This window comes from Diadema antillarum, unplaced genomic scaffold (genome assembly GCF_040938485.1).
Source record: "Diadema antillarum isolate AM-2024a unplaced genomic scaffold, OU_Dant_1.0 scf00000023, whole genome shotgun sequence".
Lineage (NCBI taxonomy): Eukaryota > Metazoa > Echinodermata > Echinoidea > Diadematoida > Diadematidae > Diadema > Diadema antillarum.
The window spans coordinates 1,883,456-1,997,832 of record NW_027270912.1 but is presented as its reverse complement, the minus strand read 5'-3'; the positions used below and the strand labels follow the sequence as shown (position 1 = coordinate 1,997,832).

At 40.5% G+C, this 114,377-nt stretch overlaps 2 protein-coding genes across 2 annotated transcripts; one reads left to right on the top strand and one right to left on the bottom strand.

Moving 5' to 3' along the window:
* The first annotated feature begins 8,469 nt into the window (after positions 1 to 8,469).
* Positions 8,470 to 83,381, top strand: LOC139732039 (E3 ubiquitin-protein ligase HECTD1-like). The gene is made up of 43 exons (XM_071642921.1): positions 8,470 to 8,690; positions 17,995 to 18,229; positions 24,832 to 25,059; positions 35,173 to 35,451; positions 42,178 to 42,236; positions 44,592 to 44,809; positions 47,128 to 47,201; positions 47,662 to 47,760; positions 48,491 to 48,614; positions 49,110 to 49,290; positions 51,962 to 52,097; positions 52,966 to 53,142; positions 53,843 to 54,074; positions 54,665 to 54,840; positions 56,695 to 56,865; positions 57,358 to 57,495; positions 60,054 to 60,200; positions 60,642 to 60,733; positions 61,154 to 61,265; positions 61,520 to 61,654; positions 62,413 to 62,552; positions 63,127 to 63,270; positions 63,749 to 63,928; positions 64,343 to 64,509; positions 64,751 to 64,933; positions 65,474 to 65,713; positions 67,509 to 67,736; positions 68,389 to 68,619; positions 69,184 to 69,467; positions 70,250 to 70,406; positions 70,932 to 71,020; positions 71,504 to 71,634; positions 72,023 to 72,083; positions 72,829 to 73,011; positions 73,960 to 74,149; positions 74,384 to 74,466; positions 75,104 to 75,231; positions 76,360 to 76,558; positions 77,064 to 77,201; positions 77,660 to 78,294; positions 79,012 to 79,184; positions 80,036 to 80,186; positions 80,764 to 83,381. Exons 1-43 carry the CDS (start codon positions 8,551 to 8,553, stop codon positions 81,044 to 81,046), a joined length of 7,551 nt encoding a protein of 2,516 aa, XP_071499022.1. The 5' UTR covers positions 8,470 to 8,550; the 3' UTR covers positions 81,047 to 83,381.
* A 12,798-nt stretch (positions 83,382 to 96,179) lies between these two features.
* Positions 96,180 to 105,357, bottom strand: LOC139732226 (monocarboxylate transporter 13-like). The gene is made up of 6 exons (XM_071643105.1): positions 105,201 to 105,357; positions 103,979 to 104,275; positions 102,604 to 102,932; positions 97,898 to 98,123; positions 97,277 to 97,417; positions 96,180 to 96,430 (listed from the first exon to the last, which is right to left on the bottom strand). Exons 1-6 carry the CDS (start codon positions 105,355 to 105,357, stop codon positions 96,180 to 96,182), a joined length of 1,401 nt encoding a protein of 466 aa, XP_071499206.1.
* Positions 105,358 to 114,377: the final 9,020 nt, after the last annotated feature.

The window sequence follows — 114,377 nt, the reverse complement described above, 5'->3', positions numbered from 1 at the left end:
GAAATGTTTGCACAGCAGACTTGCTATCTTATGCCTCAACAATTATATCTATATTATACTTCCGTTTAGATGCAGCAACATACACGTCAGATATGGTACTCTATGTTTACTTTGCATAAAACTAACTTGTTCTGAATTTTCCCCGTTGACCGATTAATGATAATAGCGACGGAATCGTGCATGGGAATTTGGGGCTGGGCAGCGTAACCAATATTACAAATCTCTCGAGTTCCGTATGCGTCTCCCGTTGTAGTGGAAGTACGCCATCTAGTGGTCGTCTTACTCGCATTATATTGGGAGTCTTGTGGTCTTGTCGAGTACGACTTCTTGCTTGTACAAAATTGTATAGTGACTTTAATTGTAGTTCCCAATAACCATGAGAAAATCTCACTGTTCTAAAGCTCTACCACCTTTTCAAAACTGTTAGTCCAATTGTTTAATAAATTCTTAGACGTAAGTAGGAATTTGCTGTCTTATCACATGTCATAACAATTCACGAACAGAATGATGCAAAATTTTGAAATGTTTTGTATTCAGCTAATCATGTTGTGTTTATGATTGTGTATATTGTTGGAAATGGACAACATGTAATGTGTGATGAATGGAGATGAAATTTGAAATTTGCAGGTTCACAGAAATGTGTTATCGTGAGCTTGAAATCACAACGAGATATCTAATTCACATTTTAAAAGTTCACATCTCAACAAAAAAAAAAATCATGAAATAATATATAACCCCTGTTCATTTTCAGCGTCTGTGACCATTGATATCGGCGTTTGCATTGACTAAGATTGATTGATGTTGCAGAGTATCATATATAGTCGAGAACGAATCGAATATCAATTTCCAATTGCAACGTATGGCTTGCATTATGTTCTTCAGATACCAGTCTTATAATAAGTGAAAGATGAATTTTGAAGGAGGCTTATTTACAACAGATGTCTTCTATAACGGGTAAAATCTCACCTAGCGGTCAATAATAAAAAAAAATACAGAAAACAGAAATGAACGGCATCTGACAGGTGAAATTCAGTCGAATATGACGATCGTTGAAGGTGTGTGCGTGATGACATCTTAGTCATATTTCTTAAAGACACGTCAACATGCTTTATACAGATAAGAAGGACGAGTTAAATGACACTCGACCTTGTTAAAACGTCGTTGCAGCGTGCCTTGAAAAGAAGTGTATTATATACGCGTGTGTGACATTTTATAAGATATCAAAGTCTTTATCACTAGACATATAAAATCTTGCGTGGTGTATGTGTTCTAATGTGACTGAAGTGCTAAAAAGAGGGGGGGGGGCGGTGGAGAGTTTTGAAGGCATATCTATTTCAACATGTTAAATATCAATCCTCAGTTTTTACTCAAACTTATACCTATGAGATATTTTCCTCCGCCCCCCCCCCCCCCCCGTCTGCTCCATGTACTTTTGGCACAGACAGCAGACTGACTGGAGGCAAGGCAAGATAGGTCGTCAAGGTGGGATATTTACGGAGACATTTATTCTAAGAGAACATGCCCATTGCATGGTTTTGAGAATAGTCGACATTGAAGCGTCAACTTAAATCAAAACTAAGTCAGTCAAAACATTGGGTAGAGAATTAAACCAAAGATCATTTTAGAATAGAAGAACAATAGAGCGTCATTCTAATAAAAGACCTTGCCATCTTTTCATAGTTATCATAAAGGGGACCTCGAGATGATGTTGTCTGCGTTAAAGTTTTAATTTGTTTCGGATGCAAAAAGTTGCTTCTTCTACTATATGGAAATTAAGATTTTCTGAGGGTTTGTATGCAACACAAGGCCTCTTATACCGTGTTAAAGGGAAATTCCGGGCCAGTTAAGAGGTCGTCTGCAGCTGAAAAGAAAGGGTAAAATTTTATAAGCGCAACATTGAAAATTTGTTTAAAATCGGACTGGAATTAGGAAAGTTATGAAATTGTGAAGTTTGGTTGATCTTAGAAAAACAGTTCTTAAGCAGCTCATATGAATGTGCAAATGGTGGGCTGATAATGTGATCACATCACAATTTTCCATTGATCGCATGTACAGAAAAGTGACGAAAACTTATTTTTCTATTAAGTGTAAAACATAATATTTGTCCTTGCTGAATAACTTGAAAATTTATGATCATTCAAATATATAAGGAGCTGAGACTGGGATATAATTGCGTTAAAAAGAAGAAGAAGAAGAAGAAGAAGAAGAAGAAGAAGAAGAAGAAATTCCGAGGTTTTAATAGTGCATATATACAAACTAATTATCTTATGGCAAGTTGTTAGGCGATGACATCATTAAACACTTTTTTGAATATTCATATATTGACTGTTCAAGAGCAATTTTATGAAAATTAGCAAAGCTTCACAAATTAGACTTTCAGTCCATGTATAGGAAGCCTATCCAAGTTGAATCAAGGTTTCACTTTTGTGCTTATGTAATTTTTTTTTTCACTATTTTGTCAGATTTACTTTTCACTGGTGTGGAATTCCTTTAAATATTATTTTCCCATGCAGAAAGCGCCTCCTATACGCCAGCTGTCTCAGAAGCGACAACATATGGTGTATACACTTTTGTGCTCCCTAAATGACAGTGGAATTGAATTCCTCCATGATGCTTCAACAATAATCAACATGTGGTTTCTCTTACAGAGAAAATACAAACAAACCAACAAATCCCAAAACAATGACGATATGCAGTTAAGTGGAAACACGTGGCTAACACAATACGCCCACCGCACTGATATGTTGGCAGAGGAGAGCAAAACTTGGTATTTTTTTCGCACTAATAAAGTGATAACCGCTCAGTAGGTCATTGCTACTTTATTTAATTTTCGAAGAATATAACTTACTTGGAAGAAAAAGACTAGACATGTAAACATACTTGTAGGCTTTAAAACAAAGTGGCAAATGAATCGTTTCACATTGTCCATAGAATATAATAAGATAAAAACAAAAACAAAGTTACTACACTGAAACTTTAATGATAAGTTGTTAAAGGTAATCATAGGTTAGATACATGGATAGTGCCGTCCTTAAAAACAAAACAAAACAAAAAAGAACGAATAGCACAGACAGATAAAAAAACTTGTTCATTTCTATCACTCTTTTTTGTGAAGAGTTGAGTTTGTTTGTTTGATTGTTTGTCTTGTGAGTGTTTTTTATATTGTATTTTTTTTCTCCTTTTACCAAGGAGCTGTGAGTCTCCGTTGTCCCTAAAACATCCTAACCTTTTTTCGGAGAAAATCCAAAAGAAAGTAAAAGAGAGAAGAGAGGAAGATTAGATAGAAAGAAAACAGTGAAAAATCTAATGACAAAGCGATCTCCCTCTTCCCTTTTCTGCTTTGTGATTGGCTGTTGTTTCGTGTCAAAGGTCACAACGCTGCGACGATGATTGTATCCGGTCTCAATCATGACAACAGAAAATGTCCACGGGAGGAGATGTGGAACTTCTCTCTTCTAAATATCGACTTCAAGGATCAGACTAAGGAAGTTTGTGCATTTGATTACTTGTAATTGGTAAGAATATATCCTCCACTATTTACTGATGTGAGCAGTATGTTATATGTATGTTCTCTTTGTCGTTCCATATCATCCTTTAGAACTCATTTCCATTTGCTTTTATGTACGGTATGTTTCGTTATGACCAGTGTGCAGTGAACCTTCTTCGCTGGCGACAAGGCTGAATAGCGATGGAGCACACTGTAGTGGAAAGGAACACGCACAGCTGATCTGCAGACTATTGTTGTGTGGCCTGTCTGCGTCTGTCCATGTCGTGTGGCATGATGGTAGCCGGTAGATGAGTGATCTTCGTGTCGTGGAATGTGATCTATCATCTAGAAAACTCGAACAGTAGTAGACCTTGACTGTTTGCTGTTGCAGAGCTAACTTGACCGAGGTCCTAGATCAGTATAAAGTGCAAGTCACTATGGTTTGGCTGCCATAGGCCATGTACACAGTTTAAGCAGCTTCTCAGTCAACACAGCGCAAGCGCAGATCCCCGATATGCATAATTCATGTCGCCCCGAACTCACCGAGAATGCCTGCCGCTCCATCGCTCAACTCCCGATTGCCTACAGAATATCGTTATCTCGACTATCGGCTGTGCGATCGCAGCAAGGAGAGAGCTAAAAATATCTTGGCCGCTTCTCTCTCGGGCTCTCTCTGCTCCGCGATGCGCTTGCCATGTCTTACCTCGTTGCTGATTGGCCGAGCCACGACTGCATTGGCCATGTGTATTGTGAGCACTGTGTCTCGCTCGCTGCATCGCTAGCATGCACAGTGCGTGTAATCACTGCACACAATCCCGCTCTCGTAACCCGTTTGTATGTACCCAAACAGCCTCGCAGTGCACCGCAGGTATCGGGTAGATCGCTTGCTACGGAAATCTAACATTATCAACATTGATCTATGCACTTCAAACATCCTCGCACGTACATTGCACATACTCGCACACGGTAAAAATAGTATCAATACACAGATAAATCGATCGAGAATCCATCAAAAAATACCATGAGGATGAGAAAAAATTGCATGAATGACCAAAACTACTCCTTTGATGACATATTCCTGGCACAGATTGCCGGAAAATTACATAAAATAGGGCGAAATTATACGGAAAATCTCCATCGTTTTCCAGTAAGCCACGGAGGTGTACGTGGTATCAACATAAAGTTTATGAATGGAAGAAAACGATGATGTCATTTTCGGAAGGCATTGTGGGAGAGCAAGCCAACCAATGAGGGAAAACCTTTCATAGTTGAGAAGCGATAGCAAGCCGATCATCAACCGATACCAGCTTGCTGTCGTCTGCTATGGTAGGGATCAACGGCATGGTGCATGCAGTGCGCTGAGCGAGACATGACGTCATCACTCGTGAACGGTGGGAGTCCAAACCGTAGTGCAAGTGGTAGATTACTTCGATTTGTGTTACGTTGCACATACTGTAAAAGTGGATATTTTCGTGTGACTAATTTTTCGCGCTTGGCCCGGTGAGAAGAGTTTCACGTGTTTTTAATTCAGCGGAATCAAGACAGTAAGTACAAGAACATATGGCAAGCAAAAATATTCGCGTGCTTTTATTTTCGCGCTAGTTTCTGGTTGCGCGAAATGCGCGAAAATTTGAACACCGCGAAAATTTCCACTTTTACAGTAGGCTAGCACAGATTCACATGTATATTTAATTTAGTGTTATGCCTAATTGGTCCTAAACTTAATGTTATGTTTTAAACTCTAAAGAATATTTTTTAGTTGCTATTCCTACTATAACTAACTCAGCTGTAATCAGAGGATGAGGTGAAGGTGTGTTGTCACTTTGAAGTCTAGAGGAGAAGTCCTTTTTAAGTTTTAATCTCTGAATTGCGTAGAAAAGATAAGACATCCATGGCACCGCATAGTGAACAAGATGATGATTGTGCATGCGCAAAGTTACAAAACATCCAAATCTATTCCAGGGTAGATCTAACTATCGCTACGATAAGATGCTACATTGAACAGTGGGTTGTTCATGTACTTTTGTATATAATCTAAACTAGTAGGCCTATCTACAGAATCCAAATTTTCTGAATGTGTATGGTAGCTCTACTACACATCAACCACCCTTTTTTAAACCGACCGCATAGATTTGGCGCACAGAACGCTTAGTATGCCCTGCACTGCGCGCAGAGCACATAAAAATGTATTGGCTTTGACCGTTGATGAAGATGTGTGGGAAAACGTGAAAATACACTGTTCATTAATGGTTTCAATCAAGGACAAAATTTCGAATGAATATTTTAACCGAATAGTAATGTAATGTCAATGCCTTTTCTAAAAAGCTTCGTACGACACGGTGGTCAATACAACTCGGTTTGTGTGCATTGTCAATGCAAAAACAGCGGTTGATCTGAAAAAAAGGAGCGGCACCGCGGGGAGCTGGAAAGAGGCCACTCAAGTTCGACAGCGATATTTTTACACTGAAACTTCGAAATTGAAAAGGGAACAGCAGCATTTGATAGTGCTGGATTTTCTTAAGATTTCACGTAGGTCAAGTTTTTACATGAATTTCAGTGTTAAATATTCTTATCAAGCAAGTAAAATTAGGTGGTCGATGAGTAGTAGGTCCAACCATACATGTGTGCATGTGAGCAAGTTTGCATATAGACTACTGTATGTGGAGTTCTACATAAAAACGTAATTGCTATACAGTATTATACAATGTACTGACATGCTCTACAAAGTATACCCACCTATATGGTTGTAAAGGGAAACTGAAATTTGTTAAAATGTCTTCAATACAATTTCTGTGATCTTTCAATGTCTACCACCATGTCTGTAACAAGACAAATTAATGTGTAAAAAACAGTTTGGTATGAAATTTACAAAGTAGTATGTAGTATGATACTGATAGAGGTATACAAAATATATGTGCTTCCTTTGCTGAAATTTCCTCTTTCAATCTATATAATTATTGCAGATCTGGACTTGATGTTACTTCATAGGCTGTGTTCTCATGCTGTATATGAAAATAAAGGGTAATTGTACTCGTGGCTTTAGAGATACATGTACCAGTATCCTGTTGAAGAGAATACAGTTTGAGTATTTGACTTGGATGACATGTACATAAAAATGTACAAAAAAGTTTGTACATGTACATGCATCTTGAGTCTTGACGAAATACTATAATCTCTATAGCAGCTGAAATACAACTAGACTGTAATGGGTTGCTGCAGTGACAATATGTAACGGCACAGGCTGTACAGTTAAAACAAGATGTACATATTTGCAAGTACTTGTAAAAGATGCTCTTGAATTACAGGGTCCTTTCAACAATGGGAGGCTTCATCCTTCTAGTAATAGTTGGAAGGGCAGCCTCCTGGAAGGCAGCAAAGGTTTGTGCTGTCACTTCTTGAGGTAGTAGACAGTTCCATATATGGATGGCTTGAGGATTGAAAGAAATCTTGTAGGGGTCTGTGGTGGCTACACGTACTGTAAGCTTGAGGCTGTAATCGCTTCTGCTGATGTATGGAGCTGGTGTTCTGAAATCTTTGAAGGAGATATTTACAAGTTGTTGCCGCATTTTTAAGAACATTGTGGATTGTTCAAGGAGGCTGACTCACATGACTCAAAGATGATGTGCTTATCCAGTAGTCCCGGGGAACAAAACATGCAGAGCTCTGGATTTATTCAAGGCTGTCTACATGCTGATGTGTACAAATATTTGTAGGGATTCAAAGCTTCTGAGCTTTACTCAAATGTTGGCCCAACCAGAACTTTGTATGTTATCTAGACATTATCTAGTATAAGTGTGAACTAAGACCAAGATTATTTCAGATGGAAATTGTGTATCGCCTCCAACTGCTTGTGAACTTGGTAGAACTACATGTAGTAATTTGACTCATCCTAGAAAGTGCTATTGATAGCCGTTTCCCATACGGTGGAGATGACATCACACCCAAATGTCTCGGGAGAAAGACTTCCTCGAGCTGTGGACTACACGTCATGAGAGTCGAGTTAAGGCAACATTTGTTTTTGTGGAAACAGTGCATGTACAACAGTCTTCTCTGCACCATAACAGTCACTTCTAAACGACTGCATGATCTGAGAGATTATCATGTTTTAGAATATTACCACGATGGATATTACAAAAAGTATGGATACAGTATGTATAATTGTATGTACAGCTGTATGTTGGCAAAAAACAAACAAACAAACAGTAAAAACCATAGTCTGTGACCACATTTCAGTGTTATCAGATGCATGGTGATGCTGACTGCTGGAAGAGGACATGCAGTGTGTATCGAGACATTGATGTATTCATGGACCTACGTTGTACTACAATGTAGGTCCATGATGAATTTTAGCATTGGAAGTCTAGCATGTCACAAGCATGATTATATGCTTTAAAACTGTGACATCTGTCAAATTCTACTAGTCTTTATTTCTCAATAGTACACAAATACCTCGGTATGAGCAGACCAAAGTGAAAAAATATGTAACAATAGTTTCAATGAAATCCAAAAGTTAGGTGGCATCGCCATTTAATAGTAAGAGAACCAACAGGTCAGTCACAGAAATCAGGTTGAAGCCATAACTTGGAATCGTTTTGTTAATTAATGCTTCAATCAATGATTTGTGCAAATTCTGCAAGTTTATAAATTTATGCGTAGGTTATTTGCAATAGACAATTATATTGTGCATAAAGGTTGCTACACTGTATGCTTTTAGTTACTAACAAGACTAATTCATCTGCATTTGTATCAGGCTTTTAGGAATGGCATCATAATTGTTTGTGCAAGAATCTGTCAATAGTGCATGCTTGATCTATTTTTCTACAATGTACAGCTTCAACATAACAGTACATACATGTAGTGTATGTCAGGTAGCTTGTAAACTATACAGAATAGATTTTTTTCTCTGATTTGCAATATAAACAACTTATCTACTACATGTTAATGATGTCTTATACTGATCTTATCATTTCAGGATACACCTTTTTTGTGCTAAGTAGTAGGAGTGGCTGTGGCGGTGGTCCAGCAGTGACGGAAACTGGTGGAGCTCTAAGCCCGACCCAAAGATGGCGGACGTGGATCCGGAGACCCTCCTCGAGTGGCTCCAGATGGGGCAAGGGGAGGAGAGGGACATGCAGTTGATCGCCCTGGAGCAGCTCTGCATGCTCCTGCTAATGTCCGACAATGTGGACCGATGCTTTGAGAGGTAAGGGCGTGATTCATGTCAGAATGATGGTAGCTCACATGATGTTCCGTGGATTTCATGATGTTGACACGTTAAATGTGTTTAATATTGAGTGTTTTGTGGAGATAGTAACCCACATCATATTTGTGTCAATGGTATTAATGTTGTATTTGGATTACATGTGTGGCATCATATATGAAGAAGAGATGCTATACACTGATTGTTTTTTGTTTTGTTTTGTTTGTTTGTTTGTTTGTTTGATTTTTTTTTTTTTTTTTGGGGGGGGGTGATATTTTTGATTTCCCTGACGTAGTCTCGGTGGATAGTTTTGATCTGTAATTTCCCATGAGCGCAAATTGATTAAGACACATAAGGTTTGGGCAAGTGTTTTGATTACATTAGTATGAGTTGCAATGCATGGGATGAATGTTGAGTAGTTCATACATGTATATGGCTGTTCAAGATATGGTCCATTATGGAGGAATTCGTTGTATGTTGGCATTTAGAGCAATTTATTTTACCCTAAAATGGCTGGAACAATGTAATTTACTCTAAACATGGATTTTTTATTGCTACTACAGGTAACGGGGAAAATAGGGGTAGAAAGAACTTGGAAGGTGTGATAAGAATAACAATACTTGAAATATGATTTTATCTTCAAAATGCCAAAGAAGGTTGGATAATGTACGTATCTGTACTACCTTAAACTTTATTGTACAAAGGCTTCTTTAGAATGCACAGTCCTTCCTTTCCCATGCATAGACTTAGTACATACACTGTACTAGTGTAGGTATACATGTACCATGTGACAAATTCACCATTTACTGCGTGATTTTGCAAACCATGTTGACTTCATGTGTACAAAGACAAAAGTATTCCCAGAGGTAACCATAAAGAATGGCATCTAACATATTTTTAAGACAGCTCTGAGTCTCTGTGGCACAAAAGTACTTTCCGTTGCAAACTTTGTATAAATGTGTACCTTATGTACATTGTATGTGTGCGTGTGTGTGTGTGTGTGGGGGGGGGGAATTTTCATTTTCAGTGAACGCGCTAGCAGAAACATTTTATTTCGGAAATTAACTACCGGGTAATTAGAAAGTACAAGTGTAACTTGAATATGACAGATTGTACTGAACAGGGATGACAGAAGCCATTGTTCCTAGAATGACTTTCTATATAATTGTTCGCCAGAACTCAGAGCTGCCATGTCTTCCTGAATCTGCAGAAGGGTCAATGAGAAATGAAGTTATTATCTCAGCAAGATTTGGCGAGGGAATAAGAGAGCCTTCCTTATATGGGAATTAGTCTTGCCTATTGAGATGCATGTAAAACTCACATGCATTTTCCCCGAAACCTTCCTGGAATCTCCCTGATTGTGAAATGGGATGTTAGCAGCCCTGGACATTCAGCGTGACGACATGTATGTTGACTATACAATGTAATTAACAGTTACATGTACACCTACATTTTGTACGTAACTGTATTTAGGTAGAAAGGTACTGGTCGCTCATGTTGAATACATCTTTAGCACTTTTATTCATTAAAAATACATTTTTCTGTCAGGTTAAAATCTGTGCTAATATTATGCAGGCAGAGAAATGAAGACATCAATGTCTGAGCTTCAGAGTTGTGCATTTCCTTATGTGGACAATGAAACAGCAACTTGGCTGTCACCGCAGTTACACATGGTCATGAGTCACAGTGTGTATTACAACATGCTAGAGGGTTTGTGAGTGAGTTTCAACTTGACACACAGTGATGCTGTGATTGTATTCATGAATATCCGATCATACCTTTCACAGTTTAAATACATGTAGGCATACCCACATGTATGGGAACATTATGTGAGACCCAGACTCTTTTGAAGTGTGGTTGAAAAAAAAAAAAGTTTACAAGTTCATTACATTCAATTTACCATGTAAGACAGCTTAAAATGAAATAGGAAGACCCACCAAAATTTAATTCCTCAAAAAGTATTATGTGTGTTTTGGATCTTATAAAGAACATAACAAAAACAATTGATTGTAAGCTTGATGTACAACACTTATACAAAAGGTCTGGCAGTTGAAGCAGAAAATGCAGATCAGTTTCCATATTTCTACTACTCTGAATCTACAAGTCAAGGGTGAAGTTGATCTACCAAAGAGTGGTATTTGTCAGTCATTTTACAGAAGTTTGTACTTATTTCTGTTCTGTTACGAATAAGGTGAGTGAATTTTTCATGACATATGAAAAGGTAAAAGAATAAAAATTTTGTGACTTCATAATTTTTACATAATTGTATGCAGGATGAGGACAGATGTTCAGCTGTATCTTTTTTTTTTCAGAGATCTCATATTTTCATGAAAAAGCAAACTTTGTAAATTCACCATTGTGCTAGAATTAACATGGCTAACTGTAGAGACTAACAGCCATTACTAATCTTTCATGCCATTTCCAGCCACAGGGTTGAATATTTCTGAGAAATTTCAAATGCCTAAGTCATCGTTGGTTTGGAAGTCATTTGAGTGCCATTGCACAAGTACCTGGTCTTTAAAGAAAAATGCCATAACCCAATAGCATTCCAGTAAAGGTAAAAGTATGTACAGCAATCTGTACATATTTATCTCAAAACCGTGCACCTGTGGCCTTTTCCTTCTCAATAATATTCTGCTGTCAAAATAGATTACGTCGTGTCCAATATGTTGTTCAGTTCACAGCAATATCGAAAGGAAATTCTGTCATTTTTATTTCCTTTCTCGCCCCCCCCCCCCCACTCCCCCACAGCAAGCAGTGTTGTTATAGTGAGTCATTCTATATTCTGTATGCATTATAAAATACACTTGTGTGCGGGCCATGACTTGAAAATAAACCAAATGAAGTCCAAATTTTCATCTGATGATTTACTTGTAGTTAGTGACATGTATGTGTATATATGTTGAAAGCTAATGTTATGATTTTGTTTCAAATCAGATGTTTTGCATTCAGGCATGATACATGTAGTTGTTTGAATCTGACAAAGATTTGATGGGGTGAGAATAATGACTGCAGTATAATTGCAAAAGCTTGATTGCTTATGATGTAATGCATGTATCTCTAGGTAGTATTTGATAATGGATATGAATGATATCATGTTTATTCAATTCAGTTCAATTCAGTATGGTTTATTGTGCAAATATAAAATAACAATCCTGCAGCTCAAAGGCTGATACTGTTGCTTTACATCAGACTCATAACTGAAATTAGAATAACACTGATAATATTAAAGCATACATGAGAATAAACTATGTGATATTTATACACATGAGACCTGAGCATCAGTATTGGGATAAACGAAGACACTAGATGATGCACAGTCATTCACATTGGTCTATGAACACCAAATGCATTATTGATACACAAATCAAGTTGAAAGGCGAATCCACACATCAAATTTAATGCAAAAAAGTGTGAAGAAAGTAGAGCATGTTGAAAACACGTCCGCAGCTGCAGAACAGCGCTCTCAAAAGAATTTTTGTTACATAATGGTTTAATGCTCTCTGACAAAAATATTAAAAGACATAGTATGTTAACAAATAGTGCTGTAATGTTGTATGCTGCTCTGTGAGTTGTCTACATGACTTTAGCTGAGAGGGGAGAACCCTGCAAGAGACAAGACATGCTCATTCTATGAAGTGATGCTGCATACAATGTATTCAATAAGTCAGAGGAACTGTGGTGTGGATTCATTTTTAAGGCCAAGGGTTTTCTTGCCAACATAATAAGCCAGCCTTTGTTAGTGTCAGTGATTCTTTCTGTGCGGCTAGCTCCAGACTTCATGGCGTTGTACACTGTGTGGGTGTGGATGTTCCTCTTTGGGTACATGACCATACACGTGTATGTGCTATTAATGGCATGATTGCAGGATTTCTTTGTTTTTGTGTGCAATTTTTAAAACACGCCAAAATACACGATTCAAACTCCCATCCTGACGTGACTGTGAGTATACATGTGTGCATGTGTACATTCTTCAGTCCAGTAGTATACTCAAGGATTGCGATTTCATTACAGTGTAACCACTCATTAGATTGTCAGTAAGTCTCCATTTGTGAAAAAATACATTGTAGACTCACTTAATATTATGGTGTTTACAGTCTATTGTGTTCATAGGTCTATACTCTGCTGGAATGAATTGCACTGTACTGACATGTACATATACATACTTGTGTGTATCTGTCGCACATTGTGTATTTAAACGTTGAGTGTGTGTTTGTCAGTACTATGAGAGTATGTAAACAAGATCATAGTTAGGACAAAACACACACACACACATGCATGCATGGAGTTGCTGACTGTGTGTATAACACAAAGCACAGGAGAACTTTGAAGCAAACAAAGAACATTGATCTATCTCTGGGACTTTCATCTTGCAGCAGGAGGGGCTAATTTCCTGTTAACTGTTTACACATGGGGGAAAAAGACTCTTTTTGTTGTTGTTTTTTCCTCTGTGAGCTTGACAAAAACTGGTGCTTACGTGATAATCCTGCTGGAATAATCCCTATAATCTGCCAAATACCAGGGACAGATAAAGAAAGGAAGAGATGGGGGTATATTTAAGCTTGCATGCTGTTGTCACATGATAAATGGTCATGGATGGCTGTATTCAATGCATATCAGGAAGGTTAAAGTAGGAGGAAATGTCTGGCTATGTGATGTGTTGTTATCAGTATCCTAAAAACAAAGAATTGCTCTGCACTCAGAATAACATTGTGAAATTTGGTAGGACACAGGGGACTTCAAAGGGAATGGAATTAGAAATAAGGTGATGTTGTTGTATGTTTTTTTTCCCAAAAAATTCCTTTTTCCTCTAGAGGAAACCAGGACGATTACCGTGAAAGGGTGTAAACAAGATTAGCTTGCACCCAAGGTAAGATTGGTATGTCTCCCTCAAATCATAGTACGATGTGGGCGGAAGAGAAGTTTACACCAAGAAGGAAGTTCAAAAATCCCAAGACAGTGATGTAATATAGAACAGATCAGTGTTAAGATTTCAAAGCAAGAAGACGATGAAAAAGTTATGACTACATTGTATTTGATTGGCAGTAACTCCTTGATACTTTTGTTAACTCTCTCAGGGAGCAATTTTCCTGGTCTCGCATAGTTGTTTGCTTTGCATTTTGGATATGACTGCTATACAAAATTTCATTCAAGTGTAGCAATTTCGTGACATAGAGTTGCATACCATTTTGCTAAAAATATATGTCCATTGACTAAAATTGTGATCCAGTTTTGAGGAAGGAAATTATTCCCTATCTCTTTCTGTTTTGTACACAAAGGTAACAAAAGGATTTGCTTCTTTATGTTTTTGTATGTGTGTTTTATTATTGATCTTCATATACAACACTTGGACATGTACTGTACCCAGTGATACATGTATATGCTGGTAAGATCAAAATGCCTTTGTAATTTTAACGTAGGAGGACCGTTAGAAGAAAAAAAAAATAATTCAACTACAACTTCATTCAAGATGTTGTGTTATTTCTTCTTTTTTGTATGATGTCACTAAATTTCTTTGTTGTTTCCTGTATTTCACCTTTCACTCTCAGTGTAATTCATTAAACTCTCTTTGGACCATCATACATGTAAATCACAAAATTTCACAGGCATTGCTAACATGCTGCTTTAGAATGGAAACATTTGGCAAAATCAGTATGACTTTCTCGATGGGATATTCATCTCAAGTGAACAAATGCCCTAAATTACTGTAAAAGTAGAAATTTTTGCGGTGTTGAAATTTTCGCGCATTTCGTGCAACCAGAAACTAGCGCGAAAATAAAAGCACACAAATATTTTGCTTGCCATACGGTCCTGTGCGTGATGTCTTGATTCCGCGGATTTAAAAACATGCGAAACTCTTCTTACCCGGCCAAGCGCTAAAAATTAGTCGCGCGAAAATATCCACTCTTTACAGTACCGGTAGTAAATATGTTTTTATTTACCTGTAGACAGAAAAGGCAAAACTAAAGGAAAGGGAGCACTCTTTAGAAAAAAAAAATAGTAAAGAATACAATGCAAGTTGAATTGAGTGATTTGATCAATATCTTGTAGACCTTATTTGTTAGAAAAAAAAAAGGAGATAATAGCAAAAAGCACATCTACAGATTGAAGATGACCTACAGATACATTTGTAAATGTAAAACAAAGTATACACAATGCTGAACACTGGCACTGGTCCGACGGTCCCAGACTGATAAAAATCACTGTTGGACCAGCAAATTTTCAGGGATTGCTAGATTTAGTGGTCCGACATGGCAGGTAAAATAACAATAATAACTTTGTCAGGGCAAGTTAAAAAATAAAGTACAGGACCAGTAGATTTAAGGTTTGGACCAGTAGGTAAAATGGGTTAGTTAGTGTGTAGCCCTGGTATACATAAATGTAGCACAAGCAGAATGACTCCATCTTATGGGAGAAAACAGCCCTCCCCCCCAGTAACAGGTCATGTGAAGTTTCCATACGATATGCTTTTGATAGATTTATGTGACCAACTGCATATGAATCATTCGTTTTTGTTCCTGTCTCAAAGTCTACGAACAGGATAGTCTAGAATATCATGCTATCCAACCACAGCCAGGAATGCATTGTACATGTAGTTAGGAAATGAACATTCCAAGTAGGCCTACAAATGTACATGTATATTTTAGATTCTTTTTTTTTAATTTCCTATACCCCCCCCACCACCATCTGCCAGAGGGTTACAACTGTACCCTCCCATCCCCATGTCTGTACTCTCATACTGTATAGCGAGGAATGTTTGTGTGCTTTTTAATTTCATGAATTTTGCGAGCACCAAGATTTGTGAAATTAAAATGCACATGAAAGTTCTTGTCTACACTATGCATTGACTGCCAGTGGCAATTTGCAAAAATTTCATTCCATGAAAAATGCCGTCGGCTCCAATTCACGAAAATTTCATGCAGCGAATATATTATGTTTTACAGTATATTGTGATGCAATTTACATGTATGATACATTGCATTTCTGTCACGAGTGTGTGTGTGTGTGTGAAACAAAATGGTGAGGTAGGCATTTACGTAACGGCAGTGTAATAGCATCAGCTCCTGATATCGAGCCACAAAAACAGATTACCTTTAGACTCTGTGAAGTACATTGTATACTCCAAAATTTGTATTCATCTGGCAGACTGAAGAGAATTTACAAACCTGTTTGAACAGTGCCATGATGTGAGGATTTAGAATCATGCTCACATGTATTCACATTCAAAGGCAGTTGTTTTTCCCCCAAACATCCAAAAGTCGTGATGAATGCAGTGGGAATGTGAATAGCATATTTTTATACAAACACAACCACATTCTTTTAATGCCATCATCAGGGGCAGTGCAGCGTTAGAAATACGATACTATTGTGCACTGTTATTGTAAGACATCAGGCATATCATACTAGTAAACAAGCTGTACACCAGTTCATTTTTGGCAAAGCAGGTTCATGTACAACTGTAATGCTACCAGTGCAGTGTGCATACAAAACCTTGAAATGCTGTTATCCTGACAATGCACTCTTTTCTGCGAAGTCTGTTGTTTTAAATAATAATGGTACTGCCTGATATGCAAGTGCAATGATTTAAATCAACAACAGAAAGTTTTGACATGATACAGAAGTTAGTAGAGATCAACTGTGCAAGTACTGCTACAGGTATACGTAACTTTCTGTTTATATTCCCAGGGATTCAATGCACAGCAATGGCTGTACCGTGTTCATAATGATGATTATGCTATTTTTTCATATTTTTAGTTTAGGTTGCTTTCTTTAGATTTTATGTACATTTTATTTGCTGGTACTTTACATACAGATGTGTAGTTTATTTCATACCAGTAAACTTTGTTTGATTGATATTCTCAGTACAGTCTTTTGTGCAGGGTTGCAGTAAACAATAAATTCCAATTTGTAGATTAAGTCTAAATAACATACCATAAGGTGTATGTGTACAACATTGTTAGTGCAGTCTTTGAATACCGTAGAGTGCACAAACTTTGCACATTACTCATAATGCCTAATAAACCATAGTGTCAGCTGGCCAGCCTGCAATCATGTTTATGTGTGCAGAGAAAGCTATTGGGGCCTGCAATTGTAAACAGTAAGCTCTATGGGGGTGTTTTCCTGGTAGAAGACCACTAGACGCATCTCATGCAGGGTTGGGCATTCCTGCCATGCTATTTCAGGTTATTTTTAGCAGTCCCACTGAGTAATAGGGGCATGGCATGCTTGACAAGGCTGAGACCATTCAGGAGGGAGCAAAACGTGATCAGTACCAGCAGCCGCTTTTGACACTTGTCTTATGACAAGCGTTATTAAATGACAAGGGTGCAGATGCAAGGGGGAAAAAAAAAATATTTCAACTCCCCGAAGAACCAACAATTCATGCATAGGAATGTCTTTTATTTCATATGCTGAGCAGTGAACCTGAAAGCTGTATAAAGACTTCCCATGTCTTGCGGAATTCTTGTATGTGCAACAATTTATGAAGAAAATGTTGGCAGTGTATACAATGTGAAAATTGAAATGTATTGTAATTTTAAATAGATTCTGGTACAGTATATGTGTACATGTAGATGTGATATTAGTTATGTTCAGACGACAAGCCTTAACCTCGAGGTTAAGCTTGTAGTTAGGGACCATGAAGACACACTCGTAGTTAGCTAACCTCGAGGTTAGCTCGATGTTAAGAGCCACAAGAAATCTTATGGTTAGCGCTCTAACCACGAGCTGCGTGGGGTCCCCACTCGTAGTTAAGCACCGTGTGGACACAAAAATCAACGCACTCAAAGGGGCAGGAATTTAACCTCGAGGTTAAGATTCGTCGTGTGGATGCACGTAGTTAGGGGGCAAGAGCTTAACCTCGAGGTTTCTTAACCTCGTGGTTAGGGCTTGTCGGCTGAACGTAACTATTAAATGTGTGGATGAATTTTACTGTGAAGAGTACAATGATGTCATCAGATGTTTTATTTGTAACCTCATAAGCATCAAATGTCATATGTGTATTTCCTAGAAGGCTGTTTGTTAGTAAAATCTGTGTGTATGAACATAATTCCTTTTCTCTGTCACAATTCCTTGCACTGTTGCATTCACGAAGGATTTAGCTTCTAATCCCTTTAGGTTTTATGAGATAAACTTGTTACATTGTCGATATAATCCACAGTATTTCAAATCTAAATGTAATAACAAATACATTCAACTCGGTCTTTGTCATATACATTCTACAACTGTAGATACAATGTAGGCTACTCTGCGTTCCAACGAGCATGTATTTGGATGACAATCTTTGGCATGCTTTTTCTTTTTGCAGTTGTCCACCGAGAACCTTCCTGCCAGCACTATGTCGCATCTTCTTGGACGAACACGCCCCCGACAACGTGCTGGAGGTCACAGCACGTGCAATCACGTACTACCTGGATGTGTCGGCAGAATGCACGCGCAGGATCGTGGCTGTAGATGGCGCCGTTAAGGCCCTCTGCAATCGCCTCGTTGTCGTCGAGCTCTCCTGCCGGACGAGCAAGGATCTTGCTGAACAGTGCATAAAGGTATTAACACAAAGAAGTGATGATATTTTTCCACTTTTTCAGGGGCTCAAATTTGTCATGACGGTTAAAAGCTTCGAAATCCAATTTACAGCTTACTTGAATAAATCATAATAGCGTGTTTTTCTCTGTCTCAACCATTCAAGGATGTGAGTGGCATCATGTACGAAGAGTGATTGCATTTCAGCCTAAAAAGTGAAACCAAACAAATCAAATCACTCACAAGCCATTTATAGTCCGATGGACTACCACATGATAAGTTGTTTACAAATTTAAGGCCTTTTATATTGCCATGGCTGCCTTTGTGTTATTTTGAATTTCTTCTTTCGGGGGGGGGGGGGGGGGGGATGTCATACATGTATACTAGAAGTTTTTATCTACTACATACTTATTGCTGAAAAAAATATATCCTGTTTATGTGATGGAAAATGTGGCTTGGCAATGTAAAATTGTAGTTGTGCTAATGTTCCCATGGAAGTCGCATTTCCCTTTAATCCAAGTCTCAATCATAAGTGTTGACAGCTGTACTTCAAATGTCACAAGGTTAAACTACAATATGGGTGAATGGGCAAATAGAATGTGAATGCTGACTTCTTCAAAGCTTTGTAGGTCAATGCGGTTATGATTCCGAGTGTCTTGCTATACAATGACAAAAAATCAAATGTTAATGATGAAAATATTGAGTTATTGTGCAAATAAGCCAGGAATAAGGACTTCCTTCAAATCCTTATTGATGTGGTATTGACTGTCAGTGACTCATAACAGACAAAACCTATCGGCCGATTGTGAACAGGGACTTTATGTATTGAGGTCATGTAACCACCATTGCATGATCAACACTTCTTCTGAGCTGCACTACACAAAATATTTTTTCAGCTTGTTGCTTCCCTGAGCTGAAATGCTGGAGTTTAAAGGGGATGGCTAGTAACTGATTAGTGGGAATCAGTGGGAATGCTGAGGGACGATTGTTCCAATCCTTGTGGGATTCATTTAAGAGTACATTATATATCTATTCTTGTGTGAAAATTATTTGCTTCAGAATGGTCTCATATTCAGTAATGTGCAGTTTAATGTTTCCAGGTAAGCGTCCCTGGTCAGTGACGGGGCATTAATCTGCACAATACTTGAATATGAGACCGTTCTGAAGCAAATAATTTTCACACAACAGTAGATATATAATGTACTCTTAAATGAATCCCACAAGGATTGGAACTATCATCCCTCAGCATTCCCACTGATTCCCACTGATCGGTTACTAGCCATCCCCTTTAAAGTTTGGTTCTTTACCTAACGTCCATCTGCTCAGAATTCTCCAAATGGAGAAGCAAACGTGATACATTATAAGTAGGGTAACAGGTTGCATTGCACAGAATGTTGTGTGCAATAAATATAAATTGTCATAGAAAAATGAAGATTCTGTGTCCAAACTGCCATGAACCATGAAGTGATGTTCTTCAGCTACATTGTAGATGTAACCAAACTGTTTCATGTGTAGTCCCCTAAGTTTTTGTTTATTTCCTCTATGAGATGGTAATCATTGCTTAAAACTGTTGTTCATATCTTGGCCAGTTGTATCATTTTGAGTTGCTGTGGCATAGAACATGAATGCTATTGACACAGAGTTAAACTTGAGCCCTTTGACAACCTACAGTATTGTACAGAGGTACCTGCAGGCCCCTATATGACACTATTGACAGCAGTTTACAACCAATTACAGTGAGATGTGAATCAGGGACTGGTAGTGTTGGCAGAGACTCCAACTCTCCCGTTTTCGACGGGAGATCTCCCGCCGAAAACCCATTTTTGCAAAATCTCCCGTTCTCCCGTTTGAGATTTAATTTCTCCCGCCCTGGCTCTGTGTCTCCCGTTGGAAAGGATTTCTTACTTATTGCTATTGTATTTTGAAAAAAATAAGCCTTAGATAGCACCAGAGAGCATCTAGAACCCTAGGAACTTCGTGCTTCGCCCACATCAACTTGGAGTCTCCCGTTTGCTAGGGGTTTCAGGCGGGAGAATCTCCAGATCAGAAGGTGCTTTGGGTTGGAGTCTCTGGTGTTGGGTCATCTAAATATTCCTGACTTGTGAGTCGCATTAATGGGAAGGTTCCCTAACATGATTTACAGAGGCTGCATGGATGGGAATTTTGTTCTGTTTTTTTTTTTTGTACTCCATCACCCATGTCCACCTTTTTAGTACAGAACTTTATGGATGGGGGCCCCCCCGAGAGTTGCTGGTGCACATCTTTGTGTATTGTGTCTCGCACCAGATTGAGATACAGTTTGTTGTACCTGCACATTGAGTGGGAAGTTGGTAATAATTGTCCTCTTGTGCTGTGCTGTGACTTTCACGACGTGCTGCTGGAAACAAAAGACAGACTGTCCTTGCTGCCGACTCCAAAGTCTTCTTTTGTCTGCCCTCTTTTACTGAGTAATACATCGTGTACATGCCCCATTCGCTTGCACTGTGAGCAGAATACGGTGTACAGAATCGATGCTTATGGCAGATCAGTGCAGCTAGCTTGGAAATGTAGGCCACTGGTTGGAGAGTAATCTATGAACTAGAATTTGCAGTGACATACAATCCGTACACAGTGTGAGATACACTTTGTAGTCTCATACACACACATTATGTATTATTAACTCATCACACTGGTACACTGTCTGTAGGCCTCTTTGCCAGAAACTGAGTCAGCGTACAAACATTTATCTTGGCTTAGTGATATTTACCGTGCTGCAAACATGCAATAACATGGGCATTGAAGAGAATTCACCCGCAAAGAGAAAGGAGGTGAAGTCGATTTTACCATTCATAATCGTCCCATGTCTTCAAGCGAGCGTTTTTGAAGAGTGGAAAAGTCATGTCTTCTGTTGCAGTAATGCCAACATAAGGCTATTTACACTCTACGTTGGTTAGCACAAAGTCAGAATTTGTTGTTGTTAATTATTGAAATGCCTTCTAATTTGAAAGGCAATTGGATAACTGCTGACACAGTTTTCCCATACTTCACTCTCACACAGTTCATACTTAGTCATGTCTGAATGAACAATGCTTTGTTGTGACTTCCTGTTTCTATTCTGAGAGTGGTTACTGTCTGGAATGCACACAGTACATAGTGTATTGTATTCAGACTTCCCTTGTACCCCCTGTATACACTATGGGACTAATTTTGCTAATTGGCATTTCTCATTGAACTTTGGTGGAGGTCAATTTCCTGCTTATGGTGTTGATCCCCCTGAAAAGTGAAAATCCAGGGATTTATTTTAGGTAGGACAGTTTTGCTGCGGGTACAAGAAAAGTGGGTACTTCTATAGTATTAGCAATTTCCTTTTGAACTGCTTGATGACTTTTTTTTTCTGGCTTAAGGCAATGGTATGTACTTATGTAGTGCTTGTATTAGAAAACACACACCCACACACACACACACACAAACACATTCAATGTGCCCGTGGATATTTACATTTTTTTTGGCTGATTTTTAAAGAATGTATTTTTTACATAACAATTGTCATTATGTGAAGGAAGAGACTTTCATACATGTAGCTTTCAAGTATTGCTAAAAATTCAGATGCTGGCTGACATCTGCAATCAAGCAATATGATCAGTTCTGGTTAAACATGAAAATCTCAAAGCTTCTTTCCAGTCGCAGCGGACTACTATAATTAACTCCCCCGAAACCCACGAAACGTTTTGAATTTTCAACCGTCATCGAGGCAGTGCGAATCGGGCGTTCTCATTTTCACCAAAATTTCACCTTCTCTTATCTCCGCTATACATTGACCAAAATCGCTCAAACTTTCAGAATCAATGCAAAATCATGATTTCTATCTACCTACGAAAAATCGCGAGAAACGATTGAGAACTTTTTAAGTTATTCAACATTTCATGTTTCGCTGTCTCGGAAAACTACCCTCTGATTATTTCCAGACACATCTGGTCGCACCACTTAATATTCATGAAACTTGACATACATTATTCATGGGCGGACATTAGCAGGGTGGCGTTCGCTTTGCCGAAGACCTATTTTTGAAGTTACAAGTGGAAATAGATGAGGTATCTTGTCAGAAATCTCAAATTGTACGGGAGCAGCAAATGAGAATAATGACGTCATATTCTAAGAAAAACTGATTTGCGCTTGCGCAATGAATGGACTTTCCCATGCTGCTTCGATCCAGCGAGCTGATTGGTCGATGCAATGCAGCGTACTGTCACTGCGCGAGATGCAAGGTGGCTGCATGCTGCGGATGCCTTGTACTTGTACACTGCACATGCATGCTACGCTATGAGAGTGGGCTGCGGGGTGTCGATAAGTACATGTAGCAGTGTGCTGCAGGGGACTTCGCCACCTCAAAAACAAGCACTTACGTTATCAGAACTGGCCTATTAAAAAGAAAGTGGCAAAAAAATGTAAATATCTATCAGCTATGCCAGTTGCAAATTCATGACATTGGATTATTCGGACTTTACGCAGATTTTACTGCACTAGTAAGTAACATTACAACTACGAATTCCCGGTACGAGTTACGATCAGAGTACAGCAGTGCCATACGGCACTTAAGTACAGGTGACGCGAGAGCAACAAAGATGTGGGTACGTGGGACTATACCCTGTCTTCCCATGTGCGAATGACTATAAAATTTCGTGCAAATACATTCTTAGTAACATACTTGAAAGTTTTTTGTTGTTCACGAGGTCAAAATGTGAAATTTTAGCAACAATTTCTGACAATTATTTTCCGTTTTGAGAGTGAAGTTATGCTCCATTTTGGAATATTTATCGTCGTTATTTAAAAAAGGTAACGTAATGGCAGGTTAAAATGAGGTTTTTACTTTTCATAACCGTTTGGATTATCAAAAATATGAATAAATAGTAAAAGTTACAGCAGTTTTGCTGCGACACTTTCCTAGCTGTTTTCGTGCGAAACGTGTTCATTCAAGAGGAAAGCGAGGTCGGGTCAAAATGAAAACAGGGAGTTAATTGCACCCGTCCGCTGCGACTGTTTCAAGTGGTTTTGTGTACCATCATTGAAACCCATTAAATACTCAAATTATGGAGCATTATCATACTGTAAATGATAAGGCATGCACAATATGAGAAATGATAATGAGAGTAGGCCTATATTAAAAGCATTTAGAATTGTTCAAGAAGGTTCTTGCTGTATTGATTAGAATGAGGAGCATCTTTAGATAAGCTCAATGAAACTATTTAGATAACAAGATTCTACAAAAATGGATAAAACAACACACACACACACACACACACACACACACACACACACACACAAACCAAAACAAATAACGTTCAAACTGTGTCAGTGTCATCCATGAGAATGCTTTGTGAGCAGCTGATACTTTTACCAATGCTCTAGACCTACATTTGTATGTAGAGTTGCAATAGAATACATTTCAATCGTACAGTATGTTTAACCTGCAAGTTTCTGTAGATGAGACTGCATGTATTTGCTCACGCATATCTGATGCACAATGTGTCCACAAGGCCATTCATAGTGCAGTCACAATAGGCTGACACACATGTGAGTGAAAAACAAAGTGAACTCGGAGTCAACTTCATAAAGAACTATGATGTGTACAGTATATCAGTCGCTGGCTCTCATCTGTGCTCATTGTTTACTTTGTAACTGTACAATGTAGGGGGGGGGGGGGAAGGGTGCACTGATTTATCAATGTGACCTGTTGTGTGTGTGTTCACATTGTCAACATGTGATGGATTGTGTGTTGCACATTCTTCTAGGAATGTCAATACTTGCTTTCATACCCACCAGCACAATAGACTGAATGCTAGCCACACAGCTCAGTGTTAAATTTTATGCCCGATCTGACCCTTGCCTGAAAGCCATTGTTAAATGCAGTATCATTCACCGTTTGCTTGTTTGTTTTGTTTGAGATGAGAGGAACAACAAGTTACAGTAATGCGAAGCACAGTTTATTGAGGGATAGTGCAACATTTTTCTGCCCTTCTCTGATTATGTAACAATGGAAAATAGACATAACCTTGTTGTAGCACAGAAGAATCATCTACAGTGTACTAGTAATATTTTGGGTTTTCCGTCTTGGTTTGACACAAGAAATAAATGTATTGGATTCAAGTTCAGGGTGCTGTAAATTGTTATTGATGGATTGAATTTACTTGTATTTCATGTGACTGCTGAGTAAGCATTGAATGCTTACAGATAAAGCATGCTGTGACAAAATTGATGACATTTTAGCCCCTTCCGAAGGACTTGAACCCCTTGCCCATTTGCCAGATGCAACTGAATCTCAGTATCAACTAAAGAATTGGTGCTTGCCTGTTGAAATCATGAAGTCCTTGCCCAAACATTTATATTGAGAAGCAGGAGAAACATCTTGTAATGTCATGCACGTACAGCTGTATTGTATGCAATTGTAAAGATTTTCATGCAAATGGGGTTCATCTATGGATTTATTTATTGATTTTATTTTATTTTTTTATTTTTTGAATGGGGGCAGAAGAGTTACTAGGAAGAAGGGCCTACAAGTGAGGACTACCACTTTCAAGAAATTCAACTGTGATAATTAGGCAGGTGTTAACAGAATTCATAAACTTTTGTACTATGTCACCCACTCCAGGTCCTGGAGCTCATGTGCACCCGCGAGTCTGGGGCCGTTTTTGAGTCTGGAGGCCTCCACTGCGTGCTGACGTTCATCCGAGACAACGGCTCCATGATCCACAAGGACACGCTGCACTCTGCCATGGCTGTGGTCTCCAGGCTGTGTGGCAAGATGGAGCCCTCGGATTCCTCGCTTGAGACCTGTGTGGAGTCTCTCTCTACCCTCCTGAAACACGAGGATCCCCATGTAAGTTTTGCCCCCCTTCAACCCAGCACCCACTCCTCCTCCTGCCCCCCTGCCCCCTTTCCCCCACAAATCTTCCCTGGCCCTGTGCAATATTAGAGAAATATATGACTGTGATAAAAGATGTCGCATATTTCATAAGGTGAAGGGGACCTGGAGAACATGCTTTGATGTGAAGCGTTTGCAGCACGGATCAGGTCATTGAGAAAGCGAGTATGAAAGTGGCAATACAACTCCCAATGTTCAACTGGTCGATATTTGTGTTATGTGTTTAACAGATACTTTGTTGTGAATGTATACCACAATTAGCACGCTGCCTGAATGTATTGTAGTATGCTAATGTTCATGCCATGTATTTTGGGAGTACAGTATTTTTGCAAAATGTGGGCTTGACAGACAATTGGTCGAATTCATGAGTCGATTTCACGAAAATCATTCGACTCATGAAATTCATGCAAAAGTAAACAATCTGTGAAATAGATGACAAGTGTGCAATATTGCAAGGGAATCACATTGAGAAGATGGTGTCTTCGCTGCCTCTAAACTTTGCTCAACCCTTGGAAAAATTCTGCACATCCACTGGTGCACTTCAGGGCAAACATTAGCACGACTGATAACATAACTGTACCTCAGGTGTCAATAACATACAGGACATAGTCCTAAACAGGACTCCATTTTCAAGTAGGCATTATCGATGATTGATACAACCAATTTGATCTTCAGATACATTGTGTTTGCAAATTAGCTGAAGTGTGAATGTGGTGTGAATGAAAGCACCGGTTAGTCGTATAAATCTGTCAACTTCTTTGGGCTTTTTACAAAGAAACTTTGGCACTGCTTTTATAGGCCATGACATTGTATTCTAAATTTGCAAGGTGATGGCGTTGTTACCTTGTCAAATATGAATTAATTTGCAAAATTATGTGAATTTAGCTACTCTCACTGATTAGTGAAAGAATATGATTTTTTAAATTTCATGTCACTCCTGTGTGTGAGTGTATTTGACCGTTTGCTGCCTTTTTTTTTTGTGCTTAACTTATTTTGATGTTTTTAATGTGAACATGTGGAGATCTCCAAAATTTGTTGTCAATACAATGTATTGTGAAAATGTCACAATGGCTGACGATTTGAAAATGTGGCCATGTTTTACAAGTGATATGGCATTTGGCATATAGCTACAGTACCTGGTAGGTTTTATCGACCTCTCAGTTCAAAACTCTTCCCAGCGAAATGTCATGCCACGAGAGGGCTGTTTATCACATTTCGCAGCACTCCCTTGCGCTCCCGGGTCTACAGATAGCACAACCAACATAGATACTGTAGGGAAGTGACTTGATAAATGGATTTCCTGTAGAAAGAGAAAAACAAAAGAAGATGGCTGACACCGGTATGCTGACCAATGGTCTCCTTCCCCTGCGACAACCTTCATGCAGTTGTTTCAAGTACAGTGGCTGGCCGGCATGAGATTTTCTTTTAGACAGTCATTAATGTGACTTCCTGTTGGCTTGTCTCAAGTTGCCCCTGTGGTGACCTCAGCTGACCCCAATGTAGGCCAATACATGGGCTATCGTCAAGGCACTATGGCGTGATTGAATTGTAACAGGTGTCGACCACTTGCTGGGGGCTCATATATTGCTATTCATCTATTCATAGAGACGCGTGGCCAAAATGCCTTTGGTTTCCCCCTCAAAGGGTCTGGAGACGTGTGGATGGGGGGGGGGGGGGGGTGTAAGGAGGAAGTACAGTAAGAGAGAGAGAGAGAGAGAGAGAGAAATGAGAACCAATAGTTACTATAGTACGTGCCTACGCAATTGCCTAACTTGAAGTTTATGTTGAAAACTTAACTGTCGATGATTAGCTCCACTCGTGAATTCATGATGTAGGTTCACAGGCGCACCTAACCTTTAAGTTACAACTTAATATAGTCTTTGCTAGATGACCTTATGCCATATAAATAGCACAGCTGGAGGTTGACCCGGATGCGAACCAGAAGTGAGGGTCATGCTAACTCACAAGCTCGTTGATTATTGTGTCCACACGGAGCGAAACTACGAGTGGCGACCTCCCATGCCTTGTGGAGAGAGCGTAAACCCAAAGATGTCTCGTAGTTGTAAGCATCGACTTTAAGATTGCTAACTTTTGAGTGTGTCCATGTGGTGCTAAACTTCAAGCTAATCATCGAGAGTTCAGTTTTTGACCTAAACTTAAAGTTTAGGAACAAAGTATGAACCTAACTAATGTTATTCTAACTGTGCCTACCACATAATGATGTGAAACGTATGTTTGGGATACCTCATGCCCATGGTGCTAGTAATAGTGATATTGCAGTCTCCTTTCATACACTGATAAGATGTAACAAAATGAATGTGATGTATGCTGTGGTGTACAGTGTATCTGTTCCTCAGATACACTTGTAGAGGCTGTTTTTTGTTTTTTTTTTTCTTGTTCATGTTAAAGATAGATTTTGGAATTATAGATGTCCAAGGACATTTTCTTGTAAATCTTCCATTCCTCATGTGCAGCTAAGTGAGAATGCTCATTGCTATATTTCATTCATAAATGACAACTGCATAATAAATAAAATATTTCTGTTTTAATTGCTATACTAAAGTATAGGGAAATGAGGAAAATCAAATTGTTAGGGCCTATATTTCACCATTAATACTGAACTCTTCAACAAATAAGTTATCAATGAATATTACATTTGCTTTAAAAAAGAAAGAAAATTTCTAGTTGATTTGAAAATTAAAGCTATCATACAAGTCAGTGGCAAAAAAACTGATAGCAACGTAAATCATGTCAGGATATGGGTTTATAGCATTTGCTTTTTGAAGGTTTATCTATAGTCTGTCTTGGATGCACCCTAAAGAAGGCAATATAATTACAGTTGTACATTAAGGTTGAGATGTGAGGAATGTGTTCTTGTGCAGTATTTTGCCTGTTATTTATTTATTTTTTTTTATGGGGTATGTTCGGGGTTTTGTCCAATGAGGTCTGCATGGGGTCTGTTGCTATGTAGAATTATGTAAAAAGTGATCATTTATATACCATAAGATGAGGCAGGTTTTGTCAGTTAGTGGCATGCTTGAACAGCTGCCATTCAATTCCCACTTTTTTTTTCATCCCAAGCTCAAGACTCGTCAGTTGTCCATGGAGATGGACAAGCATGAGATGAAGTCATAAGCCCTTTTTACACTTGTGTTTCTTAACCCCGTACTTTCTCTGACCCAGGACTATCGTTGGTCCCGTACCAATTTTTTCAGCTTTTTACACTCGCCAATAAATCCCGTACTAAGCTCTTGTCCTGGGCTAAGGAGAAAATTGACCATTTTACACTCGTATTTCTTAGTCCCGTACTTTCCAAACCACATGAATATTCATGATTACGCTGTGCACTGTACAAGTACACGCACGCACTGGCAGCACTTGATTAGGGCCAGATAGTATGGGATTATCGGTGGGGCTAGCCCACTTTGGCAAAAACAAGTGTAAACAGAAAGTGGGCTAAGGAAAGTCCGGTACCAATGGTGGGGCTAAGGCCCCCCCTTAGCCCCACCGTTGGTACGGGACTAAGAAAAAATTTGCAAGTGTAAAAAGCCCTATAGTATTCTCGGACCAGGCCAAGTACGGTGTCTCCTTGAAAACTTACATGAAACTTGCTGCAATTTTTCCCCCCTACATGTATGTTTTGTTATTGTCATGAAGAACACATCATTTAGTGCACATTATTAAAAAAAAACACGCACACAAAGCAAAACAAAACAAAACAAAACCCACCACCAGTAGTTTTAATAAGAATATCTTAAAATCCAGAATTTTAGAAATTATACCAGGAATTGCTTATTCAAGAACCACAAGTGAAAATTATTATCTCTAGCTGTGTAGTGTTCTGTGTACCTATATAAAACTGTATCTCTGTTGCAAAATAATACTTTTTTTTGGGGGGGGGCATGCTTTTGTTGTTATTGTAATATTAGCTCTTGCATATACATGTATGTAAGCAATTAAGAACAAATTTGTGCAGATTTCCCCCCAAAGAACATAAAAAAAAAAAAATCTAAAGATGTCTCAAGACATGGGTACAAGAGCCCTGTCTGTATACAAACAGGCAATCATTACATGCTTCATGAATTCTTTGTTTGGTTTTTATGGGCATTCAGACACACTCTGCATTGTTAAGACTATTGAAACAAAAAACAACATCTCAACAATTTTATAGTACTCCGTCATTGAATACATCATAAGTTTTACAATAGTCATGCACCCGTTGCAATATAACTCATAATTTTCATCTGCACTTTACCATATCATGGGTTTTTATCAGGATGGCAGGTAATACTGTGTAGAAATGTACTTGTATACTATGCATTCGTTATATCATAAACTGTAAATGCAAAGAAGTAAAAAAAAAAAAAAAAAAAAAAAAAAAATCTCTTTTATGTAGAGATTAGTCTTCTTTTTGTGTGTGTGTGATAGTAATGCAGGGTAATTGTTCAATAGTTTGATTAATGTCAATTCAAAAAGTCCAAATAAATTCAAGATGTCATGTTCTGTAGGAATTAAGTTGGGGGGGGGGGGGTAAACATTGTACATCTTACATGTACTCTATTTGCTCTTCCCAATAATGAGAAGTAAAATATTAAATATAGGTTTGGGCCCGGAAAATGAAGTCCCATTTATGAAACGTTTTTGTCCATAGTTTTACGTTCCATGTACACAAGAATTAGGGTATGATAAGGTACTGTTTCGACCATGAAATGGCTGTCAAAAATTCAGTGTAAGCTGTTTCATCTGCTATTATGCAGCTTAAGATAGTGGTAAACTTTGAGACTTCAAAGGAGAAACTCCTTTGCTGTTTTCCAAAAGGAATGCTTTCAAGACTCATCTGAAAATGACGAAGCATGTGATAGGCATTGCAATGAGAGACTCTGTATGTGGTCATACATGTAGCATGTTTATGAATCAGACAATATCATTTCATGGCACGTGGGCAAATGCCAGCAAGGAACGCATAGAATATTATTCAAATTATTTACGTCGATGTAGAGCAATTTGTCAATCAGTTGCAAGCATAGAATATTGTTGGAAATTCTGAGTGCAAATGCATGTTTTCACTTCTCCTTGTGGGCAAAATTCAGGTAGCTCGAGATTAAATCTGCTTCCACTCAAAGATGTATCGTTCAAATTGGGAGGGATTTTATTATCGGAGGGCAGAACATCTTATTAAAGAGGCTTGAAAGACAGATGGTAGAAGACAGCTGAGCTTGTGGCGTGCAACTGTGAATCATCAGTTTATCATATGGATGCAAAGTCCACCTCTCTTGTATGAATGTAAGAAAAATGAATTGGTACTGTAATACCGATACTCATATATTGTGCAAGCATGACCTTCATGCTATTAAGAAGATCACTGTATTACACACGTATTGCCAGAGTGTTTACTCTAGATAAAGTCACATGTCCGGAAACATGAGCCAGTACGCTTTTGTTTGTGACATGCCTGTATTGGCTGTTGTGAGTGAACTCGCAGGCAAATGAGTCTCACACAATACACAGATGAAAACAGTGGACATACAGAAAATTTACTTTACTGGAGCAACATTTGGTAAATAATAATTTATAGCGTGTTTTTTTTTTCTTATGTGTGTGTATGCAAGAGCAAATACTGTACTAGAGTGACACAGAGTTAAAAGTTAGAGTGTTACTGCATTTTATTAAAACTGGTTTTGAGGGGGAGCATGCTGCAATTTGATGTAATATCAGAAAAATATCCCCATAGTAGTATGACCTCTGAGAGCATTTTTCATTAACACTATCGCTTCATGGTGAAAGGAAAGGTCAGCCAGTGAGTAACCTAATCTACTCATTGCTTATAATGGTCTGTCTTGTCCGAAGGCTGGCGTCCATGTGTGTGTATGTGTGTGTGTTGAATGCTTGTGGGGTGTTCAGATATAATGAGGTGTTTATGTGTCTCGGTACAGGACAGAATGAGGTACTCGTTACGCACATTTTATGTGGAGAGATATGAGTCACGGACCAGAGGTCTATTACACTGTAGTGCCTGCAATGTAAACACATGTCTTATCCATCAGTATTGCCCCAGTGTGAGAGAAGGCTGGCGTGCCTGTAATCAGGCCATGCATAATGTGGCCAGGCTATACTCTGCGCCACTCGGGCAGCATGCTGAGCACCCCCCTTGTAGCCCAGCTGTATCTTGTGAAGGGTTGAAATCAACTTTAGAATGCATGCGTGTATACAGTACATACAAATACCTCCGGCATTCGTGCACAGTTTGTGTACCAGGACATGACAAACCAGTGGGCAAAGAGTCACGTGTGTGTACACACAAACAGACCAAAAAAAAAAAAAAAAAAAATTCCCTACACAGTGTTTGGACATGTACAGCTGTAGCATCACAGACATCTCATTTGTGTACGTGCAGGCATGCAGCGAGCTTGTGTGTAGGAGCTTATGTAGGAGATTATATTTCAGCTTACATTTCATTGAGTGATATTCTAGTTGCAGACACTGTATTTTTATAAATGTGTGAATTAAGAAGGTCCACGATCTTCCTTTGAAAGAGGTTTTGAAAGCTGATACTGTCCAGTAACATGGGCCATAGCCCTCGAGAGATATTTGACACGATGAATGGCATGTCAGTGACCTCTCGCAAAGACTCTGAAGTAGATTTTTTGCGCATTGATGTGGTATGAATTAGATTCTATAGTTTTGTGCTGTTAGTGTAACGGGAATCATATCACTGGGAGACTGTATCGTGAAAGTTGGCTCGATTCGGAAGTCCTGTAATGCTTCGAAAAATGCTCACACAACATGCTCTTGCGAGCAGTCGTATTCGGAGAAGAATACCAAGAGGTTACAGACTTATTTTGGCCAACCTCCTAGTTGACACATACACATGCGTAGGATTCCTTTAGTAATTCACTTAGATGCACACAATCATAACGTTGTAGCAGACCTGAGCTAGTGGTGGTTTTTGAATGTACTCAGGTGGGCAGCAAATGAAGATAGATTTAATTGAAGAACCATAATGTAATGTCTGCCAGTCAGTTTCCTTTAAATGAAGAAATTCATAACAGAAGTTGGACATTGTAGGCAGACAGAACGAGCTCCTACAAACATTGCATGTAGTAACAGAAATTTGGAATCTTGTGAATAAATGAGAACCGGATGTTCAAACTAAAAAACACTATTGACACTTGAAGCACCTTTAAGTGCGCATAACATGTCAAAATTATTTCTGCAGTATCAACCATAACAGATACTCACAATTGTATAAAGTTTATTAATCCTATTCCCAGTATAAGTCAGTATAATCTCTAAAGAAGAAAAAAAAAAAAGAAATACTGACTAAGTGATGTCGTTATGAAATGACCGCAGTCAAGATGATTTGGTCTACAATGTATACTGGTCTATAACTTTTCTTTGATAGATTTCAAATAATCTCCACCCTGTGTTATGTTACTTCTTAGCATTATGGCCTTTTGTGCAGAAACAACTTATTATTTCCTGTAGATGCTGATGTCCCCTGTTCATGCTGAATTCAAAGAAACATGAGCCCAAAATCTTTGTGTACATGTTTGTCTGTCTGTATGGGTGTGTGTGTCTACTGTATTCATTCAGCTGCCTTTATAACACAAGCAAGTTTACTGAAGTAGTACCTTTTAATAAAGAGGAATTCACCAGTTACTGCCTTTCTTTACACAAAACTGGAGAGTGGCCAGAATCCTTGTCATGTCATACTATACTTCATAGCAATATAATGTGTGCCATCAATACATATTGACATTAAAGGGATGGTACAGTATTGGTTGAGGTGAGGTTCCAGCTTTTAACTTTTTTTGAGAGATACTTAGAAGTTACCACTTTATAAAATGTTAAAGAGCTTACAATTCTAACAGGAATTCAAAGTGTGATTGATGAAAATCGGTTTTGAAATGGCTGAGATATGTAAAAACAAAGAAAAACAAAATGATCCTAATGGAAGTTGGGTCCCGCTTTTTATTAGGATCGTTTGTTTTGGATATCTCAGTCATTTCAAAACCAATTTTCATCAAATAAACTTTGAATTCTTCTTATAATTATATGCTCTTTCATATTTCATAAGAGGCTTCTCATTATCCTTAAAAATCATCATCAAAAAACGTTGGAAACCTAAAGCCCCATCACAACCACAACTGTACCATCCCTTTAATGAAAGAAAAGCTGGTCTACGAAGGACACGAAATAAAACAGATTGTTTCCATTGCATTTGCATGGTACCTTATTTGAAACTGTGATTAATTTGTATACAAGTACAAAATTTAACATACGAATTTATTGTCATGCACATTTAGAATATAATGGCATGAAATTTGCATTTTGGTAGTTTTGGTTACAACTAAAAAAAATATGTATATAAATCATAACAATTTCCACATAAAGATGTAATTGCACAAATTACTTACATAATTATACATATAATGCATGACACAAATGCATAAACAAAAGTATTACAAAATGGTTTCTAGAGGGAAAAAAAGCCTACAGACTGTACCTTCATCTATCAAAAATTGAACGAAATCTGCCCAATTTGTGAAGAATTTTGGCTTTTATGTCTGTGTCTCTGTTGGGGTAGCGTGGTGATGGGACCCATTTTTTTTTTCAAAAAAAAAGAAATAAGAGTTTTTACAGAAATGTTTGTATCACCTTGCTACAAATTTATAGTGCATGTGTGCATGCTGCCATCTCGTATCTGCTCGTTCACTTCATTGTATGTTGATGAAGCAGCCATGTCGATAGATGTAAAACATGTGCGGCTCATCATGAACGGGGCCTGGTCAGCTCCAGAAGGACGCAGCGTAAGTGTCCCAGTCGTCCATGCGTTTTTCATGCTCCGCTCCGCGTGAACGACAAACACACTCTGTCATCGCATTGCTACCATCCGTTTTTTCCTCCCCCGGACGTTGTTGCCATGTGATTCAACTGTTTTGCCAAGTGATTTAGTCAAGCCTCCTCTTCGGCTGCCATCTTCGAGTGCTCTGTTCATCATCGACTCTCGATTCTCGGCGGCCTTGCTCGTTTTGTGAATTTAGAGACCCTGGGGGCTTTTCTTCTCTAACATGAGTTCATGATGTACATTGAACATGCAGTAGTTCTATCATAGTCTTTTGTCATCTAGAGCTCTGGAGACTAGTACTCATTATCTCGCCTGCCATGAATTAAGGAAAAAAAAAATCATTGTCTGTCAGATCCGTATTCAATTCAATTAAATTCAGGTATAGTTTGTTTCCATCCAATAAAAGAGTTGAACAAATGTAAAGCATACATTTCACGAATCATATTCTTTTGATATATAACAACTTATGAGAAATATTTTTGGTACAAAGTGAATCTTAAAGTATGTTACAAAGTACTGTGTATGCACAAATAAATTGAATAATAAGAGAAAGATTGCATACTTTTCAAGGTTGACAGGAAAGTTAAAAGATGATGGAAAAGGGTGATCCACTGAAAGGCAGAGCTTGTAAAACTTGGATCACTCAGCTGCAATACAGTATACAAATGATGCACTGGACAGAGTGGATCAGTGAGAATTGGATGCACAAGTTTAGTTTTGGAACTGTTTAAACCCACAAGCGCAGTGAGTGGGTTTTAGACAGTTTCCAAAGTTGAACGAGAGCATCCAATTCTCAATGATCCACGAAACAGGCCTGTGCATCATTCATTTTAGAAAGTGGGTCCGTAAATGCATGAAATTCAATGTTTTGCCTCATCACGCATCTGGCACACCTACAACACGACAAGACTTGAGCCATGCGTTCAAATTTTACCGGATGCATGGCTCAGTGTGGATCAGTAAAAATAAATGCATGATGATTGACCAATCAGACTGCTGAGATTCTAAAGCCCATTTTGTAATAAGTATAATAAGTTGGTTTGCCGTAGTGCAAACTGCAGAATATCATTGAGGGAAAAGTTGATTTTTGCATAGTCTAATGGCCTTGAAGCAGTACAGTGTTGGTTTGTGGGTTAAATGAATCAGGTATTCTCGAGGACCAATAGTGACATCATGATGACATGGAATTCTTGATACACGGATATCATTTTGTATTACAGGTGGCAGATGGTGCTCTGAGGTGCTTTGCATCACTGGCGGATCGCTTCACTCGCCGCGGGGTAGACCCCGCCCCTCTCGCCAGGCATGGGCTGACCAACGAGCTCCTGGAGAGGCTGGCCAACTGCGGACAGCCCGCCTCGTTCACTGTGACAACCACCCAGTCCACCACCCCTAGGGGTGCAGCAGGTGCCACGCCCGACTCCAAGAGTAACCCCAACATCTCCACAGTCATCAGCCTGCTCTCCACCCTGTGTAGGGGCTCGCCCAGTGTCACCCACGTGAGTCACAAAATTCCTTGTGATATATCTGCAAACCATGTTTTTACCCAACTCCTGAGGTCCATTTTATGCTTCACTTCACTTTACTTTAATCCAATGATGATGTAGGACTGATTCCTTCTTATTGATCTGCAATGAAGAGAGAGAAGTTTATTTCCACTTTTTCAAACGGGAAAGAGAGTTCTGCAGCTGTATGTATAAGTACATTGTATATTCAAGTTGCAATTAAATTGCAGTTACTACAGCAACCTCTTTTATGCTCTCAGCTGATTTATATTTAGGTGACATTGTATCTTGAGTGTCTTTATCAGATGGACTCCTACTTAATCACATTTCGTTCAGTTCCTGTCTCTCCAACCAAGATTATAACAGATACTTGGAAGAAACTATAAATTCCACCTCATAATCAGAGACGTGAGCCATGCCTCACGTTCAACTGGTGATGTGCTGTTCCAGAGACTTTTTTTTAGTAAAGACACAGTTGTTCTGAATAAGGGGAATTTCCATTTGATGAACAAAACCTGCAAATCCAACATCAGAAATAGTTCCAGAACCATTAATTATTAGCATCATGAATGGCATAATGGTTGAATGTTAGCAAGTTTTCAAACATGGAGTCTCCTGGGGAAATGAAATTAACTATCATGGTCAAGCGACCCTGTCATTGCATGCTAATTTTTTTACGTGCACAGGGGGCCAAATTGACTGGGATTTTCCATAACATGTCTGAGGTTATATATTTGAAATTTGAGGAAAAGAAGCCGAATTTCAGGTTTTTGACTGCTCAGAATTGGAGAGAGACCAATTTCAGTTTTATGCGAGGATGAGGAAGAGCAGATAGTATATTCATGTAAGAATTATATTCCTCTATTGCAACTGATTGACAAATTGCCCTACATCGACGTAAATAAGCGTCGAATAGACCAGTTCGTTGTTCCACTTTGCGCATGAGCAGAAAAAGTCATTTGTACCAACAGGCATTTTGGTTTGTTAATTCACTGAGATAAGCATCTGTGATGTGATGATTATTCATGTATCGTTGTATTGATATAGATAGTACTCGCCAGCACATCCACCTGACAGCAAGCCTGGTATTGGGCAATTCCAAAAGAAAATGTTGTTAATGCATTCAATACAAAACAATGAAATGGATGCTTCCTGAAATGTCAATTGGCCATTCTGGTCACCAGGGGGCGTTTCATCAACGAGTTCGTCGGAGGTTTTCACCGACAAATTTGCTATCAGCCAATCAGACGCAAGGATTTACACTGACAACTGCTAAAAGCTAATGAAATCCTTGCGTCTGATTGGCTGATAGCAAATTTGCGGTGAAAACTCCGACGAACTCGTTGATGAAATGCCCCCCTGGTCTAAACGCAAGTTCATTCTTTGTTTGATTATGAATTCCATAGATTGTTACGTCGGGCAAGCTTAAGCCTATGCTTTGAAAACGAGTGAAGTGCCTAACCAACTGAGAAAAAAGAAAGGTCATTCGTACCTATGTGTACATGAGCTAATTCTCGCTATCGCCAATGACGTAAAAAGTACCCGTATGTGGCTTTTTCGTCAAGATGTAGTGCACTTGGTAGCAAGGGCACTTCCGGCGCGGAGCATAATTTGCACAACGCTAGCGTGCGCGTACGTGTACCTTACCTATAGCGCAGCGCCGACCACGGATACTAGTACAGTAGGCCCCTGTACCGCCCGAGCCAGCGAGTGGCCAGGCCTGTCATACTCGTACACTGTAGTCCCCTCCGGCGGCCGGCCTTGCATTAGCATGCACCACTGCACGCAGCGCATTTAAGCTAACACATAACGGTACAGCGTACTGCTTGATCATGCGATCGATGTGCACATCACAGATCAGTCATCTCTGCATACGCTGAAAATATGCTGGAAAATATTCACCCACCTGGATATAGGCCTACAGTATATCGTCATGGAATGCCCATCTTTTTTTAATTTGTTCTCTGTCGAAATGTCGCGAACACAATCGGGAACGAACAGTGATCTCGAACTTATCCTGTCTCCAAAGCAACTTCTTCCAAGTACTGTAAGTACGTACAATGTACGTAGGCACTAGGCCTACTTACTTATACCTATAATGCTACTACCACTACTAGTAAGTCGCGCGTGCACGTGCTGCGCTGTGGAGTCACCCGCAAACTTCACCCACGCGGCCACGTCACGTCTCGCATGCCAGTAAGGGTCCTATTTCTGCAGATTTTTTTCATTTATTGCCGTGCGAACAACACATGGCAGCTTCGCAGCAACAACCAATAGTCGTATTAACAGCAATTTCTTAAGAATGGAGAAATTTCAAATCATATTAAAGCTGTAATTCAAGTCGAGAAAACCGGAAGTACACATAGAATACAGTCGGTTGTGTGTGTAAATAGCATTAGTCACGTATCACGCGCGTACGAACGGAAGTGACTTTGCTACCGGACTATCCCATAATGCACTGTAAATGACGCTTGAATCAACATCCGGGTACTTTTTACGTCATTGGCGATAGCGAGAATTGCAAACTGGCTTATTGATCAGTGTTTTTTAGTAGTAGCCATGATAAAAAATCATGGCGTACGTACTCGAGCAGGATTCGATCTCAAAATCTCCTGATCTCCAGACAGGCGTCATCTCCACTAGACCACCGAGCTTCCGCCTGACAGCATGTGTTGGTTCTAATCCTTACAGCATGCAGTGGGTACTGCGTAAATATTCAAGTTCATGAAATTCTTCCGTCGAGATATTTTCATTGCAACTGATTGACAAGTTGCCCTACATCGACATGAATAAGCACTGAATTGATCAGTGTTTTTTAGTAGTAGCCATGATTTTATGAACTTGAGTAATTATATTCCTCTAATTGATCAGGATTTCTTCTCCAAATTGAGGTTCTGTCAAAATTACAAGGTTCTTGTGTGTGTATGTGTGTGTGTGGTTTTTTTTATCCTCTGCCATGTTGGTCTAAAATTATGTTCTCATGGTCATGGGTAAAGATTCAACAAAGACCAAGAGAGTGTTCTCAGTTTTGGGGTAGCAGTGAGCCGAGGATGCGTGCTCACCTGATAAGAACAAATGATAAGATGGCACACCTGTAACTGTGTTAATGAGCATCCCCTGAAAGTAAGGAGAGAGAAAGAAAAAAGAATTGAGTTTGTTCGCTCCATGATGGCCACACCACCTTCTGAGAGTGGTGATGACGACACTCATGGTCGTATCGTGTCCGCAAGGGTTGATGACTGTGTCACGAGCGAGCGTCCAGTCGTTGGCGTCATTGAATACTGAAACCTAAAATGCATAGAGCCATGCCACCCTCTGTCAGGTGGTGGCCGTGTCCCGAGTTTGATGTCATGTTTTCACCGTCATTTAATAGACCATGGAAATTGGATAACCCCCCTCCTCCCCAACCCCCACCCCCCTTGGAGGCTGCTAGCGCAAGAGGTTGCCGAGAGAAGAACAAGTTGTTGGTACACTTCAGCCGAGGTGTGGCATTACGTACTCCGCTTAAAAGAAATATTAAAATTTATGATGTCAGCCTATGCTGCCAAGCGCATTAAGAGTATTTTTGGGTACTAGGAAGTGTGCCAAAAGCCAGAAGGGGGTTTGTGGCATTCAAAGCGTGGCGCGGTAGCTACAAGTTTGAGCCAGCTGTGGCCCTGTGTGTTTGTGTGCGTGTGTTTGCGTGTGTGTGTGTGTATGTGTGTGTGTGTGTGTGTGTGTGTGTGTGTGTGTGTGTGTGTGTGTGTTCGTGTGTGTGTGATTGTATATGGGTGGCTGTACTGTGCTACTGTTATTTTTAGCCAGTGAAGACTTAGGCTGGGGAGTGAAGTGATATCATGAGATGCCATGTCATAGGCATTGTTGGACAAATTAAAGGAAAATGTACCCGGAGAGATGAAGACAGATAGAATCATGTAGATTGATTGATAGATAGAGAGAGAAAGAGAAAAAGAGAGACATAGCTACATCACAGAGGAGGATATGAAACCAGGAGTAACCTGCTTGATGAAGACTTGAGTGAAATCTGTCAGGAAAATTACTCTCCTTCACATATCTGTGATGGACTCTGCAGGATGGCTCGTGGAGACTCTCAGCAAGACATTCTCACTCAGATCTCCAGAACACCTTGCTGCTTGCTCTAGACTCCACTTTTTCATGTTAAACATCAATCATTTGTGTATCTGCTTAATGATGCTTTTTTTTTTTCCATTGTTTGCTCAAGATATTTCCCCAATTGTATTTTATTGTGAAGCATGGCATGATGAGCGGCAATTGAATCCTGCATGAAGGGTTCAAAAATATAAATATTTCAGGCTGCCTATGTACACAACTGACATATTATTATTGAACAGAATGGATATCTTTGTCATAAAATGGGTCAATTTGAATGTACATCCACAGGACCCTTGTGTGATGATGAGCGTTTCAATGGCATGGTGAATGTAAATAAAAAGAAAAGTCACCCCTTTTTTGTTGTGGTCAGTTTCAGAAAACTTTTTCTTTGATGCTGCTATTGTGTCGGGTCTATGTTCAAATTAACTCTGCCCCTTAAGTGTAGTCATTTTAAGGTGTCACTATTGACTCATGAATGTGCAGACAGTGTGGGATTTTGAAGATAATGTCAGTAGTAACCCTGCTATTCCTAGAAAGGATGAACTAATTGTATTTGCCCATTGATTTTTGGAAAGAAAAAAAAACAGCTTGAGCTACAATGTAGGTGCATACTCTTCTTTAGTCAAGATGCTTCTGTCGATTACACATTTTGTAATGTGCTAAGTGGCTTTCTAATTCTATGATGCAAAACATGAAACTGAATCCCACCCCCCCCCACACACACACACACTAACAAATGTTCATATTTGAATGACAAATATCTCGAGACCTTTACCTTTCTACCAGATTGAAGGTCTCTGTAGATTTTTGGAACAATGTAGCTTGGGGATGGGGGAAATCATGCTGAAATTCTCACATTACAGAATGATTGATAAACAATTGATAGAAAAATTGTGATAGTGAGTGGGAATCAAGGGACTAGAACCAGATATACTTGCTGAAGATCTGTGAGTTACTGATGTGGAGATGGCTCTATAGGGCACCATATCTTAAAATGAGTGTGCAATAAAAAAAGAGGGGGAGGAGGAAAGCACACACATAATCACTGGAATACACAAAAGGGTAACTTTCAGCTATAATACAAATGTATAGTTTCATCTTCCTGCTTGATGCCTCTGATTTTAAAGTAGTAGTCCCCACCAAAACAAAGAATTGGTTTAAATTAAAGCAATTAAAACTCTGATTGATGATGGAGATCAGTGTCTGTTTAATTGCTGTTGGTTAAATGATTAAAATGTGCATCCACTTGAGTATCTGTGAGTCGTGAAATGTGTTTGTATCATCTGCAAATCAAAAGAGATGTTTGAGTCACGTGACGTAGAGGTCAGTAGCCAAGTTATCTCTATTAATTCCATGAAATTTTACTGATTTCTTTTAATTTAAGTGCCTTTATCGAGACATGTTTTAATTGATTTGTATTGTGGATAGATATATCATGAACATGCAAGATATATGTTCTGATGTAAGTGTGTATATTCTGTATGACACAGAAAGTATAATTTGGTTAATTTCCATCAAACCCAAGATTGTTTTTTGTCTCCTGGTGTACAAAGGTTATGAAAAAGATTGTGCCAAACGTGCTGTATAGTCACATGACAATGACCAATGTATTGTGGTGCCTACATGTATTTAAGACAATGCCCAACGAGATTTGTTTACTTTCCGAAGGTTGTGACTTTCACGGTATATACAATGTATTTAGTCTAGTTGACTCATGAAATTCATGAAAATGAAAGTCCTGCAAAATACTGTAAAACCAGAAACATTCACGGCGTGAAACTTTCGCGAATTGGAGCCGACAGCCTTTTTCGCGGCATGAAACCTGTGCAAATTGCCGCTGGCATTCAATGCATTGTATAGACAAGAACTCTTGTGTTTATTTTACCTTCACGAATCTTTGTGTCTCTCGAAATTTGGGAAAGTTTCATGCACGCGAAAAATTTGTGGTTTTATAGTATATGGCGTATTCAGTATTTCTCTCTTCAATCTTTTCTGTGTCTTCCCTGTGTCCCCTTTTCTCCCTTCGCTCTGTTTCTCTCTCTCACACTCTGTCTTAAAGGGACTGTACAGTACTGGTTGAGATGGGGATTCATGTTTTGAACATTCTTAAGTGAGATAATGAGAAACCTCTTACTCTAATATGAAAGAGCATGTAATTTTAAGAAGGATTCAACGTTTATTTGATGAAAATTGGTTTTCAAATGGCTGAGATACTCAAAAAAGTGATGATAATAATAAAAAGCAACAGGCCACGCCTTTTATGAGGATCTCTTCGTTTCACCTTGTTTTTGGATATATCTCAGCCATTTCAAAATCGAATTTCATCAAATACTGTAAACTTTTGATACCCCTTACAATTGCATGCTTGTTGACATCTCATACGTGTAGAGTGGTTTCTGAATATCTCACAAAACGTTAAAAGCTAAATCCTAACCTCAACTAGAACTGTACACACCCTTTAAAATCTTTTTTTTTTCTCTCTCTCTCTGTGATTTGAGTGCACTGTGAGATTATAAGACTAAGCTGTTTGTGTCTTGTAGCTGTTTTATAATGAGATGTTCTTATTCTTTTTCACCCCCCCCCCCTTCTCTCTTCCCTCCATAACAGGATCTGCTGAGATCTGCTTTGCCCGCTTCGATAGAGAAGGCGCTAATGGGAGATGAACGGTAGGTTTTGCCAGACTTTTCAGATTCCAAATGCCAAACCAGGGTAGTATCTAGAAGTAAAATGGTTTTACAGTTATTGAGTGGAGTATTGAGATCAGTTGGACAGTTGGAATAATCATGCATCGAAGGAAAAGTATTGACTCTCCACATGATATAATACAGGGCATAGGGCAGATTAATATTACACAGTTGAAAAAAACAGATGAATCTGCTACATATGTATTTTTGAAATGACAATGTGGGAAAAGGGACTGGTAGCAGATATGACATCTAATTTGATAGAAAAAAGTGGTAATGAAGGTAGTGATAGTTAAGATAATATATTGAAGACTTACATATTTGCTCTTAGGACAGATTAATGCCTTTTGTGTTATGCAGAGTAGACTGTGAATCATTGAAATTTTAGTAACTTTTGATTTTGAAAGTGGGTACAATTTTATTCATTACGATGGCTATATTACATTCCTGTGTTGCCCTAGCTACAAATTTGAGCAGATCTGTGTGCCTTGTGCATGTATTGCACAAGGATAAATTCACATGAGAATGAGAGATTACCTGTCAAACTATACATTTTCTGCAGGATTAAGAATTATTCTCATGTTAGATTTCACTATTGCTTGAAACTATTCATGTCATTTGTTTTTATCTGATCTGTGATACCTGAATTGTGATGCCTGAGAGAAACTGTAATTTTGGCATAAATCAAAGCTTTTGAGAATGTGAATGTGTGTGAGTGTGTGGGGATGGGGTTGGGGGGGGGGGGGGGGGGGGGGGTGTTGGACCTTGGAATTTCAAAATTGTGTCAGCAGGATGTGTGAATATCTCTCACATTCCTTCCTCATGCTGTTTCATTATAAAGTAACATATGAGTATGTGGTAATATGTGACCTCGAAAAAGCAGGTTGTATACGCCAGTGTCTGTGCATTGGTAGTTTGATATCCTGAATGGATGAATAGCTCGCTGGCTTGTTATTTGTTTGGTTGGTGGTAACATTTTTTGTCACTGTACTGTCAGGTCAAGTTTGGCAGTGGTTGCTCCATATGTGTATATCAAACTCACCAAACATTCAAATTTTGAGGGTTACTATGAAGTTGGGAGAGAGAACTGAATAGTGTTATGACACAATGCATTATGAAAACAAGCAGAGAAATCTACAATCAGAATCTGCGATGCCTTTGACATAAAAGATATTTCATAATGTTTGAGTCCTGATTTAAATGCAACTGTTTTTACGACTAACAGTTGACTACAACAAGTCAATGATTTTGTTCAAGTAAACAGACCAATCCTCCCCTCCCCCCCCCCCCAAAAAAAAGAAAAGAAATGAAAACAACAGCAGACAAATTACAACAGATAATCCCTCATTTACAAGCGTTCTCATATGCACAGAATTCCTGGTCATGAGGAATCTCTCTAAATTTATCACATCAGAGTATTTTTGGCTTTGCCTGTGCTAAAATCAATATAGTTCTTAAAAGGAATTCTATTCTAGGATCATTTCAGTTTTAAGATTACGATAATGATGATTGACTATTAGTATTTCCTTTCTACAGACTATGTAGGTAGTTAAGCTGCGCTCCATGAAATGTCAAAGTATGTGAGATATTACAAATTGCCTGCATGCCTAGGCTTCATGGGTCCATTTATGTAGAGTTGACCTTCTAGAAACCTAGTCTCCATGTAGCAAGGAAGGGAGGAATGTTTGCATGTGAACATCATGTGATGAGACCAGATATCATTAGGTTATGAATCCAATGTCGATGTACTGTAAAAACCAGAAATTTTCATGTACATGAAACACTAGCGAATTTCACGAGGAGCCAAGATTCTTGAAAGTAAAATGCGTGCAAAAGTTTTCACGTACAGTACTGTAGAATTAGACATTTTCCTGTGCATTTTAATTTCGTGAATTTTGCCAGAGCCAAGATTCACAAAATTAAAATTTACACAAAAGTTTGTGTCTACACTCTAGCCATTGAATGCAATAGTAATTTGTGAAAATTTCATGTCATGAAAAAGGCTATCGGCTCCATTTTGCAAAAATTTCATGCCACGAACATTTCTTGTTTTACAGTATGCATTGAATGCTAGTTGCCAACTAGTGAAAGTTTTATGAAGGCCGTTAAGTTTCATTCTGCAAATTTTAGCAGGGCCCTGTTTTATCAAAAGATATAATAGATTATAAATGTCCTTACCACACAGGCTGCCATAAGACTTATGATAGAAAGCAACTATATAATCAGTTATAACTCTTCATAAAACAGGGCTCTGGTTTTACAATAAGTTCAGGTACCTGGAATGATATGGAGGTTGTGGAAGGTGTCTTTTAAGTCTTTCACTCACTGGTATGGCAGGTGCGTCCTGGATACAATGCGCCTGGTCGACCTCCTCCTCGTCCTCCTGTTCGAGGGCAGGAAGGCCCTGCCAAAGTCCAGCATTGCCCCCCGGCTGCGGAGCAGCACCACGGGCCTGCGCCGGCTGGACAGCGCTGGGGAGCGCACCCACCGCCACCTGATCGACTGCATCCGCAGCAAGGACACAGATGCCCTGATCGACGCCATCGACACTGGTGGTGAGCTTAATAGATCTACATGTACAAAGAAACAATGAAAGGGGAAATAGAAATGTTATAATTCCTCTACCAACCTGTATAAAGTAGTACTTTGCCTTTGTGTTTGTAGACATTAAAGCCCAATGGTGGTTTGTATGTAGTCTATATGTTACGATATGTGGTGACATTGAACATGTGAAGGCATGCAATTTGTGGTTCCAACTAGTAAAACATCTAATAATCACATTGTTTAGAGGGCAAGTTACTGTAATTTGTCACTTACAAACAACACGTTTGATTTAAAACCACCTATGTGCAATGAGACTCACTGTATTACACTTGGACTTTGTCTCATCTTCATAGTTGAGAAGGAATTAGCAGAGGAAAACTATTTGAAAATGTAACAATTATCTTGTATGTGTGCTGATAACATTTAAATTTTCTGAACATGTAAAAACTCATATCAATGGAGGGAAATAATCCTAACATTTTTTCATGGTTTTTAAATTCGGGTGCAAAATACATAAATATATCACTTTGTGGCTGCTAAATTCATTTTTTTTTATATGTATGCCAAAGTCAATTTAGATTAATTTGAAATTTGTTCTCTGTGGTTGGTAATGAGAATTTCTGCATTCAAACTGTCATTGTGATGACTATCAAAATGTGTTGAAATTCAAAGCTACAAAAGCTCACCTACCGTAGAAGGTATCTCCATGTGTTTGGATATGTGGGACTATTACGCTATCATTTTGTCAATGAAAATTGGGCCAGATTTGTTCTAATGAGACTTTGTTTCAAAGCCATTCTGCAAATTTGACTTTGAATGTCTATGACATGCTTCCTTCATTCATATGATCTTGAGGGAAGAAGTACTCAATTTTAGAACGTAATTTTATCTTCTTGTTTTCCCCCAAAGTATTTGTGGACTGTAAGCCTTGATGTACGATCACACATGATAACTTTTAGGTTGAGGTTTTAACCAAAATAATGAGTGCACTTCCCCCAAATAAACTCATCTTTAATACTGTCATCGCAGACATGTGTGTCACATAACATACTATTTTGGGAACCATGACCCGTGCCATTGTTTTGACTAGGTATGAGCAAGGAGGACAAATATATTTATGGATTGCTTATATTTCAGGCATGTTATACCCTCATTTATATGTTTGTTTGTTTGTTGTCCCCGCCGAACGAGTTCGAGCAGGGGACTATGAAACGGGCTCCGTACGTGTGTGTGTCCGTGTGTCCGTCCGTGTGTCCGTCCGTCCGCGTGTCCGTGTGTCCGTGTGTGCGTCCGTGTGTGATCAAAATCTTCAATTTGCTACTTCTCTGTCATTTATGAGCCAATTTTGATTCTGTTTGCTTTATATGATAGCACTACATGGGAGCTTTGAAACTTCTACACAGAATTTCAGTCGTGACCTTTGACCTTGACCTTTGACCTATATTGTACATTTTGCTACAAAATGCTACTCCTTCGCCATTTCTAACCCGATTTCGATTCCGTTTGCTTTATGTGATGGCACTAGGTGAGGGCTTCAAAACTTCTACACAGAATTTTGACCTTTGACTTCTTTGACCTTTGACCTTGATTTTTTGACCTATATTGTACATTTTGCTACAAAATGCTACTCCTTCGCCATTTCTAACCCGATTTCGATTCCGTTTGCTTTATGTGATGGCACTAGGTGAGGGCTTCAAAACTTCTACACAGAATTTTGACCTTTGACTTCTTTGACCTTTGACCTTGATTTTTGACCTATATTGTACATTTTGCTACGAAATGCTACTCCTTCGCCATTTTTAACCCGATTTCGATTCCATTTGCTTTATATGATGGCACTAGTTGAGGGCTTCAAAACTTCTACACAGAATTTTGACCTTTGACTTCTTTGACCTTTGACCTTGATTTTTGACCTATATTGTGCATTTTGCTACAGAATGCTACTCCTGCGCCATTTCTAACCCGATTTCGATTCCGTTTGCTTTATGTGATAGCACTAGGTGAGGGCTTCAAAACTTCTACACAGAATTTTGACCTTTGTCTTCTTTGACCTTTGACCTTGATTTTTGACCTATATTGTACATTGGCTACAAAATGCTACTCCTTCGCCATTTCTAACCCAATTTCGATTCCATTTGCTTTATGTGATGGCACTAGGTGAGGGCTTCAAAACTTCTACACAGAATTTTGACCTTTGACTTCTTTGACCTTTGACCTTGATTTTTTACCTATATTGCACATTTTGTTACAAAATGCTACTTCCGGCGGGGACATATGTTACGCACCGCGTAATTTCTACTTTTCCTTGTTTGTTTGTTTTTTCTCCCAGTGGAAGTGAACTACATGGATGATGTTGGTCAGACTTTGCTAAACTGGGCCTCTGCTTTTGGAACCCAAGAAATGGTGAGAGAAAGCAACACTTTTCTTGTTTATTTTGAGACATAAAACGTAGTAGCGGCAAGCTGGAATAATTCAAAAGTTGTCACTTCCAGACCAAATATTCATCATGGAAAATGCTTATTTCTAGCTTTATTGAATAAATGTTTATCATGAGAAACAATGGACATGTGGTAAGGACAATGAAATTTGAGCTCTGCTGTTAGCCAGACAACAAACACACACACACACACACACACACACACACACACACACACACACACACACACACTCAAACTAAGCAATAAAGCTGGTATAGGGGAAATCCCTTCGTGCTTTTACTTCATTGTGCCAATGTATTGTCGATGTTTGACCTTGCCTGTTTTGAGAGTGCTGTCCATTTTCACGGTAGAAAAACTCAAGGAGGCGTCCTCTATTCTATTTTCTCTCACCAACCTCTCCCCCACCCCCTCAACCTTTCTCCCAGGTGGAATTTCTGTGTGAGAGAGGCGCTGACGTCAACAGGGGCCAACGGTCGTCCTCGCTCCACTACGCGGCGTGCTTCGGGAGACCGCAGGTTGCCAAGGTACTTGAGGCATTGTGTGGGAGAGAGCAAGGGGGAGCATATAAACCCACAGTGAGGCTGAAGAGAGCCACTCTTTGGTTTCCTCTCTGTCAGCCGTCTATGGTTGTGGCTATCAGTGGGTCGAATACTCGCTCCTCAGACTCTGCGTTTTATGAGGCTCTTTTTGATTTTGCATGTTTTGTAGTCTATTATTGGTGCCTGTATAAGGCATTTTTCTTGTTTCCATTTCCTTATATTTGAAATTATTAGTCTAGGTTGCTGTTATCAAGTTCAAGCTTTCCTGCCTGAGTCTGGTGTTATGATGATATACTTGGAAATTAAATAAAATTTAAACAAAATAGAATTTGGGCATCAAAATTAACTTAAAAGAAAGCTGCAATGGAGTCATAGTGATGTCTCAGCAATTAGTCACTGTTTATGGATTATGAGAGGAAAGATGATAGTTGATAATGCTTAGTGAGTTTCAAAGACCATCATGTTTATGAATGCCTTTTGATTATCATTTTGCATTAGACCTCATGAAATCATCTCAACTTTAATATCCTTGTCTATCAATGTCTATGTTCATGCTGTCCCTAAAGTTGTCACTGACAATCTGCACGAAACTAGCTCCATATCAAGTATCAGATATCATCCCATCAGTCATGTAATGTAGTAGTGAAGTTTGCCATCCTTTACTGGCATGTCAGAGAGAAAAGATTTGTGACACGAGTGTGCTATCACCACACAGACACTGCTGAGGCACGGCGCCAACCCAGACCTCCGCGACGAAGACGGGAAGACCCCACTGGACAAAGCCCGGGAGAGGAATGACGAGGGTCACAGGGAGGTCATGCAGATTCTGCAGTCTCCAGGTAAGCTGGTGCAAAGGTGGATGTTGCTGGCACGCTGGCAGGCGTCGCCGTTGTTACCATACACATTTCGGCACACCATTCACATTGAGCAGGAATAGTCATCATCATTGTTTCGGCATACAGGAGTGGTGTGCGTGACATATGAGTAGCTAGTTTCGATTCACTTTTACTTTAGGTCATGTTTATTCAGTTTCTCTATACTCTGTGGGTGGTGAACACTTTCAACTCTATATGCAAATATCAAAGATTATAAACAAAATTGCATTTGGTAACCACTTTAGAATATCAAGGAGACTATATGGAATATATACAAGGAAACTGTTTGCAATTGTGTAGGTAAGTAATTAGAATTAGAAAGATGAAGATTAAAGCAAATAGATAAGCATTCGTAGACATGCCTAGAATAGTAAAGAAAAAGTCATTTCAGACGTGACAAGTTCCGCAGCAAGACACTAATGCAAGTTACCCCTCCATCTCCATCTCCCCCCTCTCCAGGAGAGTGGATGGTGCCGGTTTCCTCGGCGACGGAGTCCACCATCACCAGCACGGAGGACATCAAGCCTGAGGACGGGGACAAGGAGCCGAGGGGGGACCCTGAGATGGCGCCCGTCTACCTCCGGAAAATGCTGCCTACCTTTGCTCAGGTCTACAACAACACCATGATGCCTTCAGTCAGGTAGGGTGGAGTGGGGGCAGTGGCCTAGGAAGATGGGGGTAGGGATGGGGGTAGGGCGGGGGGGGGGGGGGGGGGGGGGGGTAGAGGAAGTTAAGTGTGAAAGTGAAATTTCACATCTTGTTGGAGTTGACTTTATTGAATGAAGCAAAATCAGACACACAGCCTGGTAGAGGTCCCATCAAAACCAGGCAGTAGTTTAAAAAGTTATGGAAGTTACGATACTTGTGTCATTTTCTTTGTCTGATTTTCCTCTATTCAGTGAAGCTAACATAAACATGGTTTTTGAAATGAGCTCTGAATATCATCAAAACCAGGAGAATATAAAGTTCAATGACAGTACTTCAGTAGAGAGTGAAATGGAAGGTAAACCAAACTACCATCCATAATACAATTCAAGCACTGGTGCAAAATTGCAGCAATCTGCCAAATGCTATTTAGACTAGATTAGAAGTGAAAGTTTGTCATGAAAGTGACCTTCATAACCAAGTGATCAAGTAACCAAGTGGCTATAATCATATGATGAGTGTGTGTTGTATTGAAGGTGTATATTGTCATAACTGTAGTGATGAAAATGATGATGAGAGTGGTGATTGTTGTCAGTATCGTTGTCATCACTGGGGTTAAGTAATGATGTTACTGTTCATTTCATCATCCTAGTCGTAAACAAAACTGAAAATGCCATTTTTCTGCTTTGATCCTGTTCCCTTTCTTTGTGTTTATTTTGTACAAGACATCTCATTTAAACAAAATGACACAATAGTGGTATTCAAAAAGCAAAGAACAAAACAATGCATGAGAAAATACATTTTGTACTGTACATCCAAAGTGTACTGAATCAATGCATTTGGCTGGAAATCAAAACAATCACTATTACTTGATTCATAATACGCTACTTGTCATAAACATGATGACCGCCCTTGTAAGCAAATAAAAGGGTGCATTTCTGGAAGTGAAACTGAGATTCTTTGAAGCAGGATATGATGACAATGTTCTTGTCAATGATTCATACGGCAACAGAGAAGGTTGGTGCTGTGTGAACGGGTCCTCTTCTGATTGTTTACTTTTGTACTCTGAGACTGTGACCCCGTTGTGCACAGTTCACACTATTGTTCAGTTCATTGTCCTTGTCGCGTAATTGTTGCTGCCTGTGTTGTCGTTGTCTTTTTCCTCCCCCGCCCATTTGGCCTTGATTCACACAACTGTGGCAAAGAGACAAATGGAAACCACTTGGGGTTTTTTGTAATACAGGCAAATAGACATAACCACAAACCACAGATTGGTCAGTTTGTGTTGGAATTTCCAGGGAAACGGGCTAAAATACTGAGATACGGGCTCCTGTTCACTGTCCGCCCCTCAAAATATGAGAGCATTTGACCATGTTATGCAGCATAGAGAGATAAGAGCCTCAAAACAGTTGATCATAGACTGTTATAGCATCCTACCACAGTCGCAAATGTGATACCCAGTGAACTGTATCGGTTACAAACTGTCTAATTTGAAGCAGTTGAGTCTCTTAAAAGAACCCAGCAAATCAAACACACACACATAATGACATGTATGCATGTTCTTGCACAATGTAACATATTTATAATCATTAAATTGGCATGACATTGCCTCATAGACTTTTCTTCTGCCCCATCCTCTGCCTCTTTTCCAGCTCTGAAAAAAGACTATGATTATGATAAAAATGCATTGCATAACAGTAATGAAATAGCACGGTACATGGGTTTAGGAAGGATGAGCAGAAATCTGAATTGTTTTCTGCTGTCATCTGTAACCACTTGTAACCTCATAAAGACATAATTGTCATAAAGACATAATACTTTTTTTTTCCTAAGAGATTTGATCTCACAATTAACAACTCACCAAAATGTCTGATATGCAAAAATATCTGTGGTCAAAAATATCAGCATGTTCAGTGTATCATGTGACAATTTAATATTTGTAAGAAACAGAAGACATCACATGATGCTTTAAAGGGACTGTATAGTACTGGTTGAGGTGGGGATTCTTGTTTTGAACATTCCTAAGTGAGATAATGAGAAACCTCATATGAAATATGAAAGAGCATGTAATTTCAAGAAGGATTCAACGTTTATTTGATGAAAATTGGTTTTCATATGGCTGAAATATCAAAAAAGTGATAATGATAAAAGGCGACAGGCCACAACTTTATTAGGATCTCTTTGTTTCACCTTGTTTTTGGATATCTCAGCTATTTCAAAACCGATTTTCATCAAATAAACTTTTGATACCCCTTAGAATTGCATGCTCTTTGACATCTCATAGAGTGGTTTCTCAATATCTCGCGAAACATTGAAAGCTAAATCCTCACCTCGACCAGAACTGTACACACCCTTTATAACTCAATCAGGGAAGTGAAGTGATTCTATGTGTGAACAGATACTGCAGCAAGTCTAAAAAGAGATCGTCTTCCACTAGAATTGTGTTTTGATTTATTAGTGTTCAAGCAACTTTGTAAAGTATGTAGATTTTGATGTATCATGAAATCATTCCTTCCTTGTGTGGTGATTCTGAAAGACATCTCCAAAAACTATGCAAGACCTGTAAGCAACTGGTTCTGTTGCCCCCTTTTGCCCTCTCTTCTCCTCATCAAATGACACCAAACATCTTCTCCTCTCTGTCAACCCTGTCGCCTTATTTTTTCCAGGAAAGCCACACTGGCCCTGATCCGTAAGATGATCCACTATGCACCGTCCAGACTGCTGTGTGAGATATGCGCCGGCGACCTGCTGGGGTTCACCCCCGTCCTGGTGGAGGTTCTGGCAGCGGTCCTCGATCACGAGGTGAGCGTGCCGAGCGGCGCTTTGCCGACGTCGATGGGTCGGTGTCGCTGAAAGTGATACCTATTGAGGGTGATGACAGGAAGATGAGATTGTGCTTTGTTGGTAATGAGCGTGAGGCGATGGAAGAGTGTGAGGCGATGGAAGATGAAAGCAGTGCTTTGCCAGTGTTGAGGATGTCACTGAAATTGATACCTATTGAGAGTAATGACAAGAGGATAAGATCGTACAGTGTGGATAATGGGTGGGAAGCGACAGAAGAGCTTCAACGCCAAGACTTCTGTGTAGAGTCAATGCCTTGTTTAGTGAAAAGTTCTGGTTTGTGATCCATTTAAATGAGTTGTGCCTATGCTTAAAGTAAGGTTGTCTCTAATTAAAAGGCCTTCATGTAATATTCACTGATGTTGATATTACAGGTGGATGCTGTACCATTGAAAGGGAATGTGATGGTGATAGAAATTCTAATGTAGGTGTATACTGAATACAGCAGAGTGAGATATGTTTGGTATTCAGACTGTCAGTCTCAAAATACATTTGTTTTATCTTGAAAATACACAGTACATGCATACAGAGGTAGTATATTTCAGTTGTGAAATATCATTGCTGATTAGTTGATGCGTTTCAGCCAGAAAGCTCTTGGGTTCATTGAGATTCATTGATTGCACTGCACAATTGAAGAACGGTGAGTCAGATGTGAGGCATGGTGCTCAAATGAAGTGTTTGTGATTTTGTAGTGTTGTTGGTGACATGATTACACATGTCTGCATTGTGTACTAGTATGTAACAACAGACAACAGTTTCAGTACAATTCTGTCATCGTTGGAGGAGCACGAACTCATCCTTGATGTCTACTTTGTCTTTCTCTGCCTAGGACGATGATGAAGGTCACCTGACCGCTCTCCAGATCATCCAGGACCTCATGAACAAGGGCCAGGACCTGTTCCTGGACCACTTTGCCAGGCTGGGGGTCTTCAGCAAGGTGTCCTCCCTGGTGGGTCCCATGGAGGAGGAGCGGGAGGAGGAGGGAGCCACCGCCCAGCAGAAGAGGGTGAGGTTGCATTGATCGGTTGTCACAGACTTAACCCTTTCTCTGTCAGGAACTTTGGACAGTATGTAGAACAGTAAGGGGTTTTCTGTGCCAGTCGGCACTCAAATGTCACAAAGGAAAAAAGGTTTTGTTTTCCCCCCCCCCCCTATCTCAATAAATACAAAGAAACAAAAAAGAAAATGTTTCTTCTAATGAACTGATGCTTGAGTTGCATGTCAGGCACAGAAACAGACCCTGGGATGATGTGGCATGAGCTGGTAGATGTGTAATAGGTGTCCTAGGGTGTATGTGTGTGTGGATGGGCAGATGTATTGTGTGTCTGTCTGTCGTTAATGGAAATAAGGAGAGTGGAGTGAGGATGAATAATGTTACCAGTATACTGTATGTTTAAAGTATGAGATTTATTGTTTCGATTGTGTCCGATTATGTATGTATTATTTTCATTGTTGAGATTATGTATATTGTCTGCTGGAAATAAATGTCATTGAGCTGATCTGAACTACAAGTAGATAAGGAGATAAACTGGTAACATTTTCATTCAGTGATATTTTTGTCGTAAATGCTGCGTTTCAATGATTTTACTGATTACAGTTTTTGTGTACATACGTTCAAGATTGATGTTATGTTGTCAACTTATCTCAAATGAAGAATATCTGAAAAACGGAAATTATGTATATTTGTGTGTGTGTTTGTGCACCAGGAACCGGACGATCAGCAGAGGATGGACGACTCAAAGGAGGTGGTGGCTGGTAGGCCCTACAACTGGAAGGACTGGTGCTTGGCCCGGGGCAGGGACTGCCTCTACATCTGGAGCGATGCCGCCGCCCTGGAGCTCTCCAACGGCAGCAACGGCTGGTTCCGCTTCATCCTGGACGGAAAGCTGGCCACCATGTACTCCAGCGGGAGCCCCGAAGGAGGATCCGACAGCTCAGGTATTGGTCTAGAGGTGCTGACTGCACATCAGCCGTGTAAAATTATGTCTTTGAAATACTTGTGATCAGCATTCATTCACATTTTCTTTGCAAATGCATGAGAATTTTTTTTTTTAGCATTGTAGCAGTGAAATGGAAGTAAATGTAGTACAGACGACTTCCTTCATAACAAAGTCTTTGGGACCAGCAGTTTTCATTAGTTATATCGGAATCTTGTTGTAGCCGAACAGTAAAGTATATAAGGATATATTGATAATCTGGGGACCTGAATTTTTACTTCATTGTAATGAGAATTTTGTTATAACCATGTGCATTATAATGGGAGTGCACTGTACAGTGTCTATCGGTTATCATGTTTGAAATATGAGACCAATAATATGATAAATGAACTTGTCTGATTGTCAGCAAATCATTATGTCTCTTTTCTGTTGCATCTCCCCCCCCCCCCCCCCCATTCATCCAAAGTGATTTACTCTCTCTCCTACAGCAGCTAATACTTTTTAGTTACCTCCATTTAAATGTCCAGTTACTGGTCTGTTCCACCCTTTGATATGGAATCTTTCTCTTCTTCCTTTATTCTCACCCTCCAGAGAGTCGCAGCGAGTTTCTGGAGAAGCTGCAGCGGGCCCGCAGCCAGGTCCTACCGGCCATCCAGACCCAGCCCATACTGTCGACCCCCGGCCCCACCAAGCTGGCCGTGGGCAACTGGACCATCCAGTGCAAGAGGGAAGGGGAGCTGGTCATCCACAACTCAGACGGTCAGCAGGTCAGTCCTCTCGGATTTACTTTTAATTACCGTAAAGTTCCGTGTATAAGACGCACTATTTTTTCGTCGGAAAACATTGAAAATCGGGGGTGCGTCGTATACACGGGTACAGTCGAATCACAGAAAAAAATCTGTCATGTACACCCAATTTTATAAGGCCAACTTGCATGGGGCCATGTATGCCCATCGACGTTTGGAAGGTAAGCAATCACTAAAACTTACGGATAAATGAGCGATCTTTCAATCTGGACACACACAAAAGCTGCAAATACGAGATAAACTTACATCGGTCTTGTGCAATAACGATGTATCAATCTGGCCATAGACAACAGCTGTAACAGCACTGCTGTATGCTACCGATGTCAGTCTACCAAGCTACCAACAGCCAACCTAGTAGCTGGAATACGCGATGTACAGGTATCATTACTAAATTACCGATACCGTAAAACTTATCAATGTACTAGTATCAATATGGCCACAGACAAAAGCTGTAAAATACGGAGTAGGATCGACACTTTGTCACCGTAAATACGAACGATGTGTGAAGCATGCATGCATATCCATGTCATTCACGAGGCCAGCTAGGATAGCACAGCTACACTGCACTGTAGCTAGCTACCCACCGGTAGCTAGCAAGCCTTTTGCAAAGGCAGCAGCTGCAGGCTCTTGCAAAGGACTCGCGTGCACAGGGCGATCGGATCGGAGCGCGCTTGCCCGTTGCGCGCTGTGTGTGCAAGTCTGGTGCAAGTCCATTGCTCTCTGTGTGCATAGCGAGCTGCCTTTTGCAAAAGGCTAGCACTGTGCATACAAGCATGGTACAAGAGACACACATGTTACTGGTAATCCCTCCGGGCGAAACAACAGTGAGTGTAATTACCGTACGCACCGTACGTCTCCCCGTATGATCCCTCTGCTACACTTGTTGATGTTTTTCTTATTTTTCGTGATGAACCTTCCAGTCTGACATGCGTTAATATGCGAGACACCCTCTGCTATGTATGATAGCAAAGATCGTACTGTACACTCATGAGTACGATATGCATGACACATGTTACCACGATTGAAAGGCGAAACAATAGCAAGTGAGTACCGAGACAAGTCTCGCATTTTGCGTCTTCCAATTTGCCGATGTCCGATGAATACCATTAAAAGAAAGTATAAAAGGAAACGAAAAATAGAGCAAATACATGCTGCATTCTAGGGAAATTTTGAACTAAAATAATATGTATGACACACGCAATATTTGCGTGGAAATTTTCGTGTTTTTTTTTTTTTTTTTAATTTAGGTCCGAAAGTAGGGGTGCGTCTTATACACGGGTGCGTCTTATACACGGAACTTTACGGTAGTGGCATGAGGGAGACAGGACTGATTGGGCTGCAGTTTGTCTTTCTTAAATGTGTGAAAGTTGCAGAGGGAATGCCTTACACTCTTAGTAGCTTTTTTAAATGCATCTCTCAAAATGCATTAATTCTTTTTTCTTCCCCCCCCCCCAACCACCACCACCAAAAAAGAGAAAAACATATGACAGATATTTGTGATCAGTTTTGACACTAGGTGCTGGATAGCGTATTTCATGTGATGTCCACTCCAGTTTTCTCCCGTGCAGATATTACACAGGCAGTAGGTCTATTAATTGCTGTGACATTCAAATATGGTGTAGTGTGCTTGGTTGGAAACTGTACACATTTCACAAAGGAGTCATTTGATTACCACAAATTGATCAAAATTGATCAGCACTAGAAAGGTATATGTACTTGTATCTTGAAACACATTATGTGTGTTTTTCATTTCACCCCTGCCATTTTGAGCTGCTTATTACATTCTCTCTTTCTCTTTTTGCGAAATATATTCAGCAACAAGCCACAATCCTTCGAGAGGACCTGGCCGGGTTCATCTTTGAGTCCAATCGCGGGACCAAGCACTCCTTCATCGCCGAGACCTCACTGGGACCGGAGTTCTCTACCGGTTGGACCGGCAAGCGAGGGAGGAGATTCCGCTCCAAACTGGAGCAGGTGCAACAGAAGGTGTGTGACAACAACAAATCAGTTACATATTTTAGGGAGAACATACAATTGTAATCTTCCATATTGTTTAATGTCTTCATCCTGTGCATGGACGTAAAACAGTTGGTGTGAACCTGAAGTGAACTGAGGTATAGAATATGAAAGTGTTGATTTTAGAGTCTTTTGCTATAGCTTGGGTTGAAAACAGGTATGTGCACAAACACTTGGGCCAGGGTGAGGTTCTTTAGAACCAGTTTCCATGGCGATGAATGGCTGTGATGTCACAGTTTGGTACTGTATAGGGAATGGCATTCTTCAAAAGACATGTTAAATATAACCTGTTGCTTTGCAATGTAAGATTGCTTGTCATTTCAACTTCACAATAAAGTCTCCCTTTTTGATTTCCCTCTCCACTCTTTCATTTTTTTCAAGGTTAGTTGAATCATGAAACTGTGTATGTTTGCCTTGCTTTATCTCTCTCATTCATTCTGTCTCCACCCTCTTCTCCTCCAGGTGAAGAGCCTTGCCCGTGAGCTCTACGAGGGTCACTTCAAGGCAGCCGAATCTCATCCCAGGGACGTGGTGGCCAAACTCCACTCCATTGTCCAGCAGCTGGAGGCGGCCTGTGACCTCTACAACGATCCCATCAAGGTGCGATAAGAAAAAAAAAGAAGCAAAATGTCATCCCTGGCCCTGAAAAATGGTATCAATAGCTTTTGGGGCAACCAAGGGCGTTAAGGAGGAGACGCCTAACTAATGATGGAAAAGGTCAGGGTCGGTATTCAATAAACCAGATGAGCATGCTTAAGTCAGAGAGTGTAAGCCGTTTTTCTTATTTTCTGGCTAAGATGAAATTCTTAGCGAAGGCGCATTTTCCGTAAGATTTGTCTAAGGATTAGAATATCGCCTGTCTTTAGACAGATTTTGGGGTGTTGACTAATCAAATTTTCTTAAAACTGTTCAGTCGGTATTACATATTTATATTTCTAAGAAATTTCCCTTTAATTTTAAGACAGCTATGAGTTGTCGTAACTTTGGTTGCTGTGGTAAAATTTCATATGAGTATAACATTAACAATGTTGGAAAGATGGCAGCTTTAGCTTATATAATCCACTGCTTGCACCACAACCAACATTAAATTAGACAGTATTTGGCAAATAAAGAGGTTCTTCTGTAACGAAATGGGTTCCGAGTTTAGTGACTCGTGTGCATCTAGTTGGACATAGGGCCAGAGGGATGTACAGTGACCCCATCTAGAAGAAGACTTGGTGGGAGGTTTACTGTTTGGCGTGTATGTCCACCCTCGTGTGCTCTCAGCGCTTGATTAGAGGAGGAGTATGTTCAGCTCTAGCGCGCTCGGTTCAATTAAGGAGCAGAGGGGAGCACGCTGAGCACACAGCGCATGCTCAGTTAGGAGGAACGTGCAGTGCAGTGGTATCTGACTCATCTGTACCGTATCTACGTGTACATCTCTCCATGTTGTTGTGTACTACTAATAGTACTTTCATAGCGTGCGCTATCTTGCACCTTGTACAGGCCCTTGTGTGCGGCGATCGCAGTGTGCTAATCAAGCCAGGCGAACGCGAAGCGTCCTCTGGCATGGCTGGCCAGCAGATGGGATCGGCGAGTATGGTAATGAGGTTTCTCCTTTCATATACATACACACAATGCGTCGATTGTGATTCCCATGATTTAATGATGGTCACTCTGTGTAGTAATGTGGTGGGATGTGATTGCTGTGAGTCTGACAGAAATGTCCACAACCACAATCCAAAAAGATTCAAAAGTATAACTTGAGGAATTAGCCAGTTGCATAAAAATTACTAAGTAGACCTAAAAGAGTTCTCCAGATGTACCATATAATACAAACCTATTAGATCTACAATGACATCGATCCTAAACCTCCAATTACCGCTAGACATCTAGCACTTTTTTATAAGGCGGCTAGGGGTTTGCTGCGATTTTTGCTTAAACATGTGAAATATACAGACTTTTACTGCGGGGCAGCTGTTTGCGAACGTTGCAAGCCATATTGCTAGACTTTTAAAAAAAAGAAATGCCCTAATGTTTATATAATGTTGCTAGGGCAGTTTTCTCAGATAAGCAAACGACTAGGACAAAGTGCTTAGACTTAGGGAAAATGTCTTGGAAGTTTATTCACAGCGAGAGATGCAGCAGTCTACCAAGCTCCGATTTGATGCTATCCTATGCAGTTGTTGCCATAGCTACTGTCTCAACATTATGGAGAACTAACATCTTTCACATAATTGTCACTGAAGTAGCCTCCATGCTTTGACGCACAGCTGAGCAGCCTTTGCCACAGCTACAGTGGCAATATCTGCAGAAAGTTTTGAATTGTAGTCATTGACAAGCTTGTCATTTGTTAGTGACTGGAATTCTTTATTTGGCAAATGAATTGTGCTATTTAATTTTACTGAATGGCAGAGGACATGTTGGTTTGTTGCTAGTACATATAAGGGTTGCATGCCTCTACCAAAGCTCGATTTGTAGGTGCAGTTGCCTTTGAGACACAAGGTTGGTAGATGTAACACTTTTTATGAGCATAGACTTATTGAACATAATTCATTTCTACCTCATTTGCAGGGAATGACAATTTTTTTTAAAATTTCTTCATGTAATCCAAAATAAGTTTTCCATCTTGTACGTATCACTTGGAACATGGAACTTGATCTGGTACGGGGAGTAATTCTTATAATGGAATGATGTTTAATGTATTATCACTCGTCTGTCAGTGAGTACTGTATTCACCAGATATTCCACTGGGTTTTTATTTGCCAATTTTGTGAGTTGGATGCTATTCACAAATTTAACAACTAACAAAAATGTAAACTCTGATCTCAACATGAATGAGACATGCACACATACATTTCTCCCTTCATTATTGTATTCCATCAATGCAAATCTAACCCTTCAGTAAATTGTCTGGAATCCCTATTTGAAAAAAAAAAAAGAAAAATAAAAAATTAGACTCTCTAAATATATGGCATTTACTCAAATTCAAATATTCAAATATGTTCAAGTTAATGTGTACCAAGGTTTTCTTCGTCATATCAAAGAGGTAGGTATCTAATGCTTTTTCATTCGTTAATGAGTCTCTGGCATTGTGAGCGTGTGTGTAGCACGGTGGTGAAAGAAGTCAACTTATAAACTATGTGATGGATCTCGTCTTCTTTCTTTCCTGTTGCTAGGGTTGTGACGACGAGCAGGGCTGGGTGGAGGAGATGAAGATGGCGCTGGAGAGCCTCACCTGTCTGCTTCGGGAGGAGAACAACATCTCGGCTTTTGAGCTCCACAGCAGCGGCTTGGTGCAGGCCCTGCTTTACTGCCTCAGTGATGTGAGTCCCCAGATTGGGCTATTCTACAATGCTTTGCAAGGCCAATGCGTTTCAGTTAAAACTTAACCCGAAAAGTGAAAAGACTTCTGTGGCTAATGCCAAAATGTCTGTGAGCTATCAGTACCTACTTATGTGTATTCTGTTGATAGAAAAAACTGCAAGCTATGCTTATTTCTTACTGAAGAATCCTGTCTTATTTTATGTAAGGACTGTACTGTAAAACTAGAAATTTTCGTGTGTATGGAACTTGGATTTCACAAGGAACCAAGATTCACAAAAGTAAAATGCATGCCAAAGGTTTTGTCTACACAATTCATTGAATGTAATGTACATGAATTTCTAACAGACTAATGCCAGGCTGTGATCTAGTGAAACTCATTAGAGTGATTATGTGTTTGTTTCTCACTATGGATTTTGTTTGGGTCTTGTTTCGGTGCTTAGGGCTATGACCACGTGGCTCTGCATGACAGACACATCAAGGAGAGGGTGTCTCTCTTTAAAGCAGCATTCAGGGACAGCAGCGAGGAAGATGGGTGAGTCTATAGATATCATTGATGAGTTTTGTGGAAGGTTGTGGATGATGGTGCAGTATTCTTTCATTTTTTTTTTTTTTTAGCGAGTGTTTGTCGGATTGCAAGAAGAGATGGGGAACTAGTTACCCTAACAAACTGAATTTGTCATCGAACCAACTTCTGTGTGTGATGTAGGGCTTCGTGTCCTAGAAATTAGAAAATACAGTCGACAATGATTATTCTGACCATGGCAGCAGCAAGTTGAGATATTTAGCTATGAGCACTTTAATAGTTGCTATGGTGACTAGAGCATATGCAAGTCAGCAGTAATAACAAATCTGTAAAACAGATGTGACAAAACTGTTGTTGGGTTTTTTCTGGTAATAAGTGAGGCACTGCATGAAGAATGTCCTCATCTTGATTTTTTTCTCCCTTCCACAGTGCCGTTTCACCCTCTGTCATGCTTGTGAGGAAACTCGTAGCAGTTCTTGAATCAATTGAAAGACTTCCTCTATTCATCTACGACTCTGCTGGATCAAGCTATGGGCTCCAGGTTAGTGTTCAATCTCTTATCTACATGTTCAGACCCAATAAAAAGTATGCGTTACTTTTGGTAGCTCATATGTATTACCCCAGTGCATGAGTTTAAAGTGATATTGATGAAGCATTCTGTGTAGGACGGAAATGACATTGTTTGATACTGCCAGGCCTCCATAGTACCTTTGAAAATGAAACAGAGAATGGTCAAATTGTGATGCTGTGAATTACAAATTGACTTTCATTGTGTTCATTTGTGTCCGTCATCAGGTATTGACAAGGAGGCTGAGATTCCGTCTAGAGAGAGCGCCAGGCGAGACATCCCTCATTGACCGCACTGGACGCACGTTGAAAATGGAGCCACTCACGACCGTGGCATGTCTGGAGAGATATCTGCTTAAAATGGTATGTTTGAGACGATAGAAAAAATTTATGTAGTATTAGTGGAAAGAGTTTGTAACTGAACACAGGGAAAGCTGGCAATGATAAGAATTACAGTATACTATTTCAGTATTTACCAAATAGCTGTAGTAAGCATGACTGTCTTGATACTCGGAACATGATACTTGCTGATGTAATTCAGCGAAGCACCTCGTGGGCTAAACTATGGGATGATGGAAGGTGAAGTGTCAGTAGACAGTGCTGTAAGGTGCACTGATCTTGTAGCATGTTTCCTCATGCTTTTAGAGTTTTGTCACCAGCATGTCTACATGATGATAACAGTATGGTTTTACATAAACCCGGGGTAGCCTCTTCAGTGTTAGCTCTGTTCTTCCAGAGGAGCCCTGCCATTATTATTACCCCAACATTTACCCTTACCCACCTTTGACACCTAGGTGGAGAGGAACCTCACAGGTAAAGACATCTAGTCCAAGGATATAGGCATTTGGTAGGACTCAAATTCGAGACCTCCTTTTGAAGTCAAAAGAATATTATCCACTGAACCACAGTGTGCCCCCATGATTTGACAAAACAAGCCACTTGAAGATGCATTAGCAGGGTCTGCATTGGTAACCTACCGGTGTACTTTTGAAAAGAGAGACCATCATTGTAGAAAAGTTGGCTATGTTCAGTAACCATTTTGGGGTATGCATGAATGTGTGACTTGCTCGCTTTGTCCACTAATACTTTGTCATAAAATTGTGTTTGTTTGTGGATTTTAGGTGGCCAAGCAGTGGTACGACTACGATCGGTCGAGCTTCACTTTTGTCCGACGCCTCAAAGAGGGCCCTCCCATCACTTTTAGACACACCCATGATTTTGATGAGAATGGCTTTATTCACTGGATTGGGACCAATGCAAAGTAAGTCAAACTAACGGTGAAAATCACAGTAGTGGTAATGAGTAGACATTAATTTTGATTTCTTAAAAACCACACTGTGGAGCATAGACATTTAAAAATCTCCACTTCACAGTTCACACATTGAAAAAAAAAAATATATATATATATATTCATCCTCTGGAAAATGCCATTAAAAAGAAAATGAAGACTAAGACTGACCTGAAATTGTTAAATCTCATGAAAACCATGTTCAGTAGTAAGTAGTAATGCTTAAAACCTTAGATATGAATGTTTGGGTTTTGAATGAAATGTGTATAGCAATGAGATAATCATGGCATTGTAGAGCCCTCTTCAATTTTGTAGTGCGGTATTTTTGCTCACTTGAGTTAATACTTGCTTTCTTGTGAGTGAAGCAAGTGTAGTCCTGAATTAAACAACAATGTTTTTCCTAAACTCCCCTCAGGTTGTTAGTGGAAAAAATCAAACTTAAAACTTCACATGAATTGACAAATAACACAGCATCTTTTGTCATAGAGTGCACAAGCACAATGATTCAGTGTCCACTCACATTCTTTTATGCCCTTACCTTTGCCAGGACTGCCTACGAGTGGGTGAATCCTGGCCAATATGGTCTTGTAGTGGTCAGCAGCTCGGACGGACGATCCCTGCCGTACGGCCGTCTGGAAGACATCCTGAGCCGAGATGCGTCAGCTCTCAACTGCCACACTAATGATGACAAGTAGGTTTTTTCAGTGCCAGAGAGCACTCCGTGTATTTTCAGATTTAAGATTTACATTCTATTGGTTTTATGGAAAGTAGAACAAAATTACAGACCTTTTTATCTTTTCAAAAGTACTACATGCTGATGACTCTTTACATATTATGAGTTGTCTAGATCACTCCAAATGAAGTGGTCACTTGTAGTATATTACCTGTGTAATGTCACTGAAATAAACTTGATATTGCCACATGCTGACATGATAATTCCATGCTCGTCACTCTGTTACACCAGGTTTACTTAGAGCAGTGGTATATATTCCTGGTTGTGTGTTTCAGTCTGCATATCCAGTTGTTTATACATGTTTGCTATCTGTTCTGCACAGATAAAAGTTGTATTTATTACTGTTTTGTTTTGTTTTTAACTTCACTGTGTCATTTTATGTCTGTAATGTAACACAGTAATATTATCAATTTCTTTTTTCTACTCACCTCTGCAGGAAAGCCTGGTTTGCTATTGATCTGGGTGCCTGGATCATTCCCTCGGCCTACACCCTGCGCCACGCCCGAGGATACGGTCGCTCCGCCCTGCGCAACTGGCAGTACCAGGTGTCCAAGGATGGCACCACCTGGATGACCTTGCTCACTCACACTGACGACTGCTCACTGAACGAACCAGGGTGGGTGCCCTCATATGTCCAATGAGTGATAGAGGCCTTGTTCAGACTTTTATTTTGAGATTTATCCATGGCTGAGTTGCCTTGTGAGGAGAAGCAGCACATTTGACTTTGAATTGATGTTATCAAAGAGGATACAGCACAGATGAGCAGTCCTGCGAACACAACAGCTATTATACTGACTCGTTTAATGGGAGTCATTCTCACAATGAATGAGGATTTTGTAGCTATAAGCAGACATTGCACCTCTTGTTGAACTTTTTCATTGCTATGCCAAAGAAGATAAAGCTCGCCAAGGTCAACTTTTTGAGGAGTTGATTGAATTGCTTCAAAAAGATTACATGACAGTATATAGATTAGTGCACTGACACATCAAGAGATAAAAGGAAGGATTATTTGTTTCTTTGCCATTTGCAGGTCCACTGCCACCTGGCCTCTGGAGCCACCCACCAGTGAGAAGAAAGGCTGGCGCTACGTCCGTCTCCATCAGATGGGGAAGAACGCCAGTGGCCAGACCCACTACCTGTCCCTCTCGGGCTTTGAGGTCTACGGCACCGTCACTTCGGTGGTGGAGGAGAGCCTCAGTGAGTGTGTGATCTTGAGTCCAAAGTCAGGGGCATTGAGTACAGACTGAGTAGTCTCGAGTCCTATTTCAAGAGTGTTGCGTGCAGACTGAGTAGTCTTGAGTGCGTACTGAGTTTTAAAGTCTAGTTGGATTCGTCAAAGCTTGTTGATTTTCTGAAAAATTTGAGATAGTTGTGAGAGTATTTGCTGTCACCCCACTTCTTCCACCATGATAACTTTGTGTCATTTCTTGCTTTGCAGGTGTGGCCCCAGCGAAAGTGGTGAAAGATGTGGAGTCTAGCGTACGCAAGCAGCGCAAGCTGGTACGCTCGCAGGTGCTGCGGCAGATGGTGATGGGGCAGAGGGGACGGAGCACGGACTGGCGGTGGCGGGAGTTCGAGGGGGCCCAGCAAGCCGAGGGACTGGCGTCCAGCGAGAGGGAATGTAAGAAATTTGACAAATCCGCTAGTTTTTTGTAGAGTGATGTCGTTTGTGCCTCCATTCCTTGCGTCCTGTGAATTAAGACGCTCCTTGGGGCCGTTTCTCCCATGTGGGTTTCCGCATCTGACAGCTGCATTTGGAACAGAAAACTTCTCGCACAAGCTACACAGTAACAAGTCAGGGCACGGCGAGCATGTCAAGCTTGTGCTCGAGCTGCAGCTCCTGTATTGTTTCTCTGTTTTGTATGTCGGTAATATCAGTAAATGGTGAGACAAGTTTTTGATAGTATTAAGTTGTAAGATAAACTGAAGTAATGTATTTTGTCGTGTTGGAAACAAGAAACTTGAACACATTCATTTTGTGTCAACTCCATCCCTTAATGTTTAGTACATACAGAGAGAGAGAGAGGGAGAGCCTTTGAGTTATAGAAAGAGAAGGTGAGAGATAAAACGCTTTAATGTAGTGTTCAGTAGGCCCTGGGTTGGTGTTTTACTTCATACTACCACTTAGTTTAAACTTTGTCACCCACAACTCTTACAACAGCTCTGGTTGCAGCAGTCCTGAAAGCAGCCGCCCACAACGAGCCCCTCCCGTCGAGGGAGCCCCCACCCCTCCCTCGCATGAAGACGGTCACGGTGCCCGGCACCAAGAGCCCCTCTGTCACCACCGCGGGGTCCGGCAGCACCCCAGGGGCCACGGGCCCCGTCCTGGGCCGGAACAAGAGCAACTCTACCCCGAGTCTGAGTGCCGGGGAGATCGCCGAAGCTAGCTCTGCGGGGAAAGGTGAGTGGGTCATGTGAGACTTTCATTTTACCCCATTTTATAAGACCAAGCAACTCCACCCCTGAACACTGTTGGAAAAGTTGTGTCTGCTTTTCATGTTTTTAAAACAATAAATCATCACAAGGAAGAATGGAATCAAAACCAATCACTGCATAAATGAGCTGCATGTATTACAGCAGGTCGAATAGATTGTTGAGGAGACGTACTGCTGTTGAGATCTGCATGGGCATTTTTGTCACCATAGTATTTTGCACACCATTTCAGACAGTTTTATAAATACATTGTCAAATCAGAAGAGCTACTCTGTGCAGACAAAGACTTTATTCACTCTATTATATTTGAGATGTGCTGATTGAAATCAAAGTGGTCATTTCTATCCAATTAGAAATTCATGGATGTTATGTTGGGTAGTTGACATTGCAATTGCATTCTTAGCATTTTAGACGGATTCATTTTAATTTCACATGCAGATATTTAAAAAAACTATTGAACTTGTGGTTTTATTGTACTTGTGAATATACTAGTGATGTACCAATCAGAGCATTTAATTCATTTGAGTGCAGAGCGTCAGCAAAGTATATCTACCAATGGTTCAGTGTGTGCCCGATCAGTCTTGCCGTTTGTGTATCTTTATCTGTCCTGCTATTGTGTTAATGGAGGCATGCACGTAATCGTAACTGCATATTCCCTTGTGTTGGTACATCTCCTAGTACTGTATGTCAGTATTTTCTCTGTGTTTTGCATAAGATTGTATATTTTTGTTAACTCTTTAGCAGCACTTTTGTGTATTGTACTACATGTATATGCACCCTACATTAATTCGTTTCAGTTCTCTCTTAAAAACAAAATCATGGGTATGGCATTGAACTGAGGCCATCTGTCCGTTGGAATAACATGACTGAAAGACCAGCAGCAAATTTGACTGAAAGCCAATCTGCGCTATTAACCTCCTTCTGTGGCATAACAAAGGCTTGTCTGTGCTCCTTTGGTAATGAGCTGTGCATGAAAGATAAAAAACAACAACAACTTTATGTGACCTTTCACTTTCGCTTGACCACCACAAAGACATTTGTTAGTTTCAATATACAATGCAAACATGTATTCTTTCGTGGAATAGAGAGAGAGAAAAAAAAAAACATACAGAGAAAAAAGTTCATGATTTTCATCATTAAAATTTTCTAGAGTCTTCTAGAAGAAAAAAAGTCTTCTAGAAAAAAATCTGGTTGAAAAGAGTGTCATTGGCTGCATTTGAAAAGCAGTGAGTACACCTATGAGGACTGCCAATATCATCTTTGCTTTGGTTTGCTGAGAAGAGAAGGCCACATGTTACTTGATCTGCTGTTTCCTCAGCTTATTTAGCTTCTGTTTGTGTTCTTCTTGCTCTATTATTTTGATTTGTTTTATTTCTGTTTGCCTGTGTTGTGGACAATGATTTGTGGCATCTTGTGTGTACGTGTCTATCCCCCCACGTCTACCACTACTTGGCCCCCACTATTCGTCCTCCTCCCCTCCTCCTCCTCCTTCTCCTCCTTCTCCTCCTTCTCTTCCTCTTCCTCCTCCTCTTCCTCCTCCTCCTCCTCTTTCTACTTCTCTTCCTCCTCCTCTTCCTCCTCCTCCTCCTCTTTCTCCTCCTCTTCTTCCTCCTCCTCTTCTTCTTCTTCGTCCTCCTCCTCTTCCTCTTCCTCCTCCTCCTCCTTATCCTTAACCTCCTTCTCTTCCTCTGCCCCCCTTGCACCTGTGCTGTCCGTGTGTCTTGTTTTGTCTGTCCGCCCTTGTTACGCAACCGATCCCGCAGATAAAGATCACGCCTCCACCTCCGATCTCTCAGCTCCCAGTCTGGCCGCCGCGGCGGTGCTCATGGAGAACCAGCTGATGCGGTCCGGCCTGGAGGCAGTGCTCGCGGAGACGGAAGCAGTCGTCGAGGGTGCGGTGAGCAGCGCCCTCAGTGGCAGCCGAGGGAAGCGATCTGCCACCGACTCTGAGAAGGCGTCCATGGAAGGAATCGAGGTCCCTCTACCTGCAGGTACATATATCTCCCTCTAACTCAGAGCGTGTGTGTGTGTGTTCATATCGTCGCTGGGGTGACAAGACCTTGTATCTCAATTTTTGGTGAAAATGACTTTTTTGGTTTAATGGTTAGATAATCAGTTAAGTAATGTCTTTTTCCAATCCTAGCTGTCTTACCCCAAAAAAGAAGCCACCACGGCATGTCAAAGGAAATGCTATCCCATTTGGTATAGTGCTTTGGCAGCCGTGTTTTTCTGCTCTCCTGAACATTTGACAATTTGTAGATACGAGGTCTTGTCGCCCCAGCAATGAAATGTTTGTGTGTGTGTGTGCAATTCTAGTTAAAACCTAGACTTATCATGCTTCTAGCCTCTGTGTCCTGTCACATGACTGTAACAACACAGAAAGTGGCTGTGTAATCTGATATCTCACCAAAGTGTCCTTAGAATTGAAAGTGAAAACAGGACTCTCTGCCTTGTGCAGTTATTTTTCCAAATTTTATTGAGCATAAACCGTTTCGATATACCAGACAGGCAAAGTAGCAATGCCCAATGGAAACAGAGGCAGGATGAAATAGCCATATTTATATATTACATAGATAAATCTTCGAATCTGACTCTGTATTTTACAAGAAAAAGTACCCTACCTGCTCTCTGACCATGATACAGGCACAACCAGCAACACTGCCCTACCCCCAACCACGAGCAGCATGAGCGTGAGCGTGCCCAACCTGAGCAGCACGCAGGACGTGGTGTCCAGTCTGGCCGACACCTTCCCCTCCCTGGTCCGGCAGACCAGGGGGAGCGTCGGGAGTGGCAACAGCGCCCTCTCCAGCCGGGCCAACACCTTCACCTCCAGCTTTGTCCGCTTCCCATACTCCTCCTCTGGCCTGCCAAGCAGTGAGTGTGCCTCTTGTTAAAGAGTGATATTCCCAGATGGGTTTACCCGGGGACCAAACCTTCTATGTAGCAGCTATATTTCTTTTTCATTTCCATAATGCATAATTCATTTGGATGAGATGTAACTACCGATGAAGGAAGAAGGAAACAAATGTAGAAATAAAATCAGAAAATCGAGTGTGACATTAGTGTTGTACTTTTCATAGGAGTATTCTTTGCTGTATGCATATTCCATGCAGATGCTTAGAACCTTTATTTTCAACCTTTGCACAGCCTGGTCAGGGCCAGTCAGAAGTAAGCAGTGGATGTTGATGTAATAAATGAATCAGTGATTCTTGCCATTTTAGTACTTTGACCCAATATTTGAAAGTATTTGTAATATGAATTGATGTAATTATATTTATTTCTCAAAAGTCTTGATTAGAATTAATAAGTAGTATTTAAGAGAATCACTCGATGGGTCTCGGTAGCTCCAAACTTTGCATGATCACACCCATCGACCATTTACTATCGCCTTTCTCTTGCACCTGCGTTCAGCCCTACCTCCCATGTCTGTGCCCCTAGGTAACTACCTGAGCAGCGCCCAGAGTGCCCCCAACCTGCCGGGGGCCACCACCACCACCACCACCTCCTCCCTGCCCACCTCCACGGTGCAGACCAGCACCCTCAGCTCCGCCCTGGCCCCCTCCCTCACCTCCACCTCCAGCGAGAGTGACAACGAGTTCCTCGAGCCCTGCCCGACCAACTCCCTCATGGTGGAGCTGGAGGACGAGGAGTTTCCCGAGCCGGAGGATCTCGACGACGAGAACGAGGATGACAGTGATGGCGAGGACTACGATGACGGCACAGTAAGATTACTGTATAACCAGAAACATTGGCAACACTAGACTTTCACAAATTCAAGCCTTTAGCGACATGAAACTTTCCCAAATAGCTGCCCATGAAAAAAAGAAATTATGAGTAAATTACATGTACTGGATTGTGTAGACAAAATCATCCATGTGCATATTACTTTTTGCAAATTGTTGTTCCTCATGAAATTCGTGAAAGTTTCATGCAAGCAAAAATTTCTGCTTGTGCAGTATTAGCGGAGATGCTGCCACAATGAATAGCAACAACAAAATTAACCTCCCATGTAAGCCAGGCCTTGTTGCATAAAACTATGGTAATTTTACAATCAATGATAACTCTACAATCATGGTAAATACCACAGCAACACTATTCCATAGCTCATCAAAGCCAAGAAATCACTTATGTTTACAACTGATTACAGAGTTACCATAGGTTTATGCAATGAGGCCCTGGTTTGCAGTCTGTGTCAAAACTTGGCTGTGTGAATGCAGATTATCATTTGCCTCAAACTTCATATTTTTTTCCCTCCATGTCAGTTACAAACATTGTTTTGACAAAGAAAAGAATATAACATGTGGAAAGACAATGAGATAGATTAAGAGAGCAGTAACTTTTGTGGCACAGTACCCTCTCATGATCAGCTAGAGTTGTATGACGATGACCTCCACTGGAGACAGTTTGAAGTAAATCAACTGGTTTTACATCGCCAAGGGTCAGTGAATGAGTGCCGTGCAAAATGTTCATTTGGTGAGTTGTGCCTTTCTCTCATGGCACACAGGAGGAGGAGGACTACGACAGTCGCGGCGTGAGGCGGAAGACGTGGGACGACGAACACGTCCTCAAGCGTCAGTTCTCTGCCTTAGTCCCCGCCTTTGACCCGCGACCTGGCAGAACCAACGTGCAGCAGACCACGGACCTGGAAATCCCTCCACCTGGTACGTTAAAAGCTCATAATGGAGGAAAAGTAAATGCTGCTTCATTAATATGTGACTGAGATATTAATCAATTTGAGCTGAACAGTGTGTACAAGTACAATGCCTACTTTCATGGCGTCTGTTGAAACGTATGACACAACCTTTGTTATCCAGCAGTTTGTCGAGAACTTTGCTCAGTATCAGGTTTTTTTAATCTCATTATTTCTTATAAATTGAGATGAGTTACAATGTAACTGTGAAATACTCAACATTTGTTATCATTCAAGTATTGCAAAGTTGCATAATCTTCCAAGTTCTTCAGGATTCAGTGAGATTCCCCTAAAAAATTTGTTTTTCCATGTTTTGACAAAAGAATATACTAGTAAAACCCTTCCTGATTTTTAATCATTACCCTCTAATGTACATGCGACACACATGTATCTCCGTGAAAGCTCTTTGAAATCTCTTTGAAGTAGGTATGGATATTCCGGAAGCCTTATATTCAGTATTTCAAATGTTCTTTTTTTGTGTTGCTCTTACCACCAGGTACTCCCGACACTTCCTTCCGGGAAGAAACGGACAGTGCCCCGTCGCCGAGGTTGGCACTGTTCCTCCGCGGGCCCGGCCTTCCAGGGGTGAGTCGCCATTCAAAGCCTAAAGGGCCACAAGTGCAGGTGGTTATACACAAGAATTATCATATTTCGTATCATGTTTTTCCTCCTCATAACAGTTACTTTTATCTCCTTTTACACCATTATAGCTTTCATGTGTATGTGGTGATCTAAAATTCATTGACTGATTTGAAATAGTGTGCCATTCTTGATGTGCTGATGTGTTAAAACTGCTCTACATTTCTTTAGCCATTAAAGTTTCTTGTGTGAAGATATTCAACATTCATAGATTTTATGCACTGATTATGGAAGCATTAGAAGAAAAAGAAAAATTTGAATGTACAGAAACATTGATTTTTATAGACGGATGAAAGAAATGTTGAAAGGAAAGTTAAAGATTCAGTTTCTGTGGAAGACATGTCATTGATTCTTGCGTTGTCAGATACACTTTAGATTAAATTACGTAATCTTGCGATCTCTCCCCCACTCACTCTCATGTCCATGTAGGTCCCTGAGACTGAGGTGTACTGCGAAGGGGCAATGTCTACAATCTTCAGATACGTCCAGATGCTGTACCAGCAGACCCCTGCAGGGACCAAGCAGGACAGACTGCGTAGGATATGGGAACCGACTTACACGTAAGGAGTCCCCTCGTTGTAGTTTCCTCATGCAGCAATGACAGTACTGAAACTTTATAAATTCATAACTTTTGAACAGATTATTCAATTTTCCTCAAATTTGACTGATGTGTTCTACTTATATTTGTGCATAGACGTAATCCACATATATCATTGGATTTCATTCCTCTTTAACAAAAGCAACAGTCTCTAAGTATAAAGGCTTGCTGAAACTTAATTTTCATAGATATGGAGACTTTTTGGTACTATAAGTTAACTTTAAACAAAGTGAGCATCTGAATGAGCAGTGTAGTGGTATGGTATATCATGAATATGATTTTGCTGTTGTGAAGGAATATCATTCATGTATTTGCTTCACAATAATGGTATTTTGTCGTTCTTGTTTCAGTGTTGTGTATAGAGAATCACGGCCGCAGGATGAGAGTACGTCCAGTGTAGAAAATACAGAGGTAAGAGCATTCCTTTTTAGTGTGATAACATGTAATGAAATAACTTCTGACTTCTGAAGAAGTGTTTTGTTTTGCTAGCTAGAGGAACCTAATAATGAATGAGAGCTGTGAGCCTTTGCTAGTTAGTAGATCCACCCCACCTTGTAAGAAGACTACTAGAAGTAGACGTGGTACAAGCAGTTCTACTGAAATGATAATCTGCAATAGAGTTTGTGTGATATTGTCAGTCACATGAACTTATGATGTTACTGCTTTACTTTTGGTTATGAAAGGGGAGAAGGAAAGAGTTTTTATTCCTTGGCATGCAAACAATGAATATGGCATGGATTCATGCTGATGTCTTAATCACTGTACCAGCAATCCTACTGAATACGTCATCTGTCGTGGAGTTTGTTTGGAGATTGTCAGCTGCATAAACTTTGATATTACTGCTTTTCTTTTGGTAATGAAAGGGGAGAAGGAAACGGTTGTTATTCCGTGGCATGAAAACATTGAGTACGGCATAGATTTCGTGCTGGTGTCACACTGTCTTAATCATTGTACAGTTTACCATCAATCCTACTGATTAGGTAATCTGCCGTAGAGTTTGTGTGGATATAAATAAGTTGGCTGCATTAACCTGTGATATTACTGCTTTTCTCGTTAATGAAAGGGGAGAAGAAACCAGTTATTATTCCGTGGCATAAAAACAATGAACATGGCATGGATTTCGTGCTGATGATTACACCCCCTTTAATCCCCGCAGGGTCCGTGGACGGTGGGCTTTGTGCAGAGGCACCTCGGCACCGAGAGGTTGCCCAAGACCGAACTCATCATGTACCTCCAGGAGAAGGCTGACCCCCAGTTCCTCAGGAGGTGGAAACTCACCAGCAATGCCACCAATATACGCAGGACCAGGAACTCTTCTAGGCTTATCGCCGCATACAGGGTGAGTGAGTGCGAGCGGGATGTTGCATGCATGCGCGCGCAGACACATATACACACATAAACACATATTTGTCTATGTCTACCTGTGAGACCAGTTCAGGAATTTACTCTTATCTGTAGACACATAAGGACTGTACATACCTGTGATTGACTAGGAATCTGCACACCATGTAGATATTTCAATCAATTTAGGAGCAACTCTGTCATGTTTACTTCTCCTCGTAAACTTACAAGCCTTCCAAGAGGCAAGAGAAGATTATGTAAAGTGGATGCAGCATTCAATTTAGGAGGAAGTCATACCTTGAATCACTGCGTACCATATCTGGAAAGGGTAAATGAGGTTTGAACAAAAAATGTGGAAATTTTGCAATGGCATATTGATATTGGACTAGAAGTTGTATTTGTTCTCTCTTTTAATTGATTGAAACTAAAGAGTTCAATTTGGAATGAAATTCCTGCTTGAACATCACAGTACCTTGGAAGCTTTTATTGCACAATGTTATTAAAATAAAATAATGTTGAGCATAAGAAACAAAATTAGCTGCACTGCTGCAAAAATAAGGAGAGTGTAAAAGCTCTTTAGTGACAGTGTGTGCTGAATTCATTTGACTTTGGACGTATTTTAGTCTCATGAGAGGCTCAAAATTGGATTGTACACTCGTTTTAGTAAACTGACCACAAATCTGACTCTTACTCGAGATCTAATCTATCTTCACTTAAGCATTTCAGATGTGTTATAGTAGTTCATCCATATTTTCTCTTTGATATTTGTTGGTCATTTATATGCGTTTTTTTACTCATTCATGTATTCGTACATTCATGTATTCATGTATTCATACATGCGTGTGTTTAATGCATTTATGTATTCATGTATTCTTGTGCATATTCACCGTAAATCATCAGATATTCATTTGTAATTGAGTTTCTGTATTTTTAATGGCTTGTTCAGGAGTTCATACAGCTGGGTCTGGCCAAGCCAGCCAGCCAGCGAGTGAGCCAGGACTCTGGGCACGTACTCAGTGAGAGCGAAGGGGGCTCTATGAGCTTTACTGGCAAGGACACGGCGGCCTGTAGTGTGGATGACGTGCTCCAGCTACTTAGAATACTCTACGCCATCGCCACGGATGTCTCACCAAGTGGTAAGAGATTTTGTATGCTTAACGGCGGAGCATATCAAATTTGGGTTTTTTTTAATCTCAGGAACTATAAAGACTCTTAAATTATTTTCATTTTCTCCCTGAAGGGCAACTTTGCACCTTGCTAACATGGGTGATTAAACCTGAAGTGGTCTCATCTTATCTCTCATCGTGACCTATGTGCATGTATGTATCTCTCCCCTTCATATTTGTGGTCAACCACTTTCTCTTTCGCAGATCCAGATGGTCACCACTTTAATGTCCCTCCCGAGGAGTTCTACAGCAAAAAGATCACCAATAAATTAGCTCAACAAGTGCAAGTAAGTAACAAGGCTCTTACATTTGTATGTGACAACATGTGACTCTGTTGAGACTGTAGTACCATTTGAAACCAGACTTAGGATGCTTATGGTCATATGCCATGTAAGCAAATGCGAATTAAGATGCACTTTTCAAACATCAGTTTCTTGCCCCAGTACTCTACCTGTTGTCACTTGATGTAATGTGCAGAAAAAAAACCAAATATGCAAGAGGGCCAGTTCCATTGATGCATTGGTGTAATTTTCATCTACAAGCGCATTTGGATAGAAGTTTTGTAAATGGTGAAATGCTACAGAATTGCATAGTATTGAAATTGGTTGACAAGCAGCACTGAAGCAACATGTAGAGCATGCATGTTAGCAACTTCATTTACAAATACAGATATCTTCATAATAATAAATATTTAGTATGAGGACGTGAGATGTCACACAGTGAATAAAATTACAGGATAGTCTTATTCATTCATTTGTCATATATATGCATGATGTAGATGGTTGATACCATTTGCTGACTATTGCTAGTCACATATACCAAAGTTGATAGTCCACCGATGGTCACAGAATGAATTCTAGACATGGCTAAATTTTAGACACGTCACCTTCATTGTGCCATTCTCTTGTGGTCATCTCTTTGCAGGATCCCCTTGTCCTGGCCAGCCTGTCACTGCCCAAGTGGTGTGAGAGACTGACCAACCGCTGTCCAATGCTCTTCCCCTTTGAGACCCGACAGCTGTACTTCACGTGTACTGCCTTCGGGGTGTCCAGGTAAGGCAATTGATCCTCTGATGCAGAAAACTGTCATTGGTTGGGGAGATCATACAGTGGGAGATTCAGGCTTCTATCAACATTTAGTGATTGATCCCTGTTTGTGACCACCAGATTGGTGCAGATGAGATTAAAGTGACTGTACAGTACTGGATGAGGTGAAGATTCAGGTCTATAACATTCCTAAGTGAGATAATGAAAAACCTCTTATGAAATATGAAAGAGCATGTAATTTTAAGAAGGATTCAACATTTATTTGATAAAAATTGGTTTTCAAATGGTTGAGATATCCAAAAAAGTGATGATAATAAAAGGCGGCAGGCCACGCCTTTTATTAGGTTCTCTTTGTTTCACCTTCTTTTTGGATATCTTAGCGGTTTCAAAACTGATTTTCATCAAATAAACTTTTGATTCCCCTTAGAATTGCATGCTCTTTGACATCTCATAGAGTGGTTTCTGAATATTTTGCAAAACGTTAAAAGCTAAATCCTCACCTCAACCAGAACTGTACAGTCCCTTTAATGTTCTAGCTCTGCTGTGATGTACTGGATAAGTCTCTGGATGCGTGAACATGAGGTCTAAGATTCAAAACCTGTATGGTGTGCACATCCCTCTGGGACATCCTTGTCCCCAGTAACAACATGTATAAATAGGTGCCAACAGTGCATGGACTGTGATGATGGCAGGTATGCTGTGGGAGAAAAAAGTTTGCACTGACAATGCCCTCCTAGGGTGACTACCACGTCACATGTTTAGGGCAGGTTTGGTGCATTTTGGTATATTCGTCACCAGATGATTGAGAGTCTTCCCTGTTTCGAAGTGAATACAGTGTTTTGGTGGGCATGAGATCACAAATGTGATCCAGAGCTCTTACTTGATGGACATGTGGAACTGTGCCATACTCATTTTTTGTCTTCTCGTAGTCAACACAATGCAATACAAGTATGGTAAACATGCTATTTTGGCACAACTTCCCAGCTCTGTGATATTTGATCCTCAGACCTGTGAGGTTTGTTTGTGGTTGTTGTTGTTTTTTTTTCTTGTTTTGGTTTTTTTTTTCTTACTCTTGTGGCAGTAGCTACAATTCTTAACTGACTGTCATATATCTCTTCCTTCCTGACTGCACAGAGCCATCGCCTGGCTCCAGGGCAAGCGAGAGGCCAGCACAGAGAGGGTGCGGACACCGAGCACCCGACGAGATGACCACCACGAGTTCCAGGTGGGACGCCTCAAGCATGAGAGGGTGAAGGTTCCTCGGGGAGAACAGCTGCTGGAGTGGGCCATTAATGTCATGCGTCTCCATAGCAACAGAAAATCCATACTGGAGGTGAGCCACACACACTTAATCACAACATACAGTCACATGTAAACATAGACACAGACACGGACACACTCAATCACAGCATACATTCATAGTAAACACACACACACAGACACAGACACACATATGCATATATCTACATAAAGAAGTTCTGGAGCATGACCAAGTTGCTACCACCTGTGAGAAGTAAGAAGCTATTTTGTTCGAATTTGCCAGCTCTGGTCATTTTTAATCCGTACCTGCTACTGAACTCAGCTGTGCCATTTTGGGGTTTCCTATTTTCTGGCCAATTTCTTGATAAAGCGTTACACCAGACATGCTTACCGCACAGCTTAGAGCTGCTGTTTTGTGATATGGGCTGGCAAGGGGACTGTTTCAGATCCAATGAATTGTGTGTTGTTGTTGTATTTCTATCGTCCATTTTTTCCTCTTTCCTCACATTTCCACTTGCTGTGAAAGGATGATCAAGGGAATAGTTGCTTTATTAATTGTCCTGGTATTCTCCGTCTAGGTTGAGTTTCTGGGAGAGGAAGGCACTGGCCTCGGCCCCACGCTAGAGTTCTACGCCCTGATAGCTGCCGAACTCCAGAGGAAGAGTCTCGGGATGTGGCTGACGGACGACGAGATAGCTGATGACATGTCAAGAGAGGTGAGACACTGTGCATGCAGCGATGATTGCGGATTGGTATTGTTTTGACATATTTGATCATCTGACAGAGTTGTGTGAATTGAGGAGGGTACAGCAGTGATGTTACTGTAGTTGCCCACCTCATGGTGTCTTCATACTCATGAGTAATGCTATGCCAGTGATCACTGAGATCAGCCAACATCAGAATTGAAGTTTGTAGTGGTCATGCCTATACATTCCAAGTTGATGTAGAGATTATCCCTGGAATCAGAGCTTGGAGGTGACATCTCCCCTCTTATGGGATATTTTAGTCATTAATAGTTCAGTCAACAGATGCCTAATATTTCAACATACGTTGCTAATCCATCTATCCCAGTATACCAAAGATTGTCGTATCTGATTCATACTCGCCCACAGTGGAATGTTTGTGATCATGGCCACCTTCCATTCTTTCTTTCTTTTTTAAAAAATAAATTCAGGTTGATATTGGAGAGGGCCAGAAGCCACCAGGGTTTTACATCCAACGAGCATCCGGCCTCTTCCCTGCCCCGATGATTCAGGACAGCGAGGAGATCTCCCGCGTGGAGCTCCTCTACAACTTCCTCGGCATCTTCCTGGCCAAGTGCCTGCAGGACAACCGCATGGTCGACATTCCACTCTCCCGCCCCTTCCTCAAGCTCATGTGCATGGGCGAGACGGGGGGCACCAGCGTGTACTACCTGTCCACGCAGCAGTCCCAGACGTCGCCCCGGGACTCCGAGGTGTTCCTGGCTGAGGTGCAGCAGTCGGAGGCATCCCTGGAGAGCGTGAGCGAGCTCATCTCCGACCTGGCCATCGACAGCGGCAACGAGTCGAAGGAGCTGATCCTGGCCGGGGACCCACCCAAGCCGTCCACGCCGGCCTGGTTCGCCGGCGTCCTCTCCTGGGCGGACTTCGAGCTGGTGGACCCCCACCGGGCCCGCTTCTTGCAGCAGCTGCAGGAGATGGTGGATCGGCGGCAGCAGATCCTCCTGGACCAGAGCAAGACAGAGGAGGAGCGCAACAACGAAATCCAGAACCTGGCCCTGGAGAACTTCTCCGGCTCTGCCATCCCAGTCAGGCTGGAGGACTTAGGGTGCGTACAGACCCTCTCCATTTCTTGCCCCACCCTTTTTGCTTACCTTCTCGAAGACGTTACAAAACTTTAGACTCCCTTGAGTCCTCGACCATGCAGATGTAGTGTGCTTGAATTGTAAATGACTTGTGAAAGCAAGCTCTACAGTTACAAATGGTGGAGACTTATATAGGTGATGTGTATCTCCTGAGTTTACATTGGATTAGATACACATAGCAGACTTTGTGTTGGGCACATCTTCATGAGTTGAGTCTGAGTTTGATATAGTTTCCACCAACACCAGTGCTCACATTTTACTGTGCATTATCCTACGTTCCAGGGACCCATGATACAGGTCTTGTACGTAAACTGCTAGGGAAGAGTGATTACTTGTAGTCTTTGTTAAATATTTAATGTAGAGACCAGGGAGATAAAAAAAAAGCAGACAAGTATGACAAAGATTGGAGGGGCTGGGGAAGGGTTGTTTCTGTAAAGAAACAGAGAAGATTAGTTGCTCTTGATTCTGTAGGAAGACTACCCAGTGAGACCGAACACCAAGACAAAAAACCAACATAAATACTATTTGATTTCCAAGTTTGTTGGTGTGTTGTGATGTCAGGTGTCTCTGCCATTGTGATGAAATATGTGATCATCAATAGAAGCTGACGTTTAGGTTTCTGAAGAAAATGGCTTATTGGTCATATGTAACTGACTGACTGGTCACAACCCCTCCTTCAGGCTGACGTTCCAGTTCAACCCGTCCTCCAAGGTGTACGGCTACTCCAGCTTCAACCTCAAGCCCAACGGGGACGATGAGTGCGTCACCCTGGACAACGCAGAGGAGTACATCGAGCTGGTGACTGACTTCTGTCTCCACTCTGGTATCAGGAGGCAGATGGAGGCATTCAGAGGTAAACCAGTCAATCTCCTGCTGCATGATATGTAAAACACTCTCCCGGGGAGGTAGAATATTCCCCTTTCAAAGCTCGTAAAGACATGCCAACCACCGTAAAACCAGAAATTTCTGCATACATTAAACTTTGGTGAATTTTGCTTAGGAGGCAAGGTTCGCAGAAGTAAAATGAATGTGAAGGTTCTTGTCTGTACAGTGCATTGAAAGCCAGGGCCAATTTGCGAAAGTTTCATGGGTAGATCATCAGATTGTGAAATGCAAATTACACAATTTAACTCTAGTATAAACTTTGTTGCTTCTTTGGTGCACCAAAGCATTACCCCACTAGACCGCAAGCGTCTAGGGAAACAGATATATTGTTCTCCCCAATGTTGATGTCACTGTTTAAAGTTGATCATGACTCCAAGGACAATAATGCTGTTGGTGGAGATTAAAGTCCTTGTGCTCTAGAGCAGATGACCTGAAAAACACAACTGAGCATTAAATCTTGATGAAGTAATGGCACACAGACCTGGTTGAGAGGAATGTTAGATGAATAAGGGAGGAAAGCTGGGCATGTGAGATAGCATTGTATGTAGCTGTTGGTGTCAGGTGTTTCATATGAAAGATAAAAACCTTCCTTTTCCAAACACTGTTGGGAAAATATTCAAAATTGAATTTCAGACTTTTTATATATCTCCCAATAAATCTTTGAAGCAATTTAGATTTAAAATTAATATGTAGATAGTGGCAATTCTGAAGCTAAGTTCTATCTGTTGTTGATGTCATTTTGTAATTTGGATGTCTTGATGAAGATTTGAACATGTAATCAAGCTCGGATCAAATTCACCTTTTGTCGTTTCGGCGTAGATGGCTTCAATCAAGTGTTCCCCATTGAGAAGCTGCACAGCTTCAGTCCAGCCGAGCTGCAGACCATCCTGTGCGGGGACCAGGCCCCAAAGTGGACCCGAGAGGACATCCTCAACTACACGGAGCCCAAACTGGGCTACACCAGAGAAAGGTAGGCCAGCTGAGCCAAGCGCTCGTCTCGTCTCTCCTTCACCATTCTTTGTTACTTGAATGTTTCAGCCCTCATCTCAAATTTGTTGTGTGGCAACTTTTGGAATAAACAATCGCGTAGCCTTGAAGTGGCTTCCATTGTCTTGATGTTACACTCGTAGAATTTGTGGATTAATTTTGGAGTGAGTTTTCCTTACCCTGTAAGGGGTAAAAGAATTTCATCTTGGAAAGAATGTGATACCAGTGAGCACTCTTGTGCAAAATTAAGAAATTAGATAATGTGGAAAGGTTTAGGTGGTGACCTGCCATACTGAGCAAGTAAGATCACAGTTGCTTGACCCTGTGAGCCTTCTTTAGTTACTCCTTGGACAGAGTGTGGAATGATGTACTGACATTTAAATGGCCGGGGCAAGTCATTCTTTACTAATTTTGCCATTTTTTTTGTGTGTGTACTTTCCTTGGACACAGTTTTATGATCAGTAACTGTCTTCATCGGGAAAGATTGTCTTCTACCCATTGGAAAAACAACCTAACCATTTTGTTTCTGTGTTTGTTTGTTTTTTATTTGTTTCTGACAGTCCTGGTTTCCAACGCTTTGTGAACGTGCTTTGTGCAATGAATGGCGATGAACGCAAGAGCCTCCTGCAGTTTACCACTGGCTGCTCCTCCCTGCCCCCCGGTGGCCTGGCCAACCTGCACCCCCGCCTGACCATCGTCCGCAAGGTGGACGCCAATGACCACACCTACCCCTCCGTCAATACCTGCGTCCACTACCTGAAGTTGCCAGAGTACTCCAGCGAGGACATCATGCGGGAGCGGTTACTGAGCGCCACGCGGGAGAAGGGCTTCCACCTCAATTAATGCTGGTTCTCACCAGGGGGGCGGGAATTCATGATCGGAAATTTGTTTCATAATCATGGAGATTATTCGATTGTACCTTCTTCTTCTTTGAAGTATCAGTGAGCTAGGATTAATGACGGAACCTTGCCATGTTTGAAACAGTGCAACAAGATTTGTCGTCGTCGTGATATTGACACTTGACCGAACAGAAAGGAAACCTATGGCAAGAAATTGTAATGAAGGATTGTGAGCGGACCGCAGAACGTCTCATGCGTCGCTGTTTTTCCATGCTTAGCACGGCATGCTTTGACGTGAACGTGAATTCAAGTTCGAGAACTCTGTTGAAATTCCCTAGAGATGACATTGACTGTGAGGGACTTGTCAAGGGCAGAGCTACCTCACTGCTCCTCCAACAATCCCCTCCCCCTCTCAAAGTCACACCGTGCCATTCTGCCACATTCTGCAAAATACGTACGGCTCCGTGCCGGAGCTCATTTTTTGTAGCTGTCATCACGTAACTGACAAGTTTCTGCCGGGTGTGCACATTGTCATATTGAGTGGCTCTGCTTGCTTGACATAGTTGGACTTAAAAATCGTTCCGTTGCGTAGATACGATATGAAAATGACAAATGATCAGAATATTTTTTCAGAGAGAGATTTTGATATTTATTGGCTCCTCATAAATTTCTATAGCAATGCACGTCACAGCCCCACGGATTCTGAGAACAGGTCTTGCGGAAGCGCACACGTTGTTAATGATTGTATTTATTCGATCTCAGATAAGTGTTTGTGTCTTGCATCTCAGCTATGTTGTGTTTCAACAAGTCAGTGCTGTCAGAGAGTAAGAGTTTGTGAAAAAGTCATGACACTGGCAATTTTTTTTTTTCTTCCACTTGTTATGCTGTATGAGAAGAAAATGTGGTGTAAGTTTGATGATTGATATTTGGCTTTTTGTGTGAAGCTTCGAATTGGCTTCAGCCTTACCGACTTGGCTGGAATTCTGCAATCTGTATTTGATGATGCATGACAGTTTGCTATGGTCTGTATTTTTTTTTTTTTTTTTTTCATGTCAACACTTCCAACCCTGATATCTCCTTCCAAAGTTACTGCAAAGTTTGCCACAAAATTAGTGGACACAAATTGTGCTTTTGACGGTAGGCAATTTTTTGATTATGTGGATTTTATTTTCAAGTTACGCTATAGTATTAATAGCTAGTGACCTGGCCTGTGAGAAATAGAAGAGCATTTTGTTGTTGTTGTTGTATGAGGCCTTTCTTTAGAACTGAACAATCTGCTAATGGGTGATGGATATTTTTTTCAAAAGTTTGATTTCTTCAAATCAAAAACAGACAAACAAACAAACAAATGGAAAATGAAGATATCGTTGAAGTACAGAGAAATTGGGAGACTGGCAATGCACAGTCTGTTCAATGCTGAACGTTTTATGTACTTGTGGCTTGGAGGAATTACAAGATTATACTACCATTATCAACAACTCTTAAGAAGAACATGCAGCAATGGTAGATTGTTCAGAAATATCTCAGAGGTCCTTTATTGACCTTTCATGATGGATACCTCTTTCTTTTTTCCCCTCTCCCAGAGGTGAAGGGAGCGTGCTTCGGTACTGCGATTGTAAAGCAAGAAATTCAGGGCTCTGATGTAGAGTGACACTGAAGCATGCTGTTAATTGCAATGTCAATTTTACCCTCGCATGTAATGAGTGCATTGTCTAGATTACTGACAAAATTTGCCATCGCAGGTCAGTGATCTGAGCTATCCAAGGTATTTTCATGATTTACTCTCTTCACACACACAAACATGCAGGCACATGCAGGCACACTCAGGGAGCCTTGGAGTAAAAAAAGTCAGTGCTTGCAAGATGGACTTAATGGCTTTTTGCATTAGGAAGAGAGGTATAAGTCCTCTGACAGGTGGCATTGAAAAAAAAAAAATTATGATTTAATAGTGAAACTTATGAGATGTTGGAGATGCGTAAGGTGCAACGAAGGACCTGAGCTGATCATGTTTTATTTCGTAATGAGAAATAAAGCAGGAGGTAGCTCCCGCTTTCTTTTGCCAGTATGATTTTACTGGCATGCATTCACGCCTCCATTGTCTACTGTTTGTTGGGGGGAGGGGGGAGAAGGATATGGAGTAGTGAGCTGGGAAAGGGGGTTCTTTCCATTTTGTTTTCTTTTTTTTCTTGCTTGGTAATCACATTGAGAAGTCTACGGTTTGATTTCTTATGGCATTCGCATGTACGAGTACAGGTAGCGATATCATCATTGCGTTCATGATTCTGCAGACTTCGACAGCAGTGCAATCATTTACAGATTATGTCCGCTGGTGTTACAAATGTTGGGGGATGATTGGTTGGGGGGAGGGGGGAGGGGGGATGGCGAGGGAGGTATGTTTTTGTTCACTTGCTCTGAGAGTTTCAATGGATGAACTTTGTGTAAACCTGTGAAGTTTTGAAGTGTCCTTAGTAGTGGATGAATAGTACGAGTATGTTTCTTTGCATTATTTATGGCCGCATTATACTGCGGTAGTATATGGTCTAGTGTTTGCCAAATTGTTGCACCAAATTCCTCATGTCCCAGTATTTCTCTCGACTGTATCATTTTATATGAAGTAGTCTCAATTTTTTCCTTTTTATTTATTTATTTTTGTTTGTGGTTAATCTCTTAAACGAGTCACATAATTTGAGAATATTGGCTTTAAGTATTATAAAAGTGTATGGTGAATAAATCGTGTATGCTGATGAATGTGCTCACATGTTGAGTCAGGCTGGTTTTGATTTTGATATGTTGGATTTTGTTTTTGCTCTTTTTTGGGGGGTGGGGTGGGGGTGGGGGGGTGTTGAGGCAGAAAGTTTATGCCTTCAAAAGATTTGCATGAAAAAGGCACCTTCATTTAGAGAATTTGTTTCTTTATCAAATGCTGGACTGTTTCTAATCTCAAAGTTCTTAAATAATTTATTCATTATTATCATATCCTTCCTTCGGGAAGTCTCAGTAATTACTATTCAAGCTGTTTGCTTACAGATATTTCCATGAACGAGGAGGTCACAGACATCTTTGCCAAGTGTTGATTTTCACAAATTGACACCGAGGCTATCGCAAGTGCACTGTCACATTAGTGCATGGCAAAATTTTTGGCATGCTGTTAAATTTGCGGTCCTACAGTAAATGGCAAAATTTGTGAAAATCTAACCCTTCTGAAAATAACAGCTTATACAGTAACATGACCCGTGATTTTTTAACAATTATTTGATTAATTGCAAGCTGTTACCCAATGAAATTTGGCATAAACAGAAATTTATGAGGGACTAAGAATTGTTTCAAAAAGTATTGTATAATTTGAAAATGTTGCATAAAAGGTGCAGTATCAGTAAATGAAATGGAAAAAAAAAAGGATAAAGACTAAAGTCTCTGTTGGATCCTTGATGTCATGTTTGATTTGATCATCGTCATTTGAGGTCTGTGACCCAGCAATTGTGTCATTAAATAGTTAAATCTGTTGATTGCAGGTCATTCTTTGGGTCTGTCCCAACCAAAATGAAAGAAGAATAGATGGGACGATCACTTGCAAAACTGAAGGACAGAAAATTTCTGTCTCCCGGCAGAGATAGCCAATATTTTGATTTTTGGTTTGTTTGTTTTTTCTGTTCTCATCAAGGTGCATTGTCATGGAGTTCGTTTAAATCATGGAGCTACAACACGCAACTCCATGTTCAAATTTAGCAGTGGACATTTCATGGAAGGATTGGGTCTCCACCTAGGCTGATGTCCAATAAAACTTAGTCTCTGACTGCCATGTCCGTGAGCCTTTTTTCTTCAGTTCATCCTGATGCAGTTGATGCTAGCATTGTTCTACAGTAACGGGGTCCCGTTTGGTGGCGGATGTATAATGTGGGATGGCCGGGGTATATATGGGTATTGCTTCATGCTATGTATCATAAATAGCCAAGCATATATCCTTTTCTGTTCTCTATCTATCTCTCTCTTTTTACTTTTCCCTTCATTTTTTTTTTCCTTTCTTTCATATTGCCTGTGACATGTAATATTGTAATTTAGCAAGCAGCAAATAACTGTGCTGGGGTGATGCATAAGTATAATCTATTGTAGTTACCGTTTTTTGTATATTGCTCAAGTGACGATTATTATGCACAAAAGTATTCAATAAAGAGACTTTGTGCTCCAACAAGAAAGATCGCGACCACATCTTTTGTCTGTGTCTCTCCACTTTTTTCACTTTGTATGCAACATATTGAAATAATTACAGATAAGCAGGATCTGCAATATATCTGGGGGGTGTTTCATAAAGCTGTTCGTAAAGTTACGAACGACTTACGAGCAACTGGTGATCAGTTCTTGTGCTGAATTATGGAAATTCTGATAAGTATAGCACATCAGAACTGATCACCAGTCACTCGTAAGTTGTTCGTAACTTTACGAACAGCTTTCTGACTGATCATAAAATTACCATATCAATGACCTACATGTACTATATGCACACATGTAAGCATGCACAGACAGACAGACAGACACACACGCACACACACATTCACACACACAGAGGGAAAATCTGCAGCAACAGCATCAACTGACCAGATAACTACTCGTATCTGATGAGAAAATCTCTTTCCTATAGTATGGTTTTATTGCTTCCCAGGCTCCTTCCCCCCCCCCCCCCCCCATGCTCACTTGATCAAGATGCTCAAAACCAAACTACGCTATCCTTCATTGCACTTTCATTCAGTACCCCACCCCCTTCACGTATGCTTAACCAGCTTCATTTAAATTTAGCCCCATTTTTCCGTTCCAAAATGTACTTTCCATCAACAAATGTCACTATAATCTCACATCTCAAGCTGTTATCAGTGAGATTACATGCCCTTCATTTTCACCTTTTCGTTGTACTATGAATAGCCGTCTCTATAAATCTCCAATCATTGTGTGCCCACCCCTGCTCTTTCTTCGTCTGTATTGTACCCGTGCAAAGAATTTTTGAAATGAAAACAAAACGACCAGACGAAATTTCATGTTATTTTCCATTCTTCGTTTATTTTTCCAATCCCGTATTCATGATTATGTTCATAAAAATTTTATCTCCTCATCGCGGATTTTACACCAACCTCCAGCTCATCCCCTCCCCCGCCTCCTGGATTACCCCCTTCTCCGCCTCCCTCAGTCTTCACTGCTGTGCCTCTGTCTGCTGACACAGCATCTAAAGACTTTCCACCACTTCCGTCCAGACTTCTTCTTCCTCTTGGTGTTGTTGGATGGCATGGCATTTTCCAGCGAGGCTCTCTCCTCTTTCATGCCCTCTTCCATATTTCCTTTAACATCTGCTGCAATTTTCTCCTTATCCTGAACTATCTCCTTCTCAGTTCTTGCCACTTGTCTTTGGACAGCAGTCTTTCCCGTTTCCTCCTTCATCTCCATCTGCGCAGAGGTTAAGGTGTCCCTTTCCTCGAACGCTTTTTTGTCCTCGGATGCTTTCTCATGCCCTTCTTGCACATCCAGATTTTCACTCTTTTCTATAGCCACTCCCTCCACCACCAGTTTAGGCTCCTTCTCCTGAACTTGTTCGTCGTCATTCCTTGCCACGAGTCTTTCAGCAGCAGTCTTTTCCGTTTCCCCTTTCACCTCCCTCAGCTCAGAGGTTAAGGTGTCCCTTCCCTCGGACGCATTTTTGTCCTCGGATGCTTTCTGTTGCTCTTGAACATCCAGAGTTTCGCCCTCTTTTGTAGCCACTCCCTCCACCACCAGTTTAGGCTCCTTATCCTGAATTTCTTCGTCGCAATTCCTCGCCACTTGTCCTTCAGCAGCAGTCTTTCCCGTTTCCCCTTTCTCCTCCCTCTGCTTATAGGTTTTGGTGTCCCTTTCCTCAAACGCATTTTTGTCCTCAGATGCTTTCTGGTGGTCTTCTTGCACATCCAGAGTTTCACCCTCTTCTATAGCCACTCCCTCTACCACCAGTTTCGGCTCCTTCGCCTCAACAATAATAAAAGTCTTTTCTTCGTGAGCCTTTTCCTGCTCTCTCGCGTAGTCGCTTCCGTGTTGGTCTTCCTGATTTATCTCGCGCAAACCATGCTGCCTCTTCTCTTCATCGCCTTTCTGTATCTCCTTTTGTAGTTCATTTGATGCCAGTCTTTCTTTCTCATCCTTGTTTAATACCTCATCGTGCTCCTCTGCTTCGTCCTTCTCGTTTCTATCAACTCGCTCCTCCTCTTCCTTTGCAGATACCTCACCCTTCGCATATTCCTCCTCTTGGCTTGAGTGTGGCCCTGCCTCCTCCGGCGGTTCTTCCCGTTCTTGCTTAATTTCCTCCCTCTGTTCCTGCTCCTCATCATCATGTTCAGTTTTCACGCCAATTTTCTGTTGTTGCCTCTCCTCCTCCTCCTCCTCCTCCTCCTCCTCAATCTCAATCTGCTTCTTGATCCCGTGTCTACACCCTGCCGCTCCGTCAGTCTCCCCCTTATTCATCTGCCCCAAAGCCTCCTTATTCTCCTCTCCAAGTTGCTCATTCTCCTCGTACCAGGACTCCTCCTCCTCCTCACCCGTTTTCTGCTTCGTCTCCTCCTGCTCCCGATACTCTACATCCCTTTCCATTTCCTTTTTCTCCTCTACGAGAGTATCCGTATCCCTCTCCTCCCCAATGAGCTCATTTTCCTCTTGCGAGGACTCCTTGTCTCCCTCCCCCGCCATCTGCACCGTCTCCATCTCCTGCTCCTCTCCCTCCTTATCCTCCAACGGCGTATTCTCATCGCCATTCTTTCCATACTCCTCCACCTCCACCACCACCTCCTCCTCCTCCTCCTCAATCTCAATCTGCTTCTTGATCTCCTCGTGTTTACACCCTGTCGCCCCCTCGGTCTCCCTCTTCTTCATCTGCCCAAACGCCTCCTTATTCTCCTCTCCAAGCTGCCCATTCTCCTCGTACCAGGTCTCCTCGACGAGTGTATCCTCATCCCTCTCCTCCCCAAGGTGCTCGTTTTCTTCTTGCGAGCACTCCTCCTCTTCCTCCTCCGTCATCCGCGTCGTCTCCGTCTTCTCCTCCTCCTCTCCCTCCTCATTCTTCTCCAACTGCGCATTCTCATCGCCGTTCTGTCCATACTCCTCCACCTCCACCTTCTCCTCCTCCTCCACCTTCTCCTCCTCCTCCTCTTCTCCCACTGTATGCGTAGTTTCCTCCCCCTCCTCAGACTCCTGTCGACATTTCGCAGCCAGTTCAATGCTGTCTAAGGATGCATCTTTTCCAACTCTTTCATCTTTCGGGATCTCGACCGTCTTGCCATCCTCATCGGACATACCCTCTTCTCCTTCCTCCTGCTCTTTTATCTCACCTTCTCCCGGCTTCTCATCAACAATTTTCTCTTGATTTTCCTCAACTGTTTCTTCCTCCTCTTCAGCGCACTCTTTCCTCTTCTGAGCAGTGCTTTCCTCCACTGACGCTCTCTTAAACTTCTCTTCTATATGATTTCTCTCCGTAAGCATATTTCCTCCTTCTTCGTCATAAGCTTCGTCTGAGAATTCAGTCGCTTCTCCCTCCCCAACTTTCCCTTCCGCTGCAATCTCTTCCTCAGATGTCTGCTTCTGCACCTTCCACTCTGCCTCCGTCATCCCCCAAGATCTCACGACCTCGTCGGTGTTGCCGATGTCATCATCCGGCATGATGTCTGGGATGTCTCTCAGAAAGACGAATTCGATGAATTCGTTCATCGCCTTCAAATATTCATTGAAAGCGGGAATGACCCGAGTGGCTGAGGATGAAATGAATTATATATTGTATTAATAATGATCTACATAAATATTGGTTGATATTAGGTCACAATGCAGGCACGAGCCTATTATCAAATGCAGAGACTGATAGCAAGTAGCAGCAGAACTAGTCTCCACGGCGCAAGTCGATATACGGCAGGATTACATTTCATGCTTGTCACGTATTTACAACCTTTATCTTAAAAATCAAAATGATAATCAGTGACAATGCTCTAAATAAATATGAAAGGGAACTTACGTTCGTCGCTCATGGTTGATAGGTAGAATTTCAACCGTCGATTCGATGAAAGAGGAAAATAATAGCTCAAAATCAACGTAAGACAATAGTCAAGCGTCAAGAGCTCAAGCATAAGGCCTGCATAGGTAACACCTATCCTGTGATCATCGTATTTATAGATATGTACCGTTTATGTTACCATAGCTAGCTATGTACTGTACTTTTGCGCATGCGTGAGAGTGATGTAACAGTGGAGTTTTCGCGCCTACCTTTCACTTGCGCAGCATCAACGCAATGACGCGCATATATGTAAATGAGATTTTATTATGCATTTATTAGGTGTTCCCTTCGATTTCTGTTAACCGCAAGAGCTGAATTCACGATATTTTAACTTCTCCTTACTAATGATCAGAATACATCGGTGCCTCGAAATCTACAGCACTTTGGGTATGTACTACGCTTGAGCACATGACTCAGTCTACTAGTCTCCAGACTGCTTTGCATATTGCGTCCAGCGTCGAGTGTTATGACATACGACAATGTGCGATTGTGACAATACACCGAAGATGACAAGTTTGCAGTGTCATAATGTCAAGTGAATAAAAGAAGCGAGATTTTGTGCCAACGTATACTCACTCACAAAAGTTTCGAAACGTAAGAATTTATAAGATATTTTGTTAGCTATTTACAACACGGGAGGGATGATGGGGCAACCAAAGCATGAGTGGAGGTTATTTTGCGTCAATCCAGCTTGCGCGAAAATGAATGACCTTCGCCTCGTTAATTGTGAATTAATTTCTCTCGAAATTGAAATCAAATCTAAAAGGAATGATGCAGAACGAACTGAATATTCATAGAATGAAAATAAACCGTGAGAGCAGAGAGGTGTCAGAATTTGTTCTAACTTTAATTGTGACGCCTATTCTTGAATTCGAATGACAAAGTCTGATGAAAGTGGGCGGGAAATCATACATCAAACAGTCATGTTTGAAGTCGACATTTTGTAGGCCTACTTCCATGTACCTTACGCTCAAAGCCTGTGGATAACAAGTATCGTTTGAGTTGTGAATAACCACACTCTGAATACTGCCTCCTTAAATGACCACCGGAGGATCATCGTGGTCTCCAAAATTCAAAAGTTTCAGCGTTCCGGGTAGTTCCGATGAAATCTGAGCCGACAAGTTCTAACAGGCTGGCATCATTGAGGTTCATCTAGTGTGATGCCAGAAGAGCCCTCAGATCCTTAAAGAAGAAATCCACTCCGAAAAATTTTATAAATTTTATGAGTAAGAAAAAAAAATCCCCAGGAAAGTGCAAATATGATCAAAATCGGATAAGAAATAAGGAAGTTCTGACATTCTGAATTTACAAATTTTTCGAAAAACACTTCTTGACCAGTCGTAATGAATATTCAAATAAGCAAGTTGATTATGTCATGCTCTCACAGTTTCTTATTCATTTGTTTTTATATACAGAAATGACAAAAATCTCATATTTCAGCGGTATAAATATAAAAAGTGTCTTTAAACCACTCAAAGTAGAAATAAACACACAAAAACAAGTGCTACGTCTGATATATTTTGGTATGGGAATATGCGTTTACCTGTAGCTTGAAATAACAATTTTTTTCCAAATTTCATATATTCATGTAACATACATGAGAAATTGTGAGGGCATGACATCATCAACTCGCTCATTTGAATACTCATAAGGACTGGTCAAAAAAATGTTTTCGAAAAAAAAAACCAACTAACGTGACATTTCAGAATGTTATATTTTGTTTATTTCTGTTGTAATTTTTGAAACGGCCTGTGGGAATTTTTCATCTTTTTTCCTGACTTTTACCTATTTTGGGGGTGGATTTCCTCTTCAATTCAAGTAAATCTGTCAGATGACTGTTAATCATCATCGGACACTCAAACTGTCGGCTCGACACGCCCGATTAAAGCCGTACAACGCAATTCTGACACACTGATCAGACTGACTCGACTATTATCCGACAGTGACTCGACTTACGACCGGAGATGACGTTTGATGGCGAACTATCGTATCTCAAAAGCTCTGAGCTTATACTTCCTTTGTGAGACAATCTTGCCTCCGATCATGCCTGGGCGCGTCTGACGATGAATGCTCGAAAAGACGCTTAATCATATTTCCCACCAATTTGAATGCCCTCGACGATCATTTTAATATGAATAATGTGAATGCTTGATTCTTTGCCCGAAGTGTGAAATTTGATGAACGAAAAATGAATTTGGATGATCAACTTTATGGCGCCATTTTTTTTTTTTTGCGTCTTTAAATAACCGGATTATCAAATTGAATGACAAACACACTAAAATGATGCAAAACATAATGATAAAGTGTTGAAATAGATTCTAATCAGGTGGTTGGCTGAGAGCTATTGCGTGTCGAGTCTTTTACTTTTGCCTAAAGACCTCACTTTCCTTTTTACCGAGCGTTACAGTATACACTACTCGTCTGCACTCAGCTATATTTCCGTGTGTTATAAATAGTACATTTCAATCATTGTTTGTGCTTGTGTTTTGTTTTGTTTTGTTTTGTGTAAGCTTGGAGCATGGTGCTGGCCTGGGAATCTTGTGAAAATGGCTGTCACGAATTCTGAATTACGTCACCATTAATAAAACAAATAATGAACATTACTTGGACTGGCGTTTATAGCATCATACACCCGCCTTAGCTATTGAGCAGTGCCACATACATTTGGGTCGTTCCACTTCGTGATATTATAAGGTGAATATAGCTTCTTATCAATGACCTATGTCATGTGCATTATTTGCATATACTTTCATACATTGATACTTGCATATCTTATTGGTTATTAGTTGTATAATAGGTTGTACTGTTTATATACGTTGATATAATGATTGTTATCATTTCTAATTCGTGAAATATGCATTTGTTTGCATTTGTCATATTACAGGTTCATGCTCACTTTTTGTGAACAAGCTTGGGTTACCCAGTCCACGTGCAATTTTGTCACAATACACTAAAATCAACATCAACAACAAAATCTCCTTTCAATCAACGTGGAGTTAACACAATCCAACACAATGATACAAAAGACATTGTTCAGGGTTGTTTCCTCCCCCTCCCCCCCCCCCCCCTAAAAAAACAACAACAACAACCACACACACTCTCTTTCCCTCTAGCGAAGACACAAACAACCCCTATCAAACGTACCAGTTTTTCAGGCATCGATCATCACAAGCTCTTGATCCTTCCGCTTATTTTCATCTTTGACTCATCGTTTCCTTCTTACAACTTTTTTTAATACGTTATCTATTGTCTTTGATTGAAACAGTCATAAACCTTTTTATATATGACCCGAAATAGTTGTGGTATATAGTGTCAGAAAAAAAACCACCACAAATTAAACAAAAACAAAAGCAAAAACAAGAACTTAAACTACAGCAACTGGCCAGTCAGTAACTCCTTATAAGGAGAATTCCGAACCAGTAAATTGTTAGTCTGAAAAGAATAGAGTAAAATTTTACGAGCACGAATATTTGATCAAAATCGCATAAGTAGGACAAAATTAATGTGAAATTGTGAAGTTCCGCAAATTTTTTGCCGAACAGTTTGCGAACATTTGATATGAGCATGCAAATGAGTGAGCTGATGACACCACCTCTAGTTTTTATCAGATATTACTCAGATTTTTACTTTCCGGAATCGAACTTTATGTAAATGCAAATTCCCCCCCCCCCCCCCTAATCGCCCGCCGCAGAGCACACTACGACTTTTTGACCCAGGTGTGTTTTGGTTTTCTCTTATCAACTTTTTATGATCTTTCCGTGCTCCCTTCCTGATGTGAAACGCTTTTGGCACGAGGATTATAGAATACATACCATGACCTCACCAAGGACACAGATGATGATGACAAACTATTAACCGCCGTTTGACACTTTCAGCCCATCAGATCCCGGGGAAATATCGACTGGGCCCAGGCTTTCAGAATACATAGTGATTGGGATGAGGAATAATAAGAATGTTTCCAAGATTTATAGCAGCTCAAAATGAACAAGGATGATGATGACATGGTAGCCTCACCATAGGCATGAGTGAGTGCACGCTCAATGAAGCAGAACAAAAGAAGAAAGCATGTATAAATTCCACGCAGGCGAACTTGCTAAGCATGCTGTAATGTAATGGAATGACATTGCTACATTTCTGAAATTTGTGAGCCTCCTATGCATGTCATCATCTTTGTTCAGTGTAATTTGTTTTGGGTTTTTCAAAGTATTGGTTTCTCCAATCTATAGGACCACAATAAATTCCACAAATCTACATGGAGCAGTCGATTCATGTAATACATGGTGTGAAATTAGATCATGAAAATCGTTGGAATTACGCTTTATTAAACTGACAACTCTGAATCTCTCTGCCTGTCTTATCTTTTTATAAAATGTTAGGATCAGGATATTGTTTCATGAAAGTTGTCAGCCCTGACAAGTTGCTAGCTTCTGCAGTTACCATACAGTCAGTGACCAGAGCGTCTCAGCCAATCCAAATCAATGATTTTGCTGAAATTGTCAGAGACGACAACTTGTCAGGGCTGACATACAAATCTCTGTCAGGAAACGGTGCCTTATAGCCTCACATCAGCGAAAACCGGTCGCCGACCATTCTACAACCTTTGTAACAACTGGTTGGCAGTTGGTCGTTAGAGATTGTTATGAAAGAAAGTTTTTTCGGACGTCAGCAATTTTTGTTTTCTCTCTCTTTGTCAGCGACCAATCGGCAAACTGTTTTGGTCGGCTAGAAGTTTTTTGATGTTGCATCGAAAACCTCTTGATGACCAAGATTGTTCGATGGAAGTTTCATTTATGCATGCTTTTTTGTTTTTCGTTAGCTGGTTATGAAAATGAAAAAGGTCGTTGATTAGATCATCGAGTAGTGTTTGTGTCTGCTGGGGTAACTATAAATCTAATGACCTGATTTATAAAGAGCACTAAAAGCAGTCTTCCGTGCATGGCGTAACAGCATCACTGCAGATACGAACAGGTCATTTCACCCGCATGGATTATATTTTATCCGTACAATGTTGACAGCAACGGAAAACTTATTTGCTCATGGGAATTTCAATAAAGCAATCAGATTTATTAGAATAGAGTATGTGTAGTATTCTCTGCAGCAAATTTACATTGCAAGTATCATTTCAAAATAAGTGTACAAATCGATGATGAACACGACTAAATAAAAATCAAACTGATCAGAACAATTCTCATAGGAAATGCTTCTGTCATCGTATAGGCAGTACAAGTTCCTTCGTATTCTGAGATCACCATCACGCTGAAGTTGCCTGCGTGGTAAAATAGCCAAACCCTCCCATGTTCATGGAAGGAAAGTGCATACAAGGGATACAGGAGAGGTTTTATGTCTAATTTCGTAACAGTTAAAGTGATACACCATCAGCACTTAAATATTGTGTTATACAATTATTATATTGAGATATGCAGTCTTCCATCGTGCATCTGCCATAATATGTATATCTAGATATCTAGATAAAAAGCAATCAACATTTCAAATACAAAAGAGATCCGTTTTTATACTGCTTTAAGTATAAAACATCATTAACACCGTCGGAAGACAACTTTGAGTGTCACCATCGCACTTGTGGCTGTTTCCACTATAATTTTTGACTCAAATTAGAAGAATTTCTGACGTCAACCCTCAGACTTGAATAGACAATTTGAAAGATAGAAAACCTCAACTCTTGGTATTCTGACCATGAATGTATATGTACCGCTACATTTTATGGTGTTTTAGCAAAATGAGCTGAGCGCCATTTTCAAACATTTCAAAGTAAGTCCATCATCACATAGAGCAAAATTATACCTTTCCAGTTTTACCTCACTTGTGACATAAAAGGAACATTCTAGAAGTTATATGATAAAAAGATCCTATATTTTCTTATTATTTTCGTTGTTTTTTAGCAACTTTAATCACAAATATCTCAACTTAACAGGAATGGAGTTAGGTCGTTTCGCGATAAAACTCTTGTATATATAGATACATATGATACATTTACATATACATACATATCAATCCCCTCTCAGTGGATTTATATTGCAGCTTTATTTTAACATAGGTGTCTTGGTCGTGGACTGGTGACCTTGGACATAAACTGATCTTTTATTTTCTTATAGTCGAGTTAACGTGCATAACATCGACTCTCCCAACCGCGGTACCCGTTGGTATCCTTGAATTGACTGCTGTCCTCTATCTAAACCCCGGATGTCTGTTATGATGACCTGTCATCAAAAGGATATAAAGGGCCTAAACTTTTGCTGACAGCTCGGAGAGTATGAGTTTACATATTACCCATTCACCATGTCTAGCCTTTGATAGAGTTATTATGCTCTTACCCTGTACAGGATGTCTATATACACCACAACATTTCACCAGTGTTTAATGACATCCCATATTATATAACTTTAAGTTGGTTTAAGTTTCTTCTCATTGTGGCTGTGTGCTGTGTTTCCTCTTGACATGAAGATAATGTTGCTGCACGAAACCAACGTTGGGTTGTTAATATGTAGAAACATTGTCGTCCTGTATACATGCTCTTTTATTTTGGTCCAAACCAGTGCTTCATATTGTCACGAAAATTTTATAATTCAGAGGTACACATTGTACCATTTTCATCATGAAAAGCTCACAATACACCATCCGACTGAAATGACAACGATTGCCATACGGAGTTTCCTCTCGGTGTGGCTATATCGTTGCTGCACATGTTTAAGACACACACACACACACACACACACACACACACACAACACACACATACACCAAAATAAAAACATAATAAAACAAACAAAAAATAAAATAAAATGAAAGTACATTACCCTAACCTTCGATAACTAGATAACGTCCAGTTGATGATGATTGTTCACGCCATTTCTGTCTGCATAACAAACATATTTGTTCCCAGTCTTAGTCCTTTGGTGAGTAACTTTTCCACGGGTGACTTGTACAGTTTCTCTTCAATATGCGGATGCTTCGAAATGACCTTGGACAACAATCAAAGTTTCTAATATTTGAACCCCGTATCTATTATTCAAAAATATCTTTGCACGACGAAAATCTATATCCCAACAAATACGTAAAAAGATTCTTTTTGTCATACAAGTGACTCCATATTTGATTCTCCGTTCAACAACTTTGAGTCGACTGGGCAGTCTTTCTCTGAGGTCTGCACTCTCTTTTCTGGCTGCCTCTGTTGTCTGTGCTGTTCCATCATGACATATCGATCTTTCGCGAAGATTTTTTGATATGTTGGGGCCATGACTAGAAGAAAGGCCACAAGTAAGTGCATTCCTGTAAAAATCCTGATCGCACCGAGGTAGGAACCGCTGCCATCCAAGCTCTGACCTGTGGAGAAGAACGACGTAGGGAAAAACGAAATTAGAATTAACACGATGACGAAAAATAACAATTGATGCTGTTATTCCGTATGTTCGTTAATCCGAAAATTAATGTCGTTATTCCGAATGTTCGAAATTAAAACAAAGTTCATTATTCCGAAGGTTTGTTAATCCAAAAAGAAAATAAGGTTCTTTAATCCGAAAATGTCATGACTACTACTAAAATACTGATTAGTTCAGTGCTTATTTACGTCGAGGTCAATCAGTACTTGCAAAGTTCTGACAATCCCTGTCTAGCACAAGTCTATCGGCAGCATGTCCTAACATAATGACAATGGTGTGCAGAGGTGATGGTTTTGAAAGAATGTGTTACACATACTACACTTCAAATACAATAATGTTGCGGCTCCGCGTATTCATTTTTGTGATTTTGATCATTGCATTCGAGCGTGTAAGTTTAGTGAAGGATGGTGAGAAACCCGTTTCCCCCACCACGCTTCATATTGTGTGTGTGTGTGTGTGTGTGTGTGTGTGTGTGTTTTGTGTGTGTGTTTTGTGTGTGTGTGTGTGAGCGTGGGTGTTTCCATCGCCGTTATTGAATGCCACTCCGCATGGTCAAGTTTTGGCGGGAATAACAAATTACCTGAGATGGAGCTTATATAACTTATATAAGTTTAATGGAGGATGGTGAGAAACCCCCTCCCCCCCCCCACGCTCCATGTTGTGTGTGTGTGTGTTGTGTGTATGAGCGTGCGTGAATTAAATAAATAAATATCAAGGAAAAACAAAAAAAGTGTTTCCATCACCGTTATTGAATGCCACTCCCCATGGTCAAGTTTTGGAGGGGAATTACCTGAGATGGAGCTGAGGATGTATCCGATGCCATTGCTAGACAGTATCACCGGCCAGACGGCTTCGGCCCTGCCAGGTCCGAAGAATCTTTGTGGTAGGGTAAAAATCAGGCCAGTGGTCATACCGACCATACAGCCGATAACTGGTAAGACAGAGAGAAAAAAACACATATAACTGTTAGGGTTCAGTTTTTACGTCACTATAGATACATATATGATTGTCTGGTTAGTTAATGATATCAGACCATCTTGTGCATAATGCATTGCCTTCTATTACTCCTTGACGCATGCTTGAAATCATGGAACAGTGGTGGCGACTTGACTATCTTTATTTCTATGCCTATCGCCTTGTAGGTCCAATACTGCTTTATGAACAAGAAATCGGTGTCGTATTGCATGACTCGAAAATGAATTGATAATGCATTGAATATGGTGGCATCTTGGCGCCTATATTATGCAGTAAACTCGTCGAAGCAGCTATCGAGCAAAGCTGTAAAAGTTAATCAAATCGATATCAAGAGTGATTAAAGGGACAATTTAGAACATTCATGGAAAAAGTTTAAGCTGTTCTTGGATTAAAAAAATATGTGACGGAGTTTATACCCCTAAAGCACCATGCTAACCTCCTCCTATGATGTACATGAACAGCATGGTTTTGGCCAGTGGCAGACAGATCATGACGCCACAGTTGATCAAGGCAGTGATGAGCATGGAGAAGACGGTCGGGAACGGAACCAGCTCTCCACCGAACGACAAGAGGAGTTTTCCGAACAGCGACGACACGCCGACGATGGAGAGAATCTGAGAGCCCTGGGTTTCCGTGAACCCAGCGGATACCATAAAGCTGACCTGTTATAGTGGAGAACGGGGGATGGGGATATCTGAAATCCGCAAGTGTCAGGATGCTTTCAAAGATGATACTACACTCTAAAAATTGCGGGGTTGGATTTTGCGGGGTCAAAATAATTTGACCCCGTTCGGGGTTGTTTCGTCTGATAAAATTTTCGATCGATTCACTAGTGACCAGAAAAAACGGGGTTATTGCGACCCCGCAAAATCTCTGGTCGAATATTCGGATATTGATAAACAGGGTCACAATGCTTGCGAATCTAATTGCAGTTAGGAAGTAACAAGATGATAAAAAGTACAACATAAAGTTGTTTCATTCAGTAATTCAGAGAAGCAATATGTCAAAATTATGATTTTTCTTGGGACTATTTAATTTCGCGTCAGTCATGGAATTCTATATGCAGCGCGCAGTGATACATAATGTATGTGTGCTGCACGGAAAGATGAGGGGCCGCGACGCGACGCGCCTCGCGCAGTACATGTGTATGCAGTTGATGTACTGTATTGGCCGGCCGAGTGGGCCGGTGGGGCATGGTTTGGGGATGAGGATCGTGTGATAAGAAGAGCAAAGCGAAAGGTAAGCCTGGATCTGGAGTGAATCTTTTAGTTTTTTAATGACTACTATGTGTTTAGAAAAGTAATTATCGGTACTATTTTCCTCTTATATCTCTTTCTATGTTGTTCATTCACATTAACTGGCGTATAATGCCTAGACCCCTTGTCTATATTATCTATTTTGCAGCGTTGGTGTTAGGGCTTTTAGGCTATGTATGAAACTGTAATGGTAGCTAGGGCCTATAGCTACATACTAGTGGTAACACGTTTCTATAGCATATCGCGTGACCGAATTCTGATCGCGATGACCGTATTCTGGGGGATTTTCAAGGTGATATCTTATGGGATTTTGTGAAATTCTGTGAGATATTTAAAAAATGAAAATTGAGATTAAAAAATTTGATATATTTCACATACGTTGCTGTAGATAATTATGATGTATGTATTATTTTAGTTTATAAAATATTGCAGAAAAGCTTAAATAACCGAATAGTAATACTGGGGGGTTTTAACGTTACCCCCGTAATGTGACTGACTCTATAACTTGTTAGAGAACCTGAGTTTGAGATACTAGTACATGTACTAATAGGTCTACATGACCTTTGTTATTTGTTCAATGTAGCCGGCCTACATAAATGACTTGGAAGATCTATGCCCCGGCAAATAAGCAGAGATTGGTGCTTTCTTGATTTTGTTTGTAGGTATTCTTTTTGGCCTAGCCAGGCAGACCAACACTGCAAAAGTTCAGATGTAGAATATATCTAACGTTAGGGCCTAGATAACTAAGCCCACGAAGAAAAGAAATTCTAGAAACTCTCTAACTGTAAGGTAGGCCTATGGCTATACGCAACGTAGCAAAAATTCCCTCTATATTCGCATTGCGCTGTACACCATTGCGCATTTCTAATTCTAACGTTAACATTATAGTTCCAGTGCTGGAATGCGTGAATGAAAATTGGTGCTTAAAAAAATTAGAGTTCTAAAATTAGATCTTTTTAGATCTGGAAAATCATGAAACAGCTCTATTTACAAAGTGCAGATAACTCAACTTTGGTTTTACGGAACTATTGGGCTCCTATTCTGATTTGGAGTCCTATTAAACGTTAGACCTATACCATACACATTTCTGAAAATAATTTGTTATTTTTGGCTGCCCATAAAAGGTCGGATCAATGACCCCGCAAGTCATGCGGGGTTATTTTTTAAATGACCCCGCAATCATGCGGGGTCATTTTGAAATGACCCCGAAATCGTTCGGGGTCATCTAGAAATGACCCCGCAACGGGGTTGAATTTCAACCCCGGCGGGGTTAAATTTTAACCCCGCTGCAGGGTCATTTTGGGTGACCCCGCAATGCGGGGTTAAAGTGACCCCGCACGGGGTTAGTGCATAGTTGACCAAGTATGCGGGGTCATTTTCAACCCCGTTCGGGGTCATTTTTAACCCCGCATTTTTTAGAGTGTATGCAGGCGATTCCGGCCCGTTGTAACGAATTCCCCGGGACGGCAGATTTTTGTTTGCTATATATCGAAATTTCGTCACACACTATAAAAAAGTTAAACTGTACACATTATACAATGTCACACTGGGAGCGCCTTAACGGAAGCAACTTCGCACCTTTCAGATCGAGAGAAGTGTCACAGTGTTCAAAGTTGCTGCCGCAAGGCCACGTGCTCCTAATGCAACATTGGTCTGCATTTTTACAGGTGCACCTGAACAGGTTGAACGTATTTTTCTTAGTGAGCAGCTGAACAGTATAGCTTTTAAAGATCCCCATGATAAGTTTGGGACCTGATATTTACCCTTGTTTCACGATAATTTTTTTCATAACCGTATCCGTTATAACGAAATTGCACTGCACAACAGATATAAAAATCTGATTAAAATAGTATACCAAATTGTGATGCCATGGCTATTTATCAGTACGGAAATTGGTTCTACACAACCACACCCCGTCCGAATATAGCATGTGAACTCTTTTGTTGCGAAACATGTTCGCACCTGGCTCCAGCCCAAGCTATGACATAAGACTGTTACTTCATCACTTCAGTACCGTGGTACTCTATGATAGATGTACAAGTTTGCGTATAATGGCTAACTCACATACGTTCAGAAAATGAAATGTCCAATGACTACTCCATGCAGTTTTGTAAGAAATAAGAACGCTCGTTAGATTTGCCACTATTTACCTCCTGGTGCATCCATATCTCAACAGATTATAAAGATCTGTAATGATCCTCCTCCTAACCATATCAAAATCAATAAAATGAACACATCACAGAACCTCTTTAAACACTACCACAGACAGCAACACTAACAAAACACAATTCAGATTTGTAGCACATTGAAATTCCGTTGTTCAGGAAATAGGCCTATCGGCGTCATAAATGAGTGACTACCACATTGTATAAAATCGCTCTTTCGACAAGTTGATATGAATCTATGGTTTATGGTATTTGCCATCCGCGCAATCAGATGAGAATTGGCCATTTTATCGTGGGTCATAACAAGGTCATTAGCCAACGTCCATGGCAAATTACGCAGAGTGGGGACATGAAGAAGAAGGGAGTGGAGGCTGGCGCAGGGAAGCAAGGCAGAGATGTGGGAAGGGTAAACAAGAATAAGAGAAAACAAACAGAAGAAAAAATCCACAGCAACTTTCATCAGGAACACAGCGTCGTAGAAACATGAAAAATGACATAGTCGGGCGAGTACTTCAGAGTCATATATTGGGTCAGTTGCCGAACAAGCGTTGGTGAGCGTTTGTAATAATTAGATATTTCATAACTTAAGAAGGCAAATCAAATCCAGTTGCACTTACATTGTATAGTGAGTAGAATCAGTCTCACAGTTCATATCAGTAACAATTTTTCATCCTAAAAAAAAAAAAAAAAAATTGAACGTGATAGTTATTTCTACAAGCCTTCCCTGTGATTACCGTACTAATCATACAAAAGTTCCATGTTGTCAACGGCAAGCTATAAATAGCGCGAGGTTATACCGCGTTGCAAAAGATCACAGCAAAATGAATGCAGGCAACCAACTGACGATGGCTTGAGAGTGATGGCGACATAAAGAGAACCGCTGGACTAAAGGCATAGCTTGTCGCCCGAGTTCACAATCTAAACAAAATTGTCCATATTTGACTGGCTGTATCGGCTGCGATATAGATTATTGTCCGCAAACAATATAACGTTCATATTGTTTGGGCGTAAATAGAACCCAATTCACTTTAAGCGAGGTCTAGCATGACTCAACACCAGGACTCCACATTTGGTGGAAAGGAATGTAATCGGCCGATTTCAACCCCAAATAAAATGCACAAAACTTCCCAGGGTCCAATATAATAATATGACGAGGTGACTGACGTCAAAGCGAGGGGCAGCGACCGCACCAAAGACTGATCTATCAGGGATAGAACAATACAATGATCGAGGTGGAGGTGGACAGCCTCTCCGTACGGAACCAGCGCTATAGCTGTGAAAAGAGAGCTGAAAGCAAGATAAACTCTCAGCTGAGTCTGGTGGACGATGTTAACGCAGAAACACCCACCTTTGCCACTCGTGTTCTGCGTGAAGATCACTCCAGGAGCCTCCATCACTTGAATGAACAATTTTTATAATAGGAAGTTGATACATAGATTGATTAACAAGTGAACAAATGAATAGGCAAAGAAATGGACAAGAGTTAAAGTTATGGAAGAGTAGATCCCTAAACGTCATCTTAAAAACTAGCCATATCGCCTCGATTTTTTCGCCCGACTTCTCTTTTCACGCATTAGCAATGTGGGGTATGCATGTATAGAGTCATTGGTAGGGATGTGTATGTAAATTAACTATGTAAGAAATGTCAGTAGACGTGCGCTTTTTCAAAGAGAAGAGGATTCATAGATCATGATAGCCAGGGGAGTTTTATATGCACGTACCAGATTCACGATGTAAAAGCACTCTCCGACACCGCTTAGCAGGACGGCGAGTGACAGCATCCAAAGTTCCGGGTACGTCGCTACGACTCGCAATCCGCTGAGGAGTGTCGCCTGCGTCCACTCGCCATCTACAGCTGCCGTCTTACTCGGTCCTTCTTCAAGAAGGTCTGCTTCCTGCTCTTTTCGTGATAAATCGTCCGAGATGATGACCGGAGATGATGTCAGGGACGAGTCATCATCTGGGGACAGTTTCCGTCCATTACTCGGTCGTGTCTCGCTCCATGAATGCTCTTTTTCGGCATCCCAGGCCGTCCCTCTTTTGGAATCCACTTCGTGGTAAGCGACATGTTTGTTCTCGCATTTGAAATCTCTCCTCGTGCATTCACTTTCTCCAGTACTCTCCTCCTCCTCCTCCTCCTCCTCCTCCTCCTCCTCCTCCTTCCCCTCCTCATTTCTCTGGTCGGCTAAGTCCAACACTAAGTCGTTTGAAGTTGGAGGTTGGGCGTATGTGAGGACACAGGGTATACCCACTGCAAACATGGTGGCGGCAAGGATGCGCAGTGTTATCCGCCAGCCGATGACTTTTATGAGATGCGACAATATTGGCGCGTAAGCCAGCATACCTGATAAGAATTCACAACACACACAATGATAACAGTAATGATGTTACTGCGGAAAAACAAAGAGAACATTATAGTAGAAGACGATGGCTGTGTAGAAAGGGTGGGAGGGGAAAGGGAAAGGGGAAGAAAAATAAGGAAGAAATGGGGTATCTACGTTTACATCATGATATACTCCTCTCTCACAAGATTTGTACTTCGCCTCTCTTTATAGTGTCATACTTAGATTTATACCGAAAATATATTACATAATATTAACGACATTCGAAGATAAGTGTCATGGGTTAGCTCTGCACGGCCATACAAAGTTTCGCACAATACAATATTGAACTTTGAAGCTTTTTTATTCTTTTTAGATACTTCTATCTTTACCCTCTAGCAAGCCCTCTCAATTCTAAACTGTCGTTCGTGCACTTAAAAATTTCTGTATGTTCTACCTGAACTCATTGCTACTTTCCTACAAGCGTTTCCTTTAGAAGATGTTTGCTTATTTTGCTCTGGTTATGCAATTTTCTAATGTGACAAGTATTATAAGTTTTCTATTGCTTTATTCCGAGCAAGATATAGTATAAAAGAAGCATGAATAGTAAGCAACAGATGTTGTCCATTCATGTGTACGTGTGCATGAATATTTGTGTAATTTGTGTGTGTCTGCAGTCGCATTGTAATTTCGTGTAAACTGCGTCATACGCCAGAACAGCAAACAGCGCGGACGCATAAAACAAACAGCCGCGGAACCTTTGATAATACTCTACCTGCGTTCCCGCCAGAAATCGCCAGACTCGAGGCACGGACGCAGTTCTTGGACGGAAAGTACTTGATGATGAGGGAGACGGGGGCAAGACCGATGATCGCCGTGCCGACCCCTAGAATCAGGCTGTAAGTGACCAACATTGGTGGCAGGTAAGGCATGAAGGAGGTGAGAAGGATCCCCGAACACTCGAGAACGACTCCGACGATGCACACGACGCGATGGCCGAAGCGCTCGACGGCGAGGACGATGGGTAGGGCTAAGAGTCTTACAAGGGCCAGGGGGATGCATCCTACCCAACCTAATTCACGATATGAACAACAAGTAAAATATAGATGAAATTGATGAAAATTGCTGAGCATTCGGAGTTAATATTTGAATAAGATATTCCTCTCAGCAGAAATGATCTATAACAATAAGCACGAACAGAAACAAGACTTGTGTAAGGATGAATGCCTGATGAAAGTGATCAACGAAAAAAAAGATATCCATTTTTTTTTCAGCGAGAAAATGTTCAATCAATATCCCTCTTTGATAACAAACAAGTTGACAAACACGAACGACATGCGCTATTTCTATATCAGAAAGGTCTCTTCACTTCCCTCACGTCTTGTCGATCTATTGTGACGGGGTTGTAATTAAGCACTTTGTGACAATTATTTCACAACTGTCATGACTGTATAACAACCACGAGAGATATAAAACAAACCTTTGGACTCAAAGATGTCCGCTACCGAACTTTTATTCGTCACAAAATAACATTATATTCCGGTCTGTGCACAGCCGAATTGTGAGCATGCGAATAAAACTAACAAACGAAGTTACAAACATTCTGGTTAGCATAGGATTATTGTGATTTCTACTCAAAACGTCGTCTAGAGGTCAGAGTATAAGAATTACTTTGAGTCAAATTCGATGAATAATATTTTGGTATCGAAATAAATGACAATCGGCAAACCCTGTGTTTTTTAGTATTGCCCATAATAGCTGCAGAAACAAGACGCTGAACACAAATCATCACATAGAGAACCACAATCATGGAAGACATGGGAAACAAGGAGCTGCGTAATTCAAACGTCATGATTGTGATAATAAATGTTTGAGGAACGATGTATGAGGGCTATAGGCCTATAGACATTAAAAATAAGACAAAATTACATCATTATGTCTGAATCTTCTCATCTCCCCCAAATCCCGCTAATAATGTGATACTACAGTATACATACCTATTAGAGTCGTGCTGCTGTCGAAGTCGGCCTGGAACTCGACGAAGAAAATGCCGAACGACATGATGACTCCCTGAAGAGCCAGCATCAACAGCCACGTCGTCGTGACCACCACCCAACCCCAGTGGGCGGACAGGCGCTGTCTCATCGTCGTCATCGTCCACGCTATCTTCCCTTTCCCATGTAGTGGAAGAACTAAATGTTAGACGGTGTATAGATAAACGCCTGCTGCTGTTGTCTTTGCTTGGTTGCCTCTTTTGTAACGCGTTTCACCTATTGAATGAGAAAGAATGAGACTTACGTAGAGTTATTGAAGGACACTGTTCATCTCGTGTTTTGTTTTGTTTTTTTTAAAAATAACAGTTGACCTAGCCTCTAGACAAAGACTTGCAAACACGGCACACTTTTGAGTGTCTCCCAAATCATATGACCCTTCACGGGGGGAAAAATCAGACAGTCGATTCGTATGGGTCTGAATGGTTATAAACAGCTGATAAACACACATCGATATCTCGTGACCAAGTTTTTAGATGTTTGATGTAACCGCAACCCAATGGGACCGTTACATTAAAACTACATTAGGGTACGTGATTTTCAATTGTTAACGGGATTCTGCACACCTAATCTGTTGTTGCGGGCAAATTATGTGTGTGTTTTCAAATATGATTAGTCAGGCATATAATATGATTATATACATATATTTTTTTTTATTCCCCTGTATTACACAATACATGTAGGCCCTATTATTATGTTTCCTAGCCAGAGGCCTGTTATAAGGTGTTTGATTCAGTCTATTCCAAAAGCACCAAATTTGGTCCACAGGGCACTTATAATATCACACTTTTTTTCGATTTTTGACGGGCGTTATAAGACTGGCGGCTCCTGGGGCGACCATATTGGTTAAAGCCAATATGGCCATCATCAAGGTTAATTACAACTACAGAACTGAGGATCTGAGGTTAGACCAGCGTTCTTTGTAGGTACACAGCCACTTTATGTAATGAGCGATCATCGTAATAAGTCCTCCAATGGCAATTAGGGGGGGGGGGGGTCGAAAATCACTCAAATCCGAGTTATTGATGTTTTACTGGAAAATATGGCGTAAATAATCCTATTGAGATATGTCATTGAAATCGACAGCACACTGTTCATTGATATGATTATTTAGGGCCTACTAATATCGCATATAATGTCACTTGCTGTCTTTTGCTAGTCTGGTTTCCAGACCCTTTGCCGAAGGCTTCTCCAGGACGTTATATTTTCATTTGGAGGATGGGAAAGTCACTAGCGTGTGTAAAGTCCACGGCAGTCTACTGACAAAAAAAGGTCTGAAACCTAAGACTATAGGGACTCTACCTGAGACAAATGTTGTGTTCGCATATTTTTAAGTACAATGACCACAGGTTTGGGCATTGCCTCGCTTTGGCACGGTGTGTTAGGGCTTGGACTGATAATCAGAAGGTCCGTGGTTCGACTCCCTTTCGGGGTCTTGCTCAACATCTTGTTTCGTTTTTGTTTTTAATTTCTAAAGTATATTAAGTTTGTAACGGTTTATTCCGTCAGGCTTAAGGCTAGAGAGTGTAATAAAGTCAAAGACTTGATAGTTATTCTCTATCCAAGTCACCAAGACAAATAACTGCCTTTCCCATCCTTCGAAAAAAAAAAAAATAAATATCGCCTCCATGACAAAACCACCTAAAACTAATCCAGTTTTCGACGTTGAGGTCGTCGAATAGCGAAATAATAAGAGCAGATAACGAGGATCTGGAAGCCAGACTACCTTTTGCCAGTACGGGACAGTCCAGGTTTGACCGATATGCGAGTGCATTACGTGTAATGAATACATCTCCCCCGGGAACATCATGTACCTTGCATTTACCAATTCCAAATTACAAAACCAATTACAAAACAGGGGCAGCGATTTTTTTTTTTTTGCGTTTTTGTGTTGTTTAAAGTGCGTGGGGGGGGGGGGTCCGCGGGCCATAGTTTGGGTGGGGGTCGCTGATCGAATCCCCCCCCCCCCCCTTCGACGTCTGATTGAAAGAATCTAAAAGAGCATGTTTCGGGAAGTCATGGGTTTTATTAAGCTTTTTTTTTTCAATTTTGCTATTTTTTCCGTTTTCCAAGTTTTTCCTCTTTTCTTTTCTTTTCTTTTCTTTCTTTTTTTTTGTTGTTGTTGAAAAGAGCTCCCTCCCCAGTTCTGCGGCCCTGCTACATACTTTGACTATGGTTTGCAATGCATTGGTTATTAAATCAAAATCCGCTCAGTCATCGGGTAGGTTTTCGCAATGTCAGCAATCTTGTCTAATTGGTATTAGGCCTATTATGCGTAATTTGGATGTGTAGGTGAAACTATAGTGTACCTTATTTCGGATCGTATTATCGGAAGCCCATCTCTTTACCTACTTTTTGAATAATCTAACTGGGATGGAAGTCTTTTCGCGAGACCAATTCAAAGCCAAGAGAAGCTATATTGCAATAATTGTGATACAGTATAGAAATTAGTTGTAGGCTTGCATGTTTTTTTTTTTTTATTCTCTGTGAATATTCATTTTGGTAAATTCTTAATCATATCCGATTTACATATTGATGCTAAAAAATTACATTTTATTGGAAACCTTCAATTCTTATTTTGTATACGTTTCCTTCATGTTTTTCTCTGCCCTTTTACATGAATAATGTCAGCATAACTGACAGTGCAAATATTGAGAGTGACCCCCATTACACACGATATTGGATTTGGATTATTGTAGCATTACCTGGGGTAAACAAAATGTAATAATGAGATTACAACGTGCATCGTTTGTATCACATACGTTAAAATGATACTAAATGTTGATAGATACACATCAGCTCTTGTATATAGGAGACAATCAGTGCGAAAACGGATTAAATTCGATCGTGGTATAATGACGTTTGAATTATTAATAACCGCACATCTATGTATTTCAAGAAACTCATTTCAAATATAGACCGATATATTATTCCACAAGACATGCTGCAAACAATCCTCTTTTATTTCCTAAACCACGTACAGAATATGTTATTAGGTCAACATTGTCGTATATCAAGGCACATTGTATTTAGACATGTTACTTATTCATGTCGAAACTTTCGTCGTTTGAACATTTTAAGAAATAGTGTAAATGTTTAAGTTTTGATTTTTAATTCTTATATTGCTTTACTCTTGCCATCTGAATATACTTTCTTCCCCAAACCAAACACTGATTAGACCTAATTATCTCTGTCCAAACTTTAGTTGTCTGAATACTTGAGGATACTGTGTAAATGTTAAAGTTTCGATTTTTTCATTTCAAAGTTGGACATAATTATTCTTCCTGTCCATATACATCTTTTAAAGAATCAAAACACTTTGCTGCAGCAAGTATTATCATGAGAGAGGGGTGGATGGGATGGGGATAAGTAGGGGATAATAGATGGATCATAAGTTATTGATCCTTCAATTATTTGTGATATTTTACTTGTTATAATAAACACACCTTTTGTGTTTGAGACGTAATCTAATTTCATATCGTCATATTATACCGTATGTCCCCCCGAAAAAAAAAAATTACAACGGGACCCTCCGCAATGATATCTTTAAAAATATTGAATCTATCTAAATACAAATTCAGGGTATGAAACTATAACTCATTGCCCACATCAGTCATCTTACAGAAAGCCCCATTCGCTTTGCTTCAGTGGTCAAAGAGAAATGAGGAATTTTGTAGAGGATGTCGGGAATCTCTTCCCTCCAAGTTCTGTCTATTGTGTTCACACACAAGATCATCGAAGTGCTAAACTTGGAAGAATTAGACTCATGACATGCTTGCAACAATCCACATTTCTCTGTGACCGCTTAACCAAATCGAATGGGGATTTCTGCAAAATAGAGCTAAGATGTTATGTTTTAAGACCCTGAAGTAGCACTTAGACAGGTCAATCATATTGGGTGTTATCAATTCGAAAATCTGATTGTAATTTTTTTGGGGACATACTACACAGTATGTCCCCCCAACTGTATATACATACTGTATATCATTTATTGCATGTTGTATCTTGCAAATAAAAGTTACGACTGAACAGTAAGGTTATTATTCAAAATGATGTGCGCACGTCAGTGATATTCGTGAAATCAAACCTTCATATTTGAAGCAAGAAAAGATCCACGACTGCTCAGGTTATATTGTGACCATTATGCTCGGTTTTCTTTTTTACACCCTAGATGGTCTAAACTGACCTGCTGCGTTGTTTGCCTTGGTATGACTTTTTCACATTCGAGCAGATCATAATCAGCTGTGATAAAATTTCCCTGGACGTGACCTGGTGCTATGATAAGCAGGCAGGTAATTAGCTAACAGGCAAACGACGGTGTGTGTGTGTGTGTGTGTGTGTGTGTGTGTGTGTGTGTGATTCCATCATCTATGTCATAAAATATATCTTATATTTTCCAGATGAAAGGAGTGCTTCATTCAACGAATGAGATTTTAATGGTAATTATAGATTATAATTAAAGATCAGGAAAGGGAATTAGCAATCAGGAAAAGGAAAAAACTTGTAATAGGGTTACATTTTATTGAAATGGGAAGAGTTAAATATTTAGGGGATGTAAGTGTAGTATTGTAATTTTATTGAATTTATTTCTTATCATTCTGTTCGGCAGTCTGTAGGATGTAACTGTATGGGTTTTTATTGTTGGTTGTATGTTTGTTTGTTTTTTAACCTTCCTATATACACCCATAGCTAATGCTTTCCTGGCAGTATCATACAGCACTGTAACTTTGTGAATTAAGTATTTGAGTGACTGGGAATGTGAGGGGGTTCACATGGGGTTGGGTGGGTGGGGGTGCCTTGTTCCCTTCTGTTTGATGTGTTTACCTTTTCTTTATCTCCTTTTATACCGAAATGATTTCTTTTTCATTTGCAATATTGAAAGAATGAACAACAAAAATCGCTGGGGCAGAGGAACATGGAGGGGGGGGGGGGGGAGGGGGAGGTAGGGCCGGGGTCAAGGGTCAAGTCCCCCACACCTCCACACCCCCACCCCTCCGCTGAATCGAATATCACTTGTCGAAGACTCTGTTCAGAATATTGAAGGTGATGTGTGCAGCAGTTTCTCACATCAAGCGAAATCAAATGCAACGAGTTTGCTCGGAATTAACCATTTTACTTGTTTCACACATTGTGTCAGACTGGCACAAATTTGAGTTAACTGTTTTGATTTGACTGCTATTATCCTATTCGAATAGAACAGAGGCACTATCAGAATGGACAGTAATGGAATGGAATAAAGGAAGAGAGTATTATACTATACCTCGACTTACAATGATATTAATCCTTTCACCTGAATATGGATGACATCTTACCGTTAGCAGTTGCCATAAATGATCGCTTTATAATAGGCCCAACATTTAATGTCTACATAGATTTACTGGGTGAAAAGGACGAGCATTTACGTTCTGTACTGAACTGAACAGCGTTGTAACTTATTCCCGATTCTCATTCCCCTATAATAGGACGGTCTCATTGTGTAGTTATTCAGTTTGACCTACGTCCTACATACGCGTACCAGAGAATAAGGTCAGGAGAAGATGAACTTTACCCTTTCTTAATTCATTGTTCACTCAGGTCATCCCAAACTATAATGGACGCAAACAGCATCACTCACGGGCCGTAGACCTATATACCTCCCTGGTATAACGAGCCATTGTACTACTATAATGCAACCATACATCCATCATTGAGCATGCATCCATCGATGTAAAATGGAATGTAACAGGTTTTAACCAACCAGAACGTACACAACTGCATGATTCAACCGCGCAGCATAGGCCTATACGCAGCCGGAGAATGAATAGAAGCTAACAGAGAATAATGACTGTGTGTTGAACGACGGAATAATAACTGTATGAATTTCTTGAATCTTGATTCATCATGGTTGAAACCATAAAATCATTCTTCAATATTTATATGCTGCAAGGGGGGGGGGGTAGATTTACAATTCCTTGTTTCCTGACGCATTATAATTGCCCGGGTACTTTGGCCCGCAGAGACAGTTTTCTTTCTTGTGTGTGTGTGTGTGTGTGTGTGTGTGTGTGTGTGTGTGTGTGTGTGTCCGTTTTGATGAGTAATCACAACAATATCTCACACATGACAGTGATCCATCACGATAACATATACAGACATTTTAGCTCACTTGGTTCATCAATCAGGACATTACACGTATTAATTCATATCATAAACTCATGAGTTTAATTGTTTGTAAAATCTAAAATCATGTTTAACCATTTGGAAATGCTTACATTTATCTTTTTTTTTTGTGGTCAAGACACACTATAATACTATGATCTACTCACTCCAACTCAAGACGTTCCACTATAGGATTCCTATTCGTTGCTTGTCTTGATGCTTTATCGGCGTCCAAACCTGATGACCTTCGAACACCTCTCGACCGAGATTCCTAATATCCAACATCCTCTTTGTCCTCATTTAAGGTGGAAAAAAATCTCTTGGAGCAGCATTAAAAACTTCAGTTTGATATGTTGGCGTCGGCAAGGCTCCCGTCTTATAAATAGTCGAGATCAACTTTCCAGCTATCGTGCAGGGCTCATCCTTGAAAATATAAAAAAAGACGGATTGCGATTGTGTCAGTCAAATTAATTATACGCTGTGAGATGCAGGAACGAAGAGCGAAAACGCGCAGAAAAGAAAAACACAGCACAAAACAAATTGTATGAGATGTACATGTAGAACGATCGCGGTAGAGTTGCTGGTACATCAATAATAGCATCAGCTCCAAGGATCTATGGAAGCCTTAGTTTGCTAAGAGTCCTCTCGCGCTAAGCGTAGTCAGAGTACAGAACGCTAACGAACTAGCAGAATGGTATCCAAGCGAACAGGAGCGAAGTCACAATCCAACGAACGAGCGTTATGTTATGAATGATAAATAGGTAGACCTATATATATTATATGTTTTAATCTCGAAAAGCAGATCTTAACGGGACCCTCGCGCATTGGATACGCTCGGTCTTTATTCATATCGTTGGCCATTGTCGGCGCTACGATCATAATACTCTGCATGTAAACAACAGGTCGAGGTCAGATAGAGGAAAGCAAAGCCGACCCTTTCCTCGCTCAGTCTGTCCATGCGTAGTGCCTGTTTATATCTGTGGTAGTGTCCCTGCTATGGGCACTATAATACTGTATCTCTGCTCTGATCTGCCCTTGCTCAAAGCCCGTTCTGTTCTTCTTGCTCAGTTTGCTTGTTCTTGCTTATTCACTAGCGCCCTCTATAGTTGAAACCTGCGTTACGTTTTCCCCAGGACAGTCTACAACATCGTGAACAATTAATTCGACCACGTTACAATGCCGTCAGAGACATCTCTCTTTCTCTCTCTCTCTCCCTCCCTTCCTCTCTATCAATTAATTAATTAATTAAATTATTTTATTTATTTGTTGTTGTTTTTTTCATGGGCGTCACCAGGGGGGGTGCGTTGGGTGCGAACGCACCCCCCTTCAGATCCTTAAAAAAAAAAAAAAAAAAAAAAAAAAAAAAATCAGTCTGCGAGCGACCTCAACGCCGGACGCTAAATAATTATTCTTTTCTACTTTTTTTAATATATTTTGCACCAGGGACACACACACACACACACACACACACACACACACACACACACACACACACACACACACACACACACACACACACACACACAACTCGTTGGCAAAAACAATTCGCACCCCTGGTTCTGGCAGCACTGATTTTATACATATCTATTGGTATTCTACAGTGTTTACTATTTATCGACCGTACTGTACATCCGTACGATACGGAGCACTTATTCACGTTTGCATGTACGTGTGCTACTTACAAGTATGTAGGGTCTATGTACGTTACTTCTGACCAATCCATATTGCCAGCCCAAGAGCGAGCCTTAGCCTCATTAAAAAAAAAAAAAAAAAAAAAATGGAGGGGCAAGCATATTAATTGCCCCCCCCGTAATTAATAATTCCCGAAATGAGAAGATTTTCTTGCTTTTGAAAGAAAACAAAAATGTTGCCCCCATGAAAATATTGGAAGGCAAGCGCACCATTTGCCCCACCCCACATAATCATAATTCCCGCGATGAAAAGATTTTCTTGCTTTTTTGTTAGAATTCAAGAAATCTGTCCAATTATTTCACCCAAAAGCAATGGCGTAACTACGGAGAGGGGGGGGGGGGTGCGCCCCCTCCCAATCCGCTGGTTAAAAAAAAGAAGGATTTCCCGAAATAGTAGTTCAAGTGTTAGTAAACTGCTTTTGAATGAAAGGGTGATCCAGAAATAAGATATCTTTCTATGATTTCTTTTAACCATAATTAAATAGGTATATAGTGTGAAACATTGTTCAAAAAGCCCGGACCCGACAAAAGATTGTGATTCCTGGTTGGCATTCTGCATATTATAAGCAGGATGTGCGCAGTGTACCCGAAGCGAAAAAATATACTTGTAGCTACAAACGGCAGTTTGGGGACTGTAAAATGTCAAAATTTTCAAGCTCGCTCGCTCTGTTCGCTCGCATTTAATCTTTATGCCATTCTTCTGATGTTGCTGCCAGTAATTGCCTGCAGTTGCGCCCGGTGCGCCCCCCCTTTAATTTCCAAAGCGAAAAAATATGGATAAGAACGGCAGTTTTTGGACTGTAAAATGTAAAATTTTCAAGCTCGCTCTCTTCACTCACTCGCATTTAATCTTTATGCCATTCTTCTGATGTTGCTGCCAGTAATTGCCGGCAGTTGCGCCTGGTGCGCCCCCCCCCCTTAATTTCCAAAGCGAAAAAATATAGCTACAAACGGCAGTTTGGGGACTGTAAAATGTCAAAATTTTCAAGCTCGCTCGCTCCGTTCGCTCGCATTTAATCTTTATGTCATTCTTCTGATGTTGCTGCCAGTAATTGCCGGCAGTTGCGCCCAGTGCGCCCCCCCCTTAATTTCCAAAGCGAAAATGGCTAAGAACGGCAGTTTTTGGACTGTAAAATGTAAAATGTTCAAGCTCGCTCTCTTCGCTCGCTCGCATTTAATCTTTATGCCATTCTTCTAATGTTGCTGCGAAAAAATATAGCTACAAACGGCAGTTTTTGGACTGTAAAATGCAAAATTTTCAAGCTCGCTCATTCCGCTCGCTCGAATGTAATCATTA

Bases quoted from the DNA above. Each gene is read 5' to 3' on its own strand.
- LOC139732226 (XM_071643105.1), bottom strand. From the start codon at position 105,357: ATGACGACGATGAGACAGCGCCTGTCCGCCCACTGGGGTTGGGTGGTG. The intron at 104,276-105,200 runs GTATGTATACTG...ATCGTGAATTAG, and splicing joins CAGCAGCACGACTCTAATAG to GTTGGGTAGGATGCATCCCC. The intron at 98,124-102,603 runs GTACGTGCATAT...CCACTATAACAG, and splicing joins GCTTTTACATCGTGAATCTG to GTCAGCTTTATGGTATCCGC.
- LOC139732039 (XM_071642921.1), top strand. From the start codon at position 8,551: ATGGCGGACGTGGATCCGGAGACCCTCCTCGAGTGGCTCCAGATGGGG. The intron at 65,714-67,508 runs GTGAGTGGGTCA...CCGATCCCGCAG, and splicing joins AGCTAGCTCTGCGGGGAAAG to ATAAAGATCACGCCTCCACC. The intron at 70,407-70,931 runs GTACGTTAAAAG...TCTTACCACCAG, and splicing joins CCTGGAAATCCCTCCACCTG to GTACTCCCGACACTTCCTTC.